This window comes from Pleuronectes platessa, chromosome 6 (assembly GCF_947347685.1).
Source record: "Pleuronectes platessa chromosome 6, fPlePla1.1, whole genome shotgun sequence".
Classification (NCBI taxonomy): Eukaryota; Metazoa; Chordata; class Actinopteri; order Pleuronectiformes; family Pleuronectidae; genus Pleuronectes; species Pleuronectes platessa.
This window is the reverse complement of record NC_070631.1, coordinates 4,474,039-4,612,785: the sequence shown is the minus strand read 5'-3', so window position 1 is coordinate 4,612,785 and position 138,747 is coordinate 4,474,039. Positions and strand designations below refer to the sequence as shown.

At 43.1% G+C, this 138,747-nt stretch overlaps 13 protein-coding genes and 2 long non-coding RNA genes across 19 annotated transcripts in view; 8 read left to right on the top strand and 7 right to left on the bottom strand.

The window, feature by feature from the left end:
* Window positions 1–8,122, top strand: part of LOC128443013 (oxysterol-binding protein-related protein 2) — an 8,776-nt gene extending 654 nt beyond the window's left edge. The window contains exons 3-14 of the mRNA XM_053425699.1: window positions 1–74; window positions 1,740–1,815; window positions 2,284–2,418; window positions 2,830–2,927; window positions 3,040–3,222; window positions 3,401–3,508; window positions 3,605–3,694; window positions 3,779–3,893; window positions 4,368–4,487; window positions 5,302–5,425; window positions 5,551–5,641; window positions 6,107–8,122. The exon at window positions 1–74 is cut by the window's left edge and continues 26 nt beyond it. Of these exons, the coding sequence (XP_053281674.1) occupies window positions 1–74; window positions 1,740–1,815; window positions 2,284–2,418; window positions 2,830–2,927; window positions 3,040–3,222; window positions 3,401–3,508; window positions 3,605–3,694; window positions 3,779–3,893; window positions 4,368–4,487; window positions 5,302–5,425; window positions 5,551–5,641; window positions 6,107–6,209 (1,317 nt within the window). The 3' untranslated portion in view covers window positions 6,210–8,122. The remainder of the gene's footprint in view (window positions 75–1,739; window positions 1,816–2,283; window positions 2,419–2,829; window positions 2,928–3,039; window positions 3,223–3,400; window positions 3,509–3,604; window positions 3,695–3,778; window positions 3,894–4,367; window positions 4,488–5,301; window positions 5,426–5,550; window positions 5,642–6,106) is intronic.
* A 1,042-nt stretch (window positions 8,123–9,164) lies between these two features.
* Window positions 9,165–14,313, top strand: LOC128443024 (proteasomal ubiquitin receptor ADRM1). The gene is made up of 10 exons (XM_053425715.1): window positions 9,165–9,408; window positions 10,308–10,535; window positions 10,617–10,733; window positions 10,846–10,969; window positions 11,059–11,145; window positions 11,224–11,332; window positions 11,446–11,699; window positions 12,744–12,901; window positions 13,312–13,414; window positions 13,986–14,313. Exons 2-10 carry the CDS (start codon window positions 10,326–10,328, stop codon window positions 14,081–14,083), a joined length of 1,260 nt encoding a protein of 419 aa, XP_053281690.1. The 5' UTR covers window positions 9,165–9,408; window positions 10,308–10,325; the 3' UTR covers window positions 14,084–14,313.
* Window positions 14,314–14,482: 169 nt separating this feature from the next.
* On the bottom strand, window positions 14,483–23,309 carry LOC128443006 (CDK5 and ABL1 enzyme substrate 2). The gene is made up of 9 exons (XM_053425689.1): window positions 22,744–23,309; window positions 22,266–22,358; window positions 20,526–20,603; window positions 20,281–20,380; window positions 18,872–19,040; window positions 18,684–18,781; window positions 17,567–17,673; window positions 17,239–17,443; window positions 14,483–16,141 (listed from the first exon to the last, which is right to left on the bottom strand). The coding sequence occupies exons 1-9, from the start codon at window positions 23,307–23,309 to the stop codon at window positions 16,001–16,003; spliced, it is 1,557 nt and encodes a 518-aa protein (XP_053281664.1). The 3' UTR covers window positions 14,483–16,000.
* LOC128443053 (uncharacterized) lies at window positions 17,905–19,624 on the top strand. The gene is made up of 2 exons (XR_008338931.1): window positions 17,905–18,157; window positions 19,342–19,624. It is a non-coding gene; the product is annotated as an uncharacterized LOC128443053 (long non-coding RNA).
* A 1,079-nt stretch (window positions 23,310–24,388) lies between the features above and the next one.
* On the bottom strand, window positions 24,389–32,779 carry xkr7a (XK related 7a). The gene is made up of 4 exons (XM_053425685.1): window positions 32,167–32,779; window positions 30,243–31,100; window positions 27,885–28,084; window positions 24,389–27,643 (listed from the first exon to the last, which is right to left on the bottom strand). The coding sequence occupies exons 2-4, from the start codon at window positions 30,770–30,772 to the stop codon at window positions 26,688–26,690; spliced, it is 1,686 nt and encodes a 561-aa protein (XP_053281660.1). The 5' UTR covers window positions 30,773–31,100; window positions 32,167–32,779; the 3' UTR covers window positions 24,389–26,687.
* A 134-nt stretch (window positions 32,780–32,913) lies between these two features.
* On the bottom strand, window positions 32,914–42,108 carry LOC128443038 (ras-related protein Rap-1A). The gene is made up of 9 exons (XM_053425735.1): window positions 42,015–42,108; window positions 40,538–40,681; window positions 38,443–38,530; window positions 37,733–37,801; window positions 37,581–37,637; window positions 37,343–37,483; window positions 35,553–35,696; window positions 34,765–34,883; window positions 32,914–33,686 (listed from the first exon to the last, which is right to left on the bottom strand). The coding sequence occupies exons 3-8, from the start codon at window positions 38,497–38,499 to the stop codon at window positions 34,794–34,796; spliced, it is 558 nt and encodes a 185-aa protein (XP_053281710.1). The 5' UTR covers window positions 38,500–38,530; window positions 40,538–40,681; window positions 42,015–42,108; the 3' UTR covers window positions 32,914–33,686; window positions 34,765–34,793.
* A 7,570-nt stretch (window positions 42,109–49,678) lies between these two features.
* kdm5bb (lysine (K)-specific demethylase 5Bb) lies at window positions 49,679–63,183 on the bottom strand. Its single transcript, XM_053425642.1, has 27 exons — window positions 63,016–63,183; window positions 61,569–61,646; window positions 61,051–61,173; window positions 60,782–60,952; window positions 59,254–59,409; window positions 59,046–59,139; window positions 58,499–58,617; window positions 58,006–58,164; window positions 57,715–57,834; window positions 57,467–57,625; window positions 57,169–57,350; window positions 56,886–57,048; window positions 56,622–56,741; window positions 56,048–56,242; window positions 55,687–55,868; window positions 55,372–55,496; window positions 54,721–54,871; window positions 54,482–54,596; window positions 53,704–54,059; window positions 52,734–52,872; window positions 52,466–52,645; window positions 52,212–52,373; window positions 51,629–52,114; window positions 51,441–51,525; window positions 51,110–51,318; window positions 50,788–51,021; window positions 49,679–49,920 (listed from the first exon to the last, which is right to left on the bottom strand). The coding sequence occupies exons 1-27, from the start codon at window positions 63,166–63,168 to the stop codon at window positions 49,783–49,785; spliced, it is 4,554 nt and encodes a 1,517-aa protein (XP_053281617.1). The 5' UTR covers window positions 63,169–63,183; the 3' UTR covers window positions 49,679–49,782.
* Window positions 63,184–65,406: 2,223 nt separating this feature from the next.
* Window positions 65,407–70,653, bottom strand: tuba5 (tubulin alpha 5). Its single transcript, XM_053425700.1, has 5 exons — window positions 69,935–70,653; window positions 68,206–68,431; window positions 67,148–67,296; window positions 66,222–66,902; window positions 65,407–66,048 (listed from the first exon to the last, which is right to left on the bottom strand). The coding sequence occupies exons 1-5, from the start codon at window positions 69,935–69,937 to the stop codon at window positions 65,746–65,748; spliced, it is 1,362 nt and encodes a 453-aa protein (XP_053281675.1). The 5' UTR covers window positions 69,938–70,653; the 3' UTR covers window positions 65,407–65,745.
* A 391-nt stretch (window positions 70,654–71,044) lies between these two features.
* LOC128442996 (kelch-like protein 12) lies at window positions 71,045–79,986 on the bottom strand. 4 transcript variants are annotated; one of them, XM_053425677.1, is made up of 13 exons: window positions 78,564–78,851; window positions 78,352–78,470; window positions 77,329–77,555; window positions 76,939–77,092; window positions 76,299–76,516; window positions 75,460–75,609; window positions 75,235–75,349; window positions 75,040–75,146; window positions 74,771–74,966; window positions 74,506–74,664; window positions 73,693–73,791; window positions 73,424–73,610; window positions 71,045–71,984 (listed from the first exon to the last, which is right to left on the bottom strand). In XM_053425677.1, exons 2-13 carry the CDS (start codon window positions 78,407–78,409, stop codon window positions 71,858–71,860), a joined length of 1,797 nt encoding a protein of 598 aa, XP_053281652.1. In that variant the 5' UTR covers window positions 78,410–78,470; window positions 78,564–78,851; the 3' UTR covers window positions 71,045–71,857. The 4 variants fall into 4 exon arrangements, with proteins under 4 accessions (XP_053281652.1, XP_053281653.1, XP_053281654.1 ...); XM_053425678.1 differs by lacking the exons at window positions 78,352–78,470; window positions 78,564–78,851 and adding an exon at window positions 79,888–79,986; XM_053425679.1 differs by lacking the exon at window positions 78,352–78,470 and having other exon boundaries at window positions 78,564–78,850.
* A 1,301-nt stretch (window positions 79,987–81,287) lies between these two features.
* Window positions 81,288–88,851, top strand: LOC128443017 (tyrosine-protein phosphatase non-receptor type 1). The gene is made up of 9 exons (XM_053425702.1): window positions 81,288–81,564; window positions 83,075–83,165; window positions 84,112–84,212; window positions 86,200–86,298; window positions 86,378–86,515; window positions 86,767–86,976; window positions 87,195–87,356; window positions 87,513–87,673; window positions 88,277–88,851. Exons 1-9 carry the CDS (start codon window positions 81,508–81,510, stop codon window positions 88,566–88,568), a joined length of 1,311 nt encoding a protein of 436 aa, XP_053281677.1. The 5' UTR covers window positions 81,288–81,507; the 3' UTR covers window positions 88,569–88,851.
* Window positions 88,852–92,092: 3,241 nt separating this feature from the next.
* Window positions 92,093–99,361, top strand: LOC128443054 (uncharacterized). 2 transcript variants are annotated; one of them, XR_008338933.1, is made up of 4 exons: window positions 92,093–92,183; window positions 94,919–96,285; window positions 96,506–96,542; window positions 98,031–99,361. It is a non-coding gene; the product is annotated as an uncharacterized LOC128443054 (long non-coding RNA). The 2 variants fall into 2 exon arrangements; XR_008338932.1 differs by lacking the exon at window positions 92,093–92,183 and adding an exon at window positions 94,628–94,684.
* Window positions 99,362–101,634: 2,273 nt separating this feature from the next.
* Window positions 101,635–103,272, bottom strand: cebpb (CCAAT enhancer binding protein beta). The gene has a single exon (XM_053425740.1). It carries the CDS (start codon window positions 103,065–103,067, stop codon window positions 102,150–102,152), a length of 918 nt encoding a protein of 305 aa, XP_053281715.1. The 5' UTR covers window positions 103,068–103,272; the 3' UTR covers window positions 101,635–102,149.
* A 4,628-nt stretch (window positions 103,273–107,900) lies between these two features.
* On the top strand, window positions 107,901–112,130 carry peds1 (plasmanylethanolamine desaturase 1). The gene is made up of 6 exons (XM_053425721.1): window positions 107,901–108,036; window positions 110,099–110,218; window positions 110,332–110,423; window positions 110,546–110,690; window positions 110,835–111,047; window positions 111,137–112,130. Exons 1-6 carry the CDS (start codon window positions 107,901–107,903, stop codon window positions 111,256–111,258), a joined length of 828 nt encoding a protein of 275 aa, XP_053281696.1. The 3' UTR covers window positions 111,259–112,130.
* Window positions 112,131–115,977: 3,847 nt separating this feature from the next.
* Window positions 115,978–119,017, top strand: ube2v1 (ubiquitin-conjugating enzyme E2 variant 1). Its single transcript, XM_053425739.1, has 4 exons — window positions 115,978–116,081; window positions 116,921–117,069; window positions 117,558–117,683; window positions 118,112–119,017. Exons 1-4 carry the CDS (start codon window positions 116,060–116,062, stop codon window positions 118,256–118,258), a joined length of 444 nt encoding a protein of 147 aa, XP_053281714.1. The 5' UTR covers window positions 115,978–116,059; the 3' UTR covers window positions 118,259–119,017.
* An 879-nt stretch (window positions 119,018–119,896) lies between these two features.
* On the top strand, window positions 119,897–125,817 carry slc52a3 (solute carrier family 52 member 3). The gene is made up of 5 exons (XM_053425638.1): window positions 119,897–120,606; window positions 121,542–121,700; window positions 122,971–124,011; window positions 124,549–124,672; window positions 124,865–125,817. The coding sequence occupies exons 3-5, from the start codon at window positions 122,999–123,001 to the stop codon at window positions 125,075–125,077; spliced, it is 1,350 nt and encodes a 449-aa protein (XP_053281613.1). The 5' UTR covers window positions 119,897–120,606; window positions 121,542–121,700; window positions 122,971–122,998; the 3' UTR covers window positions 125,078–125,817.
* The last annotated feature ends 12,930 nt before the right edge of the window (window positions 125,818–138,747 follow it).

The following is a 138,747-nucleotide window of genomic DNA, read 5'->3' as shown; positions in this document are numbered from 1 at the left end:
GTCAGTTTCAAAGATGCCCTGGTGCTGGAGCGCAAGCAGGCGGCCACACAGGAGAACGGAGTGTGGGAGCGCAGGTGAGGGACCATGGCTTGTGCATGTATGTTTTCAGATTCAAGATCATACGAGCAACTTCCAGTCTGACACTTGCCCAAAAGTACATGTCAACAAACAAACAGAGGTCGGTGAAGGTCATCCTGATAGAGGTTAAAGGTTCAGTGTGTAGAGTTTAGTGGTGAAGTTCCACGATGCAGCTGAATACTTACCTCAATGCACTCGGATCACTTTAATCCTTCACAGTTATTATCTACGTTACTATTTGCAATCAGTTTTCACATCCTGTTCAACGTCCTTTTTACATTCATATACACTACTCTCACTTTATAATTTTACCAACTTATGATGTTAATATAAAGGAACCTTTCTAGGGTGCAGAAAACAACAAATCATACAATTTAGATGATGAAACACCACTAGGACTATTTCATAATCAATTTCTGCCAAAATTCTTACACACTGGACCTTTAAGGAAGTAAAATAAGTAGCAATAAAAGACAATAATTGGATAATAAATGAGTTACATGAGTTATCGTGTAAAAGATGTCATTTAAAATCGAGACTGTCTGAGTTTAGTAGCCTGAAGGCGTCACCGTGAACTCATGAGACAAAACACGATCAGGTTGGCTGATAAGATTATTTTTCCTTCTTCTTCACCTGATTCTCCCCGAGGGAACATGTTTAGTTTTTTTAGTCATTTTTCGTGTTATAATGACTAAAATATAACCACTGCAGTAAACAGACATTTAAAAATGAGCCTTTCCTCTAATGTTGATGACACTTATGTTTGTGAAACAGTAAGAATATCTATAACTCATTCAGGGCTGGGCTACGTGGCCTAAATTATATTATAAGACTAAATGTTACAGTCAATATCGATGATTATCACAAAAACATTATCTAAGCAACCGACTGAGGATCTTAAGATGAAGCTACAAAGCAGAAGAGGCTATAAAAAGACATGAAAGCTTTTTCCAGCTCGAAATTTCCACTGTCTTGAGTCGTCATGTAGAAATAACAGCAGAAGGAAACATCTGAAAGATCGAGTGAAGTCTCAGATCAAACTGTGAATCTGTTTGGAACAAAGGTAAATCAAAACATCCACATGACAGCTGAAGACCTGCAGGAAGGTTTAAGCTGACACAGAAGCGGTGGAGCTCAGTTCCATGGATTCTAATTAATATCTGAAAATATTGGCGGCTCATGTCCTGCAGTCAGTCAAGATACTGAAAATGAGAAGAGGCCAGATTTTACAACAGGAAAATAATCCAAAGCATTTCTCAAAATCCACCGTGAAACACTTCACAAGAGATGTGAGGAAATGCTCCTCTCTTTAAAATCAACTTAAATATTGTATTATTATTGTATAACTTGTGGCCAAACTTCTGCCAGCACCTGCATGTTTGTAAGAATGCAAGCATGTCAGCACATGACGACTCCTCGTGAGTGTGGGTTCAGGGTCTTTGTCATGCATGTACTCACACGTGGAGGCAGACGAGGCCCTTGTGACTGCATTTCTAACATGTCAGTGTGTGAGCCCCTCCTCTGCAGAGCACGTCTGTGTAGCTGCGGTTGTCTGTCACTTAAGCTTTTCAGCCGTTAAGAAAACAGCTGTTAACTGAGACACTGCATTCTTCTGATTTCACAAGAGCAGTTTAATCTTATTTGTTTCAAATGTGTACCAGGAAAACGCTGCCGGCGGAGATGATCTCCAGGAACAACTTCAGTGTGTGGAGCATTCTGAAGAAATGCATCGGCATGGTGAGTCCCCGACACGTGCACGAAAACAGTTTCATCTCATTTTACCGACGTCAACTTTGCTCCGGATTAGTTGCATTCCAGTTATGTTTTGGTGTAACATGCTTTTCTTTTCTTTTTTATGGAATCTAATTACATAAATGACATGTTTCATCTTTCTCCTCAACGCTACAAGATCAGTCTTGCTTTCCTCTTCTCTGCTCACTCGGCTGTAATTGGTTTTGGGAAATGATTTCTCTGCAGCCGTCTGAAAGAAGCGCAGTGACTCGAGTGAACATCGTTATTGCAAAAGTCATGATTTCTTTATTCTCCTGGTTGTTGTTTTTCGAGTTTAGCAGTAATATCATATGCATGAACTGTTTGAGTAAAGTATTGTTGCACCACAGAGCCTCAGCTTGTACCTGTTTACTTTTTCTTGTGTTTCCTGACTTCACTCTTCTGATTTGCTTCTTTATTTTTGGGGCTTTACAGGAGCTGTCCAAAATAGCAATGCCGGTTGAGTTTAACGAGCCACTGAGTTTTCTCCAGAGAATCTCGGAGTACATGGAACACACTCAGCTTATTCACAAAGCCTGCACTTTATCTGACTCCATAGACCGCATGCAGGTAGAGATGATGGATTTGCTTTGTTTTGCATTTCTCTTGGAATTAATTCCCTCTGTGTTATTATTATTATCGTTGTAAGGACACCTGCACATGTGTATAATTTTGAGCTGCAACTCACTTTTCATTTCTGTATCAATTCAGTGACTTTGTCGATTAATCATTTGGTCCTTAAAATGTCAAAAAAATTGTTTCATATTCCAAATGCTAAATTAATCTGACCAACAGACTTAAACTGAAAGATATTTACCTTAAACATAAACCATAAAAATGCCATAAATCCTCACAAGCTACCTCATTGGAATGTTTAGTATTTTTGCTTAAAAAACCATTTGAATCATTGATTTCCAGTTGATTGATTAATGGACTGATGGTTGCAGCTCTGCTCTGATTCACTTCATGTTTCTGTGACAGGTTGTCGCTGCTTTTGCCGTTTCAGCCGTAGCGTCTCAATGGGAAAGGACTGGAAAGCCATTTAATCCTTTACTGGGGGAGACTTATGAACTCATTAGGTACAAGAGAAGACAGTGGAAACTTAAATTGCCCCGTACAGTTTTGCTTTGGTGATAAAATGTTAAGAAATGTCATTAATGAGGGTTTTTAAATGTGCTTTTTTTTTTAAAGAGAGGATGAGGGCTACAGACTGATCTCGGAGCAGGTGAGCCACCACCCCCCCGTCAGTGCCTTCCATGCTCAGTCTCTGAAGCAAGAGTTCGAGTTCCATGGCTCCATCTACCCGAAACTCAAGTTCTGGGGCAAAAGTGTGGAGGCTGAGCCCAAAGGCACCATGACACTGGAGTTATTGAAGTGAGTCGTTCGTGTAGTTTATCGAGTTTTCTCCATGAGGTGTTAGAACTTAATGTTGGCATGTGGAAATATGTTAAATCAAAAATCTTGTGAAGAGTTAGATCAGCTGCTACTGAGTTTTGCTGCATAAAAGTCTGATATGAACTTTAATTCATAAATCTATTTTTCTCTTTCACAGACATAAAGAAGCGTACACGTGGATAAATCCAATGTGCTGTGTGCATAATATAATTTTAGGAAAACTCTGGATTGAGCAGTACGGAACCGTGGAGATAGTCAATCATAGGTACAGAGATAAATTCTGTGTTAAAATACAAACCGTTATATAGACCGGTGCTTATTGATCAACATATTTATATATTGTTTCAATTGAATTCCTCAGCACGGGAGACAAGTGTGTGTTAAACTTTAAACCATGTGGGATGTTTGGGAAAGAGCTGCACAAAGTGGAAGGTTACATCCAAGACAAAAGGTAAGAGCACAACAACCCTGTAAACAACCAGTTCCTGATTTAATTTCCTCTAAAGCTAACTTGATGTCTCTGCTGTGGAACTAGTAAGAAGAAGCGACGGGTGATCTATGGGAAGTGGACAGAGTGCATGTACAGCGTGGACCCCAAGGTGTATGAAGCGTACAAGAAGACGGGAGGAGACTCAAAAAAGCCGAGACAAGTGAGTGACCCGAAAAAACGTCTCACGTGTGAAACTTCCACTGAAATGAAATACTGCTCAGAGTCTGTTCTTTCACGTCTTTTCTCTGTCGTACAATGTGACGTGAATCTGTGGATTTACTCATCGCTCTGAAATGTTTTTTTCTCAAACGGAATCTTTTCCTTTCACAATAACGTGCAGTGGCGTTAGTAGCAGGTAAGGTGAACGTGTACTTGGTATTCTGTAGTGTGCTACTGCTGTTGTCCAGTTGGAGTTATGTTCAAAGTGCAGTGTATGGTTAGATCATTGCCAGCACTATTCCATAATGTCTTGCAATGACGTGCATTGTTGCTTGAGAGACATGTGTGATTTGTGGCGACTGTAGTTCTGTGGGTCACCTGTTTGCACACGTACTGTATTTAATGTCTGCTCTAAATGATCTGTCTGATGATGGTTATTGTGTGTTTGTGTGTGTGTGTGTGTTTTTGTGTAAAGGAACAAAGTTGTGAAGGTGAAGAGGCAGATGAGATGCCGGAAGTTCAAGATACTGTGACTGTGATACCAGGAAGTGCCTTATTGTGGAGGATGACGCCGCCGCCTGCCAACTCTGCGCAGGTCAGAATCACACACACACAGACACACACTCACTAGACCATGTGCTACACAATGAACTTAGACTTGAACATAGACTTTATATAAAGATGGATGAAATGCCAGCTCCCTAAAAGTGAATCCCACCCACCTAGATTGCCCCCTGGTGGATGGCTTCAGTAAAGGTCATAAAGCCCACCTCTTCCATGTTTGTAGATGAGACATTGACCAAACTAAAACATGTTATTTAGTTAATTAGGTTGAATGAGAGTGTGCATCCTCGCTACTGTGACTCCATCCCCAGATCGCTGCTGTGCTGATGATGTCTCTGGCACAAGATGGCAGCGTTGCTCTCTGGGATATTTTGTCTTTGTCTCTGTACAGTGGGAGGAAGTGGAGACGCATTGTCCCTCTCTCTGTACAGTTCATGGGCTTGAACAATGAGGAGTGTAGAGTTGAGGATTTAAAAAAACAATCTTCTAAGAAGCTTTATTTGGCTTTTTACATTTAAAAGTCACCGGGACAGTTATATTAGCAGAACTTCAAATGTCTTAAACCAGATTAAACATCGTCCGTATTTCCTCTGTCACCCACTTACGAGGAACGAGGCCCATATAAGGAGAAACAGACACAGTGGTGCAGTTTACATGTTTCAAACTTGTCTTCAGAACAGAAGCTATGAGCATCAGGCCACGTGATGGTTCAATCACATCCCTCACTGTACAAAATGAAGAACTGCATTGTTTTTACCACATTTGTGTCACATAAGAAGTAAAACCATATTAACTAAAAGATGTTAACCCGTACTTTAACCCTCTGTGTGAATCCTCTTGTGTAGATGTACAGCTTCACCAGTTTTGCCATGACACTAAACGAGCTGGAACCCGGCATGGAGCGGCTGATGGCGTCGACAGACTGCCGGCTGAGGCCCGACATCAGAGCCATGGAAAATGGAGACATAGGTAACGCTGACCTCACGTGAACATGAGGGTTTTGATTTCAGAAGCTACAAGCGGCTGCTTCCTTACACATGACCGCATCACTGACATGATTCTGTCTTCTTGATTTATATTTTTGTGATTTATAGAGTCTGCAAATACAGAGAAAGAGCGATTAGAAGAGAAGCAAAGAGCTTCACGACGGGATCGCTCCAAGGACGAGGAGGAGTGGTCCACCAGGTGTGTGTTCGTTTCCAATATCCATCTCTTTGGCTATTTAACATCTGGCTCAAGTTGGAATAAAGCCTGAGTCTCTTACATTAAAGATACAACTGCAGTTTGAAGCTCAGCAATATGTGACTGCGTGTGAAGCTCTTATCATCTGAACACAGATTAATCTTTGCTGTCTGAACATTCTCTTCAATATAAAGATAGAAAACTAAATGGTGAATTTAAAAACCACAAAAATCATCTTATTGACAAAAGCCTAGCATTTGAAGAAACTGTTAAAACCCACAACATCTTCAACGTGTGTAAAGTGAAGATATTAAATATATAATAAGAAAGAACCTCACTCGAAATCAGAATTCAGAAAATGTGTTTTAACATGTTCTCATGTTTGTACATTTGCACATTGCTCCTGTTGTGTAACGTCCTTTACAGGCGTCATTAAAAACAGGTCTTCCTTGTTTTATTTCCCGTCAGGTGGTTCAATCTGGGAACAAACCCCCACACGGGAGCGGAGGACTGGCTCTACACCGGTGGATACTTCGACAGGAACTACGCCGACTGTCCCAGCATCTATTGACGCCAGAGGGAGCTCACTGTGAACGTCTCCTCCCCGACTGGTTTTACTTAGTTTCTCTTGAGCATCGAACATCCGTGTGTCTGTGACGCTCACTGGTACCGTGTCTGTGTCTGAGTCAGTGTTACGCTGATAACATCGAACTGTTATCAGGCAATTAACAAGATGATCTGCAACCGACTGTGAACGCCGTGCACAGGAGAAATGTTATAATATGGAGAATTTTAGAGTTTACTTACTGTAAATGTACAATAATAGTCCACTTTGCTCACCTGACGAGGGTTTTAAACCTGTCACCTCTGTGCGATCGCTGCCTTGCTGCTGCAGGAGGCAGAGCTCTGACTTCCTATAGGACGTGTTTCCAGGTTTAGGTTTTCCACCGTCATCGTACCTGTAGACAAACCACACACTTCTGTCAAGTTGCATTCAGATATCAGGGGATATTCTACACATCTGCTACTTTTATATAAACCCTATTTGAATATTAGATGTCTATTTTAGTTAGCACTAAACATCCGTACAACATCACACGTGTGATTATTTTCCGTGACTGGAGACAAACAGTAAATTCGAAAAAGCTGCTTATAACCACGTTTACTGCCACGGTAAACAGATGTTGTTGGTACATTATATTGTTGTCCGCTGTAACATAGATGGTGTGTATAATACCTGGTGCATGCATGTTCACCAGGTGAATTATTTACACACGGTTAAGCCATAAAAAACCTTTTCTGCACTGAGTATAATACATGAGACTATAAAGCAAAGGGATACAGAGCGTATTGGTTTAAGAGAGGAGGGGGGGGGTTAAAGTCTGAGGCTGCAGACTCCAGCCCCAGACTGTTTTTAATTGTTTGTGTAGATGGTCACAGGTGGTCGACACAATGCCTGTACCTGGATGGACAGAGGAGAGAATCAGTGTTCCATGAAAAATAACCTGAGCCGTAGGATTGTCAACAAATATGAATACTAGCCTACAACATGAAAAATGTTGGTACTAATGGATTTTTGTAACTCTTGTTATTAATCTCTGTCTCACTTGAATTTAGGAGCACAATCTTTCTCTAAGTTCTGGGCGTCATAGCTCCAATTAGGAGAGCACACCTCTGCCAACAGTCAATCCAGCTGCAGCGACTTTCATAAACATTAGATTTGTTTTCAATCTTCCACGCAGACTTTTATTCACTGTGGAATAAATGATTTGTGATATTCTCTGGACACTGGATCTAAATGGAAAAACGTTATTCATCTCAGATATTCGCCCGATCGAGGAGCTGCACCTCAAAGAGAAAACTGTGTCCTACTGATTGTTAATTAAAGACATTCTCTTCACACGTGGACACAAAGTCACTGAGTGTTTCCAGCTTGAGCTCCTCGGTCATTCTTCAGTTCACCACACACACATATAACAGGAAACTGTTGACATCATGAAACCTATGCAAACTGAACCATCCACTCTGCCCTCCTGAAATGTGAAAAATAAAAAACACTTAATTTCTGCCGAGCTTGCAGTTAATGAATGTCGTGTGATGAAGATGATGACGTTAGAAACTGTAAAGCAGCTTAGGGATGTTCCTTTTGGTTTCTGAGCACTAACCTCACATTAAACTGCACAGTCGCCCGCTCCCAGCCCTATGCACTCAGTGTTTAGTGTAATGTCTGATCTGGTGTCTTCCCCCTGCCGCTCTCATCTGTTATCCTGGATTCAAAGCACTTTGTGAGGCCTGCACACTCGGAGGTGCAGCTTCAGTCGGATGGTTCCTCTGATCAAACCTCTGTGTTTCTGTGCGACGCCAATCTGAAATGTTTACATTGTGTGTTCTCCTCCTCATACGCTTCTCCTCACCTAACCATATGCTCACAAGGCATATTTAAGAAATAAATAATGGAAACTTCCAACAATGTTCTTATTTGAAGATCTTAATTTCAGTTGTATTAATTTCACACTTTAACAGCATCTTATGACTCCAGTGTTAGTTTTTATTCCAGTGCTTCTTTACAATAAACAATTAATGGTTATATATATATTTATATATATATAATGGTATAGTCTGTCACAGAGAAATAATCTACAACCCTTGATTATTGATTCATTGTTTACAAGCAAAATATATCTAAAATCAGTTTCAGCTTATTTTAAAAAAAAAACGACAAAAAGGGCAGATACTATTTCAGAGAAACGCCACCAAGGACCCACAAAACTACACAACAAAGACAATATGATCATAGAGACATGTAGAATGACCACATACACAAACAATTTTAGGAAAAAAACAAAATATGACAAAGTACAATAGCAAAATGACCATAAAGACACACCAAGACACACAAAACAACAACACAGACATCACACAACCAATAATGACTGCCACAAAGATGCACGGAACTTAGAAATAAAACAATAGACTAAAGAGACACAAAGTGACCATTAAAACACATGACAAACTCAAAGGGACACACAAAGTGACCACAGAGGGAAAAACGCTGACTAAGGTTATTTTAAAAGAGAAAATAAACTACTACAGAGACAGAAAACAAAGAAGGAATAAAAGAAAAAACTAAGACACACAAAACAATTTGGAAAAATAATTGATATGAAGAGAATCAACAATTAGCCACAATGATTCAAAACTTTAAAGACAAATTATACGACTGTGTCTATAAATATATGAAAATCTAATCTAAATGTATGTCCTGTACATCTTTCTGATCCATATCTATAGAAAAACACATAGAAAATGCAGTTTTTTCTTTACCTAGAGAAACTATATACAAAGACCTGGTCACTCAATAGAACTCAAGCAGATCTCATGTCTCCTGCAGATTTAATAATATTATCACGAAAGAATCAACTTAATTAATTCAAGAAAACAAAAGCTAAGAATAAAATAAATAAAATATTTGAATAAAACAACATAAAATAGGACCCTGATCAAAGGGTTCAGAATAAATCAGATATTACTACATCATGTTAAGTATTGAAGTATTTCCCTGTGTATTTATGTATCGAGGAGTGTTGTGTTGTGTTGTGGTGTGTTGTGTTGTGTCGTCTCTACCGAACCTGCTCAGCGCTTTTAAAGCCCCCACGACTGACCCCCGTGTCGACCAATCCCAGCGAAGCACCGGAGCCAGTCAGCCAATCATCTTCACCCTCGGTTAGCTGTTGACCATCTTGCGGCTGTTCGCTGATTCAGAGAGAAATGTGAGTAAAACACGTTATTTCCACATGTTTCCGGTTCGTACGAGCGGATCCAGATGTTAGTTCAGTGTGTGTGTGTGAAGTGTGACCGTGTGGAGGCGTGTAGGGGAGGAGGGAGCTGGGATCAGGCCTCTGTCAGCAGGATGCACAGTCATCTGCTGCAGCTCCCTGTGTTTCACATGTCCCATCTGATCCTGGATCCGATTCACTTTGTGTTATTATAAGGGTTTAAAACGTCCGGGTTGAGTTTACAAATCAACACTTTTTAATCTTCATGAATAAAATCTACAGGATGAATTTGTGCCAAGTCACCAGGTCTGGCTGCATTACTGCTGTGTTCATCTTTATTGGATTCTATATTTATATTTCTAGTTTTGTATTTTAACTTTTACTCTTGTACTGTTTTTTTAACCTTTTTAATAAAATAAAATAAAAAAATACTCTTAAATCTGCTGTACCACTTAACTTTGTGTAGCTTCAGTTATTTTTATTAATCTTTAAATCTGTATTTATATTTGGCTTCAATACTCTTCAAGCCTCTGTTACTTGTATAAATACTTTATAGATAAAATATTTGTACTGTTAATATCTCTATTAGCACATACTTCCACCATCCGTCCACTGTGAGTGTGTCACTCTGGTAAACAAGGTCACGTTTGTGTGTTTGATTCCGAGTTTGTTTAAATGCAAATCACACTTTACATACTGAGGTGGAGACCTAACACTATTTAAGAGGAACCAACAGTTCTCACACAGAGCAACACTTGGTGACAGTAGAACTCTAGAAAGGGACGAGGGGCCCTTTGACATGTCTGAGCTTTTAGTTTAGTTAAGTCTGTGTTTTAATTGTCATATTAAATATAAAAACAAACTGTGTGTCCTCCCCCCGTCTGTCCCTGCAGCACTGTGTCCTCCTCATCATGGCGTCTGGAGCGTTGTTCCCCAGCATGGTGTCCGGGTCCCGCGGCTCCTCCAGCAAGTACCTGGTGGAGTTCCGGGCCGGTAAGATGACCATGAAGGGCAGCACGGTGACCCCCGACAAACGCAAAGGTCAGGTCTACATCCAGCAGACCGACGACTCCCTCATCCACTTCTGCTGGAAGGATCGCACCACCGGGAACGCCGATGATGTACGGAAACTCCACGAAGCACCGGCTGCTCTGTGTTTGATTATTTCATTTATTTTAACCATTTTTATCTTGTTGTTTTAGGACCTGATCATCTTCCCTGATGACTGTGAGTTCAAACGGGTGAGCCAGTGCACCACGGGACGGGTCTATGTGCTGAAGTTCAAGGCTGGTTCCAAAAGACTCTTCTTCTGGATGCAGGTGAGAAGCTGTCAGCTACTCACAGTTCACTCTTCATGTGGATTTAGTTTCCTCTTGACTAAAGACTTGTGACTGAACTGGCGCCTCACTCAGTGTTTTGTTCTGATCTCAGGAGCCCAAGACCGACAAGGACGAGGAGCACTGCCGCAAAGTGAACGAGTATCTGAACAACCCGCCGATGCCCGGTGCTCTGGGCAGCGGCAGCAGTGGAGGACACGACCTGTCCGCTCTGGGAGGTAAACACATTTCCCCCTTCTCATACCGCAAAATATCAGTAAACCGGTTTTTACTCATACAATGTCACATCTTCTGTTTCCATGTGTAGGGGAGGGCGGCCTGCAAAGCCTTCTGGGTAACATGAGCCACAACCAGCTCATGCAGCTCATTGGACCGACTGGACTGGGGGGGATTGGTGAGTGGTCCTCACACAGCCGAGCTGACAGTGTTAGATCATCTCATTAGATTCTGATTCTCGCTCTCTGATCCCCAGGGGGCCTCGGGGCTCTGGCCGGTCCGGGCCTGGCCAACCTCCTGGGCAGCGGCAGCAGCAGCAGCAGCAGCAGCAGCTCCGTCCCTGCAGCCAGCAACTCCTCAACCAGGTAGAACTTCAAACTAAACTTCACATATTAATAACGATTCATCTCACATGTTCATTTATATCTCAGTTTGAAGTTTGCTCGCTGACAGAGAAGCTGTTGTTTTTCCCTCTCAGTCCGTCCACAGCCGTCACCCCCACCTCTACCTCCGCTACCAGTCGTCTCGGCTCCTCCCAGGTTCCCACCACTCCCATCACCCCCTCTGCCACCTCAGCAGCCTCCCCCACGGCCACCACCCCCACCACCCCCGCGGTGTCGTCTGTGGCCGCGGGGGCAGCCAACCCCACTCAGCCCATCCAGCTGAGGGACCTGCAGAGCATCCTGGCCACCATGAACGTCCCGGCCACTGGTCAGGGAGGAGAGACTCCCGGTAAACACAACTCACACAACGCAGACCAGCAGCTGCTCTCCTCAGAGCTGAGAGAAAACTTCCACCTACACAACCCCCAGAGGGAACAATACATCATTAGACCCAATTAGTACAATCACAACTACTTATGCTGCATAATAATTACAAGTGTGAACACACCAGGTTCTGTGTGACTGTGTAATTTCAACTTGTTAAATCCAGTTTGTTGCAGAAGCAGGAAACTGCAAACACAACAATGTGTCCCTGGTGTGACTCAGTTTGACTGCGTCGCTCTGGATGAGGAGCATCACTGCAGCTGAGCCCGACTCCAGCTGACAGGCTTTCTGTTCAGTGTTTCTGTCTGAGCCTGAGGTTTCCCCCCCCCGATTAGACGTGTGCAGCGTTAAATGAACCGGCAGAGCCCAGCGTGACTGAGCCTGCCCTTTACTGGGCCCATCAGGCTTTGACTCGGTATCCACCCTCCAGTATGCCATCACATGACTTCCTGTATGTGAGAGGGGGACAAACTAGAATCATCTCAGTCTTCAGTTCCGCTCGATGTCTCAGTTTGATTGTGTTGATTCACTCGCGCTGCTTTCAGCTGCTGCAGTTTCCTGTGAAAACGCCCTGATGAGCTCAGTTCATCACTTAAGAGCCGACAGACAAACATCTTAGTGACTCATTGACGAGGCGAGCGGAACATTTAGAGACTTAAGAGAGATTCTTCTCAGATAGTGGTGTGTAGTGAAATAAACACTGATATTAAACAAGTCATTGCAGGTTTTAATAGTAGTTTAACAAAGTTTTAAAGCGATAAAATAAGAAGTGATGTGTTCAGGGAAGAGTTGAGCTCATTTAAGGTGCAGTAAATGTTGAAATAGAAGCGTGAAAAAAACTGTAAACTGACAGAGACAAGTGACTGACCCCAGTGGAGCATAGTTCATTATATATGCAACCCATTATTATGTGTGAATTCCTTAAAGTGTGATGGTTTTATAGTATCGTGTACTTAAAATGAAGCTGCCTTTTTATTCAACCTGACCGGTGTCTGTCTGTTCCCTGCAGTGGACCTGGCCAGCGTCCTGACACCGGAGGTCATGGCGCCCATCCTGGCGAACTCTGAGGTGCAGCAGAGGCTGACGGCGTACCTGCCCTCCGGAGAGTCTCTGCCCCAGAGCTCCGACGAGCTGCAGAACACGCTCAGCTCGCCCCAGTTCCAGCAGGTCAGGTCCCAGTCTCCCTCCTGGGTGCCCCCCCCCCCCCCCCCCCCCCCCTTTAAAAGTTCTCATTTCAGAACAGGGAAACTTTGTATGAACATGATTTTTCTGTTACTTTTCCTCCTTTACTATTATTCATTGATTTAAGAGATGTGGAAATACTGAGTTAAAATTTAGAGTCATTCCATAAAACAGACCTTTGTATTTATTGCACGTGAATCAGTTCCAGTCGTGAAATCTGATAAACCAACAAACCGATCCAGGCTTTTTTATTTCCAGACGAGTTTGACATTAAATATTTGACTGTCCCCGAGCACCGAGACAAAATGTGAAGTTCTGCACTTTGTTCTCTCCTCTGAGCAGAGTCCGGTATTTAGCATCTGGTCGTGACTCTCGGTATTTATCGTCCTCTGCAGGCGATGAGCATGTTCAGCAGCGCTCTGGCGTCCGGGCAGTTGGGACCTCTGATGAACCAGTTCGGTTTGCCTGCAGAGGCGGTGGATGCCGCCAACAAAGGAGGTCAGTGTTATACCCACATCACACACACACACACACACTGTTCACTGGGGAGAAATTCTTTCTTTCCTTCTTCCTCTTTACATAAGATATCTTTCTTTCTCTACACGTGATCACTTCCATTTATTCTTTTTCCATCTTTCTTTCTATGTGCACATGAGATTTAAATACACTATCTTTTAAAGCAGTAAAATGATGTTGAGTATTTTCAAAGTATCGAAGGGGGATTTTATATTTTTATCGTTTTTAATTCACATTTATTTGTTAGTTACTTTGCAGATCAGGATTTTAAACACTGCAATCATACATTTTGTTTAACAAGTTTCTAAAAGAATTGGTTGTTGGCCAACGTTTCACAAGCAGAAGTAAAAGTTGGGAAATGATTTCACCATTTCAAACGCCTTTTCATCAGATGAACCTGATGGTCATTGGTTCAGATCTCCTTCTTGGATTTGTTTAGACTAAGAAAGAACATACAGACTCTACCTTTTCCTTCAGTGTTTCATGGATTTGAAAGATATCCAATGCAATCTTTACCTGCAGCCTCCACTTCTAAACATTTCCGTCTTTGCAGATGTGGAGGCTTTTGCTAAAGCCATGGAGACGAAGTCGGACCAGGACGGAGACGCCAAAGACAAGAAAGACGACGATGAAGACATGAGCTTGGATTAAAAAGAACGTTGACATTATTTATTGAATTTATTTAGCTGCTTCTTACATTTTATTAATATTACCAGGATAAGGAATGTGATTAATCTAGTTGAGACTTAGCTGATAGTGCTGTGTTCATCCTGTAACAGTGTGTTGAGTTCATATAAATACTAATTTAACTGAATGAACATGTGTCCCTCCTGCATGTCAGCTGCCCTAACACAAGGGAACGAGTAAAGTGATGAGAAACACTCCTGACTGTTGTGGTTATTTCCCATCTGGAGCTACAGTCGATTTTATTTAGCATGTGTTTCAACAGACTGATTTAAGATGGCCGACACCTCAGGTTGTGCTAAAATATCCTGGAGACAGTCGCCACAGTCTGAGCTCTTAACCAAAATTACCACTTGAACAGACATCATTTTAACATCTTTTAATTCAAAAAGTATTTGACAAGTAGTCCACCAACATGGAGGAGGCCGGGTTTGTTACTGATACTCTAGACAGCCACCAGGGGGCGATCTAGATTCAGGTTCACAAATGTTGCTGGATTTGAAAACAAACTCTAACCCAGAAGTCTAATCAGTGTCTGAAAATATGTGTAAAAAAAAAAACATTTTACAATAAGAAAACAGTGGATTATTTCACAGTTTGACATCCAACACACAGATACACATTACAGACACACAATACTGAATCACCATCATGTCCACGACCAGTAACACGTGTTAAATTCTCTACAGCAGCAAGACGAAGAAATGTCAAAGTTAAATATCACTGACGATGAGATGGTTAACCATTTCACTGCCACTGTGGTTTCAGGCACTTTTCTATTCTCCCCCCCCTCCTCGTACTCATCTGCCTTTTGGCACAACGACCTGAGCGCTTCGCTCTGCGGTCAGGCTCCACCGCTGTTGGCACAAGAAACTCGTACATCCATTCACATGCTGCAGAGTTCCGACAGTTTGATTCCTCCTTCAGTCACAAACTAGTCACCCTCCATTGGCTCTCAACGGAGCTCAGGAGATTTCAGTGACAACGGCTCCAGTGAAACGTTTACAACTCTTTGGGTTTGACTTCATGAGCAATTCAAAGATATGAGGAAAAAAAGGCAAAGATTCCTGAGAACTGAAAAAATGACATCTAGAATTACATTCCAGTGCATTAAACAAAAACATCCCTGGGTAATGAGACATTTAAAATAAAAAACATTCAATTTCTATAAATACGACAAATCAGAAATCCTCTTTCTTTACACGTGACACCATAGACAATACATATCAGCACAGATTCAACAACAACAACAAATTCTTAAACACGGAGCTGCCACGTTTTTTTTTTTTTGATGAATTCATGAAAGTGGCTGCATCACTGTGGGACGGACATTTCAAATTTAAAAATCGCTTCTTGAAAAATGGACTAAAACCTTGATACACAACCACAATCTACAGTTTTAATGTCTAAAAAGATGTCACAGTGGTTTGTAAAAGGCGTTCACAAAAATCAGCAGAGTGATTTCTCTGTCGTTTGTGATTAACACACTAAACTTGAAGTGTTTAGTCGGGAGAAAGGTGCCAGTGAAGAGTTTGTCCACAAAGATCACAGCGTACACATTTCAGAAACAGGTGAGGAAAACAAGGATGTATCAGAAAAATCATGAGAAAAAATAAAAGCACAAATAACGTGCTGATTGGACGTCTCTAACATAGAGCTCATGATCATCACCATCAAAACGTCACACGTACAAAAACACACACATTCAGATCGAGTGTAAACGAGTTCTTCTCACTGACAGGAAATAAATAGAATTGGTTTTAAACATGATGGCTTATAAACTGGTCAATCCACAACACACACACACACACACACACAAACAAACAAACAAACACACACTTGCTGGTGTTATCGATGATGCCAGCGGAGTGAAGGGGCGTCACTCTACCCCTGCTTCACCAGTCTGCGGTAATGCGGCATGACCTTGCTCTCCGGTAGGTAGAGTCCCATCTCCAAAGCAACCAGCACCGGGAACTCCAGGGGAATCAACTCTCGGCCGTTTATACGGAAACGCTCCTCCAGCTTCTGCTCGTCCGCAGGGAGGGAGAGAGAGAGAGAGAGGGGGGGGGGAGAGGGAGAGGGGGGGGAGAGAGAGAGAGAGACACACACAGGAGGAGTTTAGAGGAACATGTTGTGATGCGTCACATCCATTAAAAGATCATGCAGGTGACATTATAACGCCACTCGATCAATGTCTGCTCCATAACCTCCTGCTCATGTGACATTTACTGCATTTTAATGTATTTTAAAGTCCATAATGGAGTCGGGGGACATCTTGGATTCGATGAAAGGCTTTGAGAGATTTATTGTTTGGATACTAAAAGAAATCTGCTGGAGGAACTGTGTGTGTGTGTGTGTGTGTTCATTTCTGTCGCCCTTCACACATTTATTTAGATATTAATCGATGATGTCGGATCATGAATCCTGATCGTTAACGTCACTTTCACCCTGATGTCCTGACTGTGTGTGTCTCGTGTTGTGTGAACAAAATGTTGGACCTCCCCCCCCCCCCCCACCCCCCCCAATGGGTTTAAATACGTGTCTCATAAACTCTAGTATTAAACTTCAGTACTGTTCAAGTCCTAATTCCTTCTAATTAGTGTTGGTGTTTATTGTTAACGTGTAAAGTGAGCCCTAGTGCGATTCCAAATAAAAATCTGGATCTGGTGTCACAAGGAGATTCTGAGTGAAATTGTATGAGATATATATGCATGCATGTATGTAAACCATGTCAAATTGCTCCCTACTGTGGGACCAGTGTATTTACAGTGAACATAAGATCAATATTTAATGGTTTCATTAACATTTGAATGTGTTCAATTTCAGAGAGGCCGTTGTTCTCGGTGTTGCAGTCAAATGAAGACTTCTTACTTCACCGTTAATCAAGTTAAATAATTCAGATTTTAATCTCACACTATTTACTCACATAACATTGACAAGAACCTGTTCCTATTCCTGATTAATGTGTGTGAGTGTTGAAGAAATAATGTTTGTTTAATAACTTTGGTTGAATGTGTGTTTTTCTACTTTGTCTTCAGTTAAACATCATCCTGCTTTGTTTCAGGTTTGTATACATTGACAGAGATATGTGTGTGTGTGTGTGTGTGTCTGTGTGTACTCACATCAATGAGCTGTTTGACTTCTGGCTTCCGCAGATCACTGCTGATCTTCGCAGCCAGCAGCACGCAGGCCGCCGCCACCAGCTTCCTGTTCTGCTTGTTGAGTCGACCCTGCAGCACCAGCTTCTCAAAGTAAACAAAGGCCATAGCTATGGTGACGGGCTGCAGGCCACAGTCCTCGCTCCCGAGCCGCATGTCTCTCTTCAGGCTAGAGCAGGAAGGGGAACGGTTACTGAGGAGTGTTCTAAGAAAGACTGAATCATGTGAGGAGGTTCAACCTTCAAAAAGGAGCAAAGTTTGAACCTCTACGTGGAACTGAAGAGGTCTGTACCTTCTTATCTTGCTCAGAGTCAGCTTAATGTGGGGGAACTTCTCCTTGAAGGTGTTGTTCATGTTCTTCTTCAGGTCGGACGGCTTCACGTACTCGATAACAGTCGTCTGCAGGGACAGAGCAGAGCAGCAGGTGAGCAGGAATCACAGATCAGTGAAGCTTCACACGTGGTTTTGTAAACTGTCTCTGGAACGTGTTTCCACACATTCTCATGCTGGAGGTTTCAGTCTTGTGATTGAGCAGCAATGGAAACATGTGATTGTGGAGAACTGCTTTACTTTGACAGGTTAAAGGAACACGTCCGTTTTTCTGCAACTAACAGCCCATGTGACACAATTAGTCACGTGACCAAACAGAGGAAGCAGGTAAAACAGGTCAAGAGAGAACTTCACATATACAAGCAGCACATCAGTAATCAGATCTCTCCCTTAACCACAACCATGTTTTGCAAACATGGCTCTCTTACTTTCACTGTGAGAAAAGAGACGGCCATGTTGGTTGAGAATGTTGTGTGCGTGTGTGTTTTTGTCATAACAGTGAGAGGACGGACCGACAGACGGGTGTAGAGAGAACGGCTGCTGTTTTAAAAAAGTAAGGTTCATTACAAAGATCATCTATTTGATTCAGTTGGTACTGTCACTGCAAAGTTCTGTTGTGGAGCAGAGGAGAAGAAGGGATTTCCAGAAGCAAAGCATTAGCCAGAGCTGAAAGTTTATGCCAGGTTTCTGTAAGCATTTGTTTTTTCATCAGGTTTAACCTGAGCGAGGCCACACGACAATGACAACACTCATCACTTCCATAGATTAACTGACAGTTAAACATCCAAACTTTACTTTTAGAGGCTAAAACGTTTGCAAAGTACAACACCCTGAGGAAACCAGATTTCTCTTAACCTTTATCCTAATTACGGAAACTAGATTTTTCTTTTACGTGACATTTAACTGGTTATCAAAAGTTTTAAAGTTTCTTCTTTTCAACCCTCTGATCGCAGACACAACCCTGATCTCATCAGAATAAAAAAGATCCTGAACCACAGCTATGGTAGAAAGTCTTTTGACATTTCAGGGAATATGACAGTAACCCTGTTGTGAGTGAGCCGAATAAAAAACAAACTCACCACGTAGGAAGCGAATATAAGAACCCTCTTGTGTCTCCCAGACGGCCACTGGGGGTCACTGAGCAGGTTGGGGTCGTACTCTGCCACCTCCTCTGCATCTAGAAAACACAACAAATAAAAACAAAGTCAGGTCAGATAAAGAACCAGGAAGCAGGCGTGTCTCTGTAGAGGTTTAATTTGAGACGTACGCGGCTCTTGCGTCACGCTGTTGTTGAGACGACCCTGGGTGAAGTTCCTCTGGCCGTTGCCACGGAAACGGGACTGGGGGGTCTGGGCTGTTCCGTTCTCCGGTGCGGTGCCGCTCTTCTGCCTCACCAGGGCGTTGGTCGGATAAAGGAACTGAGCGTACGACACAGTCTGAGGAGGAAACACAAGAGAATCAGAGATAGTGTCAGGGTCACTGTGTCTTTCACTACGCTCTACACTCAGAGCAGTTTATTAGGAACAACCATACGTCTGCCTTTTCAGAGGATCACCCACTCGGGCTCAGCCAATCATGTGGCAGCAGGGAAATGAATTAAACCATGATAACGGTCACCGGCTTCAGAAAATTGTGTGATCTCATTAACTCTGACTGTGACATGATTGCTGGCGTCAGAACGACTTGTTTGAATATTTCTGAAACTGCAGATCTCCTGTGATTCTCCACCGTCTCTAGAGTTTTAACTCGGAGCGATGCCAAAGAACTGAAATAATCCAGAGAGACGCAGTTCTGCTGAGGGAAGCCTCTCGATGATGAGAGAGGACAGAGGAGCTGACAGGAGAGCTACAGATCCACATTCCTTACAACTGTGCTGAGCAGAAAAGTGTCTTACACATCAAACCTTGAGGTGGACGAAGGTCATCAGAAAAACAATGTCGGGCTCAGAGCCTCACAGATTTATCAGTTACTGATATGAAATCTTATTTGGCAGAATAAACATTGAAGATAAAAAAATGCATTTATGTTTCATAGTCATTTGTAATCCAGTTTATGTTTAAACTGTTATAAAAGTCTCAATTTCATTTCGGTATCATGAGAAATACTGAAGTCGGACACACGCCCCTTTCTACACCAATCAAGACAGAGACAGCACATGTAGGTGATGATGACAGGATGTAGAATCTCGGTCCAGATGTTTGTGTTTTAAAACTCCCTTAAGCTGCTTTCAGACGTGCACTGAACTCCGGATAATCTCCTGAAATGATTCAGGACGAAAATGCCTGAGTCAGTTGATTCTCACATGGGCTCACTCGGACATTATCTGGAGTTCTTCCTGCCGGCCCCCCTGGTAAAAACTCCAGAGAATGTCCGTGTGAGCCCACGTGAGAATACAGCAGGAGATTATCCAGAGATTTCACAGCAAACAAGTGGGCGTGTGGGCGATGTTTCTAACATGCGACAGACAAAACAAATATCTAAGAAGGAAATAAGGGATTATGTAGAACACACAAACTTAGAGCATTTCAAGAGCTATTATGGATGGGAACTGACACCGCTGTGGAAACACTACACACAAAGACTTTCACAGCAAGATTTTCCTGTTTCCTGTGAATGCATCTAATCCGCAGAATCTCCTGCTACGTCTCCAGGGTTTGAGTACGACGAGACATTTACCTTTCCGCAGGCGCCGAGCTCCACACCCTCCAAGTAAGGAAGAAGGTCTGCAGCCACCACAGAAGACAGCCTTTGTCTCTGAGTCTCCATCTTTATTTCACTGTTCACAAAGAATCACACTTACGTCATTTTCTCCACACACACAAACACACACACTGACCTGTCATGAGAATGATATGGAGGTTGATGAAAACATAAAAGCGATGGCTGGGTGCTGTGTGCTTGGGATGGTGCTGGTTTTGTACCTGAGGTGAGTGCTCTCTTCATAGGGCAGCACTGAGAAAGTAGCGTAAAGCGACCGCTTGGCACAAATCAGCATGATCCTGCAGGACACAGCAAGTACAGGCAGACAGAACAGATGGGGCGTCAGTCTACAGACAACAACGACTTCTACACCTACAGCTTCTGAACGCCCGACTTTCACCAGCGAAATACAAAAATCGCTCACAGAGCCGCTTCTATTTCGATCACTCCCACGGCTAAACAACGGCCCACTACAATCTGGAGTTCACAGCAGGGGCAGGGAAGTCTGAGAGCGGGACCTGCCCCAGTGTGTGCTTCCAAAATATAATCTGTAACATTCAAGTCACAGAGAAACAGTCAGTGGAGCTGAATCTTTAAACTGATAATTAACTGGAAACTTTTTTGATAATCAAATGATCTTTGTATGTCAGAAGTCGAAATAACAGAAATGACAACTGTCCCTTTTAAAATCATAAGTTAAATATTAAAATGTAAATTTGTATGATGATATAAACTACTGAAAAGTCATAAATATGTTCAAATGCACGTTTTTGAGATTTTGTTTTCTGCACCCGACTGAGAGCCGTCCAACTTTTCCATAAATCGGCTGATTATTTATTTTACTAAACCATTTGGCTGTTGAGTTAAATAAAAAACTTTTATAAAAAAAAGAGCCACTTAACTAACATGAGCCTGCAAAAGTAGTAAATATCGAACTTCACCTTTGTTTAATGCTTATAGATTCTTATAGATGCTCATCTCTGCCAGAGACACAAACCAGGGCTCAGAGACGACTTCCATAGGAAACTAGCAAACACGTTCAACTTTCACTAGAACTGTCAAACTGAGTTCTCACAGTCTACTAAACTTCAGCCCAACTAGTGAACACAACAACACTTTGTGGGACCACAAAACACAAACAACCTTCAGCTCCACACAATCCACCGGTCAGTCAATAACACACAGTCACAGCCGTCTCAGCTGGGGACACTCTGCAGTAAACAGCCAGGTCCGACCTTGAGGGACGGATATCAAATCTCTTACAGGGAAACAATATCTCACCCCTGACTCTCCTGGTGTTAATTATCTCAGATTCCTAACCTTGACTGTGTACCTGCCTCACACAGAAGCAGAGAGACACGCCCTCAGAACACCTACAGATATCATTGTTTTCGCACACACTGGCAGAAAACCTGTGACGCAGCAGCATGTGGGTGGATATGAACATGAAGTTTGTGTCAGACGGTGACATGTGGCGGAGGAGGAATGAAAAACTCTGGAAAAAGAAGAAACATCTGGATGACGTGTTTATGTCAGGGACTCGGCATGAAAACAGAATCATCACAAGCGGCCGGCACGGGGATATTTTGGTCCGGTGTTGGTAATGTTGTTACTTCACTGTTGGTGCAATAGGCTGTTTCAATTCCACTGCACCTCTTTTAGATTTCGCTCCACTCCCAGGGGCGATTAAACTCACGGAAGCAATCGCGACTCAGCAGCTGCAGAGCTGTTTGTCGTCCGCAGCCCAAAACTAAGTCTCTGCCAGAGTTAAGCCGCTTATTACAATACCAGCAGGAGCAGTGTAACCCTGCTGGACACCGGCCTGGTTCACACTCTGACATGAAACTGCCCGTGTAGCTCTGAAGTTCTCTGACATGTGGGTAGTAGGTCAGAGTTACTCATGTGTTACTCAACTGTGTGTAGATGCTGTGTGTGTGTGTAAACACAAGCTGCAGACTGACCTGCATCCTCTGGTGTCGTACTGTCTCATACTCTTGATGAAGTGGACTTTCTTTGGCACCTTGGGTCCAGGAGAACCAGAGATGTTCCTCAACCTGAGCGAGGGAAGGAAACATGATTCATTCATCGTCTCAACATCAACCAATCAAAGGGCTGTGGTTCCGAGATGTCACTCAGGTGTGGACGTGATGGAAGGATGACGACAAGGGTCAAATCCAAACCCCCTTAAGACAACAGGTGTATGATTTATGATGTTTTCTTAAAACCACACATAAATCTGACAACTAACACAAGAGATAAGACAACAATAAGACCACAAGACACAAAGGAGCAGTGTTCACCAGAAACAGATTAATGATTATATATATTATACTTAAATAAATAACTACAGATATATATATTTACTACTGTAAGATAATGAGAGTAGATAACCGCTGGTCTCATTTAAGGGCCCATGATGATCCACACCCACACACTCACCTCTGCCGAGACTCCGGACATGCTCCGGCCGGGCTCAGGGCGGCGGGTGTGGACTTGGCCCGGGAGCAGGGCTGGTGGCCGGCGGGCCCCGGAGACAGGGGGGTGTCCGGGGTCAGCGTCTCCGCCAGACTCACACCATCCAAAAATACCTCGTTGGCCCCCACGGCCGCGGCAGGTCCCGGTGACATGACCAAAGAAGGCCGGGTAGGAGTATCCACCCCGAGGACGCTGGAGGATGAGCCGCTGCCGGAGGGTTCCGTCACCTGGGCGGCCGCTCCTTGGACATCCGGCGGCGGAGGAGGAGGCGGAGCAGCCGGAGGAGACGAGACCGAGGCGGCTCCGTCTCTGTCCCCGAGCCGCTGCTCCTCCGTGGCGGCTTTCTGTAGCTCCGCACTTCCACCGTGTGTAACCCCCTGTGGCCGCCCGTCGAGCGAGATGTTGTTGAGGAACAGAAGAGCCGCCTGCCGCCGCCGGGAGTCCTTCGCTTTCCTCCGGTGCTCGCGGTAAGTCTTGACCGGCTTCGTGGCGCTGCCGGCGGCCTGCACTCCGCACAGGGCGGTCGCCATTCTGGTTTGAAATGTGGCTGATGAAGGAAGAGGATACCGGTTTCTCGGCCCGGCCCCGCAGTGCGCTGATTGGCTGAGACGGTAATTATGCAAACTGTATTGTAAATACTCGCAGGTGATTGGATAAGAGACATAAGAGACACGTTGTCGAGGCTCGTATTTGATTGGATAAATGGAAACAGTGGGAAATATTTCACCACTAACTCACTAAATATTTATCTACTTATAATTAAAAAACGAATTAATCTTTTAATTTGTTACTTCTCTCTTTTAAAATTAAAATACATGTTTAAATTCTTATGAGTGAGGAAAATAAGACATTTTACTTTTGGATACTGGGCAGAGATGAACTTTATTCACAGTATTTGTGCTGCTTTATTGATGATTATAATAGCAAATGTTGTAGTTCAAAAGATTAATCATAATATATAATGAATACATTATGAATGGGGGTTATATGAGTGGAACTATAAGTACCATGAGCAGGTGCCTCAAAGAGCCTGGATCTTAAGGCTTGTTATGTGTGACCAGTCATTTTGCAGATTAGTCTCTTCTTCACGTTACCTGTTTTATACCTCTTATTGTAATTTCACGCCCATTTTATGTATATCATACCCTCGTACCTCCACCTCTGAGGTATCCAACACCAGTGTTTTCCTTCTCAGAAAAGTACTGGTGAAGAAATCCATGGGAAACTGTGATGGTGTGATCGAAGAGGATTTTCATTTTGGTTTCACACCCCATTGATTTATGAACATGAAGTGAGAGGGAGTCTGTTTTTAAGAACATTCATCCATCCATCTATCTGCATCTATGTATCTTTGTATCTTTTTATCATTATATAAATGTATCTATGTATCTAGTCACAGTCAGGTAAACAAATTGGTCTTTATTGTAGCAAAACAACATAATGAAATTGTCTTATGCATCTTTTATCTATAACATGTATGTATGTATTACATGTTATATATGTATGTATGTATGTATATATGTATATGTATGTATCTATATATCTATGCATGTATCTATGTATCTATGTATCCATCCATGTCTGTGTAACAAAGCACCCTCAGTCAGAGTCAGATAAACACATTGTTCTTTATTGTAGCAACAACAACATAATGAAATTGTCTTCACCTTCTTGATCACTTGTGGGGTTTTTTTCTTGCTCTGAACAGCAACAGTCTGGTACGACCAGTTTAAGGCTTTTTGATTCTAGCTTTATGTTTGAGGTACAGCCTCAGCTCAGCTCCTGCCACGACAAGCTCATCTGTAATGTGGTTGTTACTTGATGGCCTCAGAACCGTTAGCACCATCAATGTGAAGCCTCTGAGGCTTTGGTCCTGACACAGGTGTGGTAAAGTTGCTCAGTGGGCCAGTACTTTATTTCTGTGTCATCTGGGGGGGAAGAGGAGCCGACAGTGTTTACAACAAAACTGTCGCGTCTCAGCGACACTATTTCAAATTAAATTCAAAAAGCCCCTCCCCCTCATCCACATACACTCATACACATGCTTGTATGTGAGCTCACACACACATACACACAAACACACACAGACACACGCACGCACACAAATGCAGTTCAGAAACGTTTCACTTGTGACTATTCTATAAAAGAGCAACCCTGATGAAATCAGAACTTGTTACGGGTCCATAAATTCCTTGTTATTTTCTTAAAAGCTTCCTGGAAAGAACTTTTTCTATGTAATTGTATTTATAGATGAGCGCAGACATTATTAAACAGGCAAATTACCACATAGTCAATTCCCCAAATGCTCAAATATTCAGTTTATAAAATATAAGACAAAGAAACGCAGCAAAACTTTTCTTTTGAGAGTCTGACGTCTGCAGGTATTTAGAAGTTGTTTCATTGTTTTTGTTTGAAAAATTATTGAAATGATTAAGCGATGATCAAAATAGTTGCAGATAATATTTCTGTCAATAAGCTAATCAATTATTTTCAATTCTAATTTCAATTTAATAAGTTCCTGCGACTCTTTTTTCAGCTGACCATGCAAAGAATTGCAAAGAACAAAGATTCCAATAATCAATAAAAACGTATCTTGGGTTTACACGGAGCAGCAATTGAAATATCTGGAATCTGGAATCAACAACTTCTCTGTTTTCTCTAAAGCTCACATCAGATCACTTTTTTCTTTCTTGGAAACTTTTGAGGAAAATATGACAAAATAGCAAACCTGTAAATCGAAGTCTTACCAAAAGTATCACATGCCTGTTCTATCAATAATATCAGAGCTATTCTGTTCGGAGTCTGGAGTCTGTGGCTAATTCTAATTTTACATATATTTTTTTCTGACAACAAAGTACAACCACAGACTGTGCTGTCCCTCGGTAACGTCCACATCATTGTACACTTTGATTTACATGGAAATGAACGTGTGCAGTATGAAAATACAACTGTGTTGAGTCCCCTCTGTAGAATACATCCTGCGAATGTAATGGAAATCTTTTTGTAGCTATTGTATCTGGTGCATACACATTCTGGATGAAGGTGCGTCTGGTCAGAATAATAGTGACGGCATGTCCCAAAAACAACAGATCACTTGTAAACACACACAAACCTCTTTTTTTTTGTTCTAGCTTACCTCAAAAACAAGTGATATATCTATTATAATACCACAGGAATGTTGTAAATCCCACTAACAGCATGAAAATGCTTGAAGCCTTGTCACAAATATCACATTTTTAACTGTTTTTACATTCAACTCAGATGTTGCCTTTAAACTGCCCGTCAGATTTGAAGCAGCATTTTTCAGAGACTCCTTCAACATGAGTGAATATCTATGGAAAATAATGATTATGGCGATCGGGTCCTGTGTTGTGTTTATTGTAGGTTTGTGTTTAAAACATCTCTAAATGCCTCCGCTCTCCATGGGGTTGGGTGATGTTTCGATTCTAGCTGCCATAAGTAGTCATGCATGTTGAAGGCTTGCCTCTGTGGTGGACGCCCCGCCCGGAGAGGAGGAGCAGAAACACCTCCACTGACGAGGACGTGCTGCCTCTGATTGATCGTCACACAGCTCCACTTCTCCGCTCGCACGGGCTCCTCTCTTCGTTCACCGGACGGCGAGCTCTGCCGCCAAGCTCTTCCTGTACCACTTCCTGACCTGAGAAATGATACAGAAACTAAAATATGCACCATCAGTAGACAACATCATCACAGGGTTCTGCCTTTTGTAATAAATAAAGCCACCGCACTCCGTCCCTCTCTTTGTCTCCACTTCCCGACAGTACAGAGAGTGGTCAAGTCGGCGTGGAGCTGAAACAGACTGCTCAGTGAGAGTCATGCCCCTGCCACTTTTAGTTAAGGCAGGATGTCCACATGGCAGCGAGCTGAGTCACAGCACCTTCAGCACATCACACGGTGGTCTCGAACTCCATCACTTCTTTGGGTGTGCCCAGACAGCGGTACTGAATCCTCGGTGTGACTGGGGCAGCGCTTTCCAGCACCAGGATGGTTTTACGCAGCCGGCGGTCGATGAAGTGAGCGTCCCAGGCCGGGTACTTCTTCCTGGGAAGGTCTATCCGGATGACAGGCCCCTCTGTTCTGGGTGTGAGGTGTTGCGCTGGCACCTGAGCTCCTCGAGGCGGTCGAACCTGAAAGACGTCTCCATCCACCCCAGGCCCCTGCTCTCTGTCTGAGCCTTTAGTTCTCTGAAGGGTCCTGGGGGGGCTGCTCACCAAGTCAGGGGGGAGGCTGGTGGCCGGTGAGGCCAGCAACTCCACAGGCACCTCCTTCTCTACGATGTAGCCCCATCCGGAGACTGGGCCGTCAGGGTGCAGCAGACAGTAATACACAAACATGAAGAAGGTGCCCAGAGCGTAGCTGCTGGCCACCACACACACCATGGTGACGGCGTAGAAGTCTGAGGTACGATTCCCGCGGTACAGGTACCAGGCAGTGGTGAGCGCCACGTTCTCCACGAACACAGTCAGACTGTAGATGAGCATCCGGCAGCGAGTGCGCCCCTCTCTCACGCTGAACCAGCAGAAAACATACACGATGCCCACCATCATGTTGTAGATGATCTCCTCCCACTTGGACATACAGAAGTCCGTCTCGCCTTGAATGATCCAGAAGGTCATGATGCACCAGTGGGCCACGATGAAGATGCCAAAGTAGAGCTGGAACACGGAGGCGAACAGGGCGAAGGCCAGAGTGCGGGCCCCGATGGTGAACAGGTGCCACAGAATCTGAACGATGACGGCCTTGTAGGCCATGGGTAGCTTATCGTCTCGGGAGTCTCTCAGGACTTTCTGATAGGAGGAGATCATCCAGGCGAGGGACATCAGTGAGGCAGAAGCTGAAAGCCCTGAGGAGACAGTGAAGAGGAGACAGGAGGAGAGGGAAGGAGAAGTTAGAGAGGATGGAAATGGCTCTGGGGGAACTTGGTTTTTGCAGTTTAGCACATCAAGAATATAAATTCTGCTCGGCGGCGGCTCGATTGAGTGACTCATCATAACCAGCGTGGGCTGCAGCCATTGATTGACTGATGGTTTATTTCTGACATGGCGCTGATGGCTGTTGTGATTGTTCTTTTTGGGGCCACTCACCCTGAAGCGGCAGCACCTGAGTGGCCTGGATCATGATGCTGAGCTGCAGCACCAGCTGAGGGGCGCTCTTCAGGAAGGACTCCAGCAGGCGCAGCATGCTGATGTCGGCGCTCTCAAACATCATGCGCCAGTAGTAGTGACGACGCTCCGGGTCCCCGTGCCAGCGGCTCTGCACGCCCAAATACAAGGCGTGGACATACCTGTGTATCAGAGACACGGTTCACACACTGAGGTTTAAGCTTTGTTGAAAACGGATTTCAGGTTTTAATACTTTGCTTCAAAAACTTTGGAACATCAAACACAGACTCTCAGAAGTCATAGCTCATTATTTCAAACTCGGGGAGCTGTCAGTAGTTCCTGCCAAAAAAGCTGGTTGTTTGCTCCTCTGGGATTTAGATTAGACTGAAACTGAACTAAGCAGCTCTGTGGTTTTTAATTTTAGTACAGACACTGGGGGGTGGGGGGTGGGGATGGTGCAGAGCTTGTCTGCCATCTCTCTTCAAATGAAATAAGTTAGGGGGCTGCAGCAAAGGCAAAATATGATGAGGCTGCTGAGAGGAGAAATACAAACAAACGCTCTGAATCTCGATGTCAGGTTGAATGTGTCTGTGTGTGTGTGGGGGGGGGGGGGAACCTTGCTGAAAATCCCCCAGTGAACTCCAGAGCATCACCGACATGTCGTGCCAACCTTTTCTCAACCTTTTCCGTAATGACCTTGTGCAACTCACACACATCATGTAGCAGCGTGCACTTTCACTTTGCAAACACATTTCTGCACAAATGTGTTGACATGCGACATCTATTTGTTCTCTGCAAATACACAACGTGGAAACGACTGTCGCTATCATCACCCAGCGCTGTTTGAAAAGGACCGCTGGTTGCTACAGAGGACTGATGCTATAAATGTCTCAGTAATTGCCTCAGGGAGAAGGGTCAGAGGAGCCCTGTGTCAACAAGCCCACTGAACCACGAGGGAGTTTGTGTAACCCTTTTTTATTCCAGGTTTGTGCTACACAAAGTGCGCCTTGGGACGTAACACACCGAGAAAATAGAGCATATGTGCAGTGATGAGGGTCAAAGGCTGGGCCGTACAGGAAGACACACACACTGTCTGTAACACAACCCCACATCTCATCTCGTGTGTGCTGACATTTAATTCTGGTGGCCGGCCCAAATTGATCCCGGCTCACCTGACTAACCGTGTATCAGTGACGGATCATTCGTGAGTTAACAGCTGAGGGTAACACACACAGCGGTAATCCTCTTAATGGGCAGACACACTGGTCTGAGAGCAGCAGCGATAAATGAAGCTCACACAACAGCTTTAATGGCATTACCGGTAATTCTGTGCTGCCACAATTTTTTTAATGTACTCCTGGACACACACACACACACACACACACACACACAAGTCCAAGTCTCCAGGAGGAAATAAGGAATCAATATATATTACCCAGGGGCTGTCTAAGGAGGCAGGAAGAAAAGACCACAAGACAGACTGAGAGAGCTGCGAATAAATCAATTGACTTATATCTGATTTCATTATTACACGTTATTTGTCTTTCTGCAAAATCCCAATATGTCTATAAAACACAAATTACCCTTGAACGTGATCTGATTCCGTGTGACCCTCCTCCCACCACAGCTCATGTGTATGCCTCCTCCCGGCTGGCAGCAGTCCAAGGCCTGTCAAACCCCATCAGAGCTCTCAGGTCTGAGCCTCACCATCACTGACTGAGCAGCTGACCTACAGACCTTCTACCATCCACGTGAGAGCAGCTCGCCTGGTGATTAAACACATCGCAGGGGCTCGGCGGAGAGGAGCTCCCCCTTTAAACCGAGAGCAGATTGGGGATCAGGGATTTTATGAGAGCATGGGAGGCTCAAGCATCCTGGAAATAAACTGAAGCAGTGATGGGGAGGTGAGGCCACACATCACCACAACCTGCCCTGACATCCACCAGTGTTCATTCTGCAGACTCGCCCCACACCTCAAAAGACAAAGGGATTTTTTTCCCTCTATAAGGCGATTGGTGAGGAGAGTTGGTGATTTCGCTGGAGATGATTGACCTAAAAGCGCGTCAGGGGGTTGGGGGAGTGGGTGGGTGGAGTCTAATGCTGCTTTTCTAAGCCACACAGAGAAATGTCAAACAATACAAAAAGACATTGTGGCATTTTGGGCACAGACCTCCCCTGGATGATTACGTTTCATAAGCGTTTAGCCACATGCAGGGAGGGATGCTGGGCTTTGGGGGAATGCATGTGTACACACACACACACACACACACACACTTGTGCACACAAAGGCTGAATGTGTAGTCCCCCCCACCTCCTCCTCTCAGATATGTTCAGACTTACCTCCAGACCTGTGCCAGCTGAAAGGTATGAATGATGGCCTGGAGGATCCACACGAGGACCCTGCAGCAGCCCCGGGCTCCTCCCGTGGATCCCGGCCCCGGCAGCGCCTCCGCCCCGGTGCAGCCAGCGCCCCGCTCGCCGCTGTCCTTGGTGCTGAAGTCCCGCTCCTCCGCGCCCGACGCCGCCACCACGGCCGCCGCCGTGCCGCTGTCGACGGTTTCCGAGAAATCGTAGGCGAACCATCGGAAGCTCAGAATCTGCACCACCACGGACGGGACTATCACAAAGACCAGAGTCAGAGCAAAGCACCAGTAGTCCCTCCTTAGGTAGTAGTCCGCCGCCAGCCACAGGTCTGAGGCCCCGTCCGAGAAGAAGACCAAAAGGGCGCACAGCGTCCAGCAGCAGTCCGGCAGCGAGTAGCGCTGCTCGGCGAGGCGGCGCCGGGCCGGCCGCGGGTCCGACCTGGAGGGACACTCGGGTGGGATCTCGTTGCGCTCGGAGACGGGTGCACCATCAGATTTCGCGGCCATGTTTGTTGTAGGGAAGAGAGTGAGTAAGAGATGGGAAAATGATGGAAGAGGGGGAGGGGGGTCGTGTAGCCTGTCCGTCTGGATGCATAGTGTGGTAGAGAGAGGGAGGGGAGGGATAGGCAGGGAGGAGCGCCGGGGGTAGGTGAGGGAGCCGGGGAGTCAGCGCTCATCAATCAGCGGTGATGATGTGGAGAAATGAGATGTTAACAGCGGTGATGAGAAACCTGCAGCTCCGCTCCGTCACCTGCAGAGGAAACTTTATCTGAGGGGTTCCAGCTGCAGGCCTGAGGTTCCACATGTTCCTACACAGGTTCCTCAGCACTTAAACCTGTCGTTTGTGAATATAAATCATAAATACTCTTGGAGCCTGTGGTTGGAAATGTGCCCAGTCCCTTTAATTATAGATAAAACAATATATAAGTGTTGCATTCATTATCAAACTTCATTAACAAAGTAGAACAAAATGTGCAAAATCATTCATTCTGCATACCCCCCCCCCCCCCCCAACCCCCCCCCCCCCCCCCCCACACACACACTACTATATGTGATATTGTCAGATCCTGCATCAGATTTTTATGTGGTTTAGTCCAGTGGTTCCAAACCTTGGGGCCGGTGTCCCCCAAACGGTCACATGATTAAATTTAGGGGTCGTTAAAGAGGGAAAAGTTCTGATGCATGAATTTGTACAAATCTCTTTTAATTTTCTCTCATTCTAACCTTCCTGTGAAATGTTTGCTCATTTAAACTCAGCATTATGGTTAAAAGGCAAAAAAGGGAGACAACACAGGTCGAAAAGAGGAAATTTAAACTATGTTGTGACTTTTTGAGGCGGTAAGAAATCATGTTTCCTCGTTTGTTCACAACGTTGCCGCCCTTGCCTCTTTCTTTTTCTTTGAACTGCAAACAAGAACAGGAGGAGGGGCCCAAAGTAGGTGATGCTTTTTGTTCAGGGGCCACAAGCCAGAATGTTTGGATTCCACAATTTGTTCATCAACTTTTCGTTATTCACAGAAGTTTCTTCCAGCTCCCTTTCGCAGCCATGACACATTTGGAAGAAGACCCAGTCTGACTCACTGCACCATCCACAGAGGCAATTAGAGATTAAGGCTGGATCACCAGAAACTGCTGAGGCCTTGAAAGCCCCAGATGCACTTAATGTAATTTATGTCTGCTTGATAAACACAAAATTTGTGAGAGACTCGTAGAAAAGTTTAATTAATTAAATTAACCCTGAAACCATCACAGACTGAGAAACTGGGATGGTGAGGTTTCGCCTAAGGATCTACACGTCTCTAGATATAACATTTGTAGCAGAATAAACACTTACACTTTTTATATTGACGCATACAAAAGTAGGATGTTATCACACTTTTAAAGAGGCTCCCTTTTCTCACCATCAGAGGTGGTGCAGCTGAGTTGGCGTCCCTTCACTCGCTAAATCCATCACCTGATCATTTTCTCTTCTGCTTTTTTCTCCTTCACTTCGCTTCACTTCCGTTGCAGCTGAGTGTCTGGAGTCTCACTTCCTCTTTCCCTGCCGCACATCAACTGATCCGACTCCTCCTCGGCAAAAACTCTGGTGACTCGGGCTCCGGCTGTCGATTCTGCCGACAGGAAAACACTCCAGTTACGGGTTTAGCTCGTCGAGGCTCTTTAGGAGATATTGATCCTCTCACATCGGTGTCCTCTGCATCAACAGGAAGTTCAGCAGCACATTATCTGCTTCAGCTACCGTTTGCAGAGGAGAGAACTTGACTGATACTTCTTTTAAGAACACCCTTCATACTTTGAGAAAATCATAAGTTATAAATATGTCCTGAGGAGATAACGGCACCTACAAAACCTGAAATTAAAGTTTGGCAGGCGATGTTATCACAGTTACCTGAAGTTGTAATATTTCTGTCATGAAACCCAAATATGTCAAATCATCACTTCATTCCCTCATTAGATAATCATCAAGTTTCATTTAAAAACAAGTTCTGCTGCAGAAACAAAATGAAAGCTGACAGACCAACATACCGAGCTACACAATAACATGTTGATTTATCTCACTGCTTATAATCCTGGAAGATAAATGAACATTTGAAACATTCAGTAACGTTTTAAATGAGTCGGGTTGAAAAAAACTACACAAAAACTAATGAAAATGTACTAAAATTTAATCATTCATAAAAGCTGGAAAATCATCTGTGACAGGGAAACGCAAGAAGCAATATTAGAGTTGGTTTAGTACAATACACTTTCAGCCTCAAGACACAAATCAGAACAAACCATTTCCCCCCATCAGTCTATAAAATACTAATTTCCTTAGCTTTATTATGCAAAAATGGAAGTAGAATATATTATGGGAAATATGGAAGGCTTTACAGCTCTCAATATAAAACAAAGTCACTTAGGAAAGATGTTATTTCATCAATACACATCCCTGTGAGTAGGAGCGAGTAACTCGTGGACAATGACGCATCTTTGTCGACACCATTAGTGCAGAAAAGTACGAGAAGGCCGAGAGGGCGAACGTTTCACATGATTTCTTCTGCAGACGTATTGTCACAATATGCCAAAGACTGTTATTACTTTTAATAAAAACATTTTTAGTTCCCATATATGGATTTTAAACCCACGGTCTCTTCTTTTAAACTGATATTTCCAAAAGAAAGACACCTTGGAGAAGAAAAGACACACAAAAAAAGATGACGACAAAAACAGTTGTCATCAGGCTGACAATACAAAAAAAAAAAGAAAAAAAAAAGAGTCAGATTTCTTTGCCATTAAAAAGCAGAGAAGAAGATCGTGACAGTATGTGCCGTCTCCTGCCATTTTTGCGAGTGTATCTCTGTCAGCCTGTTTCAAATGTTCTGGAGAGGACTTGGAATGCTGGCACCATCCACTGGGAAACACTTAATCATTACGGTTTCTGCAAGTACAGGAGGAAAGAAAAGAGAAAAGTCAATACATATCATCGTAAATTGTGTCGGACACGAACTGTTGGAGCAGAAGTCTCATTCTCAAAGTGCTTCTGTCCTGACTGTGTCACTTGGAAACTGTCAAAAGCTTCGGCCATCACTGCATTTACGAGATATAAGGATTTAATAAAGCTCACTGAGCAGGTTGGAAAGTGACAAGACGGGCGGGATAAGCTTGTTAGAAGAGAAATAACCATTGTATTGTACAAAAAATAATCACGTGTTACTCCTGGTTTGTGCATAAAAGTGAAAACACATTAAACCGTGCAGATTGAACAAACTAACAAAGATGAATTAGTATAAAGTGTAATGTAGGAACATTAAAAACAGGAGGTGCTTGGTGTTATAACCTTTAGTTTTCATACTGATCATTAAAAGATCCCTTTTAATAAAATTGAAATTTGATGCTCATAGTGTTACAGTTCACTGCAGCTCAGCTAAAAACCTTGAATTAAATACTGGACAAAGCTTCAAGTCTCCAGAGGCAGATTCTCATGTCAAAGTGAGAGACAACACAGGACGCTTTGGTAAACACCGACTGCTAATGTTCAAAGTACAGTACATCAGCGCAGTACATTATTTAAAGTAAATGAGCCGGAACACGCAGCAACACCGACGGTTCAAATTACAAATACTGTTACGAGGCTCAGCAGCAGCAGGAGCGTTCCAGAAAGGCTCCAACATCAAAAGTTTTATATGAAACATTCAAACTAACTTTGATTAGATTAAAAGATGAATCTGTAAAATAGATTCTCACACACGCAGGTTAGAATAATTTGGATGATACTGGAAGGGGGGTCAGAGTTTGACAAAAAAATGATTCTCCAACCTTTATCAGCACATCTCAAAATGAAGGATTCTGCCATTAATTAGCACAAAAAGACTCAAAGTTTGGATTTAATTCAATTTGCAACCAAAATATGATCATTCAAACCAAATGAATCAAATGAAAATGTAGCGGTCTGACTGTTCTGGGAGCAGCAGCAGCTCTGCACATGTCTGGAATAAACGCTGTTTACACCCACTCACCTGGCCTTGAGCGACAGTGGGAGGCTGTTTCAGAGCAGCGTGCAGCCGCCCTTCTTTTTTGTCTTCTTCTTGTCCAACGGCGTTTTAGAGTTGATCTGTCGCACCAGATCATAGAAAATCTACGACAGAGAAAGGTCAGTGGTCACGACATTTTACTGAAGAACAGAGCGAACATCCTCCAGTGAAAAGGCACTGATGCAATTAAAGTCACTTGCTCATGAAATGGAGGAGAACATTAACAGAAATATAGTAAGACTTGCAGCCATTGAAGTCATGTTTCAATAACGTGGATTACAATGTATTGGAAACCTTATATTTTTTACAAGTGGAGTGCAGCTCAGATGAGCAGGAATGCCTAATGGCTCATCCGCTCCTGCTGTTTGTGTTTGTGGAGCTGAACACCAACCCAGTGTCTGCAGAGAGTTAGTGTTTGTCACTGCTCCTGGGAGGGAGGGAGGGAGGGAGGAGCCAAGAAGAATCTCTGCTCAGTTGCCTTATTTACCTCGTTACCAAACACAAACTGAGAGAAACTGCAGATCAGTGTCCAGGATCGTTTGTTAGTTAACAAAGTGACGGCCAGAGGCGGCTTCACACCTGGAGTCTCCACAGTAACTGTAGCACGGTCGTTACCAGTAACAGCTGCTCGTCTACTTTTATTACACGTTAACTTTTCGTGCAAATTGTAATAGCTTGATTTAAATGAATTATAATCAAGCTACTCCTGCCCTACCCTTTAAAAAAAAAACATTAAGTATGTCACACAGTCTTTATGTGCAATAGGAACGTACCTCATTAACGTTGATCTTTGATTTAGCTGAGGTCTCTAAAAAGGCACAGTTGCTCCACTGACGGGCCAGGTTCCGACCCTGCTCCTTGCCGACCACACGCTCGTCCTCCAGGTCGCACTTGTTCCCCACCAGGATCATGGGAACCTGATTGAGTAGAATTAAAAACAGTTTCAAGCTTGCACAAAGATTCTTAACTAATGAAACAGGAATAAATAACAGTTTTTTTCACAGAGTTACAGAACATTCTTAAACCTCCCAAAGTGCTCGGTTAATGTAGGACCCTCATCTGGGTCGCCCTGATAATTATCAATCATGTTTGATGTTAAGGATTTGAAATCGGGATGATTACATCGGCCAATTAGAGACACAGAGACCTTATCAGGTGATGGTCTGTTCTCCAGGTGAGACAATCTCACCTGGAGAACAGATAACCTGTGTTCACCGGGTCTCTCCGAACATATTCATCATCCAGACTTGTTCGTCCTTCTGCTTATTATCAACATTAGAGCAAGTTGTGGCTCCGGGCGAGTCTCCACTTTGTGCACGTCTGCTTCCCCTGTGAGGTCACATGAGATGTCAGGTGGTGCGTTGTTGCCTCTGGGGCAATAATCTTAATAATATCCCAAAGTGTGTGAGGTGCTTTTATATCTTAACCCTGTAAGTGTGGCCATTTATAAAGATTTTAGAGAAGATTCTCCCCATGTTCATGATTTAACAATTTAATTCAGTTTTTGCCTGAGTCCATTCACAATCTGGACCACTTGAAGATGGTTCAGAGGCAGTTTGCAAATGTACAGGGATTTCCAGTCGTCCGGTCACATGATCCTGTCTGTAGCTTATTCTTAAACAAAGCGAGGCCTCGACCAAGACATGAAGACCAGTCGTCAATTTGCTATGAATAAATAAAGCCCACTCAGCATGTTGTATATCCCCATTCTAAATCAAGACATGCCGAGACTAAGGGCGTAAGTGGCAGAGAGCATCTCACAGCGGCTCTGACATTTCCATCATGTCACCCCCCCGCTCGGCCCTCTCTCTAATGAGGGAGTGACGTGTCTGAGGTGATTATAGAGAGGAACACTGAAGGTTATTACTGAGGAGAACGTTCTCCTCTGTGTCTTAGAGCACTGCAGGGCTGTAACCCGGAAAACTGAAGCCGTTTAATTCTGATTCATACAGTCCGCTACTAAAATATTATCAAATTATGAATCGCAAATTGTAATAATCTTTATATGGCACCGGTGAATTAAGAACCCAAACCCTGAGAAAACCAACGCATGATGTGTCTTTTTTATAGATTTCATAGTTTGAGGAGCTCAACAACTCAGAAGTTGCGTCGTGCTGCCACGGTCAGGTGCTGTTTTTAGAGCAGCAGAGTTTTGAAGAACCCTGATGAGAACAAGCAGGAGGAGTTTAAGGCGAAGGGGAAAAAAGGACGAACTTCTGCAGCAAACTTTTGAAAACGCACTCAAATGACACGATAAGCTAAACAAAGACAACCGCAAAGAAAGAAAGATTACTGACGAACTTGTTGAGTTCATTGTTTGTGTATTCCTAGATTCAAATACTTCCATATAGAGTTAGGAGACTGCAGGTTTTTAAATGTGTTATATCGTTGTTGTTTTTCCTACACTGGTATCGGATTGATACTCGGTTTTGGCCGATATCAGTAGCAGGAAGAGAAAATGGCATTAGAACAGCACTTCCACATTTTTGTCTAAAAAAAACCTCTGAACTCTAAAAATAAATCACTTATTATAAAAACACTTTTTAAAGAGAGCAACACTCACGTCCTCAGTATCTTTAACTCGCAGGATCTGTTCCCGGAGGTCCTGTAGGTCATTGAACGTCGACTGCGCTGTGATGGAGTAAACCAAAGCAAAGCCTTGGCCGTTCTTCATGTACAGGTCCCTCATCGCTGTGAACTGCTCCTACAGAACAATCAGAGACGGACCAGACCATCAGAAGTCTGTTTGCACTGAATCTCATAAGATCGCTTCTGTGAAAACTGCGGGTGTCTCGACTTACTGTTCCAGCCGTGTCCAAGATTTCGAGCATACATTGCTGCCCGTCCACCTCAACTTGCTGTTGGAGATAAAACAATGAGTTCACACAGTCAATCGTTGTGTAAACTGCTTTGTTAAATTAATTTCTAGTGCTGTAGGAGTTTCTGATCTTACCTTTCTGTAGGAGTCTTCTATTGTGGGGTCATACTTCTCCACAAAAATGCCCTGCACGAACTGCACTGTCTGTAGTGGACAAAGGAAGCAGAGGAAAACATCAACACACATTTACTGTGACACATGTAAATGAGCGTGTGCTGTAGCTTAGTGTACCAGCAGTTATTAATTATTAATACAGCATCAGCCCAGGTCAACAGAGTTTCTTTGTAAGCATCATTGTGTTCCTAAAACTATTCCTGTATTGATATCTATTAGCTTTTTATTAGGGTTATTTATTTCAATGTTTATGACATTTTATCACCTGTCACAATAACTGCTGATAAAATCATCGATAATAACTAAACCTGGACAAGCTGTAAAAAGAAACTGTATTGAATTCAAAAATCATAAATAAATAATTAATGGAAGGTCCACATTTAAATTTTACATTATATTCAAGGTCTGGAACAATAGTTTTACAGTCATTTATTTATTAAATCACAGTGATTTGCAGTTATGTAAATGATCTTTGTAAATACGTTTACATTTAAGACCTCTTGATGCCCTGTGTAAATAATTCTCAGCGATAAAAGTAAAATACTGCATTGAAAAGCCCAAATTGTTTTTGTAGCACTAACTCAAACTGTCAGAATATAAGTTTGTTTTAGAATAGAACTGACGTCTTGTTTAAAACAAACAAACACATTGATGCTGCAGCCGTCACTTACCAGTGCTGATTTCCCCACACCTCCGGATCCCAGCACCACTAGCTTGTACTCACGCATGGTGGGCAACTTCACTGGACAGCACAAGAGTCTGAAAGTACAGAAGAAGGATGAGGAGGACAAAACGTAACAGGGACATTTTCAGCTACAGAAAACATCCGAGTTCAAACCTTAAAACAAGTTCTTTACCTAAACTTTTATTTAAATTACCCTGTGCCAAGGAAACTACCTAAATCCATAAATCATTATGACAATTTCCCATTTGAATCAAATAGTTCATAGAATTGTTTTGTGTAACATCTCTGTCACGATCAATAACTCACTGGACCGGTCTGTTTGTAACTTAGGACTGTTTCTGCTGCTGCAGGAACTCAAATCAGAAACCAGCTTCAATCCGAATGTAAACTGGAAACATTGGGGCTATTAAATACGCTGTTGACAGTGTGAACGCCCTGTTTTACAGTATCTATAACAATGAAAACATCTCTGCTGACATCAGCAGATCAAAATGTTGTGTTGCTGCCAAAAAATGTGTCCCACCCACTACCATGGGACTGCATCTGTCATGATGATAGGGGTGTTGCCTCTTAAAAAAAAAATACAACTAAATAAAAATACAAAACAAGAAGAGCTGAAACTATAGCCTGACTCCTGAACTTTAGAAATTCTCATCGGTTGTTTATAAGTAAAGGAATACATTATAAACACTTTATTATTCACTGTGTAGACGTATAAGTGCAGTAGATCCTGAAAACGGAAGTGCAGCTGGCAGGTAAGAGTTCCAGTGCCACAAAATAACGTCATCTCATTGTAAAATGGAGGAGAACGGCTGGAGAGTGACCCGTCATCCACTGCATCAGCCTCACACAGTTTAGTACGTGGCCTAGAAATTACAGGCAGTAAAAAGAACAGTCACAGGAAAGAGAATGTGATCATCCAAACACACAATAATTACCTTGTGTGTATAAAGTGACAAAGTCTTAAAACACTTTTTTTCTGTGATTTGAGTTTTCCACGAACATTTTAATTTTATTTCTTTTACTTGTAAATGCAAAAATGTGTGCAACAATAATTGCCAGGAAGCAACCAACCTTGAACTCAAATCTGCCGTTTTGGTTTCATATGTGACATTTCAGATCGTGTCAGATACAACTTGAGTTGATCTTCCTGTTCTACTTAGTAGTGAGAGACTGAATTGAGGTGGGAAGTTTGAGACTTCTTATCACTAAAGTGAGGAAGCTGATGACCAAAAAAAAATATCGTTGAAGTATGTACCAAGGCATATGTGGTACAAAGTTTTTAACGCTGTGCTTTTCGATGAACTATGTTTTGAATGCTACTCTGAAATGCAAATGTCCTCTTCATTTGATGTATAAATGTCAAAGAGGGGTGGATGCATAGTAAGATCTCATTTGAGAATCTCTTTGAATCCACTAATCAGACAACATCTGTGGGACCTTTGTGAAACGCTGAAGCGAACAATACAAGAACCACTCTGTCACACACTCGACCGGCATTTGCAATTCTAACTACGGCGTATGAAGCACCACCAGAAGCCCACATTGTGCGACGGGCACACGAGGCCCTCTACAAAGAGCCATTGTAATGACCCTCCTCTACTCGAGCTCACCATACAAACAGGACAGGGATCAGAGGCTGCATGCATGACCACTGCGCTGAAATCATAACCAGTGCTAGGGGGTTCACCTTGAGGGGGGGATGTCAGCGTGCGGTGCGCCTGATGCATTTGCAACACTCACAATGTATGCAACGGAAAATAAAGCTGTGTTTTAACGTGTGAATTTCCGTGGGCGTCACAAAACACGTTCGATAAGATAAAGCTTCCGCTGATAAGATTTGAGGTCAGACTCAAACACTTAAAGTATCAAGCCCTCGACCTGAAACCTTCACTAAACCCACTCACTACTTTCTGTTTGTCAGCTGGTGACTGCAGTGCAAACAGCTTATAAACACTTTCATGGCACATTTACGACGGAGTAGTAAAATATGAACAAATTCTCGCCCACCGGTTTACAAAAGCCCTGTGGCGTAAGTGCAGAAAAATAATGTGCGGTGAAACGAGAGCGGCTCGACCTACTGTGTACACGGCTGCTGCAGACGTCAACTCCCTCCACATCTGGGGAGGGGAAGGGGGCCGGTGCAGATCCTCGGGTACACCGATGTCAGCGGGCCGGTGCAGAGGGCTGGTCGGGAGCCAAACTGTTCAGACAGGAAACTGGTCCTAAACCGAATCAAAGGAACACATCACTTAAGTGGATATTACAACATTACAATGAGAAACACCCTCTGCTGAAGTTTGTAACATGTGTGCACGACCACAGGACGAGTTAATAAAGACTTCATATGGTTGCAGCGCTGTGGGGGATCTGCTTTATGGAGTCAGGAGGTGAGTTGTCACATGTTGCATAAACAACTCTGTTTACTCCACTAACGACCTGTTGCTGATCAACACACAACACAAGAATAAAAAAAAAAAACCACATCTTTGGTTCATACAATTAATCACAATAGTTGATTTTCTGCAGGTTGTTGGGAACAGAGCGACTCAAGTCAACAAACTGAAAAAATCTATGTATCGAGGAGAAAACGAGCGAAAAGATTAAAATCCAACAATCAAATTTAGGTTAAGAGTTTAGTAAAAGTCATTAAAAGTGTCTCGTGTGAGTTTATTATCTTCTATCATTTTGTTTGGGTCCGATACACGACATGAAGATCAACTTATTTTCGTGGCAACTTGACGCGCAGTTGGTTTCGAAAGGAAGGGTGTGGTTATTAGTTTCCCAATGCGACAGACGGTGGCTGTTCACCCGGTAAAAGGGAGGCAAAGTCCCGCGCTGCTATCGAACCAAACCCCAATAAACTTTTATCCTTTTTCACTCTGTGGAGGTGGACGCAAAAACAAAAAAAACAAAGTAGGTTGACAACTCTAACGTTAGCATTCCGCTAGCAGCTACGTTTTGGGTAAAGGCTAGCTAGCGTCCCCGAGTGTTCGCGCAGGAGAGGAACGAGTTGTTTAGAAAACAAGTTTTATCAAAAGTTAACAGATATTAAGTCTTTAGGAAAACAGAGCTTAACTCACAGTTAAACTTGAATTCCCGCAAACCCGGGTTTTAAGTTGTTGTTAAGGATTTAGCGAAGACCAGGGAGCTAATAAGTTAGCTAGCAGGCTAGCACCAGGCGGAACTGTCTGAAAATGTTATTTATTTAATTCCTCACACTTTTTCTCAGCTTACAGTACTTTTCGCACGCGGGAGAATAACAACACGTCTGCGGAGAAGTGACACACAAAAACGGGGTCGAATCTTTTTAAGACACAAACCGAGTTTTCGTTAGTTGGTCGTTAGCCTGCGTTAGCTTCCAATGTAGCCGGGAAGCTAAGCTATTTCAGCAGAGAGAATGTTTCAGCGAACCCCGGGAGCCGGAGGTCGTTGAAGTGTCTCGTCCGGGGCACAGACGTGTCCGGGAGCTAAAGGCCGACGTGGTGGAGGCACAGGCCGGATACGTGCACGACACCGAGGGGGTTTACTGCAGCGAGAAGCCCGAGAAACACTCACCGTGCTCCGCTGTGTGTGAGAGCTCGATCCCTCTGAGAATGTACGGAAGAGAACGGACAACAGCCGCCGCTGATTGGACCGGGGTCAGCCAATCACAGCCTCACAGGTGAGAGTACGAACTTTACTTTATTCTCATATTCAGGATCAATTCTACGTGGTTTTATTAAAAGAAGACGATAGATAGATAGATAGATAGATAGATAGATAGATAGATAGATAGATAGATAGATAGATGGATGGATAGATAGATGGATGGATAGATAGATAGATAGATAGATAGATAGATAGATAGATAGATAGATAGATAGATAGGTAGATAGATAGATAGTTAGATAGATAGATAGATAGATAGATAGATAGATAGATAGATGGAGTTCAAGGTGAATTCAGACTTTAAAAGAGATTTAAAAGAGGAAAAGGAGTTTGTCAGATGGATTGATCCAAAGAGAGGAGGCCCCAACACGGTCACCCATCATGGAGCTGTTGTCCTGCTGCAGAATAATATCAGATCCATCAGATGGTGCAGAGTCATGGTTAAGAATAATATCTTCATCACCTTCAGCTGTTGCACAGATCGGACACAAACAAACAAACAAACAAACAAACATGCAAATAAAGAAAAACAAACACAACTGTTTCTCTTGGTTATACATTGGGGGAAAAAATCCCATCTCTACGCGCCAAAGTGAACAAACACGAACTAGAGCATCTTTTAAATTCACTTGGGGAGGATTCATGTTTCTGGATCCAACTTCAAACACCACAGGAAAAAAGTCACCTGCCAAACAACTGTTCTCACTGCAGCTGTTCTACTTTTCATAACCACACAACCACTGGCTCACTCTACTGAGGGTTCTCTCCTCCTTGTGTTTGAGGAACCAATCATATTCTAACATGTTATGAGTTATTCCATTTTTAACAAAAAGAAAACAAATAACAGCTATGTTGAAGAAAGTGATTAAATATTCCTGCATCTGCCTCTTTGTCCTGGTCTGTGCTAAACTTCTACAATAAACTATTGATGATAACTTCTCTTTATTATTAGTATTATTATACGATATTACGATTGACTTGTTTTTATCTCATCTTTTATTTTTCTAAGCCTCCTTACTTTACTTTTAGTGCCTTAAAATCTTTTACAACAGTTCTTTACATTGTTAACAGCATCAGAACATTCAGGCTGTTTATTAAAACATTGAGTTTAATAAACACAGTTTGCTCTGCTTCAGTCTCCATCTGCCGTCTTTGCCTGTTGGATGAATCTATGGACAGCATTTCTGTGATGTGTGATGTGAACTCGGTGCTGAGCGGAAAATACCTGCACCTGCCGTGTGAACCGCTTCCATGTGAACCAGTAATCTGCTAAAGTGGTTCCTGTTTAACTTTTAGATCACATGGTGCCACACATACACACACACACACACACACACACACACACACACACACACACACACACACACACACACACACACACACACACACACACACACACACACACGCACACACACACGCACACACACACGCACACACACACGCACACACACACAGGTAACATGAGAGGTCCGGCTCTGCAGCTGTGGTCACTGTTGTGTGTTGTGTGAGCAGCAGGCAGCTCACCTGACTCACCGAGGGAGGGGTCCACTCACCTGTTACCTCACCTTTCTCCTTCAGCTCACTCGGCTGAGAGGCTCGTGTGTGTGCACAACTGTGAAAGTCATTGGATGAACTTTGGCGTGAGTGCGTGTCAGTGTTACTCAAATAAAACCTTCCTTCCTTTAGTCCAACAAATAAAAGCGTTGTTACCAGTCTTTGTTTTGAACAGAAGTTATGATTGACAGGTTAATAATTAGATTGTGAGTTAATTCAATACAATTAAATCCAGTGAACACCGACCTACACATCACATGACATAATAACAACTAAACACAGGTTTCCAGAGAGGATCAGAATCAATACTGAACTTTTAAAAACACATTTACACAAATATAGATGCACAGTTTCCCTCATTTCTACATCACTGTCCGTTCGGTGCCACACGGTGACTGAGCTTCAGGCCAAACATGTAAAAACAAAAGAGAGGTTGACATAAACAATATAAAATATATAATATATGGATGATTATATGGATGAGTGGATAGATGGATGGATACATGATTTAATGGAAGAATGGATGGATGAATGGATACATGATTTAATGGATGAATGGATGGATGAATGGATGGATCACTCAGATGTGACGATATCTCTCCTTTAATTTAGCTTGTAGTTATTCATGTTTATTCCCACTGGGATGTGCTGCTGCTCCCGATGCTCCGTACGTTAATGATCTGATCAAAGCTTCATTATTCGGTTTTAACAGAGTCCAACAGCTGATCCCTGTAGTTTCACTCCCAGTATGTCTGCCAGTCAACTTTATTTAGGACCAGAGATAAAATACTCACATTCAGAAAGGGATGATTGTGGTCTACGGATTTATAAATATAGTATTATAATAGAATAATAGACTTGTTTGGGCTGGAGTTTGTATGTTCTCCCGATATCAGACTGGAATCATCACCGTAGGTCATTTGTTTATTTTTTGCTGTTGCTTTCAAAAGATGCTAAATTAATTCATCTCTTGATTTATTATATTACTAGCTGTCTTCGATTTTGAATCTTATTCACCTCATTTGTTTGTTGTCTGTTATACAAATAAAGTTATTGGTAGTACAAGAATCACAAGGTACTTTTTTGTATTGAGCACATTGAATATATTTTCTCCATTACACTTAAACATTGGAATTCAGGACTATTATTCTTAATGGAGTATCTTTAAAGTTTGGTTTTAGGACTTTTATTTAAAGCAAGATTTTACAACTATTCTAACTCAAAATGACTCATGTACAATATATTATGTCCACTGAGTTTTAGTATGAACAACAGAACATCTTTCTGTAGATTGACCTGAATCCGGATCTTTTTCATGCAACACATGTGTGTCAGTCCAGGTCACATGACAACTACCAGTTTTTCACAGTTATGAAATAGTTCAAAGCCAATTTACTCTTCAAAGCTTCTTAGGCAAACATTGAACCTTTGAAGCTTTGAAACTTTGAAACTTTGAACCTGTGAAGCTGAGTGGAGTTGAGGAACAGATCAAAGCCAAATATCTCCTATATAAGGAGCCTAGTCTCTGAGTGGAGCCACCGTCAGGACAAGTGCGATTCAACGAGAGACACACGAGATACATCTCACCTGTGACTTCCAATCACCGCCACTGACGACAACGACAGAAGACATCGCTCTTCAAACCCTTCGTACAACTTGGTCCCACTGCAGCACCTGCTAAGCAACATGCAGAGGATCATCATCTCAACAGACATGACCGAGGAACAAAAGTGCACCAGCAGCAGTTCTCTGCAGGACCTCAGCCAAACCCTCCTGGATTTGAAGATTCAGAAGCAGAAGCTGGAGGCTGAATACGCCGCCCGGAAGGAGCTGGTGGCTCAATTAATCGCCCTGCAGGAGCTGGATAATATAAACTACACCCTGATTGAGATGGAGGATGAAAACTTCACCCCAAAGGAGATGATGGATGGAAACCCCCATCTGAGGAAGCTGGTGGATGAAAACCCCCTTCTGAGGGAGATGGTGGATGATTACTCCGCCCTGAAGGAGCCAGAGGCTAAAGCCATCTTCTTCATGAGGGAGCTGATGTTTCAATTCACTGCCCTGAAGGAGCTGGTGGAGGAAAACCCCCATCTGATGAAGCTGGTGGACGAAAACCCCCGTCTGAGGGAGCGTGTTGATAACTACGCCCTGAGGGAGCAGGAAGCTAAATTCACTCGCCTGAGGGAGCAGTTGGATGAAAACCCCCATCAGAGGAAGATGGTGGATGAATACTTCACCCTGATGGAGCTGGACTGTGAATACTCCGCCCTGAAGGAGCAGACCGCCACCAACAACCTCACCCGGGAAACAAGGGGAAAATTGGTGGTGCAGATGGAGTCTCCTGACTCACTTCTGTTTAAGTGCAATATGGTATTGATCCCCTTCACTCCACATGTGGAGTCTGTAAAGGCCCGAGACAAGGAGCTGGAGAAGGAGCTGGAGAAGGAGCTGGAGAAGGAGCTTGAGAAGGAGCTTGAGAAGGAGCTTGAGAAGGAGCTGGAGAAGGAGCTTGAGAAGGAGCTTGAGAAGGAGCTGGAGAAGGACCTGGAGAAGGACCTGGAGAAGGAGCTTGAGAAGGAGCTGGAGAAGGAGCTGGAGAAGGAGCTGGAGAAGGAGCTGGAGAAGGAGCTTGAGAAGGAGCTTGAGAAGGAGCTTGAGAAGGAGCTTGAGAAGGAGCTGGAGAAGGAGCTGGAGAAGGAGCTGGAGAATGAGCTGGAGAATGAACTGGAGAAGGAGCTTGAGAAGGAGCTTGAGAAGGAGCTGGAGAAGGAGCTGGAGAAGGAGCTGGAGAATGAGCTGGAGAAGGAGCTGGAGAATGAGCTGGAGAATGAACTGGAGAAGGAGCTTGAGAAGGAGCTTGAGAAGGAGCTTGAGAAGGAGCTGGAGAAGGAGCTGGAGAAGGAGCTTGAGAAGGAGCTTGAGAAGGAGCTTGAGAAGGAGCTGGAGAAGGAGCTGGAGAAGGAGCTGGAGAAGGAGCTGGAGAAGGAGCTCGGAGATATGAACATGAGGATCAAAGTAAAGGAGGACAAAATACTTCCCCTGATCCAGCAGGACATTCGGCTTCAAGTAAGTTCCATCAGCTCATTGTGATTTGAATCTTATGGATCGAAGGTTTGTTTGAGGTTTAGACTTTGAAAAAGAAAAAGAGTGAAACTCATATTGTCTCTGTCTTTTCAGGAAGTCTCCTTGGAGAATGACAAGCAGAGCATGAAGAAGGAGAAGAAGAAGCAGGAGAAGAAGGAGAAAAGGGAGAAGGTGGAGAAGAAGAAGCAGGAGAAGAAGGAAAAACAGGAAAACAAGAAGATGGAGGAGATGGAGAAGAAAGAAGTGAAGAAGATAGAGAAGGAAAAGAAGGAGATCGAAAAGAAGGAGAAACAGGAAACAAAGAAGAGGGAGGAGATGGAGAGGAAAGAAAGGAAGAAGATAGAGAAGGAAAAGAAAGAGCGAGAAGGAACGAAGAGGCGGAAATGGAAAAACATTGTGTCTGTGTTTGTGCGTGTGTTTCTCTCTCGCACTTCGACAGCCTGACATGGACCTGTCCAGTTGAACGGAGCCTCTCTTCCAATGACAGCTCAGTGGAGCGACAGATAACAGACAGATAACAACCTGTCGGATGTTGTGTCTGGTGATAAACTCCACTTTCTACAGCAGCAGAGATTATCGCCTGATTTAAATAAGAACTTCAAGAGGACAGAAGACTCCTCTTCCTCTTTTATTATTCCGCTCCTCCTCCTCCTCCTCCTCCTCCTCCTCGTAAATCACCTGATTAAGCTGTGACCAGGGTGATAACATAGAGGTGTGGCTGCACGCTGAGTTACAGCATCTGTCATGGAGCAGTTTAGCCAGTTGTGCTTCAGCAGACTCGACCCAATTACACTGTTGATTTGCAGAAGACTGAATAAAATGATTTAATTTACTCTATTGTCACTTATTTATCAACCAGAGGCCAAAACAACATTTACTCCACATGGATTCTGCCTCAGTCAATTCTATGCAAATGCTTCTTGTGACAGTTGCTCAGTTTTCTCTGGAGGATTAATTCAGAATGAAAACAGCTACTTTCCAGTTCTTGGTGCAGACTCGGCCTCAGATGCTGGGAGCAGGCCATCGCTCCCACTGTGCCACAGGTGAACACCAGGCTAATGCCTCCGTTTTCAGGGGATCATCACCGCTCGGATCTGATATTGACGGACTCGGAGAAGCATACTGAGGCCTTAATGCTGAACTGTAGATACCTGCCATGAAAACCACGAAACAGAACTAAATCAACACTTGTGGCTGCAGAGGGCGCTGTTGTGTTCACGGTGCAGATCTAACCCTAACCCTAACCCTAACCCTAACCCTAACCCTAAGATCTTTAACCCTAACCCTAACCCTAACCCTAACCCTAACCCTTGATTTACCATTCTTTTATAGGTTTTTATTAAATCTGACGAATAAAACAAATTGTGGAACATTTTAAAGGATTGCACCTGAGGGTAGATTTAAGTGTACCTGTGAGCTAATGACTCACTTCAGCTTACGTTACAGATATAAACACAAATGTATGAATTGAGTTGTACCACTTATCAATACTTAGATAACGTCCCTTTTCCATTATGGATTGATGAAGTACTGATTTGCTTCAGGGGGCCAGACTCGGCTCAGTTATTCATGAGCCACTGGCCTGAAGGACGGAGCCGCTCCCACGGTGCATTTGTCCCTTTTCCCTCCTGTCACAGATGTTTTATAGTCACTTTACAATGACTCTAATCCTGGAACATCCTGCTGATGCATCCTCTGCTGTCTTCACACAGATTCACAGGCTTATTATGTGCTGCATTAAAACCCACTTTAAGTCTTTAAAACAACAGCCTTACAACCACGTGGAGCTTAGGCTGTTAAACAATGTATTTATTCTTATTTTAAAAGTGTTTGTGAAGTTTTATGACTCACGGTCACAAACAGAAACTCAGCAAGTCCATAATTCTTGTTAAGTAGTTCTGTGAAATCCATTTCAGCAGTGGACTAATTAATCATGTGGAAGTTATTCAGCTTTAAGCTCTTATGTTGTTTTTTGTTGCTAAGGCCGACTGGGAGAGATATTCCCTCGTCCATTTACAGAGAACACGTTGTCATCAATGAGCTTTAAGTAATTCAGCGACTGATGGTAAAGAGAAGAATAAACAGATGTTGTTCCCACTACGTTGGAGTCAAGGGACGAGACTTCTCCATAAAACAAAAGGGCTTTATTCCACAATATAAACGTGTAACATCTCCAGCTACAACCCCCCCCCCCCCCCCCCGAGTCCTTCCCATAGTATCATTACCCAGACTACACTGCTGCGGCGTTACGTGTCAACGGAGACGTTTTTTCCTTCGGCGTGCGACACTTGTCCTCCGCAGCAGTGAACCGTCCTCCGGCGTCACTTCCTGTACATCACACCATCGCTAAAGAAGAACACAACTCCGCGGAGATGAAGCCATCGAAGTCAACTCGGACAAAAAAATTATTGCTCAGATAAATAAACCTATTCTACAGAAAAAAATAAAATAACGGGAATAATTATATTAAGATGCATGTACTAAACACTGGATCTCAAAGAAAACAAGAAGTTATAGTCATTGTTTTGGGGGCGGGGGTGGGGGGGCTGGGGGGACAGGGATGAAGACCTGGACTTCAGGCCCCTGAGCTCTGGTTTAACATGCAGGGAGGTTCCAGAGGAGATCAGACTAACCCTCCATTAACCCTCTTCACAGGTGCTTCATGTTGGTAGACTCCTTGCAGAATCCCATGCAGCACGCTTCACATCAAGTGTTTTTTTTTCGTGTGTGTGTTTTTTTATCGTTTTCCTTTTAGACAACCACAAACAATTCATAAGAAGAAAGAAATATATATAATATATATATATATATATGTAAAAATACAAAACAAAAAATAACTAAACATTATAGTTCTGGACAACAAGTCAAAGAGATAGCACCGTTGTTACAAAAGGACAGATGGGACAGGGGTGGGTGGGGGGGTTGGGGGGGTGAGGGGTCAAGTGACACAGCCAGCCTGGTGGCTCCGATATCAGGCTGATGACAGACGGCCCTTCTCCAGACATCATCCTTCACCGACACCTCCTCTTTCTCTTCATTTTCTCGTGTGTCCGTCGCCCAGCGTACAGCTGACACATATGTAGTCCTCCTTCTCCGCCATCTCCTCTGTAACGCCGACGCAGACCTGGTGGAACCACTGGTTACAGCTGCCGTCACACTGGACCCAGTTCACCTGCAAGGACAAGACACAGAAATCATCAGATATCGGATCTGTTTTTTTTTACTTAAGGGTAGAAAAAAATAACTGTAAACACACCACAGACATTTTATTGTGTTCAATTTAGCTGATTATTTAAACATCCATCATTGTTGTTCAAGTTTCTGGCAGCTTGATGAATCCAAGGTCAATATAACACCAACTCCTGAGGGAGAGGTCTGTCGCTGTAGTTGCTAAATGCTGAACGACTGTTTGTCCACCAGCTGCTCTCTGACTTATGACTTATGCGTCCCAGCAACATTTCATAAACAACCAGTGTCTAGCAGAAAATGTCTAATTTAGCTGTGCCCTCATGTAGGTAGCTGTGGTGACAGTGTTTGTTGTAGGTGTGAAACCTGCAGGACAGATCAAACACTCACACTCAGGTTACAGATACATAACCACTCCTCCCTGAAGGCCTTTTTATACTGTGCTAGTCCTTCTAGACCATATGACTGCCTATGGCTTTAAAGACTTTTCAACAGTAACAGTTAAAATACTGTTAAAAAAATAATAGAGGACGTCGACCTGGTTGGATTAAACCAGACTTAGATAAACGTTTTAATATTTTTTACATCACCATGTCTGACACATAATCTTTCTCCCTGTGTCACTAGGGTCATCCCCTTATTGGCTGCTGCTGTAACACAGCTCTGCTCTTGAGGAACCCTCCAACATCTCTAATATCATTTCCCGGGATGTTTAGAGATATTGAACTGAATTGATCCTCCAGCTTTTATCTCTTATATGTGATCAAGTTTTGAATACGTAGGAGGTGAACTGTCTCCTGCAGAGAAAAGATCAACCGTCTCTCAGAGATGGTTTTATTGAGACGTCTCTCACCTCATCTCCCTCTGGCAGCTGACACCTCTCTGCTGGACACACGGCCATTTCCTCATCAGATTCGTCCGACTGGGAGAAATCGGAGCGCGGGGAGGACGAGGTCGACGCTGTTCGGCGCTGCAGATTCTTCTTATTTATCTTCTGTCTTTTGTGAGAATGTTTTTTGTCGTCCAAATGCCGCTTCACTTTCTTTTCTGAGTCGGTCTTAATGTCCCTCATGGCGTTGACATCCTCCTGAAAACAAAACGACACCTAAAACTCAGTTTGAGGCTGTTGTGATGTTGTTTCTTTTTGAGTTTTCATTGATTCTCGCGGTCTTCACCTGGTTCAGTGGCAGATTTTTTCCCTGAGAGTTAAACTGCGTGTGTACGTCAGTGTCTGCGGCCTCGTCCTGTGGAGGCAACGTGCATCTGTTTGTTTCCTGGCTGGTGGCTCGGTCCAGTAACGTGAGGTAGAGGCTCTGGACCTCCGGCAGAGACACTGGCAGCAGGAGCCCCTCCACCATCAGCTCCTCCAGCTCCCGACTCAAGCCTGTCAAACAGGAAAACCAGAACATTAACAATGAGAATATATTTCTATTCATATGTAATCAACGTATAGACAAATGATTCTTCATGAGTCCCAGTGACAGTTCCCAGGACGCTGATACTAACCCTGCAGCGGTATACATCTCTGCTCGGTGTAAAAGACAGTCTGAGCATGGCTTGTCCTGTTCCACTCTGGAGTCAGGGAGGGCGCCTGTATCAAACACATCAGATCCCAAATGTTACTTTACAAACTCTGACTTACATCTGTTTCTGTAAACTGCTACAAAAAGTGACACGAGCAGCTGATGAGTGACCTGAGTGTTGTCGTGAGTTTCATGGCTGCCTGACACCCAGCTGGTGAGGGTGGGGGGAGTCCCTGGTCTTTCTTCCAGCTCCGGTAGGTTACACATCTTTGCAACCTGTTGTGCTTCGTGCTGCCAGTTAAGTGTCCTCTCAACCACATGGTGCAGAGCGTCGCCCTCCGGCAGGCGCACCCCTATGCGCCGCAGAGAGGACTGCAGGGAGAGGACTTTGTTCAAGGAGGGTTTTTCCGCTCGCTGGCACTGCGGACAGAGCCACGGTTCTGTTTTGCAGGGGTCCGATGTGTCCCTGACGCACACACTGTGGAAGGCATCCCTGCAGAGTTCACACTGCAGCATTGCACCCATGGGCGCCTTCTGACAGACACACACCTTGAGGTCCATGCAGTCTGCGGTGGGAAGGAGCTTAGACTCATTTGCTGCCCTGAGATTAGAGAAAGCCTCCATCTCCCTCACCTGCAGCTCCTCCAGAGTTGCCATCTGGTGAATCAAATAAAGTCAGAACATATCAGTTAAACCTTCAATTACATCAACTGACACAGTCCCTTATTTCTCGCTGAAGGAAAACCATGCTCACTGCAGAGGTAGAATCCTTGTGCTCTGAAAGCGCTCTTTCCACATCAGTGAGAGAGTTGAGTCCTGGCGATTTCTTTTTGTTACTTTTCGGTGACTCTTTGCCTTTCTTGATCTTCCTCTTTGGAGAACCAATATTTCCAAAGTCTAATCTTGGGGACAGAACCTGTGATGGGACATGAGAAATAAGTTGTGAGCTCAACAATCACAACCCTGTGGTCTTAATAGTCATTTTTTTATGGAATTGTGTGATTTTACCTCCAGTAAAGTAAGAGCCGAGTCTCTCTGAAGAAAAGTTGTTGTTGCAGATTCTTTCCATTCCTGCACTTCTACCATTAACGACTCCAGTTGGTCCAAAGGCTCCAGGTGGACTTGGATGGCGTGTCCCCGTAGCACCATGTCCGAGAGGCTGTCCACCATCAGAATGCAGCCAGTGGCCTGAATTATACAGATTTAATTTTAGAGTCACAATCACCCACTTAGTAAATAACATCCTCTGGTCATGAAGTGTAAGAAGTGCCCTGACCTGAAGCTCCTCAGCCTCTTGACTCCACTCCTGGGCCTTTCTGATGGTGTCCTTCAGGAGCAGACAGCTTGGGAGGTGAGCGGTGAGACCAGACGCCTTCTCCGCAGCAGCACTAAGGGTCTCTATGGAGTGTGGTGGTCTGGTGGACAATAAAACACACATTATATGCCGAAGGTGATGAATCTAGACATAATGCCTGCATCGCCACCAAGATAAAAACTCTGTGATAAGCTCTGTTGTGGCATCGTCAGACATTTGTCACTGGAAGCTTCACACTTTCAAATGGTGAACACGTCCTGTTTATGGAGCTTTTATTGAATCACTTCAAGCTACAGTTACCTTTTCTCTTAACATGGAGTGTGACTTAAGTCGTGTCAAACATCTGATGCTCATCACCACAAGTTAAGTGAATTAACAACATTGTAATTGTGTGAAAAACCCAAAATTCAAAGCTGCAGTAAACTACCCTTCAGTACCTTTTTTTTCTTTTTTTTTTAAAGTGGACATTTTTAGGATTTGATTAAAAATTAGTTTTGCTGGTAATGGAGAAGGAAAGATGCACATTGCTGCAGCCATGCCATTAAAAGCCTTGGAAAAGCACTTGTGACAGTTAATACTGAACAGCACTGAGAAACAATGGAATGAGGGCAGAACTAAATATGATGCTCACTTTTTGTTGATCTTGGTGAATATTCTAGCGGCAGCATTTTGCACTAGCTGTAATTAAAATGAAGCAAAATCAGGAGCACTGACGTCATATTCATTATTCAGTTACAATCAGTCAGTGCAGATACCTGGACAGAAAGTTAACGCTTCGACCAGTAAAATAAAATAATATTTAAGAGAAAGTTAATCTCAAGATTTTAATTTGTGTTAACAGAGAATAAAAACCTTTTGTTGATGTTTTGGATGTTTAGTTTTTTTTGACCCTGTGTTTTTAAATGCTGACTTCAGTCGGTGCTGCCCTCACCTGGCTTTAAGGAGGCTGCTCGCCTTGTCCTCCCAGTGCTCAGACACCGTGAGCAGCTCCTGAAGACGAGCCATGGCTTTCTCCACGGACGGATGGGGCGACAGGCCGACTCCCTGGTCGATGAGCCTCCTCATGGTCTCCAGAGTCAGGGAGGCGGGCTGGGTGCTGGCCTGCTGCACTGCCTCCAGCCAGCGAGCCTGTTCCAGCCTCACTCTGAGGAGAGGAAGCTCGGGCAGGTCCACGTCAAAGTCAAAGCTGACGTCCAGCAGGCTTTGGATCTCAGCGACGCTCGGAACTTGGTCTGCCAGGACTTTCTCGCTGTGCTGCTGAAAGTCTTCGATACGGTTCAAGAGTACCTGAAGGACGACAACATCAAAACGTACAGGTCCTTAAAACTGAGGCTTTTACAAATCGATTTTCAATTAGTTGCTCCACAAAACTTAAGGAAGTTAGTTTTGGGGAACTTTAAGCAATTCCCTCATTAACAGAAGGTGCTCTGAACTCTAATCAGACAAATGACTCTATACAGACCTGAGATGATAGTACGACGTTTATATGCATTGTTTATAATCATCATGTTAACGTGAAGGTGTCATCACAGTCACACATATGAGCAAGACAACATAATGTCATGTACCACAGTGGCAGCATGACATAACAACTGTATTTATAAAGACGGTTATATTACGTAACAAAACATTGTTTGAGCAGCTAAAATAAAACTAATGTTGTTTCATTATAGTGACCTCAAAGGACTCATCTCTTCTCCTGAGCCTACCTTCAACTTCGGAGCCTGAGGGAGGCAGCAGGAGAGGTTGTACAGCTGCCTCACAAACGAACTGAGCTCCTCCACGGTCAGCTGGCTCCTCGATTTCCCACTGCCGCACCGATACCTAGAGGAGTCCAGAGAATGAGTTAACCCCACTGAGACACTACTACTGTTCCCTGGTGAGTAATACAACACTGAGGTGTGTAATTTATACACTTGTCTTATGAAGAGCAGTGTATTAATGCTACCTGGTTTGCCTCTTGCCGTTCAGCAGCTGCTGTGCCACCGAGGAGCACTTCTCTGCGTCTTGTGTGACCAGGCGCAGCCGACGCAGCAGGTCGTTCTCGGGGAACATGCTGGTCTCTGATTCAGTGAGAAGGGAGCGAAAGACTGGCAGGCCTGAGGAGGGAACAGCTGGTTAATCTCTCTCCGACACATAAAGTAACAGTCACGGTTTAAATAACCCGTGTAGGAAATCGAAGAGCAGCCGCTGACTTGGTGCGTCTACTTGTTTTTCATAACTTGTTATAGTTGTTCTCTAACAAGGACCATGTCACTGGTTTTAGACACATACTGTACATAAACCCTTATTTCCTGAAAGTAAACTATCATGTTAAATTAGTTTTCCTACTTTCCAGAAGCCCTGGGTTTTCAGTTCATTTAAGGGCTTTTGAAATGTAAAAACTTGCTAAATATGCCTTAAGCATAATAAAGAAACATGAGTCCTCATTGGGTTTTGTTAAAGTTACCTAATTTTAGAATTATCGGTGTGAAGACTGGAATGTGAAATAAATAAAGAAATGATATTGAATAAAAAATAGGCAGATAGTTAATATGTGTTTTACAACAGATGGTGCCTTTAATGCTGCTTGGCTTTCTTATCTGCTCTTGCTGCTTACCTCTCTTCTTCTCCAGTTTGGCCTCCAGAGTCTCGGCCACACGGGAGGCCCACTCGTCGTACAGCTCAGATCGCTGCTTCACAGCATTCATCATGGGGAACAGCTTGTCCAGTGTGTATCTGAAACTGCAGCAGCAAACAAAACAATAACGTTACTTAGTGCATTGGGATAATATGACACACAAATATACTCAAGAGTTTTCAGTAATGAATTATCATTTCCTCAAACATCTTCATTACACTACTACATCTCGTTTGCTGATCTCTTCCCACAAAGCCTGTTGACTGCCTCTGAATCCGCCCCAGAGGGACTTACTTCAGTGTGTAGTTGGAGACGGGGCAGGAGCACAGGTCGTTGATGTGGTGCAGACAGACCAGTGCCCCGGGGCTACAGGGACAGGTGATGGCAGACAGGTAGCAGGTGGTCCTGCACTTGACACACTGTCGCTCATCATCCTGGAGGTGGTCATATCTTGCCTCCTTGCAATGAACCAGCCCCTGAAGGAGTGAGACAAAAAGAGAGGCTGAAAGTCAGTTTAGGTTCAATTTGTAATTGTTGGAAATAAAGTCCAGACAGCCACAAGTGTCTACACTGGAAAAAAAGCCTATTATATATTCTGGATATGTGCAAAATAAGTTAAAATGACATATTAACATGAAGGTGAGGGCAGTCTTACCATTTTCTTGACTTTTCCTCTGATTTCCTTCTCCTCTCGGAGCATGACGACCATGTCCTTGTGGACGGCGGAGGCCAGGACCACGTCAAGTGTTCCTGCTTTGGAGGCCATGTTGCAAACCATCTCATCATGGGAGAACACGTTGTACCGGTTCAGCATTCGATAGTGGTCCACACACTGCCTGCCAAGAGGCATCTGGAATCGGACAGAGGAAAAAACAGTTAAGGTCAGTTTGAATCCACAAATTAACAAGCAACGGGTTATTTTATGGTTTACATTCCCCGAAAGTTTCCATATAAAATTTGCTGGTATTCAGCCGTTAATCACTTGGCCAAAAGCAATTTACATACCAGTATGTGTGTGATGCTTGGTAACCACTTGGATTAGCTTCTGATTTTTGTGTGTGTGTGATGTTGTAAAATCAAGTGAATATGAAAGAATACTTTTAAATAGATTATATATTTAACAAGTTCAGATATATGTTTTGGCAGCTACGCTTGAGAAAGTATTTTGATCACTTTTCTTAACAACTCCGCTGTGTTGTGTGGAATCACATAAAAGATGTGATGCATACCCAATCCACAGTGCAGAAGTTGACTGCCTCAGCAAAGTTGAAGCCCTGATTGAAGCCACTGTGGTAAGCTCTGGGAAACGTGATGACAAATTCACCAGCACACTGATTTGTTCTGTAAATCTAAAGCAGAGAGGACACAAAAAGAAGATGATTAATGTTCTGTGGGGACAGAAAATATGTTTGTTCATTGAAATATCAGCTGTATGTTGTTGTGGATAAACACAGAAAGGCCTCAATGCCTGTGGAAGTCATATAAACACATACTGGGACTCCATAGGCCATCAGGGTGTTGGGGTTCATGATGGTGACTAGTTGGTGCAGCAGATCAGGCTGAGACTCAAAAAGCTCCGGGGCCAGTTTCTTCATCACTTCCTCCAGCTGTTCTGCTGCAAAGCCAGGAGCTCCGTACCAGGTTTTGGGTTCTCCCCTAGAAGGAAAAACAATGTTGTGTGTTAGTTCTACGGAGCAAAATCACAAGCACTCAAAAGTCCAGACCCCACAACAGAAGCAGCTGAGCTTTAGTCTCAGATGTTGTTTTCTTAAGTACCAGTGCAGGTAGTTGATGGAGTAGCTCCAGTGATCTTCAATGTGCCAGCAGAAGGAGGAGAAGCACATGCCAACATAAAGCCATGGCAGCGTCATCCCACAGATGTCAGCAGTCACATGAGTCAGGATAGAGGGGTTCATCATCGCCAGGTTGTTGAGGTTCCAGCCACACTTGAGGTATTTCTGCAAGAGAGGCGACAAACTCAGATCAATAACAAACGAATCATAAATTCATTTTGAGATAGACTCCATAACACATTTCAGTTCAACAGTAAGAGCACTAAGGAGTGTGAGTTTACCTCATCAGCTTGGGAAAGCTTTAATTTTCCATTGGGAATTGGGAATCCACTCCCAAAGTCCTTCGAGGCAATATCTGCTCCGTATTCCACGGTAACATCTTCTTCAATGGCTCCGACCAAACGCCAGAACTCCTTCTCAACCAGCTCTGTGGGTACCATCTGTAAAACACACAAAATGTACGTTAACACTTGAAATTTCTGACCCCACGAGAGACTCACCAGTTTATTCTGAAACCATTTCTACTTACATGAACTGGCATGTTGAAGTAATCAGATTTGAAAGCATCTGCCATTTGCCCAAAAGCACGCAGGGAGTAGTCTCTGTACGCTTGTTCAAAGCCAAATGCCTCATGAGGTTTGTTGCATTCCTGTATAAGAGGAAAAAGATCATTAAACAAATAGGTTTGCAGCATTTCATAACCTTTATACATATTTCTGTATTTGTATGGGTATCTTCAATAGACTGTCTTGTAGAGTTAGAGCAGCTTGTTGTTGTGAGACCTCCCACTGCTCATTAATCACGTTCGGTTCCTCCTCACCTGAGCCAGACACTTGGGGCACCTCCAGTCTCCTTTGGGGACGTCGTGCAGGGGAGGGATCAGGCAGAAAGTGTGATAGCTGCCGTCACAGCCGTCACACAGCAACAGACGGTCTTCATCTCCCCCGCTGGCACACACCAGACACACAACCAGATCCACCTGGAAAACAAGAGGAGGACGTTGTAATGTACGTGTTTCAGAGTCATGGCGAGAAAAACATTTCTGTGAAATCCTATTCTACACAGAGCTGTTATTAACTCAAACCAAATTTATTACACAAATTCATTAAGATCAAGGAGGGAGGATTCATGTTCTTTCCTTTATCTTTCACATATTTATATGTAACTGGTATTTAAATACATAATTATTATACCTGCTAATGTCAAAATTACTTTTGTTCCATGTTTTTTGCACATGAAGACTTTAAACTGCATTAAGACAAGTTAGTGGAATCCTATAAGCAATAACCGTTAAATAAAACGTTTCTACTTACTGGACTCGGAGGAACTGGGGGGATGAATTTCTTGTACCGTGATTTCGATTTGTCTGCTTCAATTATTGGTTCTTTAATTTCCACTGGTTCCACTTTCACAAGAATGGGAATTTCTTTTTCTGCAAGAGAAAACAACAGAGTTAACAGTTGTTGTCACAACAGTCATAACAACAACATCAATGGTAAACACTGTTTACTTTTACTTTCACATCCCAAGTGGCATTAATGAGACTTAAAGAGTAACTAACTATATTACAGTTACAGAGATTAAACACAATATATGTACATTTCTGCCACTAGGGGTCTCTCAATCAAAACAATAACAAAATACAGTTTGGTGATATCATGAAGTTGTGTGTTTAATGGGGGTCGTTCTCTTCACCACCACTGTCATCACAGCGGTTAGATTTTTTTTTAATTTCCTCTCAAAATAAACCAGACCCGGTGATTAAATAAGATAAAACCACTGATTTACGTTGTAGATAAAAAATGTGTGTTTTCATCACGAGGTATATGTAAACTTTGCCACAGGGACGTGGAGTCTGACCTGGTTCAGGCTTGGCAACGAAAGAACCCATCCTCCGCCTCAGGTTGGGCTTGCTCTCTCCAGGTTCTCCTGGTTCAGTCTTCACACACAAGCCCTGAGTAAGAATCAGTGAGACGTTAAAACCTGTGGCAAGTTAAAAAAACTACTTAAACCTTGATTAGAGTGGAAAGTCTGTGCAGCTGGATTGGGGACAGTTTGAATCACCCACCTCACACTTCATGCGCTTGGCTCTGCGAGCACTGGGGCATGTGTCGGGCGTCTGGGCAGTCGGCCTCTGAGCCGGGTCCTGCAGCTTGGGCTCCTTGGTGTCCTCGCTCTCCAGGCTTCCTGTGCTCGCCACTGACTGGACAGGCTTCTGAACACACTGAGGGGAAAGGATACAAAGTTGAAACCACCGCCCACTGGTAAATAAATATCTTTTGTGTGCTGAACTGAAAATACCGGTACACTGAAAAGCAGCGATCAGTAAGATATCAAGAGAATGTGACATAGAGCCTCAAATATGAATACACCGACACAGCCAGAACAGAATGAACTGTCTATGACTGTCAGTGAGAGTGTTCTACAGCCAACGTTTAAAAATGGGTGTAATTATATATGACATGATTATTACTTTGGTTTGTCAGTGATACCAAAATGAACTGAAAAAAAACCTATGTGACAATTATGAGGAAGTATCTTCAACAACCAAATGTTCAAACAATGGGACAATAGTTAGTTTCAATATAGTTTGAGATTAGAAAGGCTCGTGAAAAGGATGTGGTTAGTTACAGTTCGTGACCCCAAACAGGTCGAGATAGTCTGAGGAGGAACATGCTGAACTCAGAAGAAGAAAGATGTGCAGGTAGTGGATATCACACATTCAGGAGTTACCCTTGAGTTTGTAGTATCATTATTTAGAGAAGCAGTTGACAAGGATAAAAGAAAACAAAATATATCCTATATTCTAACTGATATATAACTAATACATAACTGCTGCACTGCGTTTTCATGTTATTCTGAAGTTGTTATGTGTTGACTGACTTGTCGAGGGAAAGCTCACATGTTTAATGTAAACATTAAGTTGTGAGAAGGGTTAAACTCAGAAGTTCATGTAAATATTACACCAGTAAGCTGAGAAGAACCCAGCTGTAGATAAACATGCTTTTTTTTTTTTTTGCCGAGTGGCTTTTTAACCATGACACAAATATACTGTACCTCGTCAAGTTCAGGATCAGCCTCCAAACGCATCAGTTTGGAAGCTGCCTCTGGTGCCTGAGGCAAGAGAGTAATTCAACAATTTAGAGTGACCTGTCTAAGAGGTCACACAGCTCCAATCCACAGACCTTTGGTAAACTCTCTTGCAAGATATCATGTAATATATACGAGGACGTGGAAGCTACTAAATGACACAAGTGGGCACCAATCGATAAATTCACCCTCTGTTAATCAGAAAATAGGTTTGACTGGATAAAATACAGTAAAATCCAAATGTTAATTTCTAGATAAAACATGCGCATCCTAATAATACATTTTTCTACATTTGTCTGTGAATCTTTTTTTGTACTGATGGCTTCTAATTCAAATGGAAACACAAATATCACACATACTATATTTGTATGTAAACTTTGAATAATTGTTTGGGCCGTGCATCATTAGGTCTTTGTTTACAGAGGAGTCCATTTGACAGTATCTCTTTGTGCCTGTGCCATCAGGAACAGGATACGCTCTCATATTGATGCATGTGTCCAACTCACCAGCAGGTTTGCTCCACTCTGAAACAGATTGTAGGGATAGAGGATCTTCTCATAATGACCTCGCAGGTGTGAGCCGATGGCTTTGCCAGGGGCGAAGCCCATTGTTTGTGCAATCTTAGTCCATTGCCTGTCCTGACAGACGAGATCGAAACCACCTTCGTCTGCTACCAGCTGAAATGACAGCAAGTTACGTTGGTGTTAGAAGTTGGTTGATTGCATTTTTTATTTTTATATAAATGCAATAATGGGAAGCGATGTCAATTATCAACCTTGTTTAGTTTATACAGATCCAAAATCTTCCTCTCCACATGAGGAATCTTCAGGGGACATCCCTGCAAATCCCAAAATTTGGCAATCTGGTCCAAGAAGTTGAGCTTAACTCTGGTCTGAGCCTAGAAAAATATAAAAACATTAAACCAGTCAGGTACAAATGTCTTAAATTCAAGGAAATGTGAGACATTCGAGGAACATCTGGAGAAATACAACATGAGAAGGCCAAGAACACAGGGTTATGTGAACTATTGTTTAAAATAAATGCAGCGTAAATTTAATATTCTTTAAAGTCTGAATTACGTCTGAATTAAGCCTCATAATTATCAGTCTAAACTTGCAGATTATCCTATATTACATAAAACCATTATAAGGCATCAACAACATCCCTGTTCTTTGTTCCATAACTGTTATGATCAGTGAGGCCTTAAGACCAAAACAATTTAAATTAAATCTACAAACACACAAACGAAGACAGTCAAATAATTACTGGCAGAACCTGACGAACACAACTAACCTCCAGCTCATTGAGCCTCTGGATCCGAGGAACAAAGTGGAGTCTGTCCACATCACAGGCAAATGGAGGCTGCCAACCCTAAACAGAAATACACACAATGGCACATGAAGGTCATCACAACACCAAGCCGAGATAGTGCGACTATTGTTTTTTTATTCTTGCACATACGAGTCAAGTTGCAGAGTCAATCTGTTAGTCCACTTGTGACGGGGTGTTTTTCAAAGCACGGATTCCAAATTTCATAAAATTTGTCATTAAAATGTCATTATTTCCCGATAGAGATTCGATTTCACTGAACTCACATCAATAAACAAAGCTTGTGAGTAGATGTTTACACAACTGATGCTAAAATCCAGGTTCTGCAGCAGGAAAGCGAGGCCCTGCTGCTCCTGGGAGGACCCAGCGAAGCCTTCTCAGCTTATGGCTCACAACATCAATCCATATTTGTGTCAATAACGCACGTGAACAACAACAAACCCCCCAATTATCCCAGCAGCAGACACACAAATGCTTGGTGTAAGTCAGTGGCCCACATCCCCCCACTGGCACACAAAATGGCCAGATGGAAGAGACTCACTCACCAGCCCAGCTTACCACAAAGCCAACATGGAGGACAACACCCTACCACACAGGCTCACACATGAACACGGGCTCATCTTCGGTGATCATGACCTGCACAGCTGCCGGGGGGTTGTGTAACAAAGCGAGTTAACTACGCAACTTTCAACAGTCTCCACTTGGTATTGAGCCGGATCAGGATGTTGGTGAATAAGTGACCGTGTGTTACTGTCATTTATTATTATGAGAGTCGTTGATTTCCATAATTGTGTGTGTGTGTGTGGGGGGGGGAGTAGTAAAGACACACTACTGAGGCTGTGCATGAGGAAATACACGTTTCAAGTGATGGACCACACACACACACACACACTGAGTGACCCATCTGCACCATGATGCTCTCCCCCAAATAATCCATAATTAACCACCCGGGACAGTTAAGGGCAAAAAATGGAGGACGGGAGATTAAACATTAACATCGGAACTCGTATTATTATCACAGCATCGTGTTCCCCGCAGCCCGATGGCTTCCGCATCGCCTCCCGTGTCACCGCCGTGTGCCGAACTGTGACAGGTTGAGCCGCTAGCCGTGAGCTAGCATCGCGGCTAAAGTGGCTCAACCACCGGGGCATCGGGGCTTTGTTGACACAGGGTGAACGGTCCCCTCGCAGCGCACCGGCACCGTGTACGTGGCCCGCCACCCGGGGATCGAGTGCACCGAGGCGGCGGCACGACGGGGATTTATCACAGGGGGGGGAGAGCTAGCATAGCCGTGGCAAGCACAAAGAATGAGCATCCGCCATGTTGGAGCGTCCCTTTAAATCCCCGGGTCCATCTACAGCTAATCCAGCATCCGCGTCGCCGTTTCTCGGCTCGGTTCTCTCGCACTCACCGGAGGCGGCCGGACTTTGCAGATGCCCGTTTTCTCGGCGATGGGACGGATCTTGTTGATGAAGGCGAAGGGGTCCTTGAATTCCTCCCAGCTGGGCTCGAACACCGGGCACTCCGGAGGAGGCTGGAACTCGTCCGGCCGAGGCTGGCTCATCGTCTCGGGCTGACCCGCCGGAGGAGGCTCGGACGGGACGGAGCAGCGCGTCCAGCACCGCGGCACAAACAACCACAACACGTGGGGGAGGACGCGTCGAGGGGCAGCGGGTCACCGGGAGGGTTTCTCGGGGGTTTGGAGCCTCGTTGTTCCGGCGTCAGCCTCGGTTGCGGTCGGTCGACATCAACACACACACACACTCTCGCTCTCTCACACACTCACACACACATCCACGCACAGTGAGGAGAAGGTTCCAAGGCAGTGAGCACGTCCGCCCAAAAAACTAGACACCGCTCAGTCCCGTGTGGTTCAGCGTTAGATCCGCTTATTAAAGAGTAATTACACATAAACACACAGTTTGTGTTTGTGAACACGTTGTGCTGTGGATTCTCTTTGACATCACATTGTCACAATTTGATATTTAAACGTGTATAGCTTCTAAATGTAAATGTATATACATATATACATATAAGTCTTGATTGCAATCAGGACCAGGGCCCCTAGAAGACAAGTATCTGTCCCCTAGTTATTTCAATCTATCCCTCATTGTTTTTATTTTGATTTATTTCTGTTTATTTTCTTCTGTATGAGCTCTTATCTTGATTCCTTTAAGTCTCTTACACAAGTAATGTTTACTTCGGTTTCATGTATATCTGAGCATTTAGGTCAAAGTGTGTCTATACATGTATGTGTGTGTGTGTGTGTGTCTGAGAACGTTTTGAACATTTAAGAATCCACACAAATAAAGATAAACAGATATATTATATATTTACATCTACATATTCTTTCTTCTATGAGTTGGGGTTAGGGTTTCATGCAGCCCTTGTCTTGAATGGAAGAATAAATGCTTTTTGCATGAATATTTAATTGTATTTTTGGATACTCATTTGTTGTAAATGTCTTTATCAAATGAATGGTTAACCTGCTGTTTATCAGCAGGGGTTATAAAACACAAAGGGAAGCGGAGGAGGTTAATCCAGTCATGCATTATTATATAAAGACATAATATCCTTGTATTTAAATATTCTTACAGCTTCAAAATACAAATCTACATGTTTCCTGTAAGGCTGGACGACAGATTCTGATATGTGCACATTACTGCATATATAATATACAATAATAATACAGTAATATAACAAACGTCATCCTCAAATGTTTTAATGTGTATGGCGAATAGTTTAACTTATAATAATAAGGAACCTGTATATTGATGAGGGTACTTTTGTAGTTTTACTTATGTTAAAACAAAACAAGAAAAATCTTGGAGTGAAACGATTCATGAAACTTAACCCTTCATCTCTCGTCTAAATTAAACTTCCCCCTCAAGAAGATAACATCTCAGATCGCGTTAGTAATAGTTAATAAACTGTGAACTACTTCTCCTCTTTGTACACAGTCTGGTGTTGTTGCCTGTGGCGGATGGATATGTTCAGGTGACACCTTCGCGGCCGCCGGGACTTGTTGTTTAAATAGCTGGTGTGAGCGGTTTGATTGGATGTTTCTGTGAAAAGGTTTAAAAACAGCTGCTGCAGCTCAGAGAGAATGAAGACGAGACAAAGGAGCGAACTTCACCTGTGGAGGAAAAACCATGAGAGGAGAGAAGCAGCAAGTGAGAGGACCTTGAGGCATGAGCTCTCTCTCTCTCTCTCTCTCCCTCTCTCTCTCATTCTGTTCCCTATTATCCACCAACACCATCAGAAGCAGAGAGGTATCTCCCCTGAGAACCAGGAGTCCAGCAGCAGATGTTCTGGATCTCAGCCCCACAGTGTCAGTGTGGAATCACATGAGGAGACTGAGGAAACTGAGGTAGAATAAACCAAAGTCCTCCAAGATGCTCGGAACAATCTATCTGCCTAATGGTCCACCTTGAAAATCTATGCACAACCCATGTTTAACGTTTAAAATCTTAATTTGCTGAGGTGAAGACTGGGGGCTGTGGTTCAGGGGGTGGAGCGGGTCGTCCATGGATGGAAGGATGAGGTTTTTGGTTTCTGTTGATCGGCCTTGCATTCTACAGAGATGTGTTTCTGCAATTAGAAAACTACTTGTATGTATTTAAGTATGTAAAACATGTTTTTTCATAAGCTCTATAAGCTTAACACAACACAACACAACAACCGAATCTGAAACCAGTCCACGTAGAGCTCTATTGATGCTCAACATGAATAATGTCACTTTGTAGTTAACCTCAAACATCGAGGATGCAAATATTAACAAAACACAAGGTTCCAGTTTGTGTTTTTGAAGATTTCACCTCATTATTTTATTAAAAGTCTAACTTTGTCGGTTTGTGTTTCCACTCGTCGGAAGGTACTTGAACACGTTTGTCTTTATTCAGAATCGTACAGCAGAGAGGCAGACAGGAAATGTGAAGAGCGAGAGAGAGGACACAGCTCTATGTGTAATGTACACATTGTGGTTGATGTGAAAGCTTCGCAGACCACTAGACCATCGAGTCTCTAACAAGTTTCACATCTTCACAGTCTTCTTCTAAAGCTGACATTATAAAAACAGGGCAGAGAGAAACACCAACAATGAGCTCAGAAGATTCAGGAGATATAATAACGACAACGCGGCTCAGTATTCATGGTCCATGTCGTCGTTGTCAGAATCAGGGTCATTGTCTTCACCCAGCTCCATGTAGTCCTTCTCCAGACAGGCCAGGTCCTCCCGGGCCTCAGAGAACTCCCCCTCCTCCATCCCCTCGCCCACATACCAGTGCACGAACGCACGCTTGGCGTACATGAGATCGAACTTGTGGTCGAGTCGAGACCAGGCCGCCGCGATGGCGGTGGTGTTGCTCAGCATGCACACGGCCCTCTGGACTTTGGCCAGGTCTCCACCAGGAACTGCAGTCGGAGGCTGGTAGTTGATGCCGACCTGTTGAGATGAAGAGAGCGATCAGAAAGATAAAGTATCTTAAGATTCACTCCTCAGGACCTGGTCACACATACTGGTTCACTTCCTTTGGCTTCCCCATTGGGTTCAACTTTGACCTGGAGTACTCGCTTTGCATTCAAGTTTATCTGAGCATCTTTCATAATGTTACTCACCTTGAAACCAGTGGGGCACCAGTTGACGAACTGAACCGATCGTCTGGTTTTTATACTGGCGATGGCGGTGTTTACATCCTTGGGGACGACGTCTCCTCGGTACAGCAGGCAGCAGGCCATGTACTTGCCATTACGAGGATCACACTTGACCATCTGATTGGTCGGCTCGAAGCAGGCACTGGTGATCTCGGCCACGGTCAGCTGCTCGTGGTTCGCCTTCTCAGCAGAGATGATGGGCGAGTAAGTCACCAGGGGGAAGTGGATTCGTGGAAATGGCACCAGGTTGGTCTGGAACTCCATGAGGTCGACATTGAGGGCGCCGTCGAACCGGAGCGAGGCGGTGATGGAGGAAACGATCTGACCGATCAATCTGTTGAGGTTGGTGTAACCAGGACTCTCGATCTCCATGTTGCGGCGACATATGTCGTAGATGGCCTCGTTGTCCACCATGAAGGCGCAGTCCGAGTGCTCCAGGGTGGTGTGGGTGGTCAGGATGGCGTTGTAGGGCTCCACCACAGCTGTCGAAATATGGGGAGCTGGGTAGACGGCAAACTCCAGCTTGGATTTCTTGCCGTATTCGACAGACAGACGCTCCATCAGCAGAGAGGTGAAGCCAGAGCCGGTGCCGCCTCCGAAGCTGTGGAAGACGAGGAAGCCCTGCAGGCCGGAGCACTGGTCCGTCTGGAGAGAAGGACAGACACACAGAAAGTCTCCACTGACTTCAAGGGGCTAAAAATTATAATTTTATGAAATATGTATCGACCTACAGGGAATTATCATAAGAATCTGGAACTCCTGTCACGTTGAAAAGCTTCATCTTGAGTTCCAACATATTGTTTAAACCGAATCTGCAACATAACTTGGTTTGTCAATAAAACGGTGCCTGATATTAATTTAAAAACAGTAACTTTGTTATTATCACAAACCATTTTCCGAATGCGCTGCATGACGTCATCAATGATTTCTTTCCCGACAGTGTAATGACCACGAGCGTAGTTGTTGGCTGCGTCCTCCTTTCCTGAGATCAGCTGGTCAGGGTGGAACAGATCTTTGTACTTTCCAACGCGCACTTCATCTGAAATCAAAGATTTAGTTCAGAGACGTCGACTGAGATCAACGTCAGTTTGGTTTTAACCTGAGAAACAAGAGGAACGTGGATGATATACACCAAAAGAAAATGTGTCCAAGTGAGTGATCCTAGTTTATCATCGTAAATATCTGTGTTATGATAATATTATTGACATAATTCTAATTATTAGAACTTTTTCAACCCAATGAACTGTTGTTTTATTTTGCTGTAAAAGGCAACATCTTAAAACTTCCATTGATTATAAAGGTGAATACATACAAATCTGTAACTGAATGGAATTTAAGTATGATAATGATAAATGCAACATCTTATTGTTGTAAAATGGCTAAATATGCGAGGAAAAGTTAAGTATTAAAATGACCTAATTGAATATAAATAAAAAAACTTTAATTTATTTCAAAAAATGTATTAAACCTTAAGGAAATTGCGTAAAGCTTTACAGTGTATAATTTCAACACTTAATATTACTGATCTAATTCACAGTATTTTGTACTTGATAACCCTGTAGTACTTTTTATCAGGTTTAGGGCTCCATACTTGGAGCACTTCACTGAAACCATATTGATATTACAGTCTTATTTAACCATATGTATTTTTCTCTGTACAAATCGAAAGTATTGGAAAATGGCTTTCACCATCAGGCTCAAATCTATTAATTACTCACTCAAGTATGATCCTGCTATTGATTCAACAGACTCTGTAAATGTTTGCCACGATTGAATAAAATGTAAATGAGCCACCAAGGCACTTGTTGCCTGGAAACTAGTGGCTTGGATCACATGTTACCGCTGAGATGTTCTCACAATAGATTCACACATCTGCACACAGAGCAGGAAGGGAGAGGTAATAAAAGGCAGAGATAAGGAGAGTAAACACCAACACGTGAGCGCTCACCGACCACCGTGGGCTCCAGGTCCACAAAGATGGCTCGTGGAACATGACGCCCGAAACTGCCAGGGTTGAAGAAAGTGTTGAAGCAGTCTTCTCGGGAGTTGGGTTCTGCAGGTTCCTCCAGGGAGACGCCATCGGGGCCGATGCCGTGCTCCAGGCAGAAGAGCTCCCAGCAGGCGTTTCCTGTCTGAACACCAGCCTGGCCCACGTGGATGGAGATGCACTCTCTCTGAGCAGGAGAAGGAGATGGAGACACAAGTTAAGATGAAGGTCACAACAATCCTCAAGGCACAAAGTATGTCAGTGGCTTTCTGACACACAAAAAAAGTAATGGTTTATTTGCTGGATTGATGAAAACAAACCTTGGAGAGAACAAGGAGCTTTTTTTTACAATATATTTCTGCAACTCATGAATAACTTTAAATCAGATATTAACTTCAAGTTACGTCTCAAATTTAAAACTGTTCGAAATGTGGATGTGTGTTATTCCAGATAAAGACATTTAGTTAAGTAAAGAAGCAACTGAATACTGTACTTTAACATTTAATAAGAATAAGAAACATGTTCCCCACAGGTGGAACATTTAACTTTTATAACAATGTCAAGATGGTGTTAACGTTTTAAAATGGATTTCTAAATAAAAATTAGATATTGGAAAGCAAATTTACTCAATCGAGGCCATCAACAGTTCAATTTCAAAGCTGATAACAGCGGAAAACTTTTCACCTTAAATTAAAAACCTAAACCACTGCTGACTATGTATTGTTGAAATCTAAACATATTTAAGTATTTTATTGTGGCAAACATTTCCCAAATATGTTTTTACTTTGTGCAAACACTTGGATGATTAAAATGTGTTTGTTTGTTTAACTGGTTCACAGATTCAGATGTAGGTTTGTGAAACTGGAAATTCAAGCTGCTCAAATAGAAAAAGTAAACTTCAGTTCCAAAACGTCTATATAAAATTGTTTATGAAGCTGCAGCAGTTGAAATCACCTGTAGGAAATTTAAACCTCAGAAATGTCAGATGGTTTTCAAAGTACGATATTTAATTTCCTCATTTATAGGCTATATTATTATGCTGTTTTTTTTATGCAAAGGCAAAGCCGGATGATTAACTGCACTGTTATTAATTTTCTAATCGTCAAGTGTAAACGATGTTAATAACAGGACGGGCTCGTTTCATCACTGTGGCTCTTTCCAAGTTCTCTCAACAATCGTGTTTTAACATGTTGAGAATTTGAGCTTTTGTTCTCGCTGGAGGGAGAACGCCCCCCCCACCCCCCAGATGATTTTCTGCTGTTGAGTGACATTTGTAAAACATAGGTGGGTTAAAGTTTGGAACATGAAAACTTGCAAAAACTTTGGAAAACCCTGAAGCGCCTGTTTGAATCCAGAGCTTTTCTAGATTGAATATGAGGCTGATGCTGAAGCTTTGAGCTCCACTTGTTGTTGCTCTGCAATAAACAGCCTGTCAGTGATTGTCAACCCATAAAACTGCAGTTGAGTAAACACTAATAGACTGTAAGGACCTTATTTAATGTTTCAGAAGATTTGCTGTGTGAACACAATCAGCAGCACCTTTAACATTCAGATACATTCAGATCAGAGTCTGGAGAAAAGTATTGTAGATCCTAAAAATCCTGATTTCAGAAAATGCTAAATCTATAATTCATGATAAAAGTTCAGCAGACTTTCTCAAGATGAAGTTTTCCTAATTTAAACATCTTACCATGTTGCCTCCAGATGTTAAAAGCTCTTTTTTGGAAGTTAAGCGTGTGTCAGCCAGGCTCCAGACAGACGTGTAATTCCTGTGCAGTGTCCTGAGACGAGTGAAGTGTGTCTCCGTCAACACAGAGCTGCTCTGTTCCTCCTGCTGCCAGACGCCCTTTATACCTGCAGACAGTGACGGAGCTGTTTCAGGCTGCAGACTGACGAGGGTGAAGGCAGATGGAGGGAGGGAAGGAGGGATGATAGATTCTATTTAAAATGTTGGTAGACACCTCTGTTTCCCTGCTGTTGATTGATCCCTGATTTATTTTATTTTACCGGACACAGCTCAAAACAATTATTCAACTTTCAATATGCAGGGAATCAGGAAAAGAGGTTATACTTTTAGATGTTTCTGGTCTTTACCGACATCTGAGGGAAAAGATCGCTTCACAAATCTCATCACCCTTTTTCCAACTGTGTCGTTCTGCTGTCACCGAACAGGTGGTTGTAGATAAATATTGAAAACAGCCAATTACATAAAATACAGCTGATTGTAAATGTTGGACAAATTAAAAGATTGATCAGATGACAGAGTCAGATGAAGATTTAAGTGATCAACAATAACTACGATGAATGTCTGTAAATGTAATCTGTCCAATAGATATTGAGAGATTTAACTCAAAAGCACACAGGATGGTGAAACCGGCTGAAAAGTCACAAACTTTTGAATTGAAGGTTCATCTCAATCCCTCCAGTCTGTTATTTCAGTCTGGACCAAAGTAATGAAAGACCCAATAAAGATATCGCAAAATGATTTATCTTTTATCTAAAAAAAGACGTTGGGTGGTTGGAGATTGAAAGCAGTAATTTGCTGACGTGTGGACATTCCGTTTTTACTTTTTTACTTATGTTAAAATGGACATATTAAGTTTATAGAGTGATTAAAAATCCATCCAGCCCGTTCATATCGAGCGTCTGAAAGCTTCCTCACAGTTGCTCTGTGGATTCAGAAGCAAACGATGAGTTTTCTCACCAGCGACATCACCGACTCTGCAGAAGACATGTGAAGCGAGTTCGAAGCGTTTTGTCCTGATGAGTCACATGTTTAGATCAACACAGTTAGAAACGCTTTGGTTCTCAGTCGTGTTTATTCACTTCCCAGGTAACAGTGATGTCAAGACTACATGGACCTGTCCGAGCTCATAAGCTGAGTAAAAAAAAAGAAGAACACAAATCACATGCACTTCATCCTGTGATTTCTCAGTTTTGCCAAACAAAGCGACAAAATAAATCAACTGGTACAACTCAGTCATTTTTCTAAAACAATATTCATCTCTAAATATATATTCTGAGAGCGACAATAAGTAATAAACCTTTTCGTAATAAAGTGATTGGAATCTAAAAGCACTGTTTTACAGGTAGAATTACAAAAAGGATTAGTGACCCATGAATGACCTTGAGCACACGTGATGATGAGCCGATCGCGGAAGTCTAACGTGAGGCAACATGAATGTTCACGGTTTGATGTAGGCCAAAGTCGTAAGGCATATAGCAGCAGCTGGAGGTCGACACTGTGCTCCAACTTCTCGTGATGAGTAGAAATATATTGCACTTTGAAGACAAACTGAAAAAATAATCTCACTGGTAAAGACAGCAACAAGAACCACCGATGAGTGTCATGCAAGTGGCGATGGGCTCCTCGGGGCCTCTTTTCAGGTGGAGACGACCACGGCGAAGGTGAGTCTCTGTTGCACGGTCCGAACTGGTGAAGGGATAACTTTTCAGTGGAGGCGGCGGCGGCCCGAGCTGTGGCGCTTCTTTTAGAGTTTACTGGCGAACAAGCGTCTCCCTTTGCAGCTCTGTTCTAGTGGGATTTTAGCAAAGTCTAGCTGCGCGTCCTCCTGCCGGATTTTCCTCTTGTGGCTCTTGTCCTTAGCTGAGATCATTTTTCTCGAAGAACACAGACGCCCGCGTCGCACCGCTGCGTCGCCATCGAGGTCACGACTTCCCAGGAGTCGACAACCGGGTCGTAACATTCGATGCTGCTGAGAAGTGAGTTCCCATCGTATCTAGAGAAAGAGAGAAACTGAGAGTTTAAACCACAACAACCAGGACTGTGACTGGTCTGAATCAACATGAACACAAGACCAATCAAATGTAAAACAAATATAATGTTGAAACCTTCTGTCTTTGAATGTGGATCAATACATTTATTTATTTAGCAGCTTCTTTCCGAAGCAACTTAAACATTAACCCTAGAGATCTATAGTACACACGTTGAACAGAAACACTTTAAATCCTGTAAATTAACCAGATAAACTTCAAAACCTGCTCTGAGGGGCCACAGCTAATCTCATACATCTCTATGTCAAAGCAGTTTTTCCCATTAATTATCTAGACTATGGTAAATTGACATATTCTTATTTGTCCTGTCACAGTTTCTCAATGAAACAAGGAAATATTTACACTTCTCATAATAACACCAGAGATATCTACCTAGGTGTTTTACTCTGCTGCTGCTTTGTACAGCATTATATTTTTTTTACGGTAGTGAACTTTACTAACACTACCAGTAGTTTGAAGTAGTTTATACTAAAGACACAAACCAGCTGACTGATGGGTAGAGAAAGATTTTTTAAAGATGAAAACAAATATTGGAAAAGGTTAAAAAGAAAGTTTACAGTTACTGGTTTGCAAAACATGTGCATACAAAACCTAAAATAATTCTCCTCATCACTTTATACACTTTATATATTCAATAAACTGTGAGATTGAAACCTGACTACAGCAGCATCACAGTCAAACCTGCTTCATTTGATCCTTCAGGCCCTGGAGCAAATCTACTGTTTGATCAACTTGATGCTACATGTTAACGATTATTTGTTCCCCAAATAAAAAAAACTTGTGTCAAGAAAAACAAAAAAGGTAAGAAGCTGCGCTGGAGAGGGCATGTTGCTTCAGGTTCTGGGGAAACTTTGAAATATAACCAAGTCCAGTTTGAACAACTGATCCATGAGATTTAAAGATGTCACAATAATTGATCATATAAAAGCAATTTATGATACAATGAAACAGGATTTGTAAACAATTCTGGAAAGTTACTGTCGATCGTTTTAAGTTTTCCTGGGACAGTTTGACACAAAAAGGGGAAATATGACATTAATGTTTCAAAGTATATTATACTAATTACATAACATTATTTAAATCAGCCAATAAAGGAATAACACATCATTTACTCCTTAATATCTGTGTGGGCATTAACTCACAAAAATCCATATTGGTCGGGCTCTAAAGCTTATAAAGTAAATATACAGTACATTAACAGAATTTGCAGACATTGTGCACTGAGCTCTACAATAAAGCAAAGCATTGATCTTTTATGTTATTGTGAGGAGTGTTTAGAATTTACAAATCATTATGAAACGGTGGCAGGACACATTAGACTGTAGTGGGCCATCCCAGTCTCTGTAAATCCAAAGAGAGAAGAACATCAGATGATTTTTCTTACCCAGCAATGGCATAGAGACGTCCTCGCAGTACAGTGGCTCCAACATAGCACCGAGGGGTCGTCATGCTGGCTACAGTGGTCCAATAATCTGTTCTGATGTTGTAGACCTCAACGGAGTCGAGGTGCGAAACGCCATCGAAGCCTCCCACCACGTAGATGTGGTCGTTGAGTAAGGCCACACCAGCCCCTGCAGACAGAGCACACGTCTCTGATGAGCAGGCGCACAAACAGTTAGCAGTGACATTCCAGCTTCCTGTCGTCTCACCTACCTGATCTCTTGGTGGCCATGGGTGTGACGCTTGTCCAGTGGCCAGTGTGTGGGTCGTACCGCTCCACTGAATTCAGGATATTCAGTCCATCGTATCCACCTGTGAGGAGATGTCAGATGTTTTAAGTTGCTGCACAAGGTTGATGTGTTTTCCTGCTACTTTAATCTATAATGTTAATTGCTAGTTGTCGTTTGTTGTGCGACTCTTAATATAAAACAGTGTTTCCCATTGGTTAGAGACTGTGGCAGCATGTCAAAGCCTAATTTGTCCAACCACAGATTTAATACTTGAACCAAAACTGTGATTACACATTCATAATAATATATAATAACCTTTAATCAGTGTTTTGCAGTGTTGTTTCATTGTATTAGCGTGTGCAGAGCTCTCTGCCTCACTTTCCCTCTCGCTTGCCCACTTACTCCCTTGTTCACTCCTCCACTCCTCTCTAGTGAATCTGCCCTGACAGTGTCTGAACCTGTCATTTGTGGTTTGTGGGTGAATCAGTATGTGAGGAGAACTTTCCCAGCAGGACAGGTGTGGTCTCATAATCATGGTTCTCTTATATTCTTAGATTTGAGAAAATGTTCTGATAATCAATTCATAGTTTCATTACATTTTCAAACACAATGTGAAAAATGTGTTGGATTCATCCTCCTTTCATTTACTGTGTGTTTTAAAAAGGTTAAGGGAAATTATATTGGGGAAATATAATTACCATTTAATAATGATTAGTTGAAACACTAATCAGTGATATGTGATAGAAAAAAGTCATTTGTTGCTTCCCTTTCCTACTAAAGGATTTTTCCTCCATACCTAAACAGTATATAAGTCCAATGGCCACCACCAGACCAGCTCCTTCTCTCGCTGTCTGCATATCTCCCAGCATGCTCCACTGGTCAATGTTTGGGTCATATCGCTCCATACTGGTATGACGCCGGCTTCCATCGAAACCTCCAGCAACATAGATCATGTCTGTGAAAAGGACGAAAAGAGAGAATCTGTAATGTTGTGGTTTACAGCGAGAGAAGAAAACCTTCAGTCAGGATTTCACAGCACACGTCATTCAGAGCTTCCTCACCTCCAAGTGTTGTGGCCCCTGCCAGGCCACGCCGTACATTCATGGTGGCGACGGTGTACCAAACCCCGTCCTCGTCCGCTGTGTAGTCCAGACACTCCACGGAGCTGAGCCTCGACCGGCCGTCGTAGCCTCCGATCACATAAACCCGATCGTGGAGAGACACTGTGGCAACGTAACGCCGTTTCCGAGCAATGTTCTGTTTGAGACACATCTGTCAGTTATAGATAAATCCACTCAGACAACTCTCTCTCTTTTTTTCCAATACTTACAGGAAGGAAGCTCCATTCTTGTGTTTTTGGATCATATTTCTCAACTACGTCTATTGGTGATTGTTGGCTGCCAAACCCTCCAATAACCAACAGGACTTCTTTGGCACCTGAAAATAATAATAATACATATTTTTTGTTTTGAGGCACTTAACAAAGCTTAAAGACACTATAGAGGATTACAAACAGGATTCCCACCTAATCTGGCTTGTGTGCGTGGGCCTTGCATTTCACTCCTCAGCTCCGGTCGCAAGTGGAATTTCTTGGCCTCATCCACAAGGTCTCGACACGGCAGGCTACATCGAATCAGGGGCTGAGCCGTGTCAAAACACGCTTAATTATGAATGTAAGTGTAATAAATACATCAACAGATACTCTTTTGCATGACAACTCCAAACCCCTGCAGTGTGTCAGCTGGCTCACCTCGGCATCGATGACATCGGTGAGGTACCGCGGGGTCAGCAGCGGCAGTCGGACAAACTCAAGCATGTCTGACAGGCACAGCTCTCGCTCTTTTCTGTTGTGTTTGACCCAGTTCAGCACGGCTTCAAACACCGGCTCCTCCGAGTCCACCTGCACACACACAACATACACAATGAGAAGAATTACAGCTGCTCTAAAGACTTAAATCCTCAAATTGATTTGACAAATTCCACTTAAAAATAAGGCTCCAAATTCATTAGTGATGCATCGACTGCACCCAGGCTGTTAATCTGTAAATGTTAATATTAAGAGCTCACAATGTGTAACAGTGAGAGTGAGATTTATTGGGGGGAAATTGTGCGTGGCTGTGTTTAACGTGTAGGGTCTGGTTTTATTTATCTAAAACAACAAAAATGACAGGAAGAGCGATGTGAAAGAATTGATGATCTATAAATCAGCGTGTGATAATAACTGTGTTTTCACAAAGCAAGGCATGCGGTTTGGAAATAGGAATTTCCTGAGCACCGAGGTAAACTCAAGTCAGGTTTTCTTCTCTGCAATTTCAATCCGTAAACGTGATTGGAATTGGAGGGCGACACTAAGACTGAGATCACAGCAGGTTGGTACTTGCTGTTCTCTTTTTGCAGGTGTTTGAAAGACAATATGAAAGCTGTGAACGTCGAGCTCAGTTCACACCTTTTAAGTCCAGACATTCACCAGTTTAGAACATTACAGATGTACTGGTGTGCAGCTGTGACATTACTACAGATCAAACAACATCCACGAGACACTTAAGACCAAACTGCAGAAAAGCTGATCCACACATCAACTTCTCTTACCTGAATTTCGTCACATTTTATGAGCTTTTCCACTTCGGTCTGGCCGAGCAGCATGTACTCCTCATGCTGCACCACCTCAGAGAAATGCTTTTGGGAGAAAAGCTCAGCGGCCTGCATCAGTTCAAGGCAATTGTGGGTTTCGGCAAAGTCACGAATACCCAGACAGTTGGTAGGATCCAGCTGACTCTCCAAAAAATCACAACATGCTCTTTTCACCCCTGAGGAAAACAAATGATGTGCATCGTTTAAATACAGACAAAAATCCAATCAAAAAATACTTTCATCATCTTTTAAATAGGAAATGTTGTGAGAAATTGTGTTAGTTGAATCAAATATAAGGCTTTTAAAGTTGCTGCTCAAAGTAAAAACTTTAAAAACCGTTTTTGCTACAGGTCTGGTGAAACACAACAAAGAAAGACTGAACAGCCTGCAAGCGGATAACCTTTCTTAACAATAAATGTCTTTAAACCAGGCAACAAGACTGGCTCATTTAAGACTTGTGTAAATTAATGTAAGACCTATAAACCCTTCTAAGGCCTGAATTTATTGGTTAATAGGACTTTTCTAAGACCTGCAAATACCCTGTCCCTGTACTCAATCCAATGGTAGCTGGCTTAAGCTGGTTCGAGCCACAACCCACCTTTCAGCTGCAGCAGACACGCTGCTGGGAGCAGTTCTTGTACGTTCTCCACTGTGACCAGCACCGTCTCCGTGTAGACAAAGTCCAAGAGGATCTCCATAGTGGAAGCAGTGAGTCCTTGGATGTCGACGAAAGATTTCCCCTTCTCTGCGAGCTGCAGAGCCACAACAACAGAGATCTTCAGGTGTAATAACAAGAAATATGCGATTAAGGATTTACTAATGAACATTAAGTATTTAAGAAGGTTTTGGAGAGACTCAGAGAAAGACCATTAAAGATCAGGAGTTTTACCTGAGAGTATCAAGACATATGTCATATGTTTAGGACAGAATATACATATGTTTATTTGATAGCATTGAGTTCTCAGCAAATTAAGAGATTTAGTTTTACCTCACTGGTGAACATGGCACAGAAGTAGTCACTGCAGGCAGCCAAGACAATGCGGTGAGCTGGAAAATCTGTGTTCTCCACTCTCAGAGTGATATCGCAGAGTGTGTTGCTCTTGCGAAGTGAGTTCATTGCATTGAGGATGGACTTGGCGTGGGAATTGGTCATGATGTCTTTGGGAGCCATGTTGCCTTGACAGTCCCTTGAGGAGCTCAAACTGCTGAAGGAATCTGAACATAAAACAGAAAAACCTGCGTTGACAACAAACGTCTGATTCACAAAGTTACATAACAACTTTTTACATCTGTAAACACTTAATGTAGGTATGAAAATATGGTGAATGAGTGAGCATGTGCTGTATGTGGACACAAAACTGGCGTGTTAAGAATTTGTATGTACGTTATTAATGTGTAACAACTTAATTTCCCCAAAATTGTATTTATGAAATTGCACATTAATTTAAATTGTACTTAAATTGGAGATTTCTCACCCACAGTAAATATTAATTTAAAGGTTCAGTGTGTAGAATTTATTGAAGTTGCACGTTGCAGCTCAACCCCCCTCCCCTCACCCTCCCCTCCTGAACATAGGAAAGAACCTGTGATGGACTTCAGTTGTCATAAAAACTCAAAAGGTGTTAAGTTTGTCCAGTTTGGGCTACTGTAAAAAACATATATAAAGTATTTTAATATAAAAGGAACCGTTTTATGGTAAAGAAAACAACAACTCGTACAATTTAGATGAAACATCACTAGGGATATTTCATATTCAGTTTCTGCCAATGGATCCCTGTCACCTAAATCTTACACACTGAACCTTTGATAAAGATATTTAACAATAGATATCATATCAATATTTACATCTCCCACATGTGAAAATACCATTTACATGTAATTCAATGACTTAATAAACTGGAATAGTCCTTCCTCCAGTTCTGACACCTCACTGTTTCCCCACTAACATGTTTGAAGTACTAACACTAACTGTGTGTATCGTGCTAACGTCACTTCAAGCGATGCAACTTACCGTTAAACGATTTGAACACTTTTTCCACCACTGGGAGGCAATAGCTATAGCTACACATTAGCTAGCAGCAGCCACCGAGAGCTAACGCCAACGCTGCACAACAACAACAACAACAACAGCTGTGGAGACACAGTCGGCGGTCAGAGGAGACAACACAAGAAGCGCCACACGCGCACACACACACACGGACCCGCCGGGAGTTTTCATAATACCTGTCGCCGCCGCACAGCTGATTCAAAAACGCCTAAGTAGCTAAGTTGCTTTAGCCGCTAGCTAACGTCAGTAGCACCGGAGTGTCCCCTGTCCCAGCTGCTGCTGTCGGGTCAGAAACCTGCGGGGCTCCGTCTAATCCATGGTGAGCTCCGCTGGGTCGCAGTGTGCGCGGCCTCCTCCAGGACCCATGTGTCCGCGGACTCACACGAACGCTGCCATGTTGCCCCCGCTGCTCGGTGAAGAGCCTCCGCAGGTCGCATCAGCTGCTCGCAGTCCACCGGCCGAACATAAACACACCGCGGTGCGTGGCTGTGCGTGCGCGCTCCCCGGGGCCGGACGGGCCTGACGGGCCTGTGAGGCGCGCGCACCTCCATCCTCTCCTTTCTGCTTCAACACCCGAACACCGCGATAATCGAACACCAGTATCGATTATACCGATATTTTCTATTCGATCTCTACGTTTTCACTGTGCAGATGACAAATGGTTGAAATACAAAAGTGGTTCAACTGAAAACAATGGTTAAATACATAAGTACTGAAGTAATGATAGTAATAATAATAATACAGATACAAGACCAAAATAAACTGGAACTACTCAAAGCAAATGAAGTCAATACATGCAAATAGAACCCCCCCCCCTTACATGCAAATATAGAAAAACACATGCAAATACAGAAAACATCACCAGAAATGTTTACAGGGGAAACAAAAAAGTGATGAATGTGCTGTAGTTCAATGCTTTGTGAGGTTCCACCTCCACTGACGAGGAGCAGACTTCAATAACTGTATCATATTAATATCTAACCGAGACTTGACTTCTGCCCCAGAGGCCTTGTGCTTTGCAGATCCAGGATCGCTGCTGCAGCCACATCGTGAATTGTGATGGTGTTGGCTGATTTTGTACTATGATTACAGCAAGACTGCTTCATAAACAATGTGCATACACACATATTCTACTATTGCTGGCAATGACTCCTCAATTCATTTGTCAGAGACACTACCTTCATCTCTATCAGACATTTTATTATGTATAAATACTTTTAACACTATCTCTTCTAATCAATGTTGTAAAAACTGTAATATGGTTGATGTGCTTAGTTACAAGCATTTGTACGTTGTACCTCTGGACTCAGTGACTGACGTGTGTCTCGCTTCAAGTCAAGAGGTTTGTGGTGTTGCCCCAGAACATCTCAGTCCTCCCACACACACACACACACACACACACACACACACACACACACACACACACACACACACACACACACACACACACACACACACACAGCAATGATGCTCTTCTGAGAATTGAGAAAAGATCCTCACATGAGTGCATCTGTGGTCGGCCATCATCAGTGTCAACGCTCTGCTCAGTAGCTCGGTGGCTTACACATTTATAGACCCATTGTTCACATATTGTGACAGGCGGAAGGTGAAGTAGTTCCTGTATCAACTGGATATTATTCAGACAGATCCTGGTGATGGTGGAGTTACTTCCTGCTGTCTCCCTGGAATGTTTGGGATTGGAAGTACCCGCACAGCCCTACAATGCTTGAAAATAACAATTTTGTAATTTTCTACATTGATTAAAACATTTAATATCAACAGACTATATCTTTAAGAACTTAAAACAAAAATGTTATGATTCCATTATTTTCTACGGTGTTGAACTCTCTGGATCTGGATTTCTGTGTATCACAGACAGTAAAACGAAACCGATTATTCTTCTAATTAATACAACATTTCCACCAAATCTCATAGTACTCTATGTGAAACTTTGTGGGGATCTATTAGGGAAATTAAAGACCTGAAAATGAAAGTGATACTGTTTATCTACAAATGTAAATTCCTTGTTCCTTATCTGCTGCACAAACACTGTGACATTATTTTAAGTCACACCTTGTCCCATTCAAATATCATTCATGCTTGAACTGTTTCCTTACTAGGAAAAAATGCCTTTTTCTTCTAGAATAACAACTGAGCCAGAAGCTGTTGTTTCTACAATGAGAGAGAACTTGGATGTAAACACACAAATGTTTATTTTTATTTATTTCTCTCAGTTTTTTGGGGGTATATTTGAAAGATTTAGAATTTAAATGAAGAATCATCATCATCATCGTCATCTACGTCTTCTTCTTTGAGGTTTAGCAGTAGCTTACATCCTCAGTGTTGTATTATACTGCCATCCTATGGAGTTTGTTAGCTACAATGTTTTCTTACCGCTCCTGTACTGGAGAAGGTTATTTTTAAAAGTTAATTTAATCCCTTTATGTTTCAGTTTGTTCTTTCATAACTATAAAAACAAAGATGATATGATCCACAACCTGCATTTGATCGAAGGCCTCACAATTTGGAGATAAAAGTAAAAAGTATGAAAAGGTGAAATGATGACTTTAAAACGTTGACTTTCTAAATTGAGTAGATGATAAAAATAAAGAGATAAACTATGAACTTTGATCACCAAAAGTATGAGATGGAACTTTAAACTTTAGAAAAGAGAAGTAAAAAGTATGACTTTAAAAGACATTTAATACTGTTTTACACACAGAAAGGACTAGTATGTATATGTCAAAGGTGAAAAGAGAAGAATGCAATAAACACGTTATAAAGAAAAGAAAGGAAAAGACAATAAAATAATAATAAAAAGTAAACTCTCTTTATGAGTTTCTTTTTTCCTTTTTTTTTGCTTCTGTGACGGCAGCAGCAGCTCGGGCGTGTGGGCGGAGCCTGCGGCGTGTTTCCGCTCTGAGGCCGAACGGACGAAGCTGATCTACGCAGGAAAAGCTACCGACGAGCGGCGGAACATTTGTTCAACCCAGCGACTCGGCTCCGGACCCTGAAGTGTCCAATCTACCGGGAGCTCGGTATCTCCACCGAGGCTAGAGGGGGAGGAGGAGGCCGAAGAGGAACCAGCCGCCGGAGCAGGAGGCAGCCGGACTGTCCGCTATGGAAGCCGAGTTTCGGGAAATCGATGACAACGGGAGCTGGAGCTGCGTCTACCAGGTAGGAGCTCCCGGTAAATCACGGGGGAACCGGACCGTCCGCGGACCCCGGTCACTTTTAGGGCCTTTCTACCGCAGCGTGTGTCTCCCCGCTCAGTCCGCCGGCGGAGCCCCGAGTCCGGGTTCCGCCTGCCCGACCAGTCCGATGATTGATGAGTCTGTCTGGGTGTCTACCTCGAGAACCACGTCCCATCACCGGCCCGCTTCGTGCTGCGGTCCCCGGTACAACGACACGGTTCAGGGGTTGATTCACTGAAATGCACCGCAGTGATGGAGGAAGTGGCCACTGATTTAGTTAATACTCCATTACTAGTAACTGTCCTGCTTTGAAAACTCGGTTTAGGAAGCCTGTAAGAATGATCAGTGATTATTAGTATTTCCACACATATATAGATTAAATGTTGTATCAATTATTGGTAAATTGATTGTCTATAAATTGATTTAAATGGTGGGAAATGCCCATCACACATGGATCTGTTCGACCAACAACACCCCAACATATTCAGTTCACTGTATACAGCAGCAAAGGTCAGTTGATCATTCAATTAGTGGATCAATCGATCAGTTATTGGTCCATCTCTAATTCCTGAAGAGCATGGGGTACGTCCTGTACTGTTAGACCAACATTTCAGATCCAAAATCCAAAGATAGTTAATTATAGTCTCTTGGTAACTTATTATCATGTAGAGCTGCTACAGGAGAAAGCTCGTGTAGTTAATCTTCACAGAATGTTTTGCCTGTAAAGGTGGAACCAGTGAATTTTTTTTTATCTTTCTCACTTAAAACCATAAATCCACATAATAAATGGATCAATAGCTGATTAATTATCTGTCAGTTGACTAATGGTTGCAGCCCCATTAATCAGGACCATCTACTTAAAGGTAAAAGGATTCATTGACGGTTATCCCATTATATATTTATATGGTTGGATAATGTTTTACTATCACTTTTATGAATGTTCAAGCAGCGTTTTTAATGCGGCTGTGGCTGAGGGGGTAGAGCGGTCGTCCTCTGGCCAAACGGTCGGCGGCTCGATCCCGGACTTCCCCATCTGCATGCCGACCTCCAACTAAAAGATCGAACCTCAAAATTACTCAAATAATTCAATTCCAAAGAAGAAAATATTCACATTTAAAAGCATTTTGACTGAAAAATCTTCTATAATATAAAAGTCGCTATTAACTATTATCTGTGAAATAGTCATGGTGCAGTAAAAAGCTCAGTAATGTCCCTTGAACCTCAAATGTTGAGTTTGTGTGAAGATTTTCATGTTGTGTCGTCAGTTTCTTGTACTAAATATCCATTACAACAACGTGTGTGTGGACATGCTCAACACCCCTCCCTCTTTTTTCTCAGAATTATTTCTGGGAAGGAACCAACCCCCACGTTTAAACTGAATACCTTATGTCATTTGATGCTGTTTTAAAGCATGGAGAACTATTCATACTGTGTCAGACCTTTTAATGTCACATGAATGTAGTGTTAATGTTATATTTTTTATTCTGTCACAGGAGATTCGTCACCAGTCTTGTGATCTGCCATGCAAACTTGCCAAACTACCCGAAAACAAGAATCGGAACCGCTACAGAGACGTGAGCCCATGTAAGTCGATGCCTCGATGCACTTCACTAAACGCTCTTAAACATCTCATTTATTCAGTTTCAAATGAATGAGTGCTCCCGGCACAGCTCTCCACCCAGTGGTGACTGATCCTTTAAAGGTTCTGAGTCGTGGAGTCTTTCACAGCAGAGAGTTACACAGAGATGACGATCGCCGGCCAAGTATCGTAATAATTACGTAAAGTTACACAGTGTTAGTGTTACTCAAGGGACACAACTTTGTGTCACTGCCGGGGTCAGACTGACGTAAAACAGGATGTGACTTCCAATTCCTAACTTTTGTTTTGACTTTTTATTTATGAGGGTTGTCGCTGTGGTCGCAGCACATGCATGTAGAGATGAGTGAGGTCAGCAGGAGATTACAATGGAAATATTAGGTTTTCTTCAGACTGAAGGAATAATCAGTTTTGTTACTCAGGTCTGACATTAACATCTGCATGTTGTAATGGTGTATGATGGAAACTATCAGTTACTAAGAAGTTACTCTGACTTCGATTGAATTGTTTTGGTTGTCCAGACTTTCTAAAATCAAATTTGAATAAAGTGAATATTTAAGGGACTGTGCGCTACTGAGTTCCACAGAAGTTCACGTTTAAAAATGCTTTTCGGTAAAACAATCCAACATCTCAACCATGTTAGTTCCTCTTTTCACACTTAATGAACAATGCAAATTGTACAGACCAAGTTGCAAATAGTGTTTTTCACTTTTAACGAGACAACTACACGACAAACCATGATCTTCCTTGACTGGATATGAAGAAAAGTGTGCGCCCCAGTTTTAAAGTTGGAAGCTCCAGACAGACTGTTAGTTCTCAGCAGCTACGTTGTTCTGAGAGTTGCATGGACATTCCCTGGAGGTTGCGATGTATAAAGAACAGACAAACATACTATTGACATGATTCTTCATGATGTTTTCTTCCTCTCCTCAGTCGACCACAGCAGAATATGTCTGCAGCTGGGAGCGAACGACTACATCAATGCCAGCCTCATCACGATAGAGGAGGCGCAGAGGAACTATATCCTCACTCAGGTAAGTGAAGAGGCTTCAGTTCCGCTCTAGTTGAACGGTGATAATCCTCCATTACACAGAAGAGGTTGGAGTAGGTTTGTTCATAGACGTTAGTGAAGGTACAACATTTATATTGATCCAGCAAATAACTTATAATAATGAAATCAGTTGTCCTTTTCATAAAGATAGAAACAAAGAACATTTGTCATCTTTGTTGGTTATAATAATAAGACTGTTAGCCAACTTTAACTATTGAGGCTGAGGCATAAATAGATAAATGTCCCCATAGCTGCAGCTAATAAACCATTTATTAAAAGTTATGTATATGGCCTATAGGTTTAAAAAAGGCGGACTTGAAGTAAAATGTTACTGATCATTTCCATTCAATGTTAAAGCATGGATTTAATTAATTTGTTTAATCCCAGAAACATTAACAATAGTAGAAAATAGCCTCAGATGTTGGCTGGAGGCTTCCAATCAGATCAGCCGTGACGTAGCCTGAGAGACGAAATGTGGGGCAAAAGAAAATCAATGTTTGTTGTGATTTCACGGTCGTGGTTCATTGTTCATCAGCTTTCATCCCCTCATCTGGATTTGGCAGCTGGACAGCACAAGGCTGAGATGAGGAGAGGTCTTGGTTTGTAAATCAAACTAAAATAGTTTAGAAAGTGATGGGACTGGGATACTCAGACCAAAGTGAAGATTGTTGTACTTGCCTTTTTAAAGAATATTAGGATCAATCAATTCCGTAGTCCATAAAATCAGTACTTAGACCGTACCCTCCTGGGTAACTTGGAGAGGATCTGTGTCAGAACCTTGTCCACTCACTACTGGGGTCCCTCAAGGTTCCGTCCTGGGTCCCCTCCTTTTCCCCCCCTTTAAACAAACCCTCTCGGCTCTGTTACTCACTACATGGCTTTTCCTACCACAGCTACGCAGATGACACCCGAATAATTCTCTCTTGTCCCCAGTTGAAACACAGGTAGCAGCACGAATGTGACTGACCTCTCTCAGTGGATGTACGCACACCCCTTAAAAATCAACCTTGACAAGACCGAGCTACTTTTACTTCTGGGGAAGGGCTCTCCCACCCATGACCATACTATCACCATCGACAACTCTGTGTTAGCCCACACTCAGACCACAAAGAACCTGGGTGTGACACTCGACAGTCAACTCTCCCTTACTGCCAGCATTGCTGCAACAACCCACTCATGTGTAGATACGTGCTGCTCAACACAGCAGTGAGAATACTTCCCCTTCTCACTCAGAAGGCAGTGCAGGTTCTGGTCCAGGCTCTGGTCATCTCACACCTACAGGTAGACTACTGCAACTCCCTCCTGGCTGTTCTGCCTGCTAGTGACATCTGACCTCTGCAGCTCATCCAGAACGCAGCAGCTCGACTGGTCTTCAACCTAAATTCACTCAAACTACTCAGCTCCCTTCACTGGTGACCAGTGGCTGCCCGTATTCGCTTTAAGACACTAGTACTTGCGCACTGTGCTGGGGATCGAGTCCAGTCTACATCCAGGACATGGTCAGACCTTACACCCCAGCCCGTCCACTCCGCTCTGTAATGGCCAATCGGCTTGTTGCTCCCTCACTGCGAGTTAAACACTCTACAGAATCACAACGGTTTGCTGTCCTGGCTCCTAAATGGTGGAACTAGCTCCCCAATGACATCAGGACAGCAGAAGGTCTACACATCTTCTGCCACAGGCTTAAAACACATCTCTTCCGACTACACCTTGGTTAAGAAGATGTTGGTCTAATAACCAGGGTCAACTCTGATGTTGAAAAACCAAACAAACAAACAAACAACTAAAAAGTTAGTTGCATTGTGTTGTATTGCAGTTACATGTGGCACTTTGTAGTTTGTAGAATCTTGCTGTTCTGGGTTTGAACCTTCATGGTTGAATGAACTTATTGTAACTTGCTTTGGATAAAAGCACCAGCTAAATGAAACGTAATGTAGCTGTACAGAATAAAACATGTTTTCCCTTTTTAGGGACCCCTTCCAAACACATGTGGCCACTTCTGGGAGATGGTGTGGGAGCAGAGGAGCCGCGGTGTGGTGATGCTGAACCGAGTCATAGAGAAAGGATCCGTAAGCAGCTCATCCTCATACTGTAACATACTTTTCTCTCCGTCACACTATTTCTAACTGGCCTTCTTTTGCTTTATAGATTAAATGTGCCCAGTATTGGCCGTTCAGAGAAGATAAAGATGCTATTTTTGAAGATACCAACTTCAAGCTCACCCTCGTCTCAGAAGACGTCAAATCTTACTACACAGTCCGTGAGCTGGAGCTGGAAAATCTGTCTGTAAGTTTTCAGTGCGTGTACAAGCTGACGTGGTTTCAAGTGAACACAACACTCCTTTTAAATCAAATCTTCTAATCTTAAAGTAATAGACAGGTCCTTATATAAACCTTGTAACAGGTTTTACTTGCTGGTGTTGTTCCTCCTGTTCAAGCTGGTCATTAAAATGTCCCTTCTGAAGTTGATTTTAGTTCAGGTAATGGAGTTAAAATCATTTATTTAATTGATGTCTTTCCTCTGATCTTGCTCTGCAGACTCAGGAGACCCGTGAGATTTTACAATTTCACTACACCACCTGGCCTGACTTTGGGGTACCAGAGTCTCCGGCCTCCTTCCTTAACTTCCTGTTCAAGGTGCGAGAGTCCGGGTGTCTGAATTCCGATGAGGGACCTTTGGTGGTTCACTGCAGCGCCGGCATCGGACGCTCTGGGACCTTTTGTCTCGTGGACACCTGCCTCTTGTTGGTTTGTACAGAGCTCTGCTGTAAACAAATTATCACACTGTACCTTTTATACCTTCTTTATTTATATTGAGCAGGTAGATGCGCCTGTAGAGCAGTATAACTACTCTAATACGTAGTCATCACTATTAAGGAACCAGTAATAATGGAGGCAAACTGACTCTAGAACGTGTCATTTCTCAGTTATCATATTAATCTCTTATTTTTCACTGTTAAATACAGATGTCAAACCGTAAGGACCCGTCTTCAGTTCGTATTCGCGATGTGCTGCTGGAGATGCGACGCTATCGAATGGGTTTGATTCAGACAGCGGATCAACTTCGCTTCTCCTACCTCGCTGTCAACGAAGCTGCCAAGTACATCAAGGGAGACACGTCCCTGCAGGCAAGTCCTTCCTCTCTACTCTGCTCCTGGGTCTTCATTTTACTCGGTGTATCGTAAACTGCCACGAGAAATAAAAACCTATCTACTAATCTTCCCTTGATTTCAAGTAGTTATGCAAACACTCAAATTGATTGTGTGTGTTTTTGATTTTTGAAGGAGTCATGGAAAGAGCTGTCGAACGAGGAAGACGATCCCCCAGAGTTCACCCCTCCTCCTCCTCCCCCTCCTCCCAGAGACCCTCAAAATGGCAAAATTGAGCCGTCCTTTTTCCCTGAAAATGATGAAATCGTCCGACACATGGAGAGCAGGACTTTGGGGTATTCATCAAAATCATTTATTTTAATTTTATTCCAGCGTAATCTGTTTCTGAACCAGCTATTTAGAAACCTGAAGATAAGTGTTTGTGCCACGCCTGTTAATGGTGAAGAACGTGGTTAAATGAAATGTATGATGTGGCAGGTCTGCTCCTTTCATCTTCACAGATCAAGTGCTAGAAGAGACACTTCAGATCATTTTCTGTTTGAACCCATGTTAAATGTATTTGTATGTACTTTAATCAAGCTAACTTTAGATTTGGTCCCGTTAGCAACACAACTCTTTCACTTGGCTGCTAGTGGGGGTTCATATTTACCGATAGCTGGTCTTAACACAAGAAGTGGTTTGTGTGGCGCAACACATTTTATTTTGGTCTTAATTCGGTAAACACATTATAACTAGTTTGAAGAGCTGCTGCTTGTGGCTCCAGAAATATTTTGCCCTTTGCAGAAACATTGACACTATTTAGTCTGTCCTGAGAGATCACAAGTGTGCAGTGCTAAGATCAGGTCTGAGATCTGATCACTCAGAACACATTCGAAGGTCTGAAACGCTCTCTTCTAACAAAAGTGCTCTTCTTCACTCTACATTCTTTCATCAACCAGGTCCTCACAGCAAACCGATCTGCGAAAGAGGAACATCGCTGGCCCACCGCCTCCCCCTGATCAGACCGAGCAGCTCGATGATCACAAGGTAATCCAAGATCTGACCTCCGACGCTCCAGCCACATCCCAGCAGCAGCACGAGGCCGAGAACCAGGAGAAGCCCGAGGCAGCGGAGCAGCCAAAGGAAGAACCTCCTGCGCCGGGGGCTTGGCCCCCTCTACTAGCCAACGTGTGCCTGTGCACGGCACTGGCTCTCAGTGCTTATGTCTGTTACCGGGCCTATTTCCACTGATGTCTTTCCCGCCTCCTTTCTGTTTCCCCTCCCCGTCTCTCCACTGAGAGAAGTGGACTGCTCTGGCCAATCAGCCTGCTTTGACTCCGGGTTTACTCTGCGAGTGAGAGGATTATTTGGACTTCAGCAGATTCAGGTTCACTCGTTTTGTCTTTTTACGACTGCAGTGCGAGGGGCCGGCTCCTCCTCCTCCTCCTCACCCAACCAAACCTTCTGTCAGTGTGTCATCATGGATGCTCAGGGCCTCAGTTTTTCAGGTGTCGCGTGTTAAATATGTGTAAACGCAATCAGTCTCCGCTCTTATTTACCAAATGAGTTCTTCCATTTCATTCTTTTACAGTGTGTCCGTTATGATTTCTAATTTCCCTTAGTTCTCTTACTCAAATCATTTATCCACATCTCTAACCAGCCTGTCTGAAAATATCCCAGTGAGGTAGCCAATTTAATTTGTTCTTTAGTTTTGGCTCAATATTAGATTGTGTGTATTTGTATAGTGCTTTGCCATTCAACTATTCACAAACACACACAGTGCATATATTTGCAGAACATTACACTGCCGGCCCTGCAGTCAGGGGCCTTCTGCTTACTGGACCCCCCCGTTCTACCTTCTGAGCCCCAGCCGCCTGTTAAACCTGTTCAATAAGGTGAAGTGTATGAAAGTAAGACTGAAGCGATGCTGTTTCCACTAGATAAGAGATGCATGCTGGGGTGGGCACTGCATCGTTATCTGCCCCCAGTCGTGGGCCGCGTTGGGGTGCAGGAGGCTGGTCGCGCCTGTACAGTGTGTGTGTGTGTTATTGTGTTTATGAGTGGTAGTTGTTGACCCTTTCTACTGGTGCTTGAGTTAAATCCACTCAGTGAGAAGTATTAATACAACATTTACAGGACATTAATCGTGGGACATGTAGCCCAGGCATTCTTCTCTCCCTGGTAGATCAACAGTGACACAGAATGTTAATGGTCTGTATTTATAAAGCAGCTTTTCCAGTCTTGATGACCACTCATTCATTCAGTGCATCTATGTGCAGCACTTTCTCTCTCACACACCACTCACACTGTCGGCACAGCCGTCTTTTAACATTTAGGGTTCAGTACCTTGCCCAGGGACCCTTGTGGAATAGGGGAGACTGGGATCAAACCGCCAACCTCGTGCTTAGAGGACGAGCCGCTCTTCCTCCCCCAACAGAGCGACTTTGAAAACAAAATGGTGCAGGAAGAGGTTGATATGTGACTCTTTCCATTTTCCTCGCATTCTTCAATTGACACTGGAATGATACTGACATCTTGAGATGTGTTTCCTCTTTTTAAGGTCAACACCTTTTCCTTGTTTTTCAGTCGCCGTGGATAAAAATGTGTGGAGGATTTTCACAGCAAGAGAATGTGTAACATAACCTGAAAGCAGCTGATGCATGTAATCGAATGTCAGACACAAAGTAGCTCACACCCGTTTCGCCAGCAATACAAACCCTTAATAACGTGTCACCCTTCATGTTAACAAACTCAGTGTCACAGGGAGCCGAGGATTTTGAACAAACCAAATATCAAACACCAGCACAGGGATGGAAACAATACACTGTAGTAATAATCCGTTGCATCGTGGCGCAGCCCCGAGCTGGCAATGTTTTCTATGATTATGTTCTTTTAACGCATGCTGCATTTGTGAATCAACAGGTTTGTCCTAAGAAGAGATTAGTTGAGCTGCTAGCGTCGAGTTTAATTTGCGACTGGACAGAGTTCAGTGCTCGAGTCTGACAGCTGTACCTTCCTTTAGAATGTATGAACGTCCCGTCCGAGGACAAACCCTTATTCTTAGATTATATATTTTTTTTCAAATCAGGTTTCAGTGTGCTGAGTTTTTTTTTCTTCTTTTTTTTTTCTGCTTTAGCAAGGGATGAAATCTCAGCCCCTGTGCAGCCAGTGCACCAGGTTTCCCTGTTTTTCTACACTTACGCTGAGCTTAAAAACATGTATTTTTTTATTTACATTTGTTGTTTTACTTTTTAAATAAAATAATAATAAAAAAAACGAATCTACTGATTTACTTTGTTGTTTTTTTGGAACCTAATTCTCAGTGTGACATCTGGGACCATGACTCTGGAAATAAAAGATCACTGAACACCGTGTTTTTATCTTATTGGTCGGTTAGTAGCAGGAAGAGCGATGTTTCCAGCTGAGAAAGTTTGTGTTTAGAATCAGACATCACAAATCCCACTTGAAACTATGATTTCTACATTAATATTTACAGGTGGAGTAGTGTTTCTGATTTTGGCACTTTTCAGAAATGACAAATAATGTGGTCACAATGAATCAAAGCATGATGAATATTTTGTCGTATTTTTGTCTGATGTGTTGAATTTATGTTGTATTTATAAAGGACCCTTTAAAGAGCTTTACATACAGTCAGTAAGAAAAAATGTATTACCCTGACTTTTATCAAAACAATAAAAAAGGGAAATAACTCAAATCAAATAAAGAACATACAGTAAAAGAGCAGCAGAGAAATAAAACAGGCCACTGGTGCAAAGATTTCACCAAAGATGTTGAAAATTTGTGTAGGTCATATTCACAAACTTCAATTTTCCTCATAGGGCTTTACAAGGTCCTTAAATGTTAGTAATTCATTAATAAATGCTTTTGTTGATAGATTGATTTAAAGTTGGAAACTCAGCAGAAAGTATGAATTCAATGCTCCTGACTTCCTTTCGAAGATCAGGTCTGAAAACAGCTGTTGGAAGGTTTCACAGCCCTAAAGGTTAAACAGCTCCATAGGCTTAAGAACAATTAATACAATGTTGTTAAAAAATCTTCTTGTATTACATTTCAGAAATAATATTAAACATTATGAGCAGAGCTTTTGATATTTCTCTTCATTCAGACACGAAGGGGAGTGGGGGGGACGTGTTTGTTTTTTTTCCATCAGGGGGCGCTGTTGGTCTAAAGCTCAGACTCTTCTCTCAGTGCACATGGAGGCCTGGCTTTCTCGTTGCAGCCCACTCTTTCCTGTTGTCTGTTGTCTGCACCAGGGTTTACTCAGCAGTTGTGTTATAATAACAGTGAACTGGACTCACTACCTGCAGCTCACAGAGACACTGATGCTCACATGCATGAATGTTATCCACATTCTAATTACGTCCATTTATTCAGGGACTAGTTTCCATAAAAATGGCTTATTACCCTGCTCAAATTATAATATATATATTTTTACTACAGTCATAACTGGTGTCAAATGATTTCAAAAAAAGTTGTGTCCTTGATACGGACACACAAACTTCTGAGGTGGATGTACACGTGCTTCCAATTAACAAGGCCCAACAATGAGTTTTGCTGAAGCCAACACACACAAACCAGCACAATGACGGCGGATTGACACTAAGTCAAACACGTCTGGAGACACTAGAGCTGCTCAAGCAAACCGCCCCCCCCCCACCCCGGGTGTACAAGCACAGATGATTTGGCAAGAGTCTTGGCTAGAACTTCCCGTTCCTGGGAAATACGAGGCAGGCACTGTTACGTGCAGTACAGGAATGCAACTGTAACAGCGTGAGTAATGGCACTCCCACCAGCGCTGTGCTGCAGCAGGCCAGAACAAGTTGTTGTTGGAAAACTACAATCAAGGTATGACCTGGGACCGGAAGTCCTTTAAAGACACAGTGCTGAAACGTCATGACACATATTCTCCTCTGGGTGACTGTCATTTTAATTTACCATCATAAATGAGAAAAAGGAGATTTTGAATATTATTTTTCAGCTCTTTTTTTATGCGTCATCTCCGAGGCCCAACGTTTTTCTTTAAATGTGATGTTGTTGAGAAATTCAAATTCAGTTATGTAAAAATAAAGTGAAGTCTCCTGCTGTGGCCCCTGACTCAGCCCAACACTGCTGACTCCACACTCACAGTAGAGCAGAAGGGATGTGTGCCCTGCCCTGCTGACTGTGTCCCCAGCTTAGTTATTAACCTGGAACTTCCCAGTGGCCGGCCAGCAGTGAGTGAGTGAGGGAGGGAGGGTGGGACGATCTTTGACTGTAAGCCTCTCTCCTGTAGACATGCAGATAGTTTTCGCATTGGAGAAGAGCCGAGCAGGGATCAGGAAATTCCTGAATGTGAGGGGAGTCAGATCTTTCCAAGCGTGACGCAGCAGAGTCTGAGTCACTGCACACGCAAGCAGTGTACAATGGAGGCCTGATACCGAGAAGTGTGTGGTGTACCGTGTCTCTTCATGCCCTTATCGTCTTAAAGGGAGTCAATGAGGCTTTGACAGCTTTCAGTATTAACCAGTGCTGGAATGTAACTCACTACATTTACTCAGTACTTTGCTTACGTGCATATTTGAAACATTTATCCTTGAATATTTAACATTTAATGTGTTTTTAAGGCCAAATAAAGTGCTTTTGTCTGTACGGCCAAAATTAGCGGTTTTCCCCTTTAACAGTCTTCGTGCTATAGGCTAGGTTTATGAATCACCAGCAGTAGCTTGGTGAAAAGCCTACGATCGTCTTATCCAACTCTGTGCAACAAAGTAAACTTCACAAAATATTTATTATAATGTTCAAACTTGCAGCAGAACTTAGTTTTTGATGTCTTTCCTACAACACCCGTTATCGCACATTTCAGATTAAGTTCATGACCCTTTGGAGGGTCGCGTTCAAACAAGTGAAAAACTTAGTTAAAACTGGATCCATTAGTTTAAAAGATGTCAAATTCAAGCGGGTACAACAGTAAAATGTTAAAATCGTTAGTAATTCATCAGTATTCATTTGATAATATGGTAAAATATCAGTCAGAGGGGGCATTACTCTGCAAAACAAGTACTTTCCCTTCTACATTTACAAGTTACCATACATTCATATACTGTTTATGCCCCATTGTCTACAGCCTTGTGCATATAACCAGCAAAACAATATATATATTCTTGACTGTAAAGGATCTGAGGAGCACCAGTATAGACTCGCCCTGTGTTCTTTACTTAAACATTGAGGTTTTTCCTGACAAGGAACTTGATTGCTCAAATTGAGAAGCACAGTTCTACTGCTCTGATTAGACTGCAGCCTATCCTGTCTTTGGTTACATCTGTTGAGACATTCACCCGTGAGCAGTTCCTGTTCCTGTTCCTGTCCCCCCCTGCTACTGCTGTTGAGGGTCAACCGTCAGACTTGCACACACCGATGTCACAGACAGTCCCTCCGCTGTCACAGCCAAGTGGCTTGCATGTAGGTCATAGCATAAACACTGTGAGATTGGAGCTGGTGTTTCCTCCTTGGTGTGCGCTTCAAAGCTCCCGCATCCTTCCTCTCGCCGCACGCAGCAAGAATTGATGACGTCGACATGCGGTCCACATGTGTAAACAAAGCGTGTTGACCTGCCTGCCTCACCACAGACGTCCCCATGATGTTCTTTTGGATTCATGTTGATGTTTTCATCATAACATCTGTAGGACAAATGACAGGCCCTTACATCCGATGTGTGATTGCGGGCTCGCCAATGATTCCGTCTGAAAGGACCTTTTGAAAGGAGGTGAAAGGTAGAATGTGGTGAACGTGAGGATGGTCACATAGTTCAGGGAGTGTAGGTGGTGAATTCTGTCATGCACTCGCGTCAACACACCTAGCTTCCTGTTGCGTAATCAGTACATGTCAAAACCCACGCATCTATCATGCAATTCAAATTTTGCTGGGATCTGTGATTTCACCACAGTACAGCTAAGAATTGACAGATTTAATATGACAGCAGGTCTTCATAAGAGCAGTGTTTGGATCTCTGGATCAGAGCTTTTCAATACAAATTCAGAGGTCCAGTTTGAGAGGATGTGTTCAAGCAAAGGTCTGAAACATCACAATGTCTTTTTTCTCAATTCAGGTAAAACTAAATAAAAGGTTTACATTTAAAAATAAAGGAAAGTTTGTGAAAAAGTCAAAATAATTTGCTTAATTTGAGAAAAAATTTAAATAAAAGTGTGGTTTGAGTTTCCCCATTTTCTAAACTACATTTCACATTTGAACAAACTCAACACAATTTGAACAACTGAACTTTAATGCTCCTTTTCTCTTTATTCCCATTTTCTGAAAATCTCTTCCTTGTGCTGCCAGGATGTATTACCGTAAAGACTGCGCAGGTTAAAGTAAGACTACCGTAAATGCGAGAAAAGTTGCGCATGTTAAAATAGAAACGTTCTGGTTCTGTATAGAACAGCGTCTTGGTCTTTTTTTGTAAGATATTTAATATAGATAATCTAAATATAAGGTAGATCAGAAAACAATTTGCCATCATTATATCACATATTATTAATGATGTAATGAAGAAGTCATTTAGGACATGCATGGTTCAAAAATGAAGTTTTCTTTGCACCCTTTAGGACTTCAATGGTGGATTCTGTATCGTGTTAGTATCTGACAGTGGTGGTGGACCACGGTCGAGGTGGCAGCTGATGGTGGAGCCTGATGGCAGCAGTGGACAATGACTGAACTAAAGTGGCATCCTATCTTGAGGGTGGATCATGATCGTGGTGGCTGCTGACCATGGACTATGACTACGGCAGGACTTCTTGATATACAATGTTTGTCCTCGGATACCCGACCTTTACTGACAATAATCAATCAATTCATTGAACTTCCATTGTGCTACAAAGTGTTTATTCTAATCAATGCTGCAGATACCCTTATCTTCCTGATGTTGTCCATTACACGTGGCATCTATTGCACTTCTGTCCGTCCTGGGAGAGGGATCCTCACAAACCCAGAACAACAAGTTTAGAAACAAATTTCTTCAAGAAAGCCAAACTACAAAGTGCTATAAGAAAAGTACCATATAAGTGCTAGTTTTATTATATTTATTTATTTGGCTTTAATTCAAGGTTAAGTCAGAAGAGATGTGCTTTAAATATGCGGCGGAAGATGTGTAGATGTTCTGTCCTGATGTCGATGGGGAGCTCGTTCCACCATTTAGGAGCCAGGACAGGAAACAGTCGTGATTTTGGTGAGTTTAACTCGCAGTGAGGGAGCAACAAGCCGATTGGCCGATACAGAGCGGAGTGAGCGTGCAGGGGTGTAACGTTTGACCATGTCCTGGATGTAGACTGGACCCGATCCGTTCACAGGACGGTATTAAGGTACTAGTGTTTTGAAACGGATGCGGGCAGCCACTGGTAACCAGTGAAAGGAGCGTAGGATTTAAAAAGAGTTACAGGGAGTTACAATAGTCTAAGTGTGAGATGACCAGAACCTGGACCAGAACCTGCGCCGTCTTCTGAGTGAGAAGCGGAAGTATTCTCCTGATGTTGTGCAGCACGTATCTACAGGAACATGTTGTTGCAGTAATGATGGCCGTAAGGGAGAGTTGACTCCCAGGGTGGCACACCCAGGTTCCCAGCAGTCTTGGTGGGGGCTAACATGGAGTGTTGAAAGGTAATAGTCGGGTCGTGGGTGTGAGAGCCTTTCCATGGAAGGATAGTAGTTCATTCTTGTCAAGGTTAATTTATCGCTGGTTTGCAGAAATCCACTGAGAGATGTCAGTCAGGCAGAGATTCGTGCTGCTACCTGCGTTTCAGATTGGGGAAAAGAGAGGATTAGTTGGGTGTCATCAGCCAAAAAAAAGCCAGGTGTGTGAATGACAGAGCCGAGAGAGTTGGTGTACAGACAGAAGAGGAGGGGACACAGGACGGAACCTTGAGGGACCCCAGTAGAGAGAGGACAAGGTTCAGACACATCCTCTCCAAGTTACCCGGTAAGTGCGGTCGTTGATGATTGATTGATTCATGAAAACATACACATGCACGTCTCTCTATAGTTGTGAGGACACTTATTGACATAATGCATTCTCTAGCCCCCTACCATAACCTAACTATAAAAATAAACATGAAACTACATATTTTGAATACAATAAAAGTACAGTTATTACATTTGTTTGTTTTGTTATTTAACTTTTGTAAAATTTCATTTTTTAGGTAAGAAAAACTTCCGAACCATGACCTCAAACCTGAGGTATGTACCGAACAGGGATTTTAGTGCACCGTTACACCCCTAATATATATATGTATAAAGTTTATTATATAGATTGACAAAGACTTAATGATCACATGGTAAGAATGACATCATCATGACTATGAAGTCATAAAATGATGTCATATATCTTAGTAATACATTTCCATTTGCAACAAATTCTGATCTTCATATAATTTCGCACAGTTTACAGTAATTCATGGATCGTGTGTCCAGTTGGACGCAACCTTCATTAAACGTGTTCAGTAAAGCAGGGGACCGACTTTCACTTCCATAATATCGGTAATTTCTAAGGGAGGGGTGGTCAAAATAAAACAGGATGTCAACTTAATTGACGAGTGTGTCAGAGTATCTGGTAATCTAGGAAAGTTTTGGATTCTGGCTTTGAGGAACAGTGCCACAGGCTCAACTTTCTATATTGATGGAGAATTCATCAACTTGAAAGACATCTTCCTCATTGTAAAGTCCTGCCGTAGTGAAATGTGTGTGTGGAGGAGCCAGTAGGATGTAAAAACAAATTCAACCTCGACCAAATTTCATTAAAATTAAATGCACCTAGTAATCCATCAATAATACATTGTATTAAATACAACACTATACTATAGTACATCCTGCTGAGTTTTCTTATAAGTACATGGTTGAATGTAGGATTCGTTTTATCATTGTGGGATGTATTTGCATTGTGGTCCCGTTGCTTTTAAGTAAACAATATGAATAACATCGTCTACACCTGCTTGCTTCTATCAAAACATTTAGAATATCACTTCAGAAAATAGTAAAAATATTCACGCAAACTTGTCTGACGTCTAAAAGTGATGTTAAGAAAGGACCAAAATAAATATTCAGTTTACTTTCACGAAAGAAAAAGAAAATCAACAGATCTTTCGAAACTGAATCTGGTGCATTTCTGAGCTTTATTACTTAAAAAAGGACAAATAATGAATAATAAAATAATAATAATAAAAATCAGCTCTATAACTATAACCAGACTGTTTGATCGATCGACCCTCAGAGGCTTTCTTCGAAGTTTTCTAGAAATTCTTTCTGTAGTGCTGATGAAATCCCTATTTTTATCTATCTTGACCTGATGTGCAACTAAACCACCATAATCCCAATTGAGTGCCAGTTGGCCCAAAATTTGTTTTACGTCTACAATGAACATTTTTCCAGTCAGATTCCTAAATCTTGTACCAAATACAGCGGGAAGTGAAGTTTTAACACTTGCGAATGTACTCAAAAGATCTTCTCACGGATGTTGCCCTAATTATTAAACCAACATACATTTTGCAAGGGTGGCCGTGTGTTACACAAGATCTGGGCAGGGATACTTGCTCTGTAGTGACCACAAGTCACTTCTGCTCGTCAGTTTTGCGTTTACACAGTCATCTACAGGCAAATAGCAGAAGTGCCCAAAGATGTCGAAATCTTGGTTCACTTCAAAAAGATAATGTTCTGTTCGGTTTACCGTAGGTCGACAGGCTTGGCTTCCCGTTACACCCCATGGTCCGGATATCCGATGTTCCCTTTCACAGAGGGGGAAGTGTAATCAAACAAGCAAAATCACTAAGGTATCACTTTTCAACCTAGATTTGTTAATATGTTTCAATTGTATCTTAAAAGACGACACAGGTTTGCTCATTTGCGATGTCACATATTTGAGGTTTAGAGGCCCCGACATCTTGACCATCTTTTGTCTCGACTAGAGAATCATGAGAGAGATGAAGGAAATCAACAACTTTTTCTTTAAATTTCGAAGCAAATATTTGTACAAAACTATTCCTATTATCTGTGTGTTTTGAACTACTTAGCAATTACTCTAAAATCAAAGCAAAGTTACCGCATGATGTGTAAATGTGTGCTTCTATGATCATTCATTTCAGCTCTGATTATAAGTCAGTCTTTGGGTTTAAACAAAATTAGAAAATTGATGAGCAATCTTGAAAATTCAACAAGCAAGGATCCTAAAATAGACGGCACCAGAAAACAGAAGATGGATTTAAGCAGAAGACGTATTTCAGAGTTGAATACTTTCTGATATCAATCGCCAAACACATTTGAGAGAGTAATTGGAGAATCAGTGAATTTAAATCACCAGTTTTATCTGCATTCAGCTTAGAGTTTGATTTCTAGTCAGCAAAACAATTCTAAATCAAACTATGCAGAAGGTATATATTCATAGAAAAACAGAACAGGACCCAGAATAGAGCTTTGAGGTTCTCCACATCTTACCAGGAGTGAATACAGAATAAAAGACTTCATGAGACCACACTGTCTATCAGAAATACATTATCAACTAAATTATAGCTTTTTTTGATATTCTATTATTAACTTCAAGACTTAAACCAAGAATGAACTGATTCCACTATAAAGTAGGTATGTGTACACAATGACTCCATTGTTTTTCTAGTAAAACTATTCAAAACACACCTTCTTTCCAAAATGTTGTGCAACAGGTTATTTTCACCTGGTCGTGCTCGCACACACACAAAGGAGTAGGAAAGTCTTGAAAGACGGACAAAACACACCGATTGTTTTGGTCTTTTCATAGAACTTGTTGTCTGTAATAACAATATTTAATGCAGCCTTATTTGATGGATTGATCAACTATGTTAAAGGAAGATTTTAGCCACAACGTTTTATTGTATTAAATGATAATAATGTATTTCTTACAGTTGTAATGTGCTGTTTTGTGCTTTGTGACTGGTGTGACGACAAAGTTGATCATCAATAACTATTTGCTTTTAATCATGGATTCATTGTTTTGTCCATAAATTGTCAGAAAAAAATTAAATAAAAATTGACCAGGGCAAAATGTTCTAATGTCTTGATTTGTTTGACCTACAGTCCAAAACATTCATTTTACTGAGCGGTGACAAACAAGAGCATGTGATGGGGAACAAGGTTTTAATCTATACGAGCTTTAGATCGTCTGTCAGAGATACCCAAGTAAGCCTCTCCAGTCCTTGTTAAGTGTTATTTAATCTCAACACACATCTGTAGGTTGTTGATATAAAACAGCAGCAAGCGTGTCGGTTCCGCTGTGGCACTGCTGAACTTAACAAGTCAGAGAAACTGTATCGAAGCCAAATTCAAATGCAAAAAAGTGTAAAATAAAGCCAGGCTGCGTTTTCAGCACCCGACTTCATTGATTGATTAGTGAAACCCAATCTGCTATGAAGCCTACTGATAAGTATAACAAATGAAAAAACATGTTAACATGACTCAAGGGCAATAAAAAAAATCGTCCATTTCACAACAGCTGGTGGACATCATGACAGGTGTGTGTGTGTGTGCGTGTGTGTGTGCGTGTGTGTGTGTGTATTGCTTTATCAGTGGAGTTTTTAGGAGGCCGGTTGGCCTCTGGAGGGGCTGTGATGCAATTAGGAGTTTACGGACAGACACTGCCCATTGACGGTAATATGTTGAAAAAGGGGCCGGACTAAACTTTCAAGAAAAGAGGTCATCATGTGTGGGAATTTCCCTGTGTCCTGTCAGAGCAGGAGCCAGGAGCAGGGAACGATTGCATGGGGCTCAAATAGGAAACGTGGGGTCATCGAAGAAAGAATTCGTAGAATGTTTGATTGGATGCGAGCCAACACGAGGAGCTACATGTGTGCGGAAACAGTCACAACAAGGAAGCTATGGATGTTGGAGTATTCACACATTGCTAAAAACATTACTTTCTTTGTTTGCTGGGATTGTACCACAACAAACATGGCCAACTTTTCCTTGAAATCTGTTAAAAATCATACTTTTATTACTGTACTGGCCTGAAACCAGACCACAGCTACTTAGAGCCATTGTCATGTACATGGAGGATAACAATGTCTTATTCAGAACTGGGTGTAACATTCTTCAAGTGGTGATGTGTTGGAAAAGGAGGATATTGCACAACAGCTTAAAACTAAACTGTTCATCACTGCGTGTGTCGAAATATCCAAATGTCATCTCTGCACATCAAAACAACACCACGGGTTTTATGCTTCATTTAGATGGTGGAACTTTTCGGTTCCATAACCAGTGTCGTCTCTTAACACAACCAGCAGAGTGGGTCTTTCTCTTCTTCTCGGCTCTTTGAAGCGAGAGCTGGAAAACATCCCCCAACCTGAAACGTCATGGATCACCTACAAATCCTACTGTGCTCCTTTTCTTTATCTCCTCCGCCAACTGTCATCTTATCCATTATGTCTGGTGTAACCCACTGTGTCACTCCTATCTTTAACTTCTTCATTTTCTGCTGAGTGTTTATTCTCTTGGGGGTTAAAGGAGGATTATCTGTAACTCGCTTGCACTGACTCGCAGCCGTTCAGCTCTCGGCTGTTGAAGCATGACCTGAAGTGGTGTGAGGAGGTTAGTTGCTGATTAATTTCCATGCAACCTTGAACCCATCACTGGGCCAGTGGACCCAGCAGACTATTGACAGAGCCAGCTAAAGATAAAACCAACATTTCTGTGCTGCGTGCAGTGTGGCCGAGTTTTTTTTCCTCTTTTGTTTGCTGCCCTCAGCAGTATCGTTTCAGCTTAAATTTGGTTGCATGTATTTCAGGATCTGAGGACTTCAGTGTCCAGCCATTAAGTAAACAGAGGAACCAAAATGGCGGTGGCAGGGTTATCCAGTAACCGTCTGGAGCGTCTTGAAAGGGAGAAATCATCCTACATTACTGTTGCATATAAAGAGAATGGAGAAACACCAATTCACGTATAAATCCTCAAACAGTAATAAGTGAGGACTTCTCTGCGCTGTCTAGACCTGCTGATAGAAACCACTGCATTTTAAATGGGGATGCGTCGTTAAAAATGATATAATATTGGTGTATTCTGTGTATAGGGCAAACTGGATCTATAAGATTCACTCTGATCGGCGAATTCCTGCAGTGTGACGTGTCTCTTTCCAATTTGGTACATTTGGCTGAATTAAACGGTTGTGAATGTGCCTTATTGCCATCTGCAATATGTTGGAATCAACATGCAGGGTATAACACGGCGGTGTGAGAGCTTTACATCCCTGTCTGTCTGAGCCTACACACACACACACACACACGACTTCCAGAAAAAGAAGAAATTACAAGAGAAATTGTTTAGACAAAGTATAAATCTGTTTAATTCCATAAAATATCAAGTACAATTAAAGCATTTCACCTTTTAATATTAAATAATTAGACTTATTTCATTCATTGCCAATAGTATTACAAAGAGTTGCATCATTTCACTGCAGCACAACTCTTCCCTTGACAACCGCTGCTGTGAATACACAAAAAGTACCAATTCACTCGCATGTATGTAAAACCTGCACAGAAATACTGCATACACCACAAATAAAAATAAAACGACAGCTGAGAATAAAGCTAAGGTGACATGTGAAGAATCGTGAACGATTGCGCAATCCATGCACCCACTTCCTCAGTCCCATTCAAAGAGTCCTTGTAAACTGGTGGTCGGCCGCCGTCTTCACCCGCGTCCACGAACCGTCTTCAACGCTCAGTCAGCGGATCAGCTGCGGCTCTAAAGTCCATCAGTGATTAGACAAGAAGCCCCGGGCTCCATGTGCAGTCTGTGGGGGGGTGTGGGGGGGTTGGGGGGGTGAGGATTCTAACACTGTCCGGTGGCAGAGAGCAGGTTGCGCAGGGTGGACAGCTCTCTGGACAGCTGCTCCACGCGCTTCTGTAAACGGTCGTTCTCCGCGGTCAGTTCCAGGACTTTGTGCTGCGTCTCCAAGTTGCGCATCTTGGCTTTGTCCCTGCTCTTCCTCACGGCCCGGTTGTTCCTCTCCCTCCGAAGCCGGTACTCCTCACTGTCCTTGTCCAGGCGCTTCTTCGCTTTGCCGCTGGACATCTTGCCCCCGTGCGACGGGGACCTGTCCCTACCTGCCGGGGCAGGTGTGCCGGGCGGGCTGGAGCAGGACGAGGACGCGCTGGAGATGTTGCCCAGACTGCCGCTGGTGGACTGGTAGTGGAGGTAGGACCTCATGTCAAAACCAGACGAGCCGTTCTCCATCTTCGCGTCTTCTTGAGCGTCGTCTCCGTCCGCAGCAGCAGCAGCAGCGGCGGCGGCAGCGGCGGCGGCGGCTCGGTAGCGACCCAGCTCCGGGCTCAGCACGCTGTCCACACGGGTCTCCTGCAGCTCCGTGTACCCCAGCGAGTAGGGCTCCCGGGGGTCCCGCAGGCTGTCGCACTGACTCGCCTCCAGGTCGCCGAGCATCGAGTAGCTCTTGTAGTTCTGAGCTGCAACTCTCTTGATCTTGTTCTCCGCCAGGAAATCTGAGAAAACGTCCCCCTGCTGCGGCTGCGGCTGCTGCGTGTGCGTCTGCGTGTGCGCCGCCAGCTGCGGGCAGTGCAGCGCCGAGTCCAGGTAGGCGCTGAAGTCGATGGCTCTCTCCCGCTCCTCGATGCCCAACTCCGACATGGAGTCGCCGAGCCTCCAGTACGAGCTGCCGCTCACGGGTGCGATAGCTCCGTCTCTACTGTGGATAGCAAAGCCGCCCGCCTCGTAGAAGCCGGCCACTTCCATGGATCTTAACACCCGCCGGATTGCAGGAGCATGGAGGGCTGAGGTCGAGGTCAGCTCCAGATGTGCGACAGCGGTGAGGTGGCTCAGGTGTCGTTCGGTCGGTCGGTCGGTGGTGGGTTCGAATCCCGCCCTGGAGTCACAACACTCAGCGGAGCAGATGTGAAGGGCTCGTGCTCGCGGGTCTGGAGGAATTGACAGGTCTCCGTGTCTCGTGGGGTTATATTACGAGCGAGGGGCGGGGCTTAGCTGGGCAGGTGTGTGACGCGCAGAGCGAGGGACCAACCGGAAACTTTCGACATCCAACTGTTTATATGTATTTATATATATATACACTAGACCCATCAAAACCCTTTTCAATAACTAACTCAAACTTCTGGCTCTTCTTACAGGTGGTGTTGGGTTTCAGCAGCTGGATGTGGAGACGCCCCACCGAGGTAAAAACTTTTCAAAAACTTTCCATAAGACTTTCAAAAGTTGCCTATAATGATGAAATGAGAATTGTTTCTGAGGAGCCCTAGACGGCGCAGGGAGAAGAGTCAACACTTTCTGAATCCGTCACAATTTGGAAAAGGGAATCTGTTGCCAATGCAGATAGGAGAAGTAAATACTTTGACTGCTCAGCTGAAGAAACAGCTTATTGATAATCAATGATGTGCACATTACACTACTGACTCTGTTTTACTCGCTGTGTGTTTTCTCATATGTTGTGTTACTTATTTTCCCTACTTTGATTATTAGTCTAAATGTTGTTTATATGTGTCAATGTATTTTAAAGTTAGGTGGCCATTTTAGAAAAAGTGGTCAGGGACAACGGATGAAGATTAGCCTGTGGAGCTAACTCTGGCTTAGTCCTTTTGCTGTTGATGAATGAACATTGTACCTTTCAAATAAAACAAATAAATGAAATTAAATGATTGTATTTCAATCTGTGCTGTGTTGTCGGAGTCTGAATAATAAGTTATCATCAACATCTTTGCAAGGATGCTGGAATTGGGGGGGGGGGGGGGGGGGGGGGGGGCTGCAGCACCCCTTAATCCTACAAGGGCTTTAGCTGCCAGGCAAAATAAACCAAACAGCTGAAATTTTATTTACTTTTATTTAAAATTGGAATTTTCAAATATTCTGTGTATTTTGTGTGTATTTGATGCACAAACGTGACGTAGATAATGTTAGGAATTGATTGAAAGGATTTAAGTGATGTAAAAGTGGATAATTACTATGTATTTGTGTACATAATCCAAGTTTGCCATCTGTTGTGATATACAATGTTCTAAAACTTTTTTGGCCATTCAAATGAATACAGAAATCACAAGGCTGCTGCACTGCCGTCAATGTGACTCTCAGCACCCCCCCAAAATCCACCGCATGACCTCAACCATCCCCGTGTCCCAGTGTCTCTCACTACTTTATCATAAAAAGGAAACTGGGACTACTCAAATGAAAACTAAAAGTAAAAATACAAACCAGCAGCAGAAGCAACCTCACCCAAACAACGTCTGACTCGTTTAACCACCATTTCTTGACAAAACGTCCAGTCACGCCCCCTGCAGGTCCAATCTCATAAACTCAACAATAATGGAAAAATACTGCTCGGTCGGAGTCAACCCTGTTTACCATGTTCTGAGTTCATGCGTAATAACCCTCACGACAGCTATGGAAGTACCCCTGGACACATCTCCACACAGCTGTTTCCCCACAGCATCCACTGACTAGTTCGAACCAGTCTCTCTGTGGAGTGTTGTGTTTTGTTGTGGTTAAGTTTTTCTAAGATGATGCATTCACTCCAATACTGCAGAAGGGTCAGGGTGGGTGTTTAGTCAAATGCATATAGTCTTGTTTATGTCTAAACAGATTTTCCTATACGTGTGATGACCTTTGCTCTTAGAAGTATAGATTAAAAAAACTAGAACAGACACAGTGAATTCTCTCATGTGTAATAAACTGGTCTTGGTATCATATACAAAGGTTCAGGGGGTCTAAATAGTCTCATGTTGAGAAATCTTAGGGGTTGTGACTGATCATAAAATAACATATTAAATAGACTAAATGGAAAATCTCAAAGTCAATAGCAATCCTGTATAATTCTAGGCATTTACTAAATACTAAGGAATTTCCTGACTTATAATACCCTACATAACTTATTGTGTGTGTCGACCTTGAGAATAACTATACATTCAATTGCCTAACTACCTTTCATATCATTAATGAGGATTTCTACAAGGGCTGGGTGATATGGACGAAAAAGATAAAGTTTAAAATGTTCATATCAGTCGCTATTAATTGTATATAACCTATCAGGTTCTGGTTTTAAACTCTTCTTATTGAGAAGAGAACATCACACTTTTGATATAAAACTTAACATGTTACAAATGCTATGAAGATCAGTTCTGGGTTATACCTCCTTACTGTGCGTACACAATGCATAAGCATTACATCAATATATTCGACTTTTGTTATATTGCTATTGATGGCTACTATGATTCTAAATTCCATTGCTCTCAAACTTAATGATTTAGTATATAATAAGATTATGCAAACGTAGTTCAGAGCAGAACCAAACACACTTTTTGATACATGATTTGAGAAGCATTTGGAAATTCACTAAAGTCAAAACAGGGATTAAAAGGAAGAATGTAGATATAAGATTAAAAAGTGTGTAAAGAGTATAAGCTATAAGTGAAAGCCTGCTTTTGCCTGAGCCTGTTCAGCTTAATACAAAGACTGTTTGGACTTTGTTTACACAGTTTATATTGTTTATACTTGTTTTACTGTGTGTCTTGATGAGTGAATAAATCCGAAGTCAATAGATTTACGGTGGGTTCCGATCGTTTACAGCATCGTACACTTTGTGATCAGAGCTGAGGGATCTGGATTTTATGTGAGGTCTGAGCTCCAAGTATCTACAGCAGCAACATTACAACAACAGAGTAAATGTAAATGTTTAGTAAGTGTGTATCTCTCCATAAACTGTTTCACTGGTGTGTGGCCAAAAACACTTTTCCGTTCCGGTCCATCTTCAAAACATCTGGTGCCATTCCCGGAAACATTCACTCTGTTACACTTTATTCTGTGACGTTTTTCGAATTTGGGGCTTTACTGGTAAATTTAGCAGTCATCGTTTTTTTCTTTTTGGTCTGGATTAATTGCTAACTGCTGTTGACATATTAGGGTCACTCCATAGACAGGATACACACAAGGCTGGATTCCTATCGAAGGTAACCTAGGGCTAAATCATAATATTTAATGATATCTAATATTATCTAAATAGTAAAGGTCTTCAAAGGGACTAGATTCTCACATCAAGTACTTAAACACAACCAGGTCACAAGAAAATGAATAAGCACATTTAGGCCTGGGAATTTTGAGCCCCCTGGAGGTCAGTCGCCTTCCCTGCCTGGTTGGTTATCCAGCCTTTGACACATTTATTTTTCTTTGAGAATAATCACATTGTAAAATCTACTCCTTCGGTAAATGTACTTGTTAGCTTTGCTCAAACTTTTGCTGATAATATTTTAGCACTTGAACGGTGGCAATTATGATGTAAAGGTAAAGGTTCATGTGATAATAACAGAGGTGGAGGAAAGTCATAAAGTCAACAGTGACTCAGTGATATTACAGGAGCCACGTTAAATGGCAATAAGTAGTCAACTAAACCATATGAAACTGGTCAAACCAGACCTAATGGATGAATTAATAAATTGCCCGCAAAGGCACAGACCCAGAGGCTTGAGAGGTCAGGCCTTCACTGAAAGAGTCGCTATATGAAATTAACTGTTTACATTTCTCGTCTGAAAGTCATGGAGTTAAAAAAACAAAACTAAAAGAACACAAAAAGTCTTTCATAATATAAACCCCAAACAAACAAAGATACACTAAGTTACAACATGACAACAAAGATGTAAGATAACCATGAAGGGGTAAAAAACAACCACAAAACCGATAACTAGCTACAGGATGGCCCTAGAGAGACACAAAATAACCACAAAGATACACAACATAACCATCATTACATGCAAAATGACTCAAGAGACACAAAATGGCTGCAAACATACAATAAACAACAATAAAGCCACTCCCTATAGATACAAACCCACCACAACCAAGATGTTTTAAATGATAAAACGTTACCATTGACAACTCACAATGTCAACAGATAAATACAAAGATGCAGAAACATATCGCCAATGATTTTTTTATAACTTTATACCCGATCTATTAGCAAAGTTATGTTTTGTTTACGAACTGAACTTTGTAAAATAACTTGTTTTAAAAAGGTTACACACTGTGAAAGGCCAATTAACTCCTCATTAGCTTCTTCTTTCATCAGAATCAGAACCAGTGTTTTATAGCAAAGCAGGTTTACACATACAAGGGTTTTGTCTGTGGTGTATTTGTGGAAGTATAAATTTAAAACACATACTAGGGACTGAACAGCTCACCTGTTTCTGTGTTGACATGTTTTGGGGCGTGTTGCTGCTGCAGCGTCACGATCACGCAGGAAACAGAAGCAGGAAACAGAAACCTGCTCAGGTGTGTTTAATTGTAGTTTCAAGCCACGTGCTCACCGACAGCTCCACCTAGCGGCTGAGAACTGAGCGCACACAGGCCGGGTGGGGCAGGGGAAATGCGTTTTGTTTTTTTCTTCGCTTCCCCCATTGGCCACTCGACTGTGTATGTAACACTGTTCCGTGCGGTGATTGGCTGCGGAGCTCATCGGCTCGCTCCCGATTGGCCCAGACCTCAGCGGTGACCGTGGGCTGAGAAAGTCGATGCTTCCGCTGGTTCCTGGCTGCAAGTGGAGACACTGAAGGGGCTGGACCCGCCGGGGAAGAAATGGCGAGGACGGTGAACGAGAGCGAGTGTGGAGGCGAACCACGGATCCCGGAGCCGCAGGGACCGGGCCGAGGGGCGGCCAGATGGGGCCCGCAGCACGCCGGGGCCCGGGAACTGGCCACCCTGTACTCGCCAGGTGAGTGGATCCGCGCGGGGACTCGTTCCCCCGGTTCAAGTGTCTGTGAGTGGCGTGACGTGACGACTGGTTGTGTATATAGTTACTGACACTCACCTACAGACCGACCACTCACTGGTTCAATGTAACGACACCGAGCCACCGGAGACAGTTGTGGGTTTGTTACTGTCACTGTGTTGTCGCTGTTCCTACACAAAGGGAAGTGGTTGTATTCGTGTTTGAGTGGCGTGGTGTGTTTGACATTTGGAGCTCGGAGCAGATTCTCCGGAGGATCCACCCCCCCAGCGACCGGTTCAGCAGCCGCCCTGAGCTGTCACAGTCCCAGCGGCGTCACTCAGTGTCAGCCCGCTGGAAGTCCCCGAGCAGCCATCACAACTAACGGAGTAACCAACTGAGTATCTAGCTAACTAACCAAGTAACTAACAAACAAACTATCTGAGTAACTAGCTATCTAACCAACCAACAAACTTACTGAGAGTCAGTCACTGAGTAACCAACTAACTAACTTAGTAACTAGCTATCTAACCAACCAACAAACTTACTGAGTCATCCCGCAGCCTGGAAGTCACTGAGCAGCCATCACAACAAACTGAGTAACCAAGTAACTAGCAGAGTAACCAAGTAACTGAGTTCCTAACAAACCATCTAACAGACTGACCAACTTACTATCTTATCAACTAACTAACTGATCAACTAACTAGCTGACTGAGTCATGACACTGTTTGCTAACTAACCAACTCAATAACTAACTAACTGAGTAACTAACAAACAAATCAACCAACAAACCTACTGAGAGTCAGCCCGCAGACTGAAAGTCACTGAGCAGCCATCACAATCAACTGAGTATCAAACTAACTAACTGACTAACTACCTAACTAACAAAGTAACAAAGTAACTGAGCTCCTAACAAACAAACTAATAGACTGATCAACTAACTAACTAGCTAATTGAGTCACTACACTGTTTGCTAGCTAACCAACTAATTAACTATCTACAGGAAACAACAAAAATCCAATATAAATAACATACGCACTGAATCACTCACCTATGTTGACATGCTTTGGCAGCTGGGTCAGTCGTCCCACCATTGAACTTGATCACATTAAAGTGAATGGCCTCGCCGCCTGTTGTAGAACACTGGACACCTTGTGAGCAGCTGAGGTCTTCTCTAGCGTGGGTGGATTTTTGGGGAGAGCTAGGACTTTCAGACCGACTGCAGGAAGTTCACACATTAGCATTAAACGATAGAAGAAGAGTAATCAGCTTGTAGTCTTCATCTCCAACGATGAAGTGTTTAACATGTCGGGCACTGCACCTCAACTTGTTTATGCTGATAATAATAATATAATGGTCATATTGTGGGCGATTAGATTTACTAAATGAACCAGCTCAGTCATTTATAGGTAGATGGAGCCACATAAGAGAGGACGACAGGATATTCATGACCTACAAACGTCTCTAGTGCCCTCCCTAAACTGGAACATGAAACCAAAGCTAACCTGATCAAATATATTTGATGCAACACAGACGTGTTTGCTTCTTTATGCTTCTTTTTGTGTCTTTTATATTTGCTAACTTCTCTCTGTGGTCCCTTTGTGTCTTTTTTAAATATAAATGGAAAAGGCCACACAGAGGCCCAGCTGCTCAGTCAGTAATCTGTCCATGCTCACGTGGATCTGAATCTGGGAGCTCTAATAACTGTGGTGAATTAGACTCTTGCTGGCTAATGGTGGGGTTTTGTTGATGGGAGCATGTGTAGTGTCTTTCCGTGGGGCGTGTACGTGTCTTTCAGGTCCAGCTGCTCAACAGCATCATGTCACGTCCTAAGTGCAGAGGAATGTTTGCCTACTGAGTGTCACTGTTGTAAAGACAGCATCTGATTATTAACCCTGCTGACTGGATTGCTAACCTTTGGACATTAGTTTGATTAACATGAGGGTCACATCAAATTCAGTTGCTGTGACCTGGGGATATTCCAAAATCGATAATCTTATCAGGAAACGAGCAGCAGGCTCATGTGCTGAAGTTGTACTAATATGTTTTGCTCTTTTTTTCCTTTCAGGCAAAAGATGTCAAGAAGTGATCAGTGTCGTCCTCTGCTTCTCTCTCATGGCCTTCAATTTCATTCACCTCCTTGCCAATTTCCATCTGGGGCATTTGTGGTACATTGTGTTGGGCATTGGTAAGTGCTGACTGTATTTTTTCCAGATTTGCATTCAAAACCAGTGTTGTTTGTTCTTCTTCTTTTATTTACGAGTCTTTCTCTTATCTTCTCGTCCTCAAACAAATTTTCAGTGGCAGGAATACTCACCGCAGACTTTGCATCAGGTCTTGTTCACTGGGGGGCCGACACATGGGGATCAGTAGATCTACCCATCTTTGGAAAGGTATGCATTCATTTTTCAAATCTAGAATCAGTTGTATATACTCCAAATAATCTGTTTTTGAAAAAGACATAAATCTTTCCTGCTTTAACAAAGTGTATTTCTGTGTCTGCTCTGACCTGCAGGCCTTTATACGACCATTTAGAGAGCACCACATTGACCCCACAGCCATCACCCGTCACGACTTCATTGAGACCAATGGCGACAACTGCATGTTGACCATTGTCCCTCTAGCAAACATGGCCTTCAACTTCCTCACCCTCTCCCCTGGTGTGTTTTATATCAACAAACCCAGCCTGATGTCTCCTGCCTCTTAAAAATGCTTTAATCTGATCTAAACTGCTTTTTTTAATGAACCTGACAGACGGCCAATTAGTTTCTCTCTCAACTTGTGTCCGTCTTCTTTCATTGCAGCGGACGTTTACCGTAACTACCCCTGGTACTGCTTCTTATTTGCACTAGCCATCTTTGTGACCCTCACCAACCAGATCCACAAGTGGTCGCACACGTACTTCGGCCTTCCGGGTTGGGTCGTGCTGCTACAGGACCTCCACATCATCCTCCCCCGCAAGCACCACCGCATCCATCACGTCTCTCCTCACGAGACGTACTTCTGCATCACCACCGGTTCGTCTCTTTACCTCCTGATGAAAGAGTTAGCCATGAGGTTTTTGAAAACCTGAGGGCAGATTGGTCACTGAGCTTTGTCTCTGCAGGTTGGCTGAACTACCCACTGGAGAAGCTGAGTTTCTGGAAGAGCCTGGAGGATCTCATCCAGGGTGTGACGGGCGAGAAGCCCCGGTCTGACGACCTGAAATGGGCTCAGAAAGTCAAGTAATGCTGCAGGCTAACGGCACCCTACCTCAGAAGATGCTGGCTCCGTCCAGGCTTCTCATCCCCTCTTTTGCCTCACTTAAACTGTAATCCATAGGAAGGAAAACTAACAAACAGTTTCTGATGCCATAGCTTTAAGTCTTGCACATTTTGTCTGTTATTCAAGAGGAGGGCTTTGTTGAGTGAATTTTTCATTACTTACTCATGGAGATCATTGTTTAAAATTGCAATATATCTTTAACTTACTGTATATTTAACATCACTCATCACTTTTCTTTCGGAGACACAAGCAGGTTTTGGTTGGACGTATAAATTGAAATCGCTGTCCAGGGAGATTGAAGCATTTCCCTCACGTCAGATAATTCAAACGATCCCATGAAAGGATACTTGAACGTTGAGCACTCGCCTTTTTCTCCTCCAGAGCCACAACTGTTCATTTCGAGAGTTGATGGATCTTATATTTAGCACTTCTTTATTTTCTCTGGATCAGTCTTTTCATCTCCACCTCATTAAGGGTCAATTTGATTTGAATTATTAAACGTGGAATTAGGCCATAGTAAGCCGTAGAGCTGGGGGGGGGGATACAGGATGCTTTACCAACGTGAAAGCTAAAGAACAAATCGGTTGATTACTGTTACATTTCTCGACTGTTTTAAAAGGTGAGGTGATGATAAGTTTAGGGTTTTTCTTCAGTATTCACAGTTCCCTTTGTTGATTCTAGTGACACAATGCAGCCAGTTAAATAGTTAAGTAGACCTGAGACAATGACAAGCTATATTAGAAGAGTCAGTGACACTTAACAGCCAAACTAGACACCAGCATGATAGACGACAGAAAAACACCTTTTTACAAAATAAACAATATAGCTGTCAGATACTTAGCAGAGATTTTCTTTATCTTTTATTGTTTTTAGATATCATTGGTTCCAAACACAGCACTGCACGTAACCGTAGTTAATGTGGCTGCTAAACAATTAGAAAACTTGGGGAAATATACATACATATATATATAATGCTGTTGATGTGCTGAGTCATTCTTGCCCTATAGTCTTTCCAGATGAACGCTTTGTCCAAGGAGAAAAGCCTTTTTGGGTAGAGAGACAGTTATTTCGGAAAAAGGCCGTGTGCAGTTATGTGTAGTTGCCTTAACGCTCTGTAAATGCAGCTCTTGTGTCTTTTGTTGTTTTGTTTTATGTGCAGCACTTCTTCTGCGTCTGTGTGGGGTTTGTGTGTCAGTTAGTCAGACACGGATCCTGCAGAGTAATGTGCCAACTATATGTAACGTTAACTCCATTTACACCTGGCATTAGAACATGTTCTGGTTGATCGGGTGGTGTGTCACCACATTAAAAGTACAGGCACCCAAGATCCATTGAGGACGGATTGTGATCTGAGGTTGTCGGGGGGGACGTATTGTGACCATATTGAACACAAGTCTTCATGCTATTATGTTGTGAGTCCACATTCAATGACTTCAGGGGTGGAACTAATAATCTCCCATGACTGTTCTGAACCAGCGAGGCAACAGCAGCTCAGCAGTGAGCAGCTGTGAGCCAGTAAACCTGAAGCAGACCTCTCCACCTTATAATTCACCACACCTGTGGATTGAGAGAAGAGGAGACTAATCGAAAAGCATCAGAAACAATAACACAGCGTCACGAATGGCCACCATCTTCCTTATTATATATTTTTACTGCTTGTCAAGCAAACAAGAGGAAGATGGAAACTGGGGACATTAATACCAGATGTAAATATGATCAGTTGAAATCACATTTAAACAAATTCTGGATTTGAGACGTATTGTAATGCCGGGTGTAAACAGAGCCACTGTCTCTGTTCCTCACGTCTTTCTTTTTCTTTTGTAATGTGAGAAGTTACTGTCAGTGTCAGAGTGAAACATTCCCAGTGAGTGATTAACTAACGTTGCCGCCTTGTTAACTGTGACAAGTTGAGCTGGGGATGTTACAAGGGCTTCAGTGAAGGTTGACGAGGCAGGACTTTCTTCACTCCTATACATGACATTATGTAATTAGATTAAATCTGTTTAAAGTTTTTTTTATTTTTTAAATGCTTTAGTTACTAATCTGTAAATGTATTGTACAGCGAATAACTATGCATTGTAATAAGAAGCCCTTAACTATACGTCTTAACTCATATGATTAGGTTCAAATGCCTTTCTATTTTTAATAATATACACATATTTACTTAGTTGGAGACCTGGAGTTCTGAAATGTACCTATTTAACAAACTGCATGACAAAATTGCTTTAGCTAATGAAGGCGTCAGTTACACAGACGTAGGAGTGCATGTGTAGAGCATGTCTGCTTGTGGAAGCAATACACTGGGTCACCAGCTTTCCTTTTGGGTTTGTGTTAAACTAACACTGACCATGAGGATCATGCTCACTCAAGATGAAATTAATTCTCACCTCTTTGAAAACATGACCCCAAGCTTTGACCGACTTGTCCCGGGTTTGAAGAACCAAAATTTTACCTTCATTCCAAGGAAAGCGTGGTGAAGATGTTCAGGTTACAATGGGAGAAGCTGACCTCGTTCAGTCGGGTTGACCAGGTTCAAGGCTTAATTATCAAGCTTCTGGTGTTAAACTTTAATCATAGTTGTACTTAACTTTGAAACCAAAATTCTGTTGTGTATGTGATATTCCGGTTTTTGAATCCTTTATACTTGATTAGGTACAATTGCTCACCGCAGGTCAACAGCAGAAGTACATGACACATTGAATTGTACTCGTAGAGAAGTATTGTGAGAAGCAGTTCTGTGCATCATGTGTCTCTGCATCAAAGTTTCAAGGCCTACGTCCAAATTGTAGTCCTGCTAATTCTTTATTGATTAGACAACATTATTACTGGCAGAGGTTACTGCTGAGAGACACTCAACTTTACTAAGAGCAAGCTCTGCGTTGGCTCCGCTGAATGTTTCAGTGCTTCAGTTAATTGCCTTTTTGTGGTAAGATAAAAAAGTAATGATTAGGTAACTTTGTGTTTTTGTGAAACTAGGACAGTCTAAGATTTTAGACACGATTGACCATCATTAGTTTGGACATCGACACAATTGACATGAAAAAACCCGTGTTGAACTCATACTAGAATAATCCTTGCTTGTATACAGACTTGCTTTCATTGCTATTTAAGGCTGTAACATGTATCGACTTATTCTTCCTTCTGATTCTCCAGATGATCTCAGGATTGTGGTTAAGCTGAGTAAAGTAGTTTATTATGAATTGGAAACAAAACAAGACAAAACACCCCCATGAGTTGAAGTGAGAGACGTTATTTATTGGATAAAAGTTGTTTCAATCACTTATTTGTGTCCGATTCTTTTGGCAATATAGCCGAACGATCTTAAATACAGAATAGGTTCTGTTGTAGCCCTATGTCAGTGCAGTTAACTTGGCCTCTTGGGATTGAGGTAGAACTTGTGATTAAGCTGTGTGTTTTTCTGCTTAGAGACAATGGGCTTTCATTAGTGGACTTGAAGGGTATTTTGTGACAATGTGAGCGGTTAATTCAATATTGTTCCCACCGGACACTGTTTTGTGGAAGCAAATGAAGTTGTCAGTGAGTGTGGTGGGCGGTAATTGTTGGTATGTTTGACATGCTGTGTTCAAATCGGTTTTGTAATGAACCCTGGACTTTATATTGAATTGCCTTATTCTCTCCCCGATTGAGTTACTGTAAATCTTGCCGACAACGTGGGAAAAAAACAATTCACCGGCTGACTTTAAATTGCCCTTCGTTTGCCTCTCACTTCTTCGGAGGCAGGACCCATATGGATGTTGTAGTTGGTTATATTGGCTGGTGGTGATGGAGTTTTAGATATCAGAATAATGCCTCGATGCCTTTTTGTTGTCTTCCATGTGGGAGACTTACAATGTATATATTAAACTGTATTTATAAGTCAACTAAAATAAACAATTGATTATTGCTGCTTCTTGTTTTGTCTCATGCCGTTCTTTCTTCCCCTGCTTTAGCTTAAAGATGCTTTACATAATTTCCCTCTTTTTTTTTTTATCTGCATGAACTCATTCTGTTGGGAGTTTACAGTGAGTGTTGATATAGATGTTTACAAGATGATATTTTGACATGTCACGGTAACAAAAACAATCTAAGAGATAAAAAACAATAACGGAATCCTTTTTATCCATGAAAAATAAAATGTGTTTCTTATTATTATAAATATGATGTTAGGCCTAATTATGTTGCATAGATGTAGTAGAACCTTTAGGGAAGTGAACCTCTGTCTCTATTAAAAGGATAATACAGGTGATATCCAACAGTTTTAGTCCTTTCCTCAAGACGTTTCTATTTGTCTGTTGTTTATGGAACATAGACTTGAGCTAATCGGCTCCTTCTTGACAAATATCTACATTTCTTAAGTTTTTACATGAGGTAATTTCATATTATTTTATATTTCTACGCCTAAATATTGACCTTTAACAGCGTTACAAGAGTAAACACTGCAATATGAGGATGTAGATTTATTAACATTTGTCCTAGAGTGTATTTCCAGCAGCAGGGTGGGGCCTGTGGTAAAAAGGTAATGAAATAAACTAGTAATAGAGTAATAAAATTAGCTAAATGTAACAGGACGAATTTAAGCATTGTCGTTAAACCAATTATTTAAAACCATTAAACATATTTACTGCTACTTTCTAATTGTGAACAATATAAGAACACGTGACATCAAACTACAGACCCCGAGATGCTCTGCGTTTCTTCCGCGCGCGCACGCCACGTCGGCCACAATAGTAAAACAACGTGCGCGCCCCCGCTTAACAGCGACAAGATGGCGGTCGCCGCCGGATCAGGTAAATTATCAAGAGAAAAGAAATCACAATGAGAAGATGTCGCTGATTCACCGGCTTCGTGAATTATCATCTCCCGAGCGAACAGGCTCCAGAAGCTGCGTGACTGGGTTGTGACGCGGCGGCTCCGCGCTAAGCTACATGCTAACGCGGAGCCGCCACAGAGAATGAATAGGAAGCGCCGTGTTAGCTAAGCTAGCGTGAGTTGAGCTGGACGCGAGGATGGGACAGGATTTCACGTCGGTCGAGGCGATGCGGGTGTTTAACAGCGCGTGTACTCGTGTATACGACGGTGCTACGTGTTGGTTTCCAGTTACTAACGTGATCTAAACTGGGAACCGAACCGCAGCTCCTCCTACAGCCGGGCGGTGTTAGCTTATTTGCGGAATTGAGCAGGGACCCGATAGCGGATGTGTGTACAACAAAACAACTCGTCAATAACAACCCGCGGTGGATCCTCTGTGCAGCTGTGGCTCCTTCGTGTCAGTAGCACAGACCCACTGAATGTCAGTGGAGGGAACTGACGGTCAGTGGAGCTGTGGAGCCGGGTCGCAGCAGCAGCTGACGCGGCCACCGTGTTTGCGTGATGGCCCAGTGCAGCGGCACCATCACACCTCACTGCAGAGGCCGAGCGATGCAGCACCGTCACGGCCTCATGTTTCACCAGAGCTGGTGAATAACGTGTGTCTCTCCCTAAAGGCCGAGGACAGGTGGTCAAATCCAGATGTGTCTGATTCTCTGCTGGTTGTGTCTGGCTGATGGGAGCTAACCCCACCTGTCGTGTGGGGAAAAGGTGCAGCCAGGTTTGGGTGTAACATCTTTTGTGTTTGTCCTCAACACAGGCGTTAAAGTTCCTCGCAATTTCCGGCTCCTGGAAGAGCTGGAGGAAGGTCAGAAAGGTGTGGGAGACGGGACGGTGAGCTGGGGTCTGGAGGATGACGAGGACATGACCTTAACCCGGTGGAGAGGAGTGATCCTCGGCCCTCAGAGGGTGAGTGGCACAGTCCTCATTAGAGAGGGGGACAAACTGTCCTGTCAGCACAAGGTCTCAAGTGTCTGCTGCTGGGAGTGAATGTCTCTGCTTGGGATTCAAACTGGTGCAAAGGGAGACTGATGAACGATGCTGCATTAATTAGCAAAGTGAATTTGAGGTGACGGAGCAATAAAATAATTAAGTGAAGAGGATTTATCACCACACATTAGCACAAAATAACAGGAAGCAACAGGTTTACACCTCCATTATAAATTCCTTCTTGTAATCAACATTTTAGCCTTGATTATTTGAAGGCTGCCGCTAATTATGCATCTGTAATGAATATTAACAGCCCTCCGTAGATTAAGACATCTTCCAGAGGATGGTGGATATTATCTTATGACAGACTTGAGTTTAATAAACCTCATGTCCTGTCTGAAAATGACTTGAGTGCTGTTTGTTGATGTTTGCTGTGCTGACCGCTCACTTCTGGTTTCTGTCCACAGACGAGCTTTGAAAACAGGATGTACAATCTGAAGGTTGAATGTGGGCCGGGCTACCCAGAGGTCCCACCGTTTGTCAAATTCGTGACAAAGATAAACTTGAATGGCGTGCACACCTCCAGCGGTGTGGTATGTAAACCTTCTACATCGGCTGTTAGTCTGTGTCATGTTGTCTATAATGTTCTTGATCTTGTTCTGAGATCAGTTCCACTCAATCTGTCGGATGTTTTACTTATTCTTAACTCTAAGAGTGATTGTGGTCCTTTTATGCAGTTTTTCAAATGCAGCAAAATAACACCCACCAATTTATGTTAGTGAATATTTTACTAAGCGTGTCTTTACCGTTGGGGGGGGGGGGGGGGTTACTCGCTTTCAGTAAAAAACTGATTTGGAACATTGAGGAAGTCATGTGACCGTAAAGTGTCTAACGATCTAATTTCTAACATTTTAACCATTTAGAAAAGCAAAAGCTAAGACAGACGTTTTCTGACTGCAACACAAAATCATTATTGGAGAGCTAGAGGCCTCATATCAATCCTTACTGGTCTCTCCTCCAGGTTGACATGCATGCGGTGACTTCACTATCCAAGTGGCAGAACACCTACAGCATCCGGATGGTGCTGCTGGAGCTGCGGCGGCTCATGACGTGCAAGGAGAACATGAAGCTTCCTCAGCCGCCTGAGGGCCAGATCTACAGCAACTGAGCCCCTTCCACGTCTGGCTCCATCTTTTTCTCCTCTTCTTCTCCTCCCCGCTTCCTTCAACTCTTAATATTTGCTTTCATCCCTTTTATCCCCCCACCATCATCCGACATGTGACATTCCACCTCCTGCCGATACCTTGGCTGAGCATGTACACACAGAAACACAGAAAAAAAAACACACATGCATACACACACAGAAACAAAGAAAAGCATACATACAAACACACACACACAAACAAAGAAAAGCATACACACACGCACACTCAAATATTAGAGCATTCATGAAAAATTCATTCCAGGCCCCGCCCCCCCCTCCCTCCCCCATCACTGGAGCTCTGGGCGGACTCGATGTGACGAGGCAGGCGGAGTCCTCAGTCCACACCAGATATGATCATTCGAATACTGTACATCTTACTAATCTTCTTTTTATTATTATTTGTTAAAAATAATGCAGATTGTACAATAACATAAATAATCTTATTGAGTGTACCTCTTTGTCTGTTGCCTTTTTGTTACATAAAAAAAAAACGGCCACTTAACACAGTTGACGTGGTTCACGAGACATTTTCTGTAAATCACAAAGTAATCTTCTTCACCTACAAACCCTGACAGGCAAACCCAGTTGAACCTGGAAAATGGTGTTAAGAATGTCTTGTGGTCAGATGTCTAATGAAATATTTACTTCAGTGTGTGTTGACATGGGCTTGAACACATTGTTTTCAAGTAAATGCACGTCTGCAGCTTGGCAAAGTGCCAAGAAGTGGTCGACCTTGATCTCGCGTTTTCTTTCCTTCTATGTAAGAACTGTCCAAAGTGAACATTCTTATCAACACCACTATATCTGATCTTAATATCTATATGAGCATAGTCTGCATATCTGCTGTAGCTTGCATTAGTCCCAGTTAAACCAGGCTTGAAAGTAGCAGTGGAACCGGCTCCCTCTTTTGGTCCTGTATAATGTCAGAGGAGTTGTCTGACCTGTGAAACTGTTCTTTGCTTCTTAATGTGACAATTTTGTGTTTCTTTCTCCACGTCTTTCATAAATCTTACTTCACGCATTTGTGTCGTAAATCACTCGTGAAAGTTTAAATGCATCGTGTCTGCAGAGCAACTGGAACCATGTGCAGTGGTTGTTTATAAATAACGTATGTGCTTGAATGACCCAAGCGGAATATTTGGAAATGTGATGCAAGCTCAGACCAGTTTAAGGCACGATGAGTTTCCCTTGTGGTTTTGAGTGTAAGGCTTGGTTTGGACTGTTGTGACATTTACACATGTTGTTCCCTTCGAGCTAAACGTCAAGACCTTGGATTTAGCCCTCATCTTCTTTTTCTCAATTCAGCTCCATAATCGGGTCTAAATGTTTATTTGTCCAACAGTTCACCCTCAGATTTACTACAATGCTTAGTGGAGATAATTAAATGTTCTCATACTAAGGAGCTACACTGTTCTGTGAGAAGACACTAACTACTGACTGTAGCTTTTAGTTTCGCAACCTTTAAGTAGATAACCACAGAGCTGATAGTACAACTGCCGGTGCCTATGCTGAGTACACTGTCACTTTTCTATTGTGAACACAAACTCAAAACCTACAGGTTATACATTATTATATAGAAGTTAGATCTTTTAATCTCTTCCTAAACTTAAGTAGTTCTGTTGCTTTAACTTCACAAACTGACAGAAAACTGAAGAAAGCTTCCAAAACCCTGAAGGAAGTTTTCTCCTGGCAACACCCACGAGTGTGGCCTCTGCTGAGCTGCCAGCACTGGACAAAGTACAATTGTTCCAAAGTGTCCCAACGCAATCTGAAGCATCAGAGGTATTTCTGCACAGCCGTGTATCTGCATGGTGTTGCTGCCTGTGCAGGCTGGATAAGGGGAAACATTTACCTTCTCTGTAACAAGACAAGCCGACAGTGAGATCTGAACATGCTGCTGTGTTAGCAAAACCCCTCCAGGAAGATTAGATTAACTGAGTTTCAGGTCATGAAAAGCAAACCAAAGGAATTAAGCACATTCGCTGCGCCGGTTAACGTGGAGCCAGTTCATGCCTGACGACCTGCAACATGAAATCGTTGAGTTACCTCGGTACAACAGCCTGCTCGTGTTCCCTGTGCTTCCTGAGGATTCTCCTATGTTGAGGAGACATGGACCAAAGTTTGCATCCTACTGCTGGGAGCAGTTCTTTTCCCAAACGGATTCCTGTGAAGACTGTTCCAATTGAAACTGACTGGTTAAAATCTGGATGATGATACTATGGTGGGTATAATCATCATAATCTTTCCCACCACGACCATCTGACATCAGACACATCACCAAAGAGAAGCAGATCCGGCCATCGATTGATGAGGTTAGTGATTTATCCATATTATTATTGTTATTATTTTATCCCCTTATCCTTATTAACACCATTCAAGGGCCATATGCAACTGTTGGTTACTGAAATGCCCTTTCAGAAATTCACTTGTTTTGGCATAGGTTTTCTGAAGCACCTTGTAACCTTGATTAGTTAAGTGCACTACAAATAAATAAAATTTTATTGGAAAAGGGAAATAATGCTAATTTAAACACAACTAGTCCTGTGAGTGAGTCCTGCTGTCGAAGGCAGGTGATGAGAGTGATGTCTGCTGAGGAGAAATGAAGAAGTGTTTACTTCCCTGAACTCATTTAGCAACCATTTGTTACACAAGACTCGAAACCATCCCAGTCACTGTTTGATATCAACAAATTATCCTCCTGAGGTCTGAGACACAGTTCACATGGTGCATGTTGCCCCTCTGGCCGGTTGTGGCCGTTGCAGGCACAAGAGCTGCTTCTCTGGAGTTTGACCTTATGGATCAAATTGGAGGGAAAATGTGTCTGATAAAACGCGCTGATAACAACATACTGGTGTATTTGGAAAACCAGTAAAGATTACAGGACAAGGTAGAGCCAGTAAAGGAGAGGACGACGCTGTAAAGAGCTCCACAGATCAGCTGTTGTAATTTGGCAAAATACAATTATAACGTCAAACGTTCTCCTCAGAGTCAGACATATAACGTACAGACAGGAAGTCTTATGTTATCTTTTATAAAACCATATCCTGCACTTTTCTGAATTCAACATTTAATTCTCCACCTCCTCCTGTGATCTCTATCTTCCTACCGCTCCAGCACATTTAGTTTTTTTCTGCAAATGCAAAAATGTCAAGTGCCTCTCAAAGTGCTTCCCTGACGTGACCTAATGAAGAGGCGTGTGCAGTGGAGGAATCTCAGTCGATTGAAACACTGTCCTCTTGTTATCCAGTGTGGCTGATCAGTGGTTGCAGTGGACTCTGACCTACCCAGGAGCCATGTGATTCCCATCTGTGTTTGTGTGTGAGGGCGGCCAAGGGAGATCTGTCACTAGCTTCTACACAAGTTGACAGGAAGACGTACTCACCACCTCCAGGGGCTGAAGACGCTTGTGAGTACATGTCCACGTGTTTTCCTGCAGCATAGTGAACAGTAAACTGACAACAGGAGATTATGTTCTTAGACTCGATCTCAAGGGATCACTTTGTTATAAAACATAATCGGGTTTCCTGTTGTGTTTTTGGTGACTGGATTTAGTTGAACACACATGTATGAGTCACGGGGGGGCACTTGCCCATGACATTCTCTGACTTGGTTAGTCCACCATCATGAGATCAGCTTGGAAAGACACAAGCGAGTCGAGAAACAAACCATGACAGCACACACAGTGTTTGTTGGATTCCTCAACAATGTGCAAAAGGGATGTGAAACTTGAATCAGCTGCTTGACACACACAGCAGTGGCGTCCTCTGTGTGTGTGAACTGAAACAACGCTGGTTCAGGAGAAGCATGATTCTCCACCTGATTGGTCTCTGATAGAAACACACTTGTCCTTGACTTGACTCGTTACATCAACGAGTGCAGCGCCTGTTGTAAAGCTGCCTGTTTGGAACGGGCTGTTTGACCTGCGGTGATGCCGGTGGAGGCTTCTCTCTCTGGAGCTGTTAAAGTGACCTGCGCTGATTGAGTCACAGCAAATCAAGACTGGCTGCAGAACTCAGTCCACAGAACCCTGAAGCTGCACCTCTTCACGCTTTAATATCTATAATTAATATTGAACTGATCGTGTTTCCGAATCGCAAGGAATTCAACTCTGCACTTCCTCTGGACCTGAGCAATACACAAGTGTGAAGCAGATTCGATGAACACTTAGAAATGGAAATGGGAAATATTGTGTTTCACTCTCATGTCTTAAGACTCGGATTGTTGGAGGAGTCATGACACACTAAGTTTCAATTAGAGGTCCAATTATTTAATATTTCACAACCAAAAATGAAGATAAATTAATGCAAAGCAGTGTTTGGTTTCTTGTCTCTTCTCCAATGAATCATCTCAGGAACTCTCAGTTTCATCATGTGACCCTTTTAAAGGTCCCCACCCAGAGGTTGGGAGCCACTTGTATAAACTAGTGAACTGTACATAACATTACAACTTCCTCCTTCTTGAGCAGCTGTACAATAAAATGTTGTTTACACTTCGATGCATCAGTATTTATAACATCATGTAGTTATTAAAAGTCAGTAATGGGAGAATGCTTCTGTTACTTTGAGGTCATTTTGCTGGTCGAACATTTACTCAAGATGAAAACTCCAGTAAATCACCACTGGCTCTGAGCTCTGGATTTAATAAGTCACAGTCTCTGCTTCATGTTGTGTGGTCAGGGGTTCATCCGACTGATCCAGCTGCAGCATGTCTCTCCTGATCCACGTGCTGGCCTGTGCCTTCGGCCTGGGCTCCTGGGTGGCAGTGAACGGCCTGTGGGTGGAACTGCCGCTCATCGTCAACTCTCTCCCCGAGGGCTGGGATCTCCCCTCGTACCTGACGGTCATCATCCAGCTGGCCAACCTGGGACCTCTGCTGGTTACCCTCATGCACAAGCTGTGCCCGGGTCCTCACAAAGAGCGTGTGGTCATCTACACCATCCTCTCCATCGGTGTGGTGTCCTGCATCCTGCTGGCTGTCTTCTGGGACACGACAACGGTCGTGGCCGGGGCATCATACAGCTTGGCCTTCTTCATCATCACCTTCTTCCTCTCTCTGGTGGACTGCACCTCCTCAGTCACCTTCATGCCTTTCATGACGCAGCTGCCAGCAAAGTACATCACTACGTATTTTTTCGGAGAAGGGCTGAGTGGTTTCATTCCTGGCGTAGTCGCTCTGGCTCAAGGAGTGGGCATCACAAGGTGTGTCGACTCCAATCACACGGAGGGAAACCACACGTACGGAAACGTGTCCACCTCACACACTGAGTATCTTCCTCCCAACTTCTCCATCGAGGTGTTTTTCGCCTTCCTCGCGGTCATGATGTCCGTAAGCCTGGCAGCTTTTGTCGCTCTGAACAAACTTCCCCGAACATTCGAGCTTTCCACTGAGAACCTCATGCCAGACACTGAGGGAGCTGTCAGCTCGGGCCTGGATAACCCCGGAGCAGAGACTGATGAAGTGGCTGTGAAGGGCCAGGCTGAGGGTGAGGGTGAAGTCAAGGGCAAGGCTCTGCTGGCTGCTCCCCAACTCTCCACGTCCCAGCTCGCCTTCATCTACACGCTGGTGGTGCTGGTTAATGCTGCCACCAACGGCGTGCTGCCCTCCGTGCAGACCTACTCCTGTATGCCGTACGGGAACCTCGCCTATCACCTGACGGCTGCTCTGGCGTCAGTGGCCAACCCAGTGGCATGCACCATCGCAATGTTCTTCCCAAACAGGTAAAATCGAATGGTGTCTTCAATGGAGTCTTTCAGTTTACAATGAACCATCAAGAGGTTATGTGCAACAGGATCTTTATCCAACAGCTTCAGCAGGATGAGTGCTTAGTGTTTATTTATTTTTAAAAAAGTGGGTTTGGTTTCTATCATTCCATTTAAATTGGGGCTTGAGGCGCACAACCCTTAAGCGCTAAAGATAATAGATGCATCTTCTAAAGTTATCGTCTACTTAGAAGAAAATTCCCTTATTGTGTTTCTATTCACTGCAGTTTAGCAAGCGAGCAAAGTTGAATTTCATATTAGAGTAATTCAGGCCAGTCAAGTCTTATATTATCTTTGTAACTGGAACTTGGATAATAATGTAGCATAAAAATAAAATGTTGTGCCCTCATTCCTTATATCAGCAGGTCATTAATAAGTTATCTCGTAGTGGCCATGAGCAGAAGAGATCTGAAAATATCTTTGACCTCTTCTGCTCCGACTGTCTGTAATAGTGTTCCTTGAATCTGCTGCTGATAACCCCCCCACTGTTCTCAGGTCACTGGTGTTCCTCGGTGGGCTGTCGATGCTTGGGGCAGGATTTGGCAGCTACAACATGGCTATGGCTGCCATGAGTCCATGTCCGTTGCTGCAGGGTACTGTCGGGGGAGAGGTGCTCATTGTAAGTGAAAGAGGTTGGGTGGCTTTATGGGGGAAACACTTTCTACAAATTCTTTTTAGAAATCCTGAGTGTTGAGCAACTTTTCTCACGCCCACAACAGACGATGAGGCTGAGATATCAACATTTAGATTTTTCCAGATCATCATCTAGACGAGCTGCTGATTTCCACTTTGCTCTTGTGCTCTGAACCAGGTGCTGTCGTGGCTCTTCTTCACTGGAACGACGTCTTACGTGAAAGTCATGGTGGCCGTCATCCTGAGGGACCGCAGCCACAGCGCCCTGGTTTGGTGCGGAGCCGCATCACAGATGGGCTCACTGGTCGGCTCGGTCACCATGTTCCCGCTGGTCAACACCTACCGGCTGTTTGAGTCGGGAGACTTCTGCAGCACCCGATGTCCTGTGTGACTTTGAAACTTTACCAGTGTGTTGAGTAAGGTGTCCGAGGTGGAACGGCTCGCTCTCCAAAGTCGGCCTCCTCTAAAGTGTACATTTGTAATTTGTGTAATTTTTCTGTAGCACAAACCAAAAATATATAAAATCAACCTATTTTTGATTCAATGGAAGCTGAGGAGGCCGAACTATTTCTTGACAACCTCTCACCAGCCGTGTAAGAACCACCAGGCTAGCTGTTTCCCTCTGTTTCCAGTCTTTATGCTAAGCTAGGCTAACTGAATCATGAGGTTCGTATTGATGTAGAACAATTTCTTTGACGTTTCTCTACATTTTCAAACTTCTATTTATGTCCACCGAGAAAGTTGTGTCTTCACCCGTGTGTGTTGGTTTGTGTGTGGGTTTGTTGGTTTATTTGTCAGCTGCAGAGAAACTTCTTCATTAGTGGAGGGATAAGGCCCCATGAGAACATCCCATTACATTTAGTTGTGAATGCAGATTAAAGTGTAGATCCAGGAACTAAGGCAGATTATCCAATATTTTCATAAATCTTTCTGAGAATCATGTACAGATCTTTATTCTGAGAATCAGGTGTATTATGAACTCCACCATTTAAAAGAATTGATGCTTTTATGTTCATTCTTTTCTCCTTGCAGCTGATTTTTTAAGCCGTGTTTGCACTTGTAAATGTAATTCAATCAACTATGATGTAAAAACTATAAACCTATTTAAAAAATGAAACATGCCAAGTTCAACTCTGAAGTCCATTTCCTGTGTTCATCCTCTTGCCCAAAGTGCGTTGCAGCAGCTATGAGGTTCTTTGTCCACTAGATGTCGCAAGCACACTTCCAACACCAGTTACTCTACATTCTGCAGGAACTCAAATCCTCGCATTTTAAAATACGTGTATTCTGTCAACATGAGAAAATGAAGCTAAGAGATTTAACGCTGACAGTTATTCATCTTTCACACGGGATATTTACCTTTAAACCAAATCATCAAATTCACGCAAGTACAGAATAAAATGAGAAACAGTTTGAGAACAGGTTGTTGATGCATTAAATCATTGTGTATATAACAGAGTCAGAAGATGGACAGCGACTGATGGTGTTATTAAGCTAACACGGAACATATAGTTATTGTTATGCTTTTAAATACAGATGTAGAATGTGAACAACACATATATGTATTAAATGCACAATATAGAATAAGTCCTGCAGCAAAAAATAACACAAAATATAATATAATAAATGATATATTATAATAAATGATGATGTATTATTATAGATTAAGTTTCCCTGCTGTGCATAATGTTGTTAAATTGGCCTCGTCTTTACCACCTGCAAATGTAGTGACATACACATGAAGTCAATGATTATGAAGTCAATTAATCCAATATTAGAATATACATCATTTTGAAATGGGCCACTTAAAGTACTTTTGGCACATTTAAGTATATTTTAATGCAAATACTTATTGCAGTACTTATATCACCACTGTCATATTTTGTCACCACACCTGAAAACTGACCGTTAATCACTCCAGATTTAATTTTTTTAATTTAAGTGGTAATTGCAAACCTTCATAAAAGCTGAATCTATTACAAACGATTGTCCACCCATTGTGATTTATTACTCATGTGTTAGTCCTGCAGCAGCCACCTTTGAAATACAGACTGAAATGTGTGTCACGTCGTGGGAAAGGATGATAACGATCAAACTGAAAGAGATAATCGCCATCGGTCGCCCTGTGAGGAGGACGCAGGGACGCTGGTCAACCATGGGAGCTGGAGAGTGTTTTCCCATCAGCAGCTGTTCCTCCTCTCTGCCCCCGTGCCCTTCAGAAGGAGAGCGAGAGGTTCCCTGGCCTGGGTCTGTAGGGAAGCGCAGGGAGGAGGAGGCAGAGTAGGGCTCTAATTACTGATGCTCAGCGGGGGCCGATTGGCTGTTGCTCCTGCCGCTGGTCATTTGGGAGCTTCCCTGACCCCGACACTGAGTAAAAACAAAAAGATAAGGAAGGCAGAATGGGGCCACAATTAGCCCTACGTAGCCTCCAGGGCCTGGGATCAGTGGAGGACGAGAACAGATGGGACTTTCTCACTTGGATTTGTTGACTCCACGCTGCAGTAGAAAAAACAATCAGTGCAGTCAGTGGCTGATGCAGATTTAGAAATATATACAGGCTCATGTGAAATTACAATCACATTTATTCTTGTCCCAGAGTGTTCACCTGCAGCCTGCATATAAACGCTGCTCTCTTGTCGTCGCCATGACCTTGAGTGTTTATGTGTAATCAAAACCATTTTCTCTGAGCGTCATTAGCTAAACTCCTTGATTGGCTCGGGGCTTTTGTGCTGAGACAAAACAAAGCGGCAAAGAAAAGTGTATCATTTCCTTGCGAGTGTCAGATGGTCCCATCGCTGCTCCAGCTGGACAGGAGGGGCCGTGGCCACCTGGATGCTGAGTCCCGCTCCTGTGAGATCCTGCAGTCTCCTCTGCCATGTGAAGACTCCACTTACTACGCCACTGAGAGCTCCATCTGCTCAGGACGACACCTCCCAAAGAGCACACAGACCCCCCCGACTCCCCCCCGAAACGCCACCTCAGCCCCCCTCCCTCCAGCCATTCTCCGTGCCTCTCAGCTAAATGAGCAGTGTGTCAAATGGAAGGAGGATTTACCCTTCCTGTAACTGGATAAGAGAATGAATTCATTGCGCCATGATGCAATGAATGAATGGATCCACCTGCACTCCCGCGGCTCGGCTGCTGAATCGACAGATGTGTCACCTGCGTCTGACTTTGCTCGATCTTCTGGTTGCGGAGACGCAGGCTCCTCTGACTGGCATGTAAACATGTGACAGAGCCAAGTAGAAGCTCGGCCTCACCAGAGGAAGGAAAACAACTCTTTATTTTTAGGTCAACAATAACAAAACAACACGGAAAGTGTGGAATTTCGCTCGGCTGAACCGGCACACCGACAGATTTTGGCAGCTGATGTTGGAGTGAACAGCTTGTGGGTAAACCAATTGCTGATGCATGCAGACGATCCACAGCTCAGACGGCACCTCGCAGCCCCTCCACCATCAATTTCCACACACACCTCATTTAATAAATGCTGTCTGTTGATTCAGAATTGGATGTGACAGCCCGATGTCATTTCACTACAGTGTCTCGGAGCAGACAGTGATGCACACAGGCCCACTCCTCGGTTTCCATCAGCAGGTATTGATGTTGCTTTAATGAAGTGCCTAGCACTCCACCCTAGGAGGAGACAAGTCTGTCAGCATATGTAAATGCTTCCTGCCTGTCATTGTTGTGGAGGGTTCAGCATGGGTCAGCATAGATTCCCCCTCTGGGAACCCTTTGTTCTGGGGCCCGACTGTGCCACATGAGGGGACCAATTACAGAGCTGCGCAGCAGGACGGGGGTGCAAACTTGTTACCCTGCTGTAGTGAGCTAATTATTACCTCCAGTTATAGTATGGAGCCAGTGCATCATGGACAGGAAACAAAAGCTGCAGCTTGTCCGAGTGCGTACAGCCTCTGAATAAATGGTTTTCATTTCCTGTATACGACAAGGAATTCTCTACTATGAGTTAGTTTATATTAAAAGCACCATTATCACCGCTTGAGAAAAAGGTCATCTTAATTTTCCAACCATAAATAGCTACTGAACTGCTCAAATCCCTATGGAGCATCTTTGCATTGTCAATGCAAAGGCAATTTACAGGCTCCAGACTGCCAACCACATAACCTTGATGGGGTGTCAAGAAATGATTTATGAAAATGCATCCTGCGCTCCCTGTCCCGAGTGAGACCTGGCTGGACCCGCAGTGTTGACACAAAGCCCATATGGCCCGGCAGACAGACACTCGCTGAATTATCAGTCCCATCACATCAACATCTTAACGGGCTCCTGTTTCCACACCCTGACGAGCCATCGGCAAACTGTTTCCCAACTAAATATTGAGAAAGGAGGCTGTACAATGTATAAGTCAGGGATGTGGTAGAAAGTGATGGTGAGCAGGTTGGTGCCCACACGGGTAAACACACCTGAGCAGCAAGTGCATTGTCAGTTTAGTGTTTCTGAGGGTAAAGTAAAGGCTGTATTTTAGGATAAAATACTAAACACACCTCTTGATGAATATAGACGCCCTTCCCTTCTTGCTATTAGCCCCCGTCCCTTCCATCCAGCCCATTCATCTCCTCCTCCCCACCCCCAGTGACCGGCCCAGCTGCTAGGGGCTACCAGTCCCCCTCGTGTGTGGGGCCAGTCAAGTGGAAAATGGCTGCTACCGAGAGAGCCCACTTTAGAGAGCCATCATCCTTTGAAGGGGCATGATGGCCTTTGACAGCCACAGTGTTAGCACGGAGCCCACACGAACACATCACTGCTATTACCGTGTTTTCTAAAGCCAGAGCAGCGGAGAGGGGATCAAGGGGAGACCCTGTTGGTTGATGTTTGGGTGCAGGGGTGGCAGGGGTTGCTTGTCTGAGCCGCGCCACAGTGGCATTGTGGGGAAACATGACATGAGATCACCCACAGCCAGGTGGAGATTGTGTTTCAACATGGCAGTCAGGCTTTTAGTGAACGTGTCGTTGTGTAGTGTGTGGTGTCGATGTGTTGTTGTTGTCTTCCTCATGTTTTCTTATCTGGGAACAGGTTCCACCTCAGTCTGATACAGTGGCTAACATCCCTGCTGCTCTTTTTCCTCTTCCCACAAACGACAAGTAAAAACCACGACTCTGAAAATCAACGAGCAATTTGTTTCCTCACAGCCTCTTATGCTGTTTTTGATGCTTTCATACAGAAGTTGAACAATGAGCCAAAGGATTTGTTGTGTTTTGTAAAGGCGAACATCGAGATGGTGCGAACAGAAAGGAGAATTTTGATTTCAATGGAAATATGATCAAGTTATCAAAAACAACCAGAGTGGACCAGTATGTTGTACAATAAAACATAAAGAGAAATACACGAGTAAAATAGAAAACTGGAATTACCATATATTCCGACTTATATTTTGATATACTATGAACACAAACCTGTGAATTACCTGTTAGAATGTTGTTTGTATGACATTAGTTTATTGAGGCAGTTGTATCTAACTTTATTTCTGGGTGACTATTACTGACTATTATTGAGATTTTCATTTTTTTCCACTTGGGGTCTAACTAACCCTAACCCTATCATTTAATAAGTTAATATAGCAACTTGTTAGTGACTAGCTGCACATCCACCAGCAGGAGCAACTTCGTGAAGTGCAGGTTTGTCCACCTAAAGAATCTAAGTTGGACATTCACTGTCTTTTAGCTCAGTTTTTGGTCTCCATCAGAAAGAGCTTGTGGATCTTTAGCTGCTAAAAGCTTCATTATGTTCATCAACAAGTCACAAAGAGCATCTGTTTGCTGTTCAGTGCTAAGTCTGTAGCGGACAGTGGGTTTTTCTATGGTAACAGCTGCACCCTTTACAAAAGTAACATTGAGGCGAGGGGAGCTTCAAAGTTAAAATCAAATTGATCACATTTTATTTCTATAGCCCATATTCACAAATCATAATTTGCCTCGTTGGGCCTAACAATCTGTTCAAGGTGCGACACCGTCTGTCTCCAAAAGAAATCAGGGGGAAATCTTCAGGTGTTAATTCTCCAGTAAAGTGATAATAACATAAGATAAATAAATGATAAAAGTATCTGCTGTTTTAGGGTTTGAACTGGTTTTGAGTATTTTGAGAACAGAAACATGTACCAGAGCAAATGAGACAAACACCAACATTAGCAGATGCTCTTACACAACGTGTTCAGGGACGCAGGTCGAACCAGCAGCAGATGAAAGTCCTTCTCTGGAGTTCTGATCCGCGACTGGACCCGGACCACGCTGCCCCGGCACACGCTGCTGGAGGACACACGCCGAGCTCCGAACGAGCAACAGTGATTTTAACTGCAACAAATGGTCCAGGTATGTCATTATCCAGATTTCTGTTGAAGGGATCATTACCGGCCACAGATGCCGAAGTTGTTTTGTGTCTCCGTTTGTCCTGAGGCCAGTATAACCGTGATACTTGAAAAGAGCAGGAGGTGCCTTTGTGCAGACGAACACCTGATCTTAGCAATCAATTGGCAGCTCTCCCCTCGCACACGAGTCTCCCAGGCTCTGCCTCAAGGCCGTCCATCTGTTGCTGCGAGGATGTGTGGCTGTGGATGAATGTGCCCGTGTACAGGTTGGCATCTATCCGTGTGTGTGTGTTTGTGTGTGTGTTTGTGTGTGTTTGTTGGGAGTGGGAGGCTGCAGAAAATATGTGATTTGTGGTTTTGCGCCTGTTGACATCCCCGCTCCCGGAGGCGCTGCTCTCTCGCTCTGCGTCGTCATGAAACTGATATTTAAAACTGAAAGAGGCGACAAACGATCGTGTTGTGTGTAATTAGCACAAACAGAGGTTGGGTTTACAGCGCTGAGAGGAAACACTTGGATCTATAGGTTGCTGAAACAAGCATATTGCACCGTTTATCTGTTCTTGTTTTCAGATGTTCAGGTTCCCATGAAGTGAAGAAACAAAAAGCACAAGAAGACGCGTTCTCTCCCGACCTTTATTTCCTGCTGAGTCCTCACTATGCTTCAGATTCATGTGCAGCTCATCTGCACTGAGAACGTTAGAGAAGCCTTTTGAAGGTGGTGTCAAACGCCTTCAGCATCAAATACTCCTGTGTGCCTGGGTGAAAATACCTTCACACTCTACCCATAGTGTCTCATTTCAAAACAATCTGCAGGCACAATGTAAATGACAGAAATACAGAGTTAAATTCAACATGTAACCTGGTTAAAGCAAGAATCTTGGAAAAGCATCCGAAGCATATTATTGAGACAACTCACTTATCTTGTTACAGATTCATCAAGTTTTAGGAACTGCTGTGGTACAGCGGTGACATGTCGGGGGTGACCCTCAAAAGGATGAGCTCTACAGATGATGGACGGATGGAATTGATGTTTCAGATATTTCCATGTTTGTCCTCAGAATCTGAGCTTTTGTTTTTCTTTCCAGTTTAAAGGGCCCGATTCTGCCTCAGCAAGATAAGACAACTGAACTTACAGAATACAAGTCACCAGGCTGCATAATAACCAGTGTAAGTTCTGCTTATAGATAATAAACTAGATGTTGTGTCCACTTTAGACTATTCAACATAATAAATAACATATATATAGCATTAGGAATACGTTTTATGTTACTTATAGTCATAATATTATGCTACAGCCATTTCTTTTTTGCAGGTAAATGTCAGGGTACTCAGGGAGAGAACTAAATATACATTTATACTTCAAGTACTTTAATGCTTTAGATTCTGCAGGATATCTGTTACCATCATTTCCTCCAAACTTCCCTTTTGTGTCCTAGTGTGTTCCACAGGTTCCCAGTGATTACAAAAAAATTGATTTATTGTTTCCTCTAAAATACACAGATTTACTTGTTTAACATGATTTTTTTTCCTCAACTGTATCTACATTTAAATAATAAATAATAAAACAGGAAGTACTTTAATTGTGCCTGGTTAATACAATTTAATGACCTGTAAAACATGGGCTCTATTAATGATAATGCAAATTGTACCAATTGCAGTACTGTTATATGAGCTCTAAATAAGTGGGGGAGGGTGTTTGAGTTCAAAGTCACAGAGAGGGTCCAAATAAAATATTAATACGACCAGAGAGGCTCTTTCTTAGGTTCAGAAGTAATTCAAAAAGCACCTAAGAGTAAATTAAAAACAAGCCAAAGACAGAAGACAGAAAACAAATGCACAAACAAACTTTGCAAATCTAGAAAAGCTGAGGAACAAGATACACATTGTGATATATTATTATTCTAAACATTTCAAGCCCTGTCTTTACTGGGAAGAATTACTGCATCCACAGAGCTCCTGGGAGCCACTGACCTTGTAAATATTGAACCTTTTAGATGTACGATACGTAACCTGATTCAGGGTTGTTCTGTGTGGAGTCTGGTCATATTTGATGTACATAATATATAAGAAACTGATTAATAATTAATGGATAATGGAAAAGAAGCATGTGTTGCACTGTTGCTCTGTGGCCACGCTCTGTATCATTTCCTTAATCCTCTCTTTTGTGATTTAAATAATGTTCGGGCTTTCAGTGTATTTTCGTTAAATGTGCGTGACAGTTTGTTTTCGGGATTCCTTTTAATTGAGGTTTTTGCTGGTGACCGAACAACAGGCTCCGGGCTTCTGAGCGTGGATGCATAATTTCATGATTCTACAGATTATTGGTCCCTCTAATGGCCTCACCTACTGCGTCGTGAGTAAAGTAGATGAGAAACAGTGATGAGCCGTGTTCATGCCGGTGCCCTCTGTCCCTGCGCGCTCTCACTTTAACATGATTCAGTTCATTATGGGGATTCGGTGCTGCAGAGAATGTCATATGCTAAGTTAACCTCTGCACGCCTCGCTGGCCCGGTGCCAGTTATGAAAGGACACAAACATAGACACACTCTCTTTGATGACGACAACTGGCAAAGTCCCCAACCTTTAAAACAACTCGAGCTGCTGCTGGATGTATCCGATGGTGTGAGTGCACTCGATAAATCTGCGAGGGTCCGATTCAGACTCCCACGCATCACGGTCCAGTGTCCTTGAACGCAGAGAACGCCGCATCAGTTCAGGAAACACAAGATCCCTCCTCGCTGCCACAAGTCAATGAGCCACTGAGAGCACTTTTTATTGTGTGGATAGCGGGTGAAGCCCGTTCCATAAATATATTGCGTAAAACACTCGCAGATCATTTAAAAACCCGACCCTCCGGGCTTGTTTCTTCATTGGACGGCCCACCGCGAGGACAGCCAACAATCCCATTGAGAAATTAGCAGGGTCCCCTGTGCTTTCCTCTGCTTTAATGAATAATTCAGCTGTCAGGGCGAACGCAGGGCGAGGAGACCTTGTCACTGGCGACTGACTCAGCACTCTGTGGCCTAAGGGTGACACTCTAAACCCGAGCATCGCATCCTGTTCCTTCCACAGCAGGTAGCGGTGCTTCAGCAGAGGAAACGGAGAAGAGGAATGTGAGGATCCAGACCCGCTGAGTCCTGCAGATCGTTGTTTAAACACATTTTAGCCACTTTAGAAATGTGTGGCTACATCAGCGTGTGAGTCTTGGTCAAGATTCAAAGCACTCGGATGAATCACGATGACATTTTGGAAAGACATTCGACGTCCCCCGGAGGCTGGAGCCTAATGACTACAGTCGTCATCCTTCTTCTCCTCATGGCGCAACTGCAAGATTCACATTCAAGGCTTAAATTTAATATCTCAAAAGCTATTGGACAGATTGGCACATAATCGGGTTCTGATATGCTCCCCAGCTCGGGATCCATTGTAAAAATAGTGCTGATTCCTTAATTCACATTTCCACAGTCAAGTGTTTAATTTTCACAATGTTTTGATTTTCCACCTTCAACACAACACTGTCCATCCGTCTAGAAGATTTTGAGCAAATCCCTCAAACTAAGACACAATATGTTAACCTCGAAATTCAGAGGGAAAACAGGAAGTGGTGGGATGTTATGAAGGAAGTGGAGGGTGCACTCATGCGTCAACAAAACGTTTTCCACCAAGAGTCAATATTAGTTTGTTCCCTGATCTGGACAAAGCGGTGACGTAGCCTCAGGAACCTCGGTCGTAGGAACTCTGTGTTTCCACTGCAGTGGGATGGACGGGAGAATCTTGTTGTAGCTGCTGCTTGTTGATAGGTTCAAACGCTATTTTGCCTAATCTCCTCTGGTCAATGTTGCCGCGGTGGAAACATCGGTGAACAGCACGCTGCAGGAACCTTAAGTTGTTTGAGTAAAAGTTCCTGGTCCTAAAGTCTTCAGGTACTCTTGGTCGAAACATGGCAGATGATGACAAAAGTTTTGTTTCCTTAGATTTAACCAAGACATAAATGGATTTGGTAAATGGATTTGTATTTATATAGCGCTTTTCTAGTCTTGATGACCACTCAAAGCGCTTTACAGTACAGTTTTACATTCACCCTTTCACACACACATTCATACAGTGCATCTATCCCAGCACTTTGTTATTCTATGGGGGGCGATTCAGGGTTCAGCATCTTGCCCAAGGACACTTCGGCATGCAGATTGGTCAGACTGGGGATCGAACCACCGACCTTCAGGTTGGAGGACGACCACTCTACCCCTCAGCCACAGCAGCCCTTGTAAGGGCTTACAAGATTTGTAAGATCACATAACATTTTCACAACTTAATGTATATTGCTTTGTTGATTGCGTTGTCAGATCCTCAAATGCTTCCATGTGGACATTTCCCATCTTAACTGTACTTTGGGTTTATTGCTAATTAGCGGATTTGTTAACATGCTAAACTAACACAATAAACATGGTAAACATGGCATTGTCATTGTGAACATGTCAGCAGCTGGTGGCTTTTAGCACAAACCACTGCAATGCCAAAGGAATCTACACAATCACAGAGCTAATGGCATTGTGCTGGTTATGGTATGTTAGACTGGACCATTTGAGCCAAGCCACCAATTCCCATTAGGCGTAAACTCGCATAAACTAAAGTTCATGTGGCGGTTGAGTCTCATTTCAAATCTACTCCTGAAACACCTCTTCATTTTGTCCTTTGCCTTTAGTCTCATTTATGAAGCAGATTCACAAATGTTTGCATCTGAGGGAAATTAGATTGTAATTGCTCCCTCTCGTGTCCTTCCATTGACTTTGCATGTAATTACGCCACCAGTAGAATCGGTCTCTCTTATCCCTGAACTCATCTCAATCTCGTTGTTGTAATCACGATCATTCACACGGGCAAATATTGGTCAGTTTATTATTTTCCTCTCACCTCTGCAAAATGTCAAACCAACAACAGCAATCTCTATTCCAGAGTATATTTTGTCCTTTCTTTCCTCTCTATTGGGCGCATCATGCCTGTGGCTGTCTCCTGCATTCATAGCCAGTGGAGGAGGAAGGCATTTCAGCACAGTTACAAAAGATGATTCCTCATCCAGGGCACACAAGCCCCCTGGGCCCCGTGCATTTGCCTCCTCTGGTCCACGGAGCTCCGAGCAAACATCTGCTCTGGAAACAACCTCTGATCTCACAACCAAGAGTCGCTGTCAAATTAATGAAGGAAGGGATCGTTACAAACAGAAAATGAAAGGGTGAGGTCTGTGTCCCTGTTATTGATCAGGTATGCAAGTGTGAGCGAGAGGATGATTCATTTCTCCAACCTCTGCTCATGTGCTTATCTAACTGGATCGATGCATTTCAGGATAGTGGACAAACGTTCATGGAGTCATAGAGAAACACTGTGTTGTATTCCTGCTGTGAATATGTTTTTATAATGTTCCATCAAAAAACCATAAATACATCCATCCATCTAACCATCAGTCCATCCATCTTACTAGCTGTTCATCCATCCATCCATTCATCCACTCATCCCCTCATCCATTCATCCACTCATCCACTAATCCATCCATCCATCTTACTGTCTGTTTATCCATCCATTCATCCATCTGACCATGAGTCCATCCATCCATCCATCCATCCATCCATTCTACTAGCTGTTCATCCATCCATCCTACTAGCTGTTCATCCATCCATCCATTCATCCACTCATCCCCTCATCCATTCATCCACTCATCCACTCATCCATCCATCTACTGTCTGTTCATCCATCCACTCATCCACTCATCCATCTATCCATCCATCATGTTTACCTACTCAGCTGGGAAGTCGAGTGAACCCTGAACCAAGCCCCATCTATCACAGTTAGTATTAATATGACACAGTAGTTATAATGTGATGATACGTGTTTTTATTAATAGGGCGTTTACATCTTCAAAATCATACCCTGTGTATATCTGATAACGTTATAATGTTTTGACCTGTTAAGGGAATCTTCCTGTAGCCCAGTGCATGCTGGGAAAGTGCTCAAGCATTCAGTGTATCAAGAAGATGAGATAATGGACCACACATCGGTGATACTGGCGCCTAATCAGCAGGTCTCCACTTCCACTAAGAATGAGATTGTATCTGTGGTGTCAGTGTGTAAAGGGGAAATGGATTCCTTGACTTTAACAATCAATGTGAGCCCATCACTGGAAACGAGAACATTACTATTAATCTCAAGCAGACTAGTGATTATTAATGATGGAGAGAGAAATAATAAGTGACAGCAGATTTGTCCCCGACATGAAAAAGCCTTTTATTGGGAATTCAAACAGGTGTCATACTGGTTTCTGAGAGGCGAAACAAATGAAGGGCTACTGAGCCGTAAATAGCACAGCAGACGATGAGAGATTGGCCATATGTCCACAGTGTGTGTGAGCGCCAGCCGCACTGGCTTGGTTTGAGACTGGATTCTTTTGGGAACGTCCCAGTAAAAGCTCCTCTGGGATGAAGAGGGATTTGACTGCAGCAGCCACTCACTCAGTTCTTGTCAGCAGAAATGCTTTAATAGTGCACTTGTCTTCTCTGAGGTTTGGATGTATTACTATGGCAGTTTAGAGTTTCATCATCGTGAATGTCCCATCGACCCAACATGTCGCCATAACGTGATATCAGTTTGAAATTCATATTTGTTAACCTCATTAACCCTCTTCATGTCCCTTCTACATTCACTAGAGAGTCCAGGGTGTGTGAGTGTGTGAGTGTGTGAGTGTGTGAGTGTGTAGAGGTGTTCAGCAAGGATGGGGCTTTCTCTGAGGAGCACACCGCTCCATCTGGGCCAAAGTAATTGGTCCGCTATTCATATTCAGCAGTGTAATAGCTTCCAGCTATTTCATACAGTCACACATGAACTAGTTACACTGGGAACAATCAAAAGATGGGATGACCCTCGTGTCACGTTTCCAGGAGCCGTTCCTGAGACAACACGCTGGGAAAATCTAACCTGGTTTGATGGGATGCATGAGAAAATAAATCCCCTTCTGATTGAATCTGTCAAACATTATCCGCTGGATTCAGCTCTGCAGCATTTAGCAGGAGATGTGGAAAAACTCTATGTTGCATTATGATGATCAGCTATTAAAAAAAAACCTTCGGCACTTTGAATAAAAAAAATGATAAAATCTGCCCTGTTTTCCCTGAGAAGGGCCTGGAGCAGTCATACAGCCGGAAATGTATGCAGTGAGTCATCAGCTGCTGTGGTGCATTATTGTGAGTTATTATCATATTGAATAAATAATCACGTTAAAGTAGCAAACTGTTGTGAGTTCGGAGACAACAATGAGAACAATAACACTATGAGTGCGTGAACGTTTCCTCTGCAGCCGCAAACCAGATCGATTTCACTGTTCAGACCCTTCGTCGGCGGCTCAGAGCCGTGAAGCCGCCTGTTATAAAGGTAAACTGTCGCTGATGTGCTTCCTCCCTAAAAACACCTATAATTACCTGCGTAATGGAAGAAAGCCCCCTTCATCATCTGATCATTCCTCAACAAGATAAATATGGTGGTCAAGGCATTTAGAGACAAATGCTCTCCTCTCGGTGGCGAGGGTTTGGAGTGCTGTATTTATCATGGTTTGAAGTGGTGTCTGAATCTAACCAAAGCACTGATTATTCAGACTGAAGAAGAGCTGCCAGGCCATTACCTCCCGGAAAATAACAATGTGAACACCCGCCTCCCCGGCCTTCCCCAATGTAGCCTGTCGGAGCTCGTCAGCT

Excerpts from the sequence above, each read along its gene's own strand:
- LOC128443024 (XM_053425715.1), top strand. The coding sequence starts at position 10,326 with ATGGCGTCTGGAGCGTTGTTCCCCAGCATGGTGTCCGGGTCCCGCGGC. Across the intron at positions 10,536-10,616 it reads CCACCGGGAACGCCGATGAT|GACCTGATCATCTTCCCTGA; the intron begins GTACGGAAACTC and ends TTGTTGTTTTAG. Across the intron at positions 11,700-12,743 it reads TCAGGGAGGAGAGACTCCCG|TGGACCTGGCCAGCGTCCTG; the intron begins GTAAACACAACT and ends TGTTCCCTGCAG.
- kdm5bb (XM_053425642.1), bottom strand. The coding sequence starts at position 63,168 with ATGAGCCAGCCTCGGCCGGACGAGTTCCAGCCTCCTCCGGAGTGCCCG. Across the intron at positions 58,618-59,045 it reads CGTTGCCAAGCCTGAACCAG|AAAAAGAAATTCCCATTCTT; the intron begins GTCAGACTCCAC and ends TTTCTCTTGCAG. Across the intron at positions 51,526-51,628 it reads AAACTCACGACAACACTCAG|GCGCCCTCCCTGACTCCAGA; the intron begins GTCACTCATCAG and ends TGTTTGATACAG.
- LOC128442996 (XM_053425677.1), bottom strand. The coding sequence starts at position 78,409 with ATGTGTAGCTATAGCTATTGCCTCCCAGTGGTGGAAAAAGTGTTCAAA. Across the intron at positions 76,517-76,938 it reads GTGTCTGCTGCAGCTGAAAG|GGGTGAAAAGAGCATGTTGT; the intron begins GTGGGTTGTGGC and ends TGTTTTCCTCAG. Across the intron at positions 74,665-74,770 it reads AGGGGCCACAACACTTGGAG|ACATGATCTATGTTGCTGGA; the intron begins GTGAGGAAGCTC and ends TCCTTTTCACAG.
- peds1 (XM_053425721.1), top strand. The coding sequence starts at position 107,901 with ATGGCGAGGACGGTGAACGAGAGCGAGTGTGGAGGCGAACCACGGATC. Across the intron at positions 108,037-110,098 it reads GGCCACCCTGTACTCGCCAG|GCAAAAGATGTCAAGAAGTG; the intron begins GTGAGTGGATCC and ends TTTTCCTTTCAG. Across the intron at positions 110,424-110,545 it reads ATCTACCCATCTTTGGAAAG|GCCTTTATACGACCATTTAG; the intron begins GTATGCATTCAT and ends TCTGACCTGCAG.
- LOC128443006 (XM_053425689.1), bottom strand. The coding sequence starts at position 23,309 with ATGGCGACCGCCCTGTGCGGAGTGCAGGCCGCCGGCAGCGCCACGAAG. Across the intron at positions 22,359-22,743 it reads TGTCCGGAGTCTCGGCAGAG|GTTGAGGAACATCTCTGGTT; the intron begins GTGAGTGTGTGG and ends TCCCTCGCTCAG. Across the intron at positions 17,444-17,566 it reads ACTCTGAGCAAGATAAGAAG|CCTGAAGAGAGACATGCGGC; the intron begins GTACAGACCTCT and ends TTCCTGCTCTAG.
- slc52a3 (XM_053425638.1), top strand. The coding sequence starts at position 122,999 with ATGTCTCTCCTGATCCACGTGCTGGCCTGTGCCTTCGGCCTGGGCTCC. Across the intron at positions 124,012-124,548 it reads GCAATGTTCTTCCCAAACAG|GTCACTGGTGTTCCTCGGTG; the intron begins GTAAAATCGAAT and ends CACTGTTCTCAG. Across the intron at positions 124,673-124,864 it reads TCGGGGGAGAGGTGCTCATT|GTGCTGTCGTGGCTCTTCTT; the intron begins GTAAGTGAAAGA and ends GCTCTGAACCAG.
- LOC128443017 (XM_053425702.1), top strand. The coding sequence starts at position 81,508 with ATGGAAGCCGAGTTTCGGGAAATCGATGACAACGGGAGCTGGAGCTGC. Across the intron at positions 86,977-87,194 it reads TGGACACCTGCCTCTTGTTG|ATGTCAAACCGTAAGGACCC; the intron begins GTTTGTACAGAG and ends TGTTAAATACAG. Across the intron at positions 87,674-88,276 it reads ATGGAGAGCAGGACTTTGGG|GTCCTCACAGCAAACCGATC; the intron begins GTATTCATCAAA and ends TTCATCAACCAG.
- xkr7a (XM_053425685.1), bottom strand. The coding sequence starts at position 30,772 with ATGGCCGCGAAATCTGATGGTGCACCCGTCTCCGAGCGCAACGAGATC. Across the intron at positions 28,085-30,242 it reads CAGCTGGCACAGGTCTGGAG|GTATGTCCACGCCTTGTATT; the intron begins GTAAGTCTGAAC and ends TCTGATACACAG. Across the intron at positions 27,644-27,884 it reads TCAGGTGCTGCCGCTTCAGG|GGCTTTCAGCTTCTGCCTCA; the intron begins GTGAGTGGCCCC and ends CTGTCTCCTCAG.
- tuba5 (XM_053425700.1), bottom strand. Across the intron at positions 67,297-68,205 it reads CCTGGAGCCCACGGTGGTCG|ATGAAGTGCGCGTTGGAAAG; the intron begins GTGAGCGCTCAC and ends CTTTGATTTCAG. Across the intron at positions 66,049-66,221 it reads GGTGCCCCACTGGTTTCAAG|GTCGGCATCAACTACCAGCC; the intron begins GTGAGTAACATT and ends TCATCTCAACAG.
- LOC128443038 (XM_053425735.1), bottom strand. The coding sequence starts at position 38,499 with ATGCGTGAGTACAAGCTAGTGGTGCTGGGATCCGGAGGTGTGGGGAAA. Across the intron at positions 37,802-38,442 it reads GTGTGGGGAAATCAGCACTG|ACAGTGCAGTTCGTGCAGGG; the intron begins GTAAGTGACGGC and ends TGTCCACTACAG. Across the intron at positions 35,697-37,342 it reads GAGTTAAAGATACTGAGGAC|GTTCCCATGATCCTGGTGGG; the intron begins GTGAGTGTTGCT and ends CTACTCAATCAG.
- cebpb (XM_053425740.1), bottom strand. The coding sequence starts at position 103,067 with ATGGAAGTGGCCGGCTTCTACGAGGCGGGCGGCTTTGCTATCCACAGT.
- ube2v1 (XM_053425739.1), top strand. The coding sequence starts at position 116,060 with ATGGCGGTCGCCGCCGGATCAG. Across the intron at positions 116,082-116,920 it reads GGCGGTCGCCGCCGGATCAG|GCGTTAAAGTTCCTCGCAAT; the intron begins GTAAATTATCAA and ends TCCTCAACACAG. Across the intron at positions 117,070-117,557 it reads TGATCCTCGGCCCTCAGAGG|ACGAGCTTTGAAAACAGGAT; the intron begins GTGAGTGGCACA and ends TTCTGTCCACAG.